The 138,302-nt window shown below is 45.8% G+C and overlaps 16 protein-coding genes and 2 pseudogenes across 19 annotated transcripts; 8 read left to right on the top strand and 10 right to left on the bottom strand.

Annotated features, from left to right (window-relative positions):
• Positions 1 to 10,782: 10,782 nt before the first annotated feature.
• On the top strand, positions 10,783 to 11,632 carry LOC133909107 (zinc finger protein ZAT12-like). Its single transcript, XM_062351393.1, has one exon. It carries the CDS (start codon positions 10,831 to 10,833, stop codon positions 11,425 to 11,427), a length of 597 nt encoding a protein of 198 aa, XP_062207377.1. The 5' UTR covers positions 10,783 to 10,830; the 3' UTR covers positions 11,428 to 11,632.
• A 1,490-nt stretch (positions 11,633 to 13,122) lies between these two features.
• On the bottom strand, positions 13,123 to 16,676 carry LOC133909106 (ras-related protein RABE1c-like). 2 transcript variants are annotated; one of them, XM_062351390.1, is made up of 9 exons: positions 16,552 to 16,676; positions 16,352 to 16,459; positions 14,478 to 14,550; positions 14,239 to 14,339; positions 14,084 to 14,149; positions 13,894 to 13,991; positions 13,697 to 13,759; positions 13,531 to 13,623; positions 13,123 to 13,448 (listed from the first exon to the last, which is right to left on the bottom strand). In XM_062351390.1, the coding sequence occupies exons 2-9, from the start codon at positions 16,422 to 16,424 to the stop codon at positions 13,371 to 13,373; spliced, it is 645 nt and encodes a 214-aa protein (XP_062207374.1). In that variant the 5' UTR covers positions 16,425 to 16,459; positions 16,552 to 16,676; the 3' UTR covers positions 13,123 to 13,370. The 2 variants fall into 2 exon arrangements, with proteins under 2 accessions (XP_062207374.1, XP_062207375.1); XM_062351391.1 differs by lacking the exon at positions 16,352 to 16,459 and having other exon boundaries at positions 16,552 to 16,661.
• Positions 16,677 to 23,234: 6,558 nt separating this feature from the next.
• Positions 23,235 to 25,615, bottom strand: LOC133909105 (small ribosomal subunit protein uS8z/uS8w). Its single transcript, XM_062351389.1, has 4 exons — positions 25,473 to 25,615; positions 23,904 to 24,047; positions 23,669 to 23,829; positions 23,235 to 23,552 (listed from the first exon to the last, which is right to left on the bottom strand). Exons 2-4 carry the CDS (start codon positions 24,034 to 24,036, stop codon positions 23,454 to 23,456), a joined length of 393 nt encoding a protein of 130 aa, XP_062207373.1. The 5' UTR covers positions 24,037 to 24,047; positions 25,473 to 25,615; the 3' UTR covers positions 23,235 to 23,453.
• Positions 25,616 to 33,363: 7,748 nt separating this feature from the next.
• On the top strand, positions 33,364 to 33,918 carry LOC133910154 (uncharacterized). The gene has a single exon (XM_062352670.1). The coding sequence runs from the start codon at positions 33,463 to 33,465 to the stop codon at positions 33,715 to 33,717; it is 255 nt and encodes an 84-aa protein (XP_062208654.1). The 5' UTR covers positions 33,364 to 33,462; the 3' UTR covers positions 33,718 to 33,918.
• A 4,899-nt stretch (positions 33,919 to 38,817) lies between these two features.
• On the top strand, positions 38,818 to 43,383 carry LOC133909104 (serine/threonine-protein kinase AFC1-like; annotated as a pseudogene).
• Positions 43,384 to 49,666: 6,283 nt separating this feature from the next.
• On the top strand, positions 49,667 to 53,724 carry LOC133909101 (metal tolerance protein 5). Of its 2 annotated transcripts, none has more exons than XM_062351386.1 (6): positions 49,667 to 50,062; positions 51,057 to 51,172; positions 51,297 to 51,542; positions 51,999 to 52,079; positions 52,819 to 53,052; positions 53,138 to 53,724. In XM_062351386.1, the coding sequence occupies exons 1-6, from the start codon at positions 49,870 to 49,872 to the stop codon at positions 53,486 to 53,488; spliced, it is 1,221 nt and encodes a 406-aa protein (XP_062207370.1). In that variant the 5' UTR covers positions 49,667 to 49,869; the 3' UTR covers positions 53,489 to 53,724. The 2 variants fall into 2 exon arrangements, with proteins under 2 accessions (XP_062207370.1, XP_062207371.1); XM_062351387.1 differs by lacking the exon at positions 49,667 to 50,062 and adding an exon at positions 50,098 to 50,804.
• Positions 53,725 to 56,074: 2,350 nt separating this feature from the next.
• Positions 56,075 to 56,929, bottom strand: LOC133909102 (uncharacterized). Its single transcript, XM_062351388.1, has 3 exons — positions 56,738 to 56,929; positions 56,520 to 56,625; positions 56,075 to 56,394 (listed from the first exon to the last, which is right to left on the bottom strand). Exons 1-3 carry the CDS (start codon positions 56,783 to 56,785, stop codon positions 56,261 to 56,263), a joined length of 288 nt encoding a protein of 95 aa, XP_062207372.1. The 5' UTR covers positions 56,786 to 56,929; the 3' UTR covers positions 56,075 to 56,260.
• A 23,025-nt stretch (positions 56,930 to 79,954) lies between these two features.
• On the top strand, positions 79,955 to 83,380 carry LOC133909100 (uncharacterized; annotated as a pseudogene).
• Positions 83,381 to 87,563: 4,183 nt separating this feature from the next.
• On the bottom strand, positions 87,564 to 91,052 carry LOC133909099 (uncharacterized). Its single transcript, XM_062351385.1, has 2 exons — positions 90,706 to 91,052; positions 87,564 to 90,449 (listed from the first exon to the last, which is right to left on the bottom strand). The coding sequence occupies exon 2, from the start codon at positions 90,332 to 90,334 to the stop codon at positions 88,097 to 88,099; it is 2,238 nt and encodes a 745-aa protein (XP_062207369.1). The 5' UTR covers positions 90,335 to 90,449; positions 90,706 to 91,052; the 3' UTR covers positions 87,564 to 88,096.
• A 4,992-nt stretch (positions 91,053 to 96,044) lies between these two features.
• Positions 96,045 to 102,032, bottom strand: LOC133909098 (ruvB-like protein 1). The gene is made up of 12 exons (XM_062351384.1): positions 101,866 to 102,032; positions 101,552 to 101,740; positions 99,547 to 99,678; positions 99,230 to 99,379; positions 98,771 to 98,926; positions 97,776 to 97,910; positions 97,601 to 97,666; positions 97,296 to 97,402; positions 97,067 to 97,166; positions 96,893 to 96,984; positions 96,529 to 96,598; positions 96,045 to 96,441 (listed from the first exon to the last, which is right to left on the bottom strand). Exons 1-12 carry the CDS (start codon positions 101,944 to 101,946, stop codon positions 96,352 to 96,354), a joined length of 1,368 nt encoding a protein of 455 aa, XP_062207368.1. The 5' UTR covers positions 101,947 to 102,032; the 3' UTR covers positions 96,045 to 96,351.
• A 464-nt stretch (positions 102,033 to 102,496) lies between these two features.
• Positions 102,497 to 103,114, top strand: LOC133907775 (dirigent protein 16-like). Its single transcript, XM_062349871.1, has one exon. The coding sequence runs from the start codon at positions 102,497 to 102,499 to the stop codon at positions 103,112 to 103,114; it is 618 nt and encodes a 205-aa protein (XP_062205855.1).
• A 1,426-nt stretch (positions 103,115 to 104,540) lies between these two features.
• Positions 104,541 to 108,686, bottom strand: LOC133909097 (UDP-glucuronic acid decarboxylase 1-like). Its single transcript, XM_062351383.1, has 7 exons — positions 108,105 to 108,686; positions 107,172 to 107,319; positions 106,962 to 107,041; positions 106,101 to 106,184; positions 105,938 to 106,012; positions 105,159 to 105,251; positions 104,541 to 105,080 (listed from the first exon to the last, which is right to left on the bottom strand). The coding sequence occupies exons 1-7, from the start codon at positions 108,651 to 108,653 to the stop codon at positions 104,892 to 104,894; spliced, it is 1,218 nt and encodes a 405-aa protein (XP_062207367.1). The 5' UTR covers positions 108,654 to 108,686; the 3' UTR covers positions 104,541 to 104,891.
• A 2,151-nt stretch (positions 108,687 to 110,837) lies between these two features.
• Positions 110,838 to 113,076, bottom strand: LOC133910153 (caffeoylshikimate esterase-like). The gene is made up of 9 exons (XM_062352669.1): positions 113,009 to 113,076; positions 112,891 to 112,923; positions 112,692 to 112,785; positions 112,560 to 112,592; positions 112,336 to 112,482; positions 112,104 to 112,234; positions 111,712 to 111,849; positions 111,406 to 111,504; positions 110,838 to 111,224 (listed from the first exon to the last, which is right to left on the bottom strand). The coding sequence occupies exons 1-9, from the start codon at positions 113,009 to 113,011 to the stop codon at positions 110,973 to 110,975; spliced, it is 930 nt and encodes a 309-aa protein (XP_062208653.1). The 5' UTR covers positions 113,012 to 113,076; the 3' UTR covers positions 110,838 to 110,972.
• Positions 113,077 to 113,663: 587 nt separating this feature from the next.
• Positions 113,664 to 115,529, bottom strand: LOC133910152 (caffeoylshikimate esterase-like). Of its 2 annotated transcripts, XM_062352668.1 has the most exons (9): positions 115,441 to 115,529; positions 115,348 to 115,380; positions 115,172 to 115,265; positions 115,049 to 115,081; positions 114,790 to 114,936; positions 114,579 to 114,709; positions 114,302 to 114,439; positions 114,072 to 114,170; positions 113,664 to 113,992 (listed from the first exon to the last, which is right to left on the bottom strand). In XM_062352668.1, exons 1-9 carry the CDS (start codon positions 115,441 to 115,443, stop codon positions 113,741 to 113,743), a joined length of 930 nt encoding a protein of 309 aa, XP_062208652.1. In that variant the 5' UTR covers positions 115,444 to 115,529; the 3' UTR covers positions 113,664 to 113,740. The 2 variants fall into 2 exon arrangements, with proteins under 2 accessions (XP_062208652.1, XP_062208651.1); XM_062352667.1 differs by having other exon boundaries at positions 115,049 to 115,265.
• Positions 115,530 to 118,616: 3,087 nt separating this feature from the next.
• Positions 118,617 to 120,084, bottom strand: LOC133907769 (putative pectate lyase 21). The gene is made up of 4 exons (XM_062349856.1): positions 119,901 to 120,084; positions 119,253 to 119,815; positions 119,097 to 119,165; positions 118,617 to 119,000 (listed from the first exon to the last, which is right to left on the bottom strand). Exons 1-4 carry the CDS (start codon positions 120,082 to 120,084, stop codon positions 118,722 to 118,724), a joined length of 1,095 nt encoding a protein of 364 aa, XP_062205840.1. The 3' UTR covers positions 118,617 to 118,721.
• An 884-nt stretch (positions 120,085 to 120,968) lies between these two features.
• On the top strand, positions 120,969 to 124,829 carry LOC133909094 (ankyrin repeat-containing protein NPR4). The gene is made up of 4 exons (XM_062351379.1): positions 120,969 to 121,138; positions 121,241 to 121,642; positions 122,669 to 123,081; positions 123,802 to 124,829. Exons 1-4 carry the CDS (start codon positions 121,117 to 121,119, stop codon positions 124,633 to 124,635), a joined length of 1,671 nt encoding a protein of 556 aa, XP_062207363.1. The 5' UTR covers positions 120,969 to 121,116; the 3' UTR covers positions 124,636 to 124,829.
• Positions 124,830 to 127,775: 2,946 nt separating this feature from the next.
• Positions 127,776 to 129,068, bottom strand: LOC133909096 (probable membrane-associated kinase regulator 4). Its single transcript, XM_062351381.1, has one exon. It carries the CDS (start codon positions 129,003 to 129,005, stop codon positions 127,869 to 127,871), a length of 1,137 nt encoding a protein of 378 aa, XP_062207365.1. The 5' UTR covers positions 129,006 to 129,068; the 3' UTR covers positions 127,776 to 127,868.
• Positions 129,069 to 134,582: 5,514 nt separating this feature from the next.
• Positions 134,583 to 136,328, top strand: LOC133909095 (protein CANDIDATE G-PROTEIN COUPLED RECEPTOR 7-like). Its single transcript, XM_062351380.1, has one exon. It carries the CDS (start codon positions 134,733 to 134,735, stop codon positions 136,083 to 136,085), a length of 1,353 nt encoding a protein of 450 aa, XP_062207364.1. The 5' UTR covers positions 134,583 to 134,732; the 3' UTR covers positions 136,086 to 136,328.
• The last annotated feature ends 1,974 nt before the right edge of the window (positions 136,329 to 138,302 follow it).

The raw sequence follows: 138,302 nt of genomic DNA, 5'->3' as shown, positions 1-138,302 counted from the left end.
GCCCAATCCGCACCAGGCGCGGCTCCAGCACAGGAAATGCCGCCGCTGCCGTCGGCGACGGCGGAGAGTCCGGCACTAGGATCAAGGCCCGGGGACGCTTTCCCCGGTCTCCCGGCGCCAACTCCTCAACGACTTCAGTGGCGCCCTCCTCTCTGGCACGGCGGCTGCCGCCATCGGCGACCCCTTCACTAGCCCGTGCCGAGCCACCAGCGACCTCCTCGCCAAGCAGTTCCTCCAGCCCGGGGAGTTCGGAGGCCTCGGGACTCCGGCTTCTTGGCCGGTCCACGGGCCCCTGGGCGTCAAACTCCGGCAGCCGCCTCATGATGGCCACCCGGTTGGGATTGGCGCAGAGCGCCATCTCCGGCCACGGGAGCTCCGCCCGGCTCATGTCCTCCGTCCCGGTGATCACTCGGGTCATCCCTCGCAGCTCCGCCTGCCCCAGATCCCAGCTCGCACCAATCTGGGTCCTGGTGATGTCCTCCGGCCCGGTGTAGAACCAGCTTGGTCGGGCCCGCTCTCGCAAGGGCGCCAACCGACGGCGCAGAAAATCCACGACCACCATGACGGAGGTCAGCCCGGACTCGCGCAGCTCCAAGATGCGCTCCAGCACCGGCTTCAGCCTCGCGTCTTCTGGCGGCGGCGCCTCCCACGTCGATCGCCGAGGTTCCGCCGCCCTCTCTGGCAATTCGAGGCGCTCGTGGGGGTCGATGTCGATGAAGAACCAGTCCCGCCGCCACTCCTCCCACTTGCTGCGCAGCACCTGGGGAATGTAATGATCCCCTAGGCCTTCCCGGAGCCGAAGGTTGCAGCACCCCGCGACGTCCGCCGTGGAGTGCCCCCTCTTCTTCCCCACCGACCGGAGAACGAAGAAATGGCGAAGCAGCGTCGCCGACGGCATCACCCCCACGAACATTTCGCAGAGATGCGCGAAGACCGCCAACGCCACGACAGAATTGGGGCTTAGGTGCACCAGTTGAATGCCGTACGTCTCCAGCACTTGCAGGAAGAAGGCGGAGAACGGCGGCACCAACCCCGCCGCCACGAAAGAAGTGAACAGGACGGTCCGCCCAGGGACGGTCGTTGCCGGCGTCAGAGTCGCCGGCCTCACCACCGCATCTCCTTCCTGACCCTCCGGTACCAGCAGCTTCCTAATCTTATCCGCCGCCTCCTCGTTCCTCAGACGAGATTCCGGCAAGATGCTGTCCGAAGTCTTGTCCCGGCGTCCTCCTCCAACCCTCGTCATCTCGGCAAGATGGGGGATGTTTTTTGGTGGTGAAAAGAGAGAGAAGGGAGAATACTCCGGTCGCCTGGGAGTTTCCTGAGGGCTTCGGAGCACAAAGAAGGCAGGAGCGCAAGTGCGAGAGAGCGTAAAAAAGGGGAACGGTCTGATCCATTCCCCCTTTTTATAGCTCAAAATTCAAAAACTGCCGCCCAAGACGGTTCGCTCGGCGAAGCGTTGCCTCGATCGACGCAACTGCCAGGCGAATCCCCCGCCGATCGCGCGATGTCAGCGGCTGCCAGGCGTATTTTCCTCGATCTGCGCGGCAACCGCGCGTGCCGCCCATATGGTCATCATACCATTCGGAGTTGTGAGGACACGCGTCTACTCATTTTTTCCGCAAGGGCCATCTCTCAAGAGTTTGCCACATGGCGTCCGCACCAGCCTCAGCCTCGGTCGCGACGAAGGGCCCATTCGCAGTCTCCATCCCGTCGGCTACCAACGGGCCCGGGGGCTACTGTCGGTGTATTCAGAACCAGGGGTCCCTAAGTCCCGAGACCCGGCCGGCCATCCGCCACATGTCACCACCCTGCAAGGTAGGAAGACGCTAAGTCCCGGGAGAAGGTGTTTGGGGCCGCCGCCTCTGGTTCCCGAGCACCCTAGTTCCCCGATGATCCGCAGATGCTCGGGAGAGAGTGCTCGGGGCTGCACGTGGCAGCCCCCGAGGACTCGGTTCCCCGAAGATCCCATCGAAGTGCTCGGGAGAGAGTGCTCGGGGCTGCACGTGGCAGCCCCCGAAGACTCGGTTCCCCGAAGGTCCCACCGAAGTGCTCGGGAGAGAGTGCTCGGGGCTGCACGTGGCAGCCCTCGAGGACTCGGTTCCCCGAAGATCCCATCGAAGTGCTCGGGAGAGAGTGCTCGGGGCTGCACGTGGCAGCCCCCGAGGACTCGGTTCCCCGAAGGTCCCACCGAAGTGCTCGGGAGAGAGTGCTCGGGGCTGCACGTGGCAGCCCCCGAGGACTCGGTTCCCCGAAGGTCCCACCGAAGTGCTCGGGAGAGAGTGCTCGGGGCTGCACGTGGCAGCCCCCGAGGACTCGGTTCCCCGAAGGTCCCACCGAAGTGCTCGGGAGAGAGTGCTCGGGGCTGCACGTGGCGGTCCCCGAGGACTCGGTGCCCCGAAGGTTCGCGCAAGATCATTCGACGACCCGAAGGGTCCCGTCGTCAGGGTGTCATCCAGTCAAGGGCCCAATGCCGCATTTAATAGGCACGCGCGGCCTGACATCCTGACATCCTGACATTCTCAGCTGCCCACGCCCCAGTGTCAGACCCTGCCATGTACTGGCAGGGGGGAGGCGTGGGTCCATTAAATGCACGGGTCCCGTCCCGTTTCATCCGGGTGCCTCGGGATAACGTTGCCATGATCAAAGCGCTCCGTCGGCCACCCTGCCCTGTCAGAAGGACAAGACGGGGAGGGCGCACCGGGCACCTCTGAGGCTGCCCGGTGGGCCCCTTTTATGGCGCCCAGAGGCTTCCGCAGCGGCTGGTGGTCGAATGCGCGCCGCATTTCTCCACCGCCCCTGTCACTTCGCCAAGATGAAATGATTACGCCTTTCTCCGTGGCACCTTGGCATTCGCGTCCCCTCTTTCCCATTCAGGATATGTTGAGGTCGGCGCGCCTATAAAAGGAAAGGATGGAGAACACTAAAAGAAGGAGAGCGACAGCCCCCGACCACAAGACGACCAAGAGACCAGACAACCAACAATCTCCGGCGAACCAGGCCAAAGATAGATCGACAAACACTCGAACCAGCTCAAGTTAAGCTAGAACATAAGAGCCTCAAGCTCTTTGTAAACAGTGCTCCCCTTAGAACCAGATACCTCCTTGAAGAATCCCCTTCAAGGATAAATATAGCGCTCATACAGGAGTAGGGTGTTACGCCTCCGTGCGGTCCGAACCTGTCTAAAAACCTGGCGTACCCACTTTTCCTTGCATTAGGGTGATCGTCTCCCACTAGCCATCGTATTTATTTCCGTTCCCGCTTATTTCCCACACAAGCTTTTCCAGGATCATCCCCCCGGCCGAATCTCTAAAAAGGGGTCTCTCGGGATCCCTGCGACAGGAGTTCACTCTCCGACAATCCCGCTTTAGAAGCTAGTAGCACCTGCACAGGCTCATAAGTCGATATCATCTTAGAAATCCATTTCATCATAGCAGCGAGCAGCAGCTAAGAAGTAGCATGCAACATCTAAGAAGCCAACATCTCCTCTCCCTTATGATAAAAATGATGAGGAAATCAAAAGGAAAGTGAACGTCGATGTCACTGCACACTTCAAAAGTACTGAGTCGGAGAAGAGTGCTATCGATCCAGCAATGGTCGTCAAGTTTCTTCAGACTTTGGCAAGACCTGTGAACCAACCGTTAAAATCTAACTACACGCGCATCATGGGTAAAAAACAGTTGGGGAAGATGTCGATCGAGAAGGTAAAAAAACAAAGAGCGCTAACAAGAAGAATTAGAAAGAAACTCTCTAATTGAGACCAGAATGATAAAATAAGCACTTTATGACAATTCCAAGATTGAAAAGGTAAAATCTAAATGGCAATTTAAGTTTAGCGAACCATTGGTCGAGTCTTTGTTGAAGCTAACCACCCAATTACAGAGATTTTATGCCTGGTACTTGGAACAGTCGAAGGCTGGGAGACAAATGTTCACGTTCCAATACAGACATTGTGATTTTCTCCACGAGAACGGTGAAGTCTGGATTCATTTTGATGAAATATATCAACTGTAACACCAAGACACCCTCGGCGTTCAACTCGTAAGTTTATAGACTCTGTGACTATCTTACATGTATAATTCACAGTACATATTCTTGTATCTCTAAACTGAATATCTTAACTTCTTGTGTATGTAGAATAGAGATATATACATATGGTCAAAAGGATATCACTGAAGTAGGATTCCTCGACCCAATGAAAATAAATCAAATGATAGTTGCCACCCAACCACATGCAACCGAGAATTATGCATTTGAATTTATTCAAACGTACCAATTAAAGAGATACATATTTTTACCTTATAACTTTGGGTATGTGTTTCCCTCTATGTTCATACCACTCTTTTTGAGCATCAGGACGTTAGGACTTAGAGCTAATTACCTATGATGACATATGTGCAGATTTCACTGGACTCTCTTTGTCATCCAAACTGACTATAGCAGTATTGTTGTTCTCGATAGGAAAAGAAATCTAGTAGACGAATACCAACCGTCATAGACTTGCTACAATGGTAAACTAATTATTTTATTAATATTTTAGTAAACTTCGAATTGACTGAATTTAAGTCTAGTTGCAGTCAATAATTACACATGTCAAGAGGAAAGGACGTCATTTTCTGTTCTAGAAGGAATGAAATATCGTAACAGATTTTCCTTGTAGGATTCAAACCTAGGGAAATAATTTACGTGGCTACTATGTGACTTCATATATGGATGGACAAAAATAATTATATTATCATTACCAAAGCTGAGGTAAGTGATATAGATATTGATGATTAATTTTTAGTTCCTATTTGTGTTCAAATTGATTGATTTCTTTATTTCTGGTAATTGCAAGACCTCGAGCTGGAAACGGGTATCCTCATGTCGTAGAGAATCAACGTAATTCAAGAACAAGTCTACGGATTCATCAATGACCAAGTCATTCCAGAGTCCAGGTGGTACCATATTATCAAATGGTGATGTTTGAACGCCATTCCTTCACCTAGCCCGTGGAGTTCGTTACCTGATTTTTCAAAAGGTAAAAGGTATAGCCCAGGGTCTTCGATCAAAAAGAACAATTGAATGACACCGTTTCTTACCCTTTTGTTGCATACTTCTGTTAATAAAGGTTTGTTGTAAACTTGTATTAGTTATGATCTCTAGTCAATGACATATGAAATATCATGGTTACATAACCATAAATAAGATGATATGTTAATGAATTGTGTATATGTGTGATATTATATGTGCTGAGATAATTATATATGCATGTGAAACTTGAATGCATATCTATCTTGCTATGTGTGTTGTATGTTAATTTGTGTTGTTATTGGCAACGATTAGATTCTGTAAGGGGAGGGGCCATCAATGTCAGCTTATGATAAAAAAAAAATTGGCACTTATACGAAGACCGTTAATATTGGCTTGTAAAAAAATCAACACTAATAGTTAAGTATCAGTGTTGGTTCTTTATTATGAACCGGCACTGATAGTCTCCGTACTAGTGTCGGTTTTTTTATGAGCCGATATTGATACTTATTATCAATGTCGGTTCAAAAATCAGCACCGATAGTCTGTGATTATTAGTGTCAAGTAATTAGTACCGGTTAAAAAATTGTTATTAATAATATTTTTGAGTTAACACTGATGATTATTTATGTAGTAGTAAATGCTCGTTGTTCAATGACGCTTCACGTGCAAACCTGGTAGTTCACAGACTCACTGGCCTTATCAGCGGAGAGTTGTTCTTAACTTCCTATAACAAACATCGGAGAGCATGCTTTCTTCCCTGAGGACGTGCGCTTCTTCAGCCTTTCCACAGGCACGTTCGTCCGCGTCCACCTCCACCTCCCGCTCTTTGATGACCACGTCGTCCTCGAATCGGTCGACGGCCTCCTCCTGCTGTACCGCCACCACGACACCGCCATACGCCTCCTCCACCCCTTCACCGGTGACATGGCCGAGCTCCCACCGTCATTATCCCTCGTACCTCATATGGACCTAATGGAAGACCGTAAGGCCTACCGCCACATGGACGAGAACTGCAAGCTCCGCGCCTTCCACAGTAACCATCAGCGCCGCCGGAGCCATTACTGTCATGCTAGGACTCGACATGATTAACCGTGTAGCCCATGCCACCGCCAGCGAAAAGCGATGGATCTCTCGAACTGGCCGCTCCCACGGTTCCACCTTTGCTAGCAAGACCGGTGGCTTTCCGAGACAAATTGTACGTAATGTCGATGAAGTGGGGAAATCGCCAAGAAACGCACAAGGTAGATATCTACCAGATTGATCCACCACAACTGGACGCCAAGGGTTCGTATTATTCATTGTCTCTGCCACCACCAACGATGATCGCCCAATGCCCAGTGGACTCCTATATGGGCATCTTCCAAATGGTAGAGTGCGGCTCAGAACTCATGCTTGTTGTCTTCAAATCCAAGTATGAATACTAGGTGAGAGTAATAGATGGACGAGATTAGGTATGTGTGTATAAGTGGATGAAGAGTTGCATTTCCCAACTCGAGACACGCACGGCTGGTAGTTTACAAACACCCTGGCCTTTCTAGCCTTATCAGCGGAAGAGTTATACCTCTAACAAGCATTGGAGAGCATGCTCTATTCCTTCAGGAACGAGGCGTGTGTGTCTCATCTAACAAAGGGCTCCCTTCCATTACGGGTAACTCGATTACCTGCCAAAAAGTTCAACATTTCCTGATCCTACGATGAAAACGCGTGGTTGGTTATTCAACTCACGTGTTGAGCAATATCATCTACTAAGGTAGTTGCACATGGTCTCTAGTCATTAATGATAGCAAACTACGCAGCCCGCCCGCAGGTCCTTACTCGCTCATCCATCGTATCATCGCCTGCTGCGATCGGAGATATTGGCAAGTTAACTGAATCTATTGTTTACTTGCTCTCATCATACTCATCGAATTACATGTGGTAGAAATGTTGTTTGAACTTCAATATGAAGCTAACTTTTTCTCCATCTATGCTTCAGGAATAAAGAATTCAAGATGTCGACGCTTTTCTCCGTCTATTGTTCTGGAAGAAAGGAATTGTCATACGGAGCAACAGTATCTAAGTGCAGATAGGTGTATTATTTCTGTGTAGTGATCATGTGACGATATCGGCAAAACCAACTAATCCGTTTGTGCTATAGCTTTTTATGTTGGAATACAAACCACTTATATAGAAGATGTAGAGTTAATTAGCTGTTTTTTTCATGTCTAGATGCTTTTTACCCAAAATTAACTCTTTTCTTTCGCTGTTGAACATATCGGCTTAACTGGTGTATTGAGTGTCGACTATTATTTCCCCCAAATATAAATTCTGAACTTATGATGTTTTTTGTACGTGTCTAATGGAAGTTCTTGTGTTTATGTGTGCATGATGTAGCCTAAGGCTTAATTGTCAGCAGTAAGACACTATAACTCTTGTTTCTTTACTCGTAAGGTTTTTCCAGCAACAAGTTGAGAATAACTGTAAACCACGTCAGAAAAATTGCGTACTTTCAGTCGAATGTTCTCTAGCCAGTGAGTTGAAAATATGTTCACAGAAGCATCTGAGAAGGATCGTCTGCCAGCTGCAAACTCAACATGTCAATGAAAATATTGCAGACTTAGCGTAACAGAAATGCTGCTGCAGTAACGGGTCTAATGCAAAACCCTGACGAAGATCAACCTATAATTTCTGCACAGTTGGCTTTGGCTTCTATTTACAAAGTAGATGACAAAATATTTTTCCTCACAAACAAAAACAATATTTTGTCACTAGATATCACCATACCTCGATTAGCAACGAGTGCTTGTTCTTCTCCGTGAACTTAGTAGCAAGGTGCAATGAGGTGAAAGCATTGCGCTCAGCACGACCTGAATATGAAAAGGAGTGAAGCTAAACTCTAACGACCTGAGGTCATCTCTGACGGCATTCCCGCAGAAAAATCTTCTTACGGTAAGTTCTGAACAGCTAGCTGCAGGGTTGTGACAGAGACATTCATTCATTTGATTTGACTCAGCGAGCAGTACTAGAAACTTGCAGGTCTTAATCATTACCTTTCCTCATTTAGGAGTCATCATCTACGAGATATACACATGCAACACTGGCTAGTAATTCGCTGTCACTACAAAAAATAGCTAGTGTAGAAGGCAAAGAGAACTGGATATACCCTTTGTACAGGACCGAGCTGAGCCTTCGATTTGACCAATATGAAACCGTTTCTCTGATCAAGTTGCACGAGTTCCATAAGTCCACATAACCATCTGGCATATGATGTTCTTACCATCTGCGTTCTTGACTTCCATGCACTACGCTCTCGTGTTCTACTGGATCACTTTGTGGTGACAAATCGCCACATGCAACTAGTGCTTCCTCAATTGCAATGTGGCTGTTTAAAGGGGGGAGAGAAAAATGTAATTTCCAACAATTATTCGCAGTGCGTCACGCTGAATTGCTGACGTGAAGCCGTATGTTTCTAGAGCATATATGTACTACTTTTGCAGTACAAGTAAAACTCCATCAACTAGCAGTACAAGCAAAACGATGAAAGCAAGCAGACAACTGAGCCACTAACAATTCCAGAAGTCGCACGATTAAATATACCGAGCTGACTTTTGCACTGATCGTGCAGGAACACTACTGGTAGCTAGCATAGCAGCGATAAGAACTGATACAGCCATGAGCTGGAGAGATTAGTCTTGCGAGTCGTATGTCATACATTAATCCGAGGAGGATGAAAGCATGACGGCTTGGTGAATCGTGCGTGCCGCGCATGTCGTCGCGATTGCGCTACTGGGCCACTGAGTCCGAGTCCAAGATTTGGTTGGCGCTCGTGATCGTTCGTGATGTCTCCGTGGGAAAATAAGTGGGAGTAGTGGTTGGCGCAACCAGGATTCCTGCACGCATGAGTCTTGCAGGCGACAAGCCGTTCTGTGCGTACAAAATTGAGCTCCGTTGAAGACATCCATGGTTGCTTGTGTTGATCGACCGATTAAAACGTGCATGAATCATGCTTTATATGACCTAGGTATTATTCGAGTTTTCCTTTGATTTTGGGCGCCTTTCATGACAAAACAGTTAAAACACATATTAAAAGGGAATGAGAACAGGTAAGAGAATCGAGAAGGGAACGAAATGAAGGAAATATGATCGAAGATGGTCTAAAGCTAAGAATGAACGACGGCTCACGTATTGAGCATATATTTAGTTCGTATCTAAATTTATCATATTTAAAATTAATTATCTTATATATTTTTAAACAGTTATTGTTAGTGAGCTTGCCTCCAGGTCATCTCTGGGATTAACCTTGCCTTGCATGGGTCTGCTCTCTTACCTTCCATGCGTGACGGCCAGCACACTTGCCATGCATGGCACTGCATGCACGCCCAGGGCTAACCTTCCATGCGTGACGGCCAGCACACTTGCCATGCATGGCACTGCATGCACGCCCAGGGCTATTGCCTTGCATGGCCAGCGCCTACCGCACCTGCCTTGCATGCCAATCGCCTGTCTTGCATGCCCAATGCAGGTCTTCACGCGTATGCGTTGATCACGCCCAGCCAAACCTCGTTTCACTCGGTTTTAGGCTATATATTGTAATGTTTACCTTTGAGTAAGACAATCCAATATTTTAGCGTGAATCATTTCTCTATCAGTTATTTAGTTGACTGTTTAGCTCTTTGATTCACACGTTATACACTTAGTTTTTTTTACTAATTTGTCATACTTGTGGTTAAGAATTTTTAACCACACTTAACTAATATTAAACATGGTAAACATGTCTGACATTTGACTCAGCTACTGCAAAGCTTGTTCGTTCGCGGAAGCTTGCTGCAGCCGCTGCAAGGCTGCTTAGTTGTTCGTAACGTATACGACCACATTCATTATTCAAACAAATCCAAGGATGAGCTAAAGTGTGATCATGGAACATTTCCTGTCAAACGAAGTTAGTTGGCAGCACAGGAGTTAACTAGTACATATGACTTGTTCAGTTGACTCTGATTCCTGTCATCAGATGCCTCCGATTAACCGGCATCCCAGGACAGGAAAGTAGCAGCAGTAACTGTGTCTATCACATCGCAGAAAATTTCTGGATCAAACACTCCATTTGGCCATGACATAAGCATGTGCAGAATTACGTACAGGATGGTTTTTTTTTTGGAAATCAGAACGACTCGTGTAACTGACGCCACTCGTGCGTTCTAGAGGATTGAACCGAGCCCTGCCGATTCCGGCCGGCCCAGTCGACGCAATTAATTAAACGAACGAACGTGCTGTAGCTTCGCGTGAGGAGTCACCCACCGCCCGAACGGTGGAGGTGTAAAAGCCATGCCCGCTCGCTCGGTCGATCGAGAACGAACGTCGCACGACGCCACCCACGTACACGCACGTCACTGGCACGTACGCTCGGGCAAATCTCCATCCGTCGAGCGGTCGTTGTGCTTGTGCTGCACCCTTGATGCTTGGCTAGCCTATCGCGCACAGCGCACATGTTGACTAAAAACCACGAGGAGGATCTAACAATCCGGTGCTCTCTGGTCAAAGTACAGAGCCTGGAAAAGTACACACGTCCACGTCTAGAAGGGTACCAATAGAGATCCAGTCGTTTCAGTCGATGATCGCCAGGTAAGGTAAGCAGCTAGGCTGAGTCGTGCTCCATTTCTCACGTAGTAAGTGCAGGGCGGGCGGTCTGAAACGAACCCAATCGAGCTGGCACCAAATTCCGGCCCTCGAGCGCTGCCTGCGCTTGTATATATACGAGCGACTGCGCCCCCATGACTCGCACAGTCGTTGCACGTTGGTGCGGGGTCGTGTGCGCGTGTTTTGGGCAAAGCTAGCTAGCTAGCCATGAGCAAGAGGGACAGGGCGGTGTGGGAGGTAGAGACGGGCGCCGCCGACACGGCCCACCTGCTCATGCTCCTCGCGCAGGCGCAGCAGCAGCAGCTGCTGGTGCAGCACGGTCCCGCGGGGCTGGTGGCGCGCGGCCCGCACGGGCACTGGCACGGGCGCGTGTTCGAGTGCAAGACGTGCAGCCGGCAGTTCCCGACGTTCCAGGCGCTCGGGGGCCACCGTGCCAGCCACAAGCGGCCGAGGCAGCTCCAGCAGCAGAATCCAGCCGACCACGCGGGGCTCTGCCTCGGGCGCCAGCCGCCGCCACAGCCAGCCAAGCCGAGGGTGCACGAGTGCCCCGTCTGCGGGCTCGAGTTCGCCATCGGACAGGCGCTCGGCGGGCACATGCGGAGGCACCGCGCCGAGGCTGAAACCGAAGGGGCGATCAATAAGCCGGCGGCGTCAGAGAAGGCCTGCGACGTCGTCGGTGGGATCTGCCTGGACCTGAACCTCACGCCGTCGGAGAACTGCGCCAAGTGCCGAAACGTGGTCGGGCTCGGCGCCGCCGGGCAGGGTGTACATAAGGCGCTCGCCATGTTAGATTGCTCGCTCTAGTTGACCCTTGATCCGCTGCAGATAATTTTCTTGCACGGTTGTTGTTTGTTATTTTTGGACTTCTGTAGATTTTAGGTTTCTATCAAGGTGTTGTTAGGTGTATTCATATACCAGTGTACATGTGAATGAAAAGAGATGAACTCCTGTATTTCCTTGGTGTAAATAGTAATAAATTACGCGATGCATTTTCTTTTGACTAAGCAAAGATAATTACTACCAAACTTATTATTATGTACATGATCCACTCTGTACTCACGATGTTCATAAAGATGTTATTGGTCAAGCTATTAGTTTTTTTCTCCCTGACCGCAATAATGCCAACTGCCAAGCATGAAAATTCAGGATTTCCCAGTATCTTGAACAGTTCAGACACCAAAACTAACGCAAGAACATAAACGATACATAGCGAAAACGAGTTCCTGGTTGATGGATTCTCAGTTTCAAGTGCATACAATCTGCATTCAGGTTAACTAGACGTTTCATTCTCTGACCGCAGTGGCTTGTTGGCATCTTGAGTGAATTGGAGTAGTTGTTGTATGAAGTTAGTTGAAATGATTTGGGTCGCAAGCCAAATTATTATTTTTGAGCTACTAATTTGACTATTTTTGTAAATTGTGAATATTTTGTAAAAATGTTTGGGTGTACATACTTACGCTAATATCCTTTGCTAGGTACATCCATGAAATCAGGAACGTGAGATTGGAAGCATTACATATCTTGGCTTCAAGTGAGGATTGAATGCTTCTGGCTTTCGGTGGTCATTATAATGTTGTTTTGTTTAAAAATTATAAACGAGATCACTGCTAGACTTTTAATGCATTATTATGTGAATTAGATAATCTATAGTGGGTTTATCTGATTTTGGCTTTTTCTGAAATATTATGTGTTTATTTGATTTAGCTAAAGCTACATGTTTGCATTGATACGATTATTTTTTTAGATGTTTCAAAATGATATATTTTTGGTGTTTGGTAGACTGATGCCAGGTTCTATAATCTAGTTTAGTTCTGATGGAAGATACATGTATAAAAGAGAGATGAGAGAGAACACTTCGATGCTTTTGTTAGCTCGGCTTGGAGCACTAAAGTCGTCCACGTCGTGGTTACGTGGCTCTACCCATGTGCAGTGTTGCACTTGGGCCAACAACCAACAAGAGTGAGAATGCCGTCCTAAGAAGTGGGCTAATAACGAGTTTGTGTTGAAATATATGTAATATGTCTCCGTTTCAAGTATATACATTTATTATATGTACTTAAACTAAGAATGTTTATGCAAAATCATTGGTTGTACATATAGTCCCTATAATGGGTCCACCCCTGCTACGAGCATTACACAATGCACAACCACCAAAATTTTAGGACGCCGAAGTGTTTTTATTCGTCAATGCACCAAAAAAATTGTAATGCTTACTCCGATAAAAAAAAAAAATACGTGTAATCCTGAACCAAAAAAAAATATGTGCAGTCTCAGAACACGTGCAGTTAAATTATTTAACTTGGACCTACTATCTTTTTGTAATGCTCAGATTGATCATATGAAAATGATCTGATTAGATTTGCATCAAAAGGAGCTTCCATAATATCAAGATATTTTAGGGTTAATAAGTGCATAGTGATAGAAGTTTGATGGTCAAATTTTTGTTTTGAAGACCGTTTTAGCGTTCAAAGAAACACTTATTTGTGACTCAACATACTATTACGCCAATAGATTGATAAACTGAAAGATGCAATGATTTGAATTCCATTACACGGCATTGCGAGAGGTAGATACAGCATGCAGTAACCCCTGGAAATTGCCATACTAAATTAAATAGCAAGAGTAGTTGCTGCAAGGAATGGCAAGAACAAAAACATCATGATTATCTTCTCGACATTGTACTATCATATCAAGCAAACAGCAAAAAATAAAGTCAATAGTTCATGATAATAAAGATCAAGCATCCCTCAGGAGCCGCAGCAGGCAGATCTTTGAGATGCTGGGGTCTCAGCACCTTGATCTGGCCTAATATTGACTACCCGGTCCTGTAAGCATTAATGCATTTTTCAAACTCTTAACGGAGTAAATTTCAAATGCTCATCAAGACAAACCTCTGTATGAACATACCTCAGGCTTGGAATCAGTCTCAGCAAGTCTCTGCTTAATGTCTCGGGCAATGGAGAAGAAAACTTGCTCCACATTAAGGTTAGTCTTGGCACTCTGAACGACACAGCAAAAAGTAAAGAACAAGTTTGTTAGTGAAATGATCAAACAACACGGCACAGGAACTTACAGTTTCAAAAAACTTGATGCCGTATTCATCAGCTAGTGCTTGTCCCTTTGCAGTAGGAACAGCCTGGAATAACAATCAAAAAGAGAAGTTAAACAGTGAGCCAATATTCAAAATTGACAGCAGGTTGTATATTATAGTTAATATTCTAGAATAAGAAAAACAGATAAAAGGAAGTGTAGGGACACTTAGATCAGTACCCTTTTACTCTCATCCATGTCAGCCTTGTTGCCTACCAAAATTTTATTCACATTATCAGAGGCATGCTGCTCAATGTTGCGAATCCAGTTCCGTATATCTGTATGTCGAATGAACAGAATGTCAACAAACAAAAGAAAATTGGCAAAATTATCCAAAATGAAGCTTTTCAGGAATATCAAAGGACAGTACTGTTGAAAGATGACTCATCGGTGACATCATAAACAAGCAAGATACCCATGGCTCCTCGGTAGTATGCTGAGATAAAAGGAAACTCACTTGATAATTGGGTCATCATATAGCTTCATAGAACTAGCCACTAGCACAGAATGAAACAAGCATAGCACCTGTGGTGATAGTCCTGAATCGCTCTTGACCAGCTGTGTCCCAAATTTGCAATTTAATGCGCTTGCCATCCAGTTCAATCGTTCTTATCTTAAAGTCGATGCTGCATGCAAGCAGGAATTAAGATAAAGCACAAACAAGGCTATATGGCATAAGAAAAACATTGACTGGTAGAATAAGAATGCAAAATGACTTTTCAGAGAAGCTTGGGAGCAGACACAATATTTATCCCAAAACATACCCAATTGTAGTAATAAAACTAGTAGTGAAGGAGCCATCTGAGAACCGCAGCAGAAGGCAACTCTTGCCAACACCTATGTACAGGGAGAAAGAAACAATGGAAATGCTTCTCATCATTTTAGGGAATTGATCAGTAGTGAAAATGAACAAATATGCTACGGACAAAATACATGGTTGAGAAAGAAATAGTGCAGAACAAGAGCCCATTAGAAGTAGCGTATTTATCATACTTTGGCTTTGTTTGACACAGCTGAAACTTATGAGCTTTTGTTGAAAAGCGGCTTTTGCTGAAAGCTGCTTGTGGCTTATGCCAAAAGTTGTTAGCTTTTACGAGAAATTTTTAAGTTCTCAGCATATCATCTTTTCAGAAAAGCCACTCTCAGCCAGCTTATCAGATTTTAGTTCATTTTATCAGAATTCAGCTTTTCAAAAGCCTGTTTGTTTCAACTTAAAGCTTCGGAGAAGCAAAAATCAGCAATAAACTGTGCCAAACAGGACCTTTGACACAATGTAGTGACCCAAAGAGTCCCAAACTCATGTAGGATCAAGCATGCCCTCGAACAATGGAACACATGACACCGAATAATTTGTTTTTTACCAGTTCAGTGCATTTTCTATGCAAGTATTATATCTCCAGTTCCTTTTCTCAAGTCAATCCCTTTGGCCTATTACAAGGTCATTATAACTCATACAAGATATTTTATCACAGATCCTCGGGTAATTTCAAACACCACACATATACCAAGTAGCAAATATCTAGACAACTTTTCCTGCTCAGAGTATCCATGATACATTGCATGGAGTGAACTAAGAAACTTGATTTCTCTCTGAACCTTTGAATTCGCATCATAATTGGCTAGTACAGCTGGCACCCTTTTTGAGGCACAAGCACTTCAGTATGCAGATGACCAGATGAACTGATGTACTGCCTACATGTTTTCACGATGCAACATAAGCTAGCCTTGTATAACACAGTGGAGCTTCCAAACACAATTTGATGCCGCATTTACGAAAACATGGAATCAACCTATTGCACTTGCAGATGGCACCACTTCTCCAGATCCAGGGTTCCTGGAGGAATGCAAAGGGGCCTCTTCAGTGGGGTGATGGACAATGAATGTCCCATTTCTCATGACATTTTACCCACTTTATATAAAAAAAATAACTGGCATCCTCTCTAATCAATACCTTAAGCCATAATATAGGTGACTGTTATCTTCTACATCAGTCCCTAATTCAACTTGAAAATAAGGAGCTAGTAGCGTTCAATTCATATAAGGCCATCTATAGCAGATACTTCAAAAATTCATCTCCTATAATAATATTACAACATTCCCTATACTATTATAGTATCATCATTTTTTTTCATCTTCTGCAGCAACCATACTTACTGCCTTACATTACTGTCCTCTTCTCTCTCGAACCCACCTGCATACTCCCTGAACAATATTAGCTCCTCTTTCCATCCGTAAATTTGCCGATCACTCCTGCCGCCCGCTTCCATGTAGCATTGGAAAAAGCTACGAAGCCGATTCCGCTGGAGACGATGCGGGCGACATCGATCGGCGAAAGGACGGCTGAACAGGGATACGGCCGGTTTTACAGTCCCCGCTGGAGACGCGCTAAAGGCAGCAGCCAATCAATCGCAGCTACCTCCAACTCACCAGCAATTAACCAAGCCACACGCTTCCGCAAATCCTCTCCAGACGTAACAAATGCAGCAAACAATGTACTCATAGCTAGCATAGCATCCCCTTACGAACCGCCGGCTCGTAGGCGCACACTCGCACTCTACCAAAACAGAGAACAAAAAATGGCAGCGGTGAATCAAAGCAGAGACAGCATCAGGAGCCACCCCGCAACACACTCACTCACCGCTGTCGCCGATCAGGAGCAGCTTGACGAGGTAGTCGTAGTCGGCGCGAGCTCTCGCCGGCGGCGCAGCCATCGCGCTCCCACCAGACCACCCCGATCGGCGACGCGCTGGCGAAAAACAGGCAGGGAGAGAGAGCACGAGATCACGAAGCCATCGCACCAATCGAAGGAAAAACGAGAGCGAAGGGCGGAATTTTTACCAGCCGGCGCGGGGGAATCGATTCGATTGGATTCGGTTCGAGGAGGCGCAGGACGGCGAGGGCGTGGATCTGAGGGAATCGTAGGAGCCGGGGGTGCTTTGGTCAAACTGTGCGCTGTTTCGGTGATCTCGTCATGATTGGGGTGATGGCTTTTTGGGGTTGCGGTGGGCCGCTTCGATGGGTCGCTTGCAAGAATTGCAATAGACGCTTCACTGCTTTCATCAGGCTTTATGGGCCGTATGTACTTGAGATAATGGGCCGGGCTGCCATCAAGTTGCGTAATTTGACAACGATTCAGGTTATTTGCTCGTGTTTGATCCATTCCTCTTCTCTTCCGGCTGCGGCGGTGTTTGCTCCAGCGAGTTGGTGTGGAGAGGTTTAGGTAGCTAAGGATTAGGTTTCCTCCACGATGTCCAGTATCGTTTGGGGTGATTTTGTTCACCCTCGGCTTCTCTGATGATAACGACGATGACGGCGTCTTCTTTTGTGTCAGACTAGAGAGGATTGTTCTGCTCTACCTTTTGGTAGAAGGTATGAGCTAGCTTTGTTTTGCCTCTTTGAGAAGGGGTCTAAGCTTCCTGTTCGGGTCGACAACATTCTCATTGAAGACGTCGGTTCTCCCTTCTACATCGTCGACATGCTCAACGGCATCGGATCTCTTTCTACCTGACGAGGTTGCCCAGAGCGTATAGCAGTCTTTACACATCCTGGTTGCGGGATATTCTCTGTGGTGGCTGTCAAAAACCTAATGGCCCCTTCTCGTCGGTGTGGTTTGTGACTTCGATTACCTCGACCATGTTCGGCGACGGTGGATCGGAGAAGAAGCTCGAGTTGTTCGCCGCAGGCTCTGTTTTTTTTTAATCCTTATTATATATATATGGTGCTTTTGTTTTAATGGATATCCCCCTTAAAAAAAAAGGTTGATTGCTCGAGAAAATGCCACGTCGTCTACCTCGCACAACAGCAGATCTCGATTCCCACCTTGCAATCTTGTTCGAGCTAGCCTTTTGCCGCAGTGACGCAGTATCCTGTCGTGCATAGAGGTGGGACTTGGGCCGGGTCGGGCTGGCCCGACCCGGCCCCTTCGGGTTTCGGGCCTTCCGGGCCGTGCTAGAATGGCCCGAGATACTGCTCGGGCCGGGTCGGGCTGGCCCAAGCAACCGTCAGTTAGGCCCAGACCCGGCACGCATGCCCGATGGGCCTCGTCGGGTCGGGCTGGCACGGGCCCGGCACTGGTACACCACAGTGCACGTGAGGGCGTGCTGGCGCGAGCTCACGCGCGACGCCGCGTGTCGGACAACATCGGTGGGAGCTGGCGCGGCCGTGCGGGACAACGCGGGTGCTGGCGCCGCGTGTCGGCACAGGAGCGGGCGCTGGCGCGGGACGGCGCAGAGACCTGGCGCAGGCGCCGTGTGTCAGCGCGTGTGAGGGCGTCGGTGGGAGCTGGCAAGGCTGCGCGGGTGCTGGCGCCGCGTGTCAGCGCAGGAGCAGGCGTTGGCGCGGGATAGCGCAGAGTCTGGGCGCGGGCGCCGTGTGTCAACGCGGGATGCACGTTTGGCGCGGGACGGAGGCATGGAACCGAGCGTTGGCGTGGGCGCGCGCCTCGTGTTGACGCGACAGAGCCGTGTGTCAGCGCGGATGCAGGTGCAATGGCGCGAGAAACGGTGCAATGGCGCGAGGAGCGATGCGAAATTTTACGGTGGAATACGGCGAAAAAATATAATACATAAAATAGATGCATCAAATATTTTTGGAGGAAAAAAGAGAAATTTTCTTATAAAATAATGTGTTACAATGTGATTGCCTCGTTAAAAACCTTACACTCCAATATGGAGTTCCTCCGGTAAGGAAAAGAGTACAATACATCGTTACACACATAATTTACTCATTATCATCTAGATTAAGGTTCTCGAGGTCCGCTAATGCCCCCGCGATCTCCAAATCCTCAAGCTGATGTTGTGTGCCAGCATTCGCCCTCTCCCAGTCTTTGAGGCAGGTGATTGCCTCTACCATTTCAGGAGTGAGCGATGATCTCCTCTCTTCAATAATTCTCCCCACCATGCTGAATGTCGCTTCCGACGAGACGGTCGACACTGGAACTAGGAGAACATCCCGTGCAAAGTGTGACAACACAGGGAAGAATCGCTCTTTATCTTTCCACCATGCAAGAAGGTTGACAGTGTTGTTGTCCGTAAGCATTGGATCATGGGTGTAAAGATCTTGCTCAAGGTAGTGGTTAAGCTCTGCTATGGGATTCCAAGATAACCTAGTTGTCTGCTGAGATGATGATGCGAATCCCTTGCCTTTGATCTTGTTCCATAAATTAGCCGCACTCGACTTGCTTGCTTTGTGTTGCTGTGTAGACTTCGGGACCGGAGGGCTACATCCAAATTTGCCCTGGTATAACTGAAAAACCCGAAATACTTCTTCTTTGACATGATTGTAGGCATCCGAGAAATCAAGGTTGAGCAAGTCACCTATTTCCTGCAAAGCAAGCTCTAAACCACCCAACTTTTTACGCGGGTCAAATATAACAGCAAAACAATATAGATGTGGGATAGCAGAGAAATATTTTAGATATTTATCTTTCATTTGTTCAACAATGGGATTTAAAATATTGTCATCCTTATTTTCATTAAATGTGTATGCAATTCTCCAGAGCCACTCTAGCACTAAGCAAGATGTAGGATAATAAACACCGGACAACTGCACTGTTGCCTTGTAAAAGGGTTTTAGAAAAAGTCGTAAACGTGTAGCAATGTACCAATCAGTTTCTGTAAGTAGTAAACCAGCATTCTGAGCATTTACGAAAACAGTAATAATTCCTTCGTAACCTTTCACTTGCTTCAACATAGTATATGTTGAATTCCAGCGCACTTTCATGTCAAGTCCGAATTTTCTTGGCTTCTTACCTTGAGCCTTGCAGTAGTCCTTGAAACTACTAAATATTGTAGGCGAAGTAGAGATAAGACGGATGGCACCACGAATATTGTTCAAATATCTACTTACCATTGTCATACCTGCCTGCACCATGATATTGATGATATGACACATACATCTTTGGTGGAGAACATACCCACCAATGTAGCTCTGTATGTGAGGTTCTAGGTCCTCCATTGCTTTTGAGTTGGCTGATGCATTGTCCAAAGTTATAGAAATAATCCTATTTTCTATTTTAAATTCCTTAACAACCTCTAGCACACGTGCGGCAATGGCTTCTCCTGTATGTGACTCATCAATGATTCTAAACCCTATTATTCTTTTATTTAGGTTATAGTTGTTGTCTACATAATGTGCGACAACGCTAAGATATGATGTTCTTTGATGTGATGAAGTCCAAATATCAGATGTTAAAGCAAATGAGTAGGTCATATTATGGAAGTTTTGTTTCAAAGCATCTAATTGAGTATGAAACAATTTTAAAATGTCATTCTTAGTAGTTTTTCTAGAGACATGTTGATATTGTGGACAAAAACCATGTTGGATCATTCTCTCAAAACTTAGGCTTTCCCCCATTCTAATTGGTAGATCCTCAGAAACTATATATTTAGCAATTTCTTGACGAGCTACTGAAGGATCAAATATCCATGTGCTTACCGAACCGTCAGGCGCAAAGGTAATTTGTGTCTGTACAGGTTGTCCAGCTATCCGCGCAGCTGCAGCAATCTTTTCCCGACACCGTTTCCAATGTCGATTCAAATGTGCGGTACCTGCTGTTGTAGACGCAGATAATTCACGACTACAATAATTGCAAATTGCGATACATACCTTCTCGCCACCCCGTATTTCCTCAACCAACTTCATGTGCTTCCACGCTTCTGATCGCCGTCCGATCGAGGTGGACGTGCTACCAACAAAGGTATGATTCACATCATCAGGCTCCATCTGATTTGCGTCGGTATGGTCGTCCTCGTACCCCTCGAGACCATCCATGTGACGGTCGTCCATGCCATAATCTTCCATGCTCGGGGACAACTGGCGAGGGTCGAGAGCTGGAGGGGGGCTAATGGAGCGTTGGACGGCTCTAGCGCGCTTGCTCCGAACAACACATGACTTTGAACGAGGCAGCATGGTTGTTCTATGTTTGGTGACTCGGTGTGATAGAAAAATTTAGATCAGACTGGAAGATTAAATAGAAGCAAAGAAGTAGCCGTTTACTCTGCTCTTGCCCGTTGCTTTGTTTTGGCACTTTGTGTCACTCTGCGAGTCACAGGCTCACAGTATAAAGTTAAAGTCGATGAGTCACTTCATTGTGTCACTCGATGAGTCACTTTATTATCTCACTTTATGTCCACTAGCTCACCTGGTTGTATGCCTCGTATTCCTAATGTCACGTTTGCTTGTAGCTTAGTAGTAATGTTTGCTTGTGAAGTTTGATTGAGAGATTCCTATGCTCGTGTTGTAAATTACTACAGTTCTTGATCCTACAGGGATATGTATAATCATAAACTATTTAGCTTTTTAACTTACAACCTCTAATTCAAATCTATGGTACTGAACCTTGCATATTCTTGTTTGCCTCAATGTTCAATATATTATGAGTGCATTACCATTTTTTCTGACATGCAGGAAAATAGCCTAAGAGATGTGATGAGCAGAGCTAATTTTCTTTGTTTTATTTGATATCACCATATCACATATTCACAACTCAGTTTACAGATTATATATGACGAACTGGGCTTTTTTCGTACCGGGCCGGCCCAGGCCCGGCCCATTTTTTGTACCGGACCGGAGCGCCCATTGGGCCTCATATCAAGGCCCGGCCCGGCCCATAATTCGGGCCGGGTCAGCCCGGCCCAATAGTGTTCGGGTCGGGTCGGGCTTCGGCTCCACGGGCCGTGCCGGGTTCGGGTCAGCCCAAAAAAAAGGGCCCAAAGTCCCAGCTCTAGTCGTGCATGTCGACTTCAAGCCAACTCGCATTGTCAAACAGCACGACACGACAGCAATATGCAAGGTTATGGTTTCCTCTAAAATCAACCTTTTTTTAAGGAAAATATGGCTCATTCTTGTTGTTCGTGCGACATTTGTTCTCCTAGTAAAAGGGGAAAAAAAAATGCAAACGAACAACTGAGCGAGTTCACCAAGTATAAGAACAGGGGCACTGGAAGACCTGCTATGCCTACACTGCTAAACGATTAGTAGGTGCAGGTAAGGTTGCTCTTACATGATCACAGCAAACCAGCTTTCCAGGCTATGCTTCGTCAAGCCACTCTAATTCAGCATCCAGAGAAAGGCACACAAAGGCGTTGGAATATACTTTGAATACTCCAAAGCAAAACAAAGCGTGGAACAGGAAAAAGGAAAAGTTTCCATGTGCTCAAGAATATGCTAAGGAAGATACCTCATTCAGGTCTGCTAAAAGGTAGTTCACCACCTAAGCTTTCCACTTGCTGAAAGAAGCATCATGCTCTCTATAAATGCATCGTCACTCAACATCTTCTATGGAGGACCCTTCCTTCACCAGGGTCCCTCTCTAGTCTCTAACCCCAACATTGGCCTCATGCTGCGGCGATGAAGCCCACATGCAGCTTGCCCCCTCGGCTTCACCGGCGTCGGCTGCGACAGCTGCGACCGTGACGGTGGTGCCGTGGAGATCGGCAGCTGGTGTTCGGCCATGTAGGGCAACTATACATCTTTGGCAGGCCTTCCTCCACCATAGAGGATGGTAATGGAGTGCGTGTTTCCTCATGATAGAAATGCAACATCATGTATCAGTTATCTTTACCACAGCAATAATCAATTTTAGTTCTCTAGTTGCAGCTGTATATGCTGTTTGTAGTGAGCTATTTACCTTTTTTTTTTTTGGCGAATGTAGTGAGCTAGTATTTACTTGCATTTAAGAGTTGTTCTTTTGCAAAGGTTCCTCTTAATTGGTATATCTGATTATGAGGTGGTTGTATTTCCTACTCGGCTCCTTATGTGTCTCATTTAAGCTAAGATATTTATGATGATTTTATTAATCTTTAAATTTTGTATCACCGGTTTTTAGTGTTAAAAAAATTGGTATATCTGCTCTGCTGCATATGCTCAGGTGCTCGATGAAACTCTAATAGTATAAATCATCATTAGCACGCATTTTCTAGGGACAGTACTCATAAAACATAAATGACGTGTAAAGGGCATGACCGGTCGATTTTCGTGCGTATAGCAAATACCAAATAGAGGTTTCGGAAAACACGTATCTAAGCGTATAACAATGTGGATGTGATACGAGAGAACTGTCCAACAAATACTTTAAGAGTAAGGTTGTAATTTGATTTACGAGTAATGTTGTAGTTTAATTTTAGATAGGATGAAAAAGAGAAAATTATTTACTAATTTCACTTTTATTTTTTTATTAGTAAAACCAGTAATAACTGTAGCTAGATGAGGATAGATGGTAAAAATAGGTAAATATTTAAATTTTAGAGATTTTATTAAATGACAGGAGAGAAAAAGAAAAGATAACGCAGGAACAGCTTATGTTTTATATATGATAGAGATAAGTCTAGGATGATCACCAAGACTGGTAAGACAACAGCCTCGACTCCGAGAACTACATTTTGGCAACATCAAGACTAACTCCATATTATCCAGGATTTTTCACGTCACTGAAACAAACTGGTTTCAGACTTCCCTGGTGCCTGGTTAACATACACACGAATTATCAAAAGTCGAAAAAGCATGCTTCATGCACGGCATCATCACATCAAAGTATCAAAGCTTAATTCCATAAAATCCAGCTGCCAACTATGTAAGTTGTGCAGTCACTTCGTCACGGTTTGGAGCTCTAACAAATGAACCGTCAACCGAGCCTCATTCACAAATCCAAAACGAAATAACAAACATGCTGATTCTTCAGAAGTTCACGTCTCCACCTATTCAGACAAAAAAAAACTGACACTCCTCACAAAATTTCCATCTTAGTAGAAGAAGCCAAGAACTTTGCCACCGACGTTCTTCCGCCTGGCTTCCTCATGGTCCATGATGCCAGCAGATGTTGTCAGCACGATGTAACCAAACTGCAAGTCATGTGGGAGAAAGTTAATCAATTCATCACACAAAGGTCAAGAGTGTACAAAACCATACAGTTCATGACAGAAGTAAATGCAATCAGTAACATCATCAAGCAACTGACCTGCCGAGATGGAAGCAGCCTTGCTGTCCATCCCTCAATTTCCTTCACTCCAACATCGAAGCGTGGACTGATGACACCACACTTGTTTAACCTGCCATTCAGTTCAACCACAATTTTTCCTGCCCTGTGATCATCCACATACTCAAACTCACCGATGTAACCTACATAACAGAACAAACAATCAGGAACACATTCTCGAGAAGCAGATAAACAGGATGCGCAATTGATAACTAACCATGCTTCTGCATGACCAGAAGAAACTTGATAATGACCTTGGACGACGGCCTGATCATGACCTGACGCTTCCCTCTCTTCTCAGCATTATACATGCTCTTCAAAGCATCATTAAGCACACTGACCCTTACCATAACGACCTTAACTGCAGAAAACAACACATCACGAAGTCTGTAAAGTCAACCTTGGATTGAAACCATTAAAAATAAGAATAACTAACCAAAGTGTCAAAATAGATAGCCCACTATTCAAGTTCCAACAAAAATTATTTTATAACTGAATGCTAAAGTAAGCTACAACAGATACTGAAGAAACATGACACGAGACAGTCAAAACCCATTTATGTTGAGCAAAATAAGTAACAGAGACGCTGCAGTACAAAATGGAAGTGCTAATAGTTGTCTACATTTTACTAATACAGAGGTGCCGAAACAACAAACATTTTGAAAACGAATGGAAACCAAGTGTCACAGGAGCCAAGGTGGGTATGGTATTCATAATTATTGAGGTATGCATAAAGGATCCTCCAGGAACAGAACATAAGCACAGTAAATGTAAAAGTACCCAAATTCGTTATTCTCTGATCACAGTACACAGACAAAAGATTAATTGGTTACAGATAGCAGCATAGCAGCAAAATGATCTTCCCTGGATGATTACACAGTAGCTACAAGTGACAAGCAAAATATATTCCATTGTTTTTTAAAACAGTAAGTTTCCTGTCATCCTGTGTAAATATCCACTTTATAATGAAGCAGATGCATTGATACAGTAAGCTCACCGGATGGCATTCATAAGCAAGCAGAAAACGACATTCAGTAAAAAAGATAGCTTTACCGCAAAAATGGTACAGTAAGAAAAAGGAATTCTATCACATCCGAGAAACAAAATACAGAGCAGGTAAACCATACATAACACTGACCACCTATATGAAATCTATAGAACATACATGAGCCTTCTGTCTAAAGACACCGTATTCTACACAGTCCTAACTGAAATGCGAACCTAAAGAGATTAGCCGAACATGCATTAAGTAGTGATCCTACAGTGCTTTTTAGCCAGACCAGCATCACATATATTCATAAAGGGACTGCCATTTACACTGTTGAATAATTTATTTCCTCAAACCAATCATTCTGGCAACTAAGGGATCACATATCAGAAGTCTGATATCCCCTTCCCCTCGACTATCTCGTCCTGCATCCCCATTCTCCCGGCTCCCACATGAAACGATCCACCGCGCCGCCTCCCGTCAACCCCCAAACCCTAGCGCCTCTCCACGCCCTCCTCGCGACGCCTCGCCCGTACGAGCGCCATCGCTGGCGAGATCCGCCGCAAAATCTGCTATCATCCTGCACCGCGCTACCTCTTCTCCGGAGGGGATACCACCACTGCCACCGCCTCCAGCAGCGGAGACAAATACAACGACACCGACACCGACAGCTAGTTGAAGCTATCGTGGAGCAAGCGGGGGGCGGGGATCTAAAATGGCAATTTAATGGATCTACACAAACGACAACCACAACAGCAACAGGAGAGGTCGCGGTGCACAGCCTTGAAGGACACATACATCTTGGGAGCGACTCGAGCTCTGGCCGTGGCGGCGGCGGCGGCGGCGGCGATGCGAGAGGCGAGGTCGCGAGGAGGAGGAACCTGCGCAGTAGGGTTCCACGAGGGGTTTGAGCTTTTATAAGGGGGTCGGTGTACTGAGGAAGCACGGTTGGATATCGATCCAACGGTGAGGATTTACCTCTGCGTGGATGGGGATTACTGATACCGCTATGTGGGCTATTAGGGGGCAGGAACCTTTAACCACGAAACTTTAAGGCCCATTTTGCCTTTTCATTTTCCTGAGCTCTCAACCTTGCCGCCTGCCTTGCTGGGCTTTCTAGACTCCTGCCGTCGCATCCACGCCGTCTTCACCCTCCGGGGCCTCCTCCATGCAAACGTTCATCGTGGACTCGCACTCGCACTCGCACTCGCCATTCGCCACGGACGCGTCGGGGCCTGTCGAGAGCGTGTTGCGCTGCTGCAAGTCGGCACTCAAATGACATGTTCTGTACGCCGTCAAAATTGGACAACCGGGAGATGCAATATTTGCTGGTGGCCAAATTTTGAAAGGTGGCTAGTGACAATAAGAGTGGAACTGAATATGGAGCATTTGGTAGTTTTTTTTTTGGAAAACCCGGTTACAATATGTAGATACATGTATGTACTCACACTACTACGCGCACTTATTCACATAGAGTCTGTTGAAGACCGAAAATACGGAATTTAAAAATTGATGAAGTCATCACATGCACATCACTATCGACGGATATATTATCTATCGCTAAAAGAAAATTCTACCCTATTAAAACACATAAAAGTAAATCTAAAATTTGATCCAATAGATAAGAGATACAACTACCTTTACTTAACCATCCAAACTAAAGCGGGAGCCCTTGTATTGGATCCACGGTGAGAATATATATGCATCCGACAGAGCTAATCATCTCACAAAGCTCATAATAATTTTATTATTCTCCTTGTTGTAAACAAGCGTTCACGAGACAAGCTTAGATCGAGACATGTCATGAAGTCACGTAAATTATTAGCGAAGGACGTTCGCCGATTTTACGGGCCTCACATCCGAAAATCAAAGACACGGGATTTATACTGGTTTGGGCCGAAAGACACACTACGTCCAATCAACGAGCCCCATAGATTTCTGTGACAGGAGAGTCCTCTTGGGATCGATTGAATGAGTTGAGTTCCCAAAAGGTTGCATGGCATATATATAAATCGTGGACATGGCCATATACAAAAGATGGTCCCGCCCTCGGTTGATGACGTTGATCGAGGATTGACCAAGGGTAAAACAAATACAATGTCATGGTTATTTGCTTACTTCTCTTTGTCAGGTTCACCTGTGTGTGTGCCCGGTGGTGTGTGGGCCTCGGTATCGCTTGGTGAACTTTCTTGTGAGGTCTTCGAGTGCCCAGAAGGTTTGAGTCCTTTGAGTCTTCGAACGCTAGTGGTTTGAGTCTTCCAGGTCTTCTAACACTACGGAGGTTTGAGTTTTCACGGGTCTTCGAATGCCCCTGAGGTTTGTATTTGAAGGACCGATAAGGTGACTAGAGCAGGTGAATATGTGTCTCACTAATTTTTCAGATAGTCTTTTCTAATTTACACTCGATATGTCTCTTTTCTAATTTTGAACAAGATCACATAGTATTAACCCTAGGATCCATGATAGGAAAGCCTTGATGCATATTGGCGGTCTAACCGTTGACACTTGGCACAGGCGACTAGAACAAACTTCTCAAATCAAATATTGGCGGTCCCACCAAACCAATTACACCTTACAATGTAGTATGGGTGGCTCCATTCTAGGGATGGTGATTTGTTGCACTGGTCCATGAACTTTTGCGGTTACACGGGCTAAAAATATTTTAGAAAATACATGGATAATGGAACTTTGTGAAATATCTATGATCACATTTCCTTATTATATTTCTCTGATGACTCAGAATCTTGCACAAAATTATCATTCTTGTTTTTTTCCTCAAGTTCACGATATTAGTAAATATGTGTCCATCTGAAAGGATAATGATGTCACATAGAGGGGTGAATAGGCGTTTTTAAAAAAAAATTATCCCTTTTTGTCGTTGGTCTAAACTTGCAACGGAAAATAAACTAACGAATTATTCACAAATGAAAATCATAAATATGCTAGGTTTAACTAGTGCATAATCACCATAAATAAGTGTAAAAGTTACAATCCTAGAGTGATAAGATTATTCAAAACTAGCAAAAGATATGCAAAAAACTCTAGTTAAAAATCTAAAAACACTATTATAATGCATATGTAACATTACAAGACAACGATACATGGGGTAAATTTTATTATAATGGTATATATAAGTAATTTAGAAGCAGATATTTAGGTTCTTTTGATTATTTTTTTTATAATAGCAGATGTGGGTAATTTAGAAGCAGGTACTGGGGTAACGTGGGTTATTTCTTTCATAATGGTATAGTTAGGGTAATTAGAAGCATGTTGTAACAACCCAAAATCCGTAAACTTATCATTAAGTATTAATGAGCATCATTCGCATCATGTTTATTATTTTGAGCAATTTTTTACATGTAATTTAAATTAAACACAAATCATTAAAGTGAATATTAATTGATGCTTTGTGGAGCAACTCACAAAATCACCATATAACATAGAGTTGAAGATAATTTTAGAAATCAGTATAGGCCATTTAAAGAGTATTAGTGATTTTTTCCAAAATTTTAGGATTTTTTTGAGGGCATAAAAATTACAACAACTTATAAAATATTGCTAATTTGAAGAATTATAATTTGAAATTGGCTCAGGCTTTTTGTCAAACAAGTTAACATTGGTTGCATATGAATTATAGATTCACATAAAAATTGTCCCATAAATTTTGGAGCACGGGAAGACATTTTTGGATTAGAGTAGAAGAGAGAATATTTTTCCTTCTTCTGGTCATTGTTCATCGTGACCCCACAGTCATCCTCTCCCTCCTCTCTCACTCGAGCAGCTTCAAGAGGGTGCCGCCGTTGTTGACATTTGAGCCAGGTCACCGCCACATCAACAGCCACCGTGGCTTCCCAAAAGATCAATCGCCACCTTACCCTCTCTCTCCCGCCCTTATCCTTCGGTCCCTCTCTCTCTCTCTACTCACTTCTCTCACTCAGTCGCGCACACAGAGCAAAGCAGAGCGCTAGCAAGCACAGCACGGCCACTGCCAATCCAAATCCTCTGCACCCAAGCACTGTTCCATCGAGCCCGAGCCACAAGGGGCATAGAGGAAGGTCGCATGAGCTTCCCCGAGTCCTCTCTCGTGTGAGCTCCACCGTTTCCCCGCCAGATTTCACGCGTCGGTGCTCCTTCTCAGCTTCGACAGCTTCCTCCACCACATCTCCTGTGAGTCACTTCACCATTGCTTCTCCGACCAAACCAGTCCCGCGGTGAGCTTCCCTGCAACCTCTTGAATCTTTTGCACGCTTAGTTTTCCCTTTGGCCTGTCGCCAGCATGCTTCTTCACGGTAGCCGAGCCACCACCACCCGTACGTGCACGCCGTTGGCTGAGCCGCAACTAGGCTCGCCGGTCAGTAGCCACGCCGTTGTGTTCGTCGGACCGTATAAATGCTATTGGAGCTTCCGTCCAAGCCAATTACGTCGCTGGCATGTGGGACATAGCTGCTGCCACCGCTGGCTACTCTTCGGACCTCGCCATTGACCACATGTGCCACCGGTGTGATCTCCGTGCCGCGCTGGTGTCGTGGGTGCCCTTGGCTTGCCGTTTCCCACTGCCATTTGCTGCCGGGGAGCCGCCCGTGCCACCGGTGCGCTGTGCAGCCAACCTCAAGGCAGCCTAGGTTAGCTGTCAGCCGCTGTGGCTAGAGCCCCCTAGGTGAAAAAGAGTTAAATCCTTTTAATATTCAAATAATCTAGAGAAAATGCAAAATTGAATTATTGTTGCACATTTAAATCGGTTGAAAACTTATAAAATGCACAGGAATTTAAATAAAGCTCCAAAATTGATGAAACTAATTTTGGTAGCTTTGCATGATCATGCTCTACATATAAAAAATACTAGGAGCCATGAAATATGTACTGAGGTTTCTTGAATTAATGAAATGTGTTTAAGCTTCATTAATTCATAATTAATTATTGGCAACTCCAAAATTGATGAAACTAATTTTGTTAATCTTCATGTTTTATGTCGTATTCATTAAAAATATTTACCCTCACACTAAGCATAATTAACTTTCTAATTAGGTTTAAGCTTTTTTAAGCTTAATTAATTCAAGAAATTTGTAAATGATTAACACTAATAGCACTTAAGAAATCATTAATGTTTTAACACTCGTGTCATGATGCATTGCATATCCACTTTGGTCATACACTGTGAAGCATATTTTATTGCAGGTCATCATACTCATTACGATGCACCGTTCTTTATTTAGTAAACAATGTTTAGGAGAGTCATGAGTTTGAACATGATGGTAAACCAGTGGAGTTCATGAGTTAACAATAGGCAACATAAGACAAGCATCTATCATATCTCTCTTATGTTTTGGTGAATAGTTGGTCAATCGGTTTTGCTACATGTCATTAATGCATGTGATAATGAGTCGATGTCGGAAATCAGATGGATCGCATTTGTTACCTCATACATACCTTGATAATGTCATTAATCCTGATCCATGTAGCCTAGGTATAACGCATCATGGTCCAACTTAAAAGTGGTGCAATAATTGCTTAGCCTTGCATAGCTCATCGGTAAAAGTCAAACGATAGATGTCACAGTCGTTCGTGAACTGCAGGAATTTTAACTATAGTTACAAAGAAATGATATGTTTGGATGATGAGTTGGTGAGATTGAAAAAGAGAGTTGAGCGGTGCCAGGGGTAATTCAGGAGAGGAACCTGGATGTCATAGCCCGTTTATGAGTTGGAAAAGTTGAGACGAGATGTGAACGATGCTAGGGGTGTTTTCTGCCCTGAAGTGAAGTTCCTCGGGGTAGGTCGAGAGAGGAGCTCGGACGCCATAGACCGCTTGCAGTGTTTGAGCACTGTTCGTTAGTGCCGTTGGCTTTAGCACTTTTTGTACTTTCACATGTTGATCTAATGATAAGATAAGCTGATTATCGCATGTTGTGCTGACACTTGCCTTGCGTTCTTATGATGCGCAGAAAAATTATGAGGAGATGCAAGGTGGCGGAGAGCCAGAGATGTATATGATACGCTCGTGGTAACCCCAGTGCCATAGAGATAAGTGCAAGTAGGTGGTTCCGAGTACGAGAAAGGTTGTCTCAGAGACCAAGATGATAAACTTAAGTTGTTTGGGTAAAGATGTACCCCCTACAGATTATAAGATTAATTTAAATTGCCGTGCTCTAGGTCATGAGCATGCTTTTGTTCATCAGCATCAGTCGTAGAGTTTCGTTCAATTTGAGAAATGAAAAGTATGCGAGCTTCTGGGAGAAGCTTGTGCTGGTACTAGTTTGAGTTAAGCAGTTTACTTTATTAAAGATTATATTTACTATCAGTTATGCTAGCAGTTCATGTCATTACATTGGTTAAATTGTTTTTCGCTGAGTCAACTTAACTTTTATGGCTATTGCTTGTTATTTAACTCAATGCATTATCTTTGGAGTCAGAATAGACATACCATATTATGTAAGTCTTGTGAATATCTTCGTACTCAGGGTGTTACCTTTAACTTGATGCAGATAACGACGAACTAGTTTACAAGTACTTTTATCCTATTAATACTGGAGATGGCTAGGAGTAGAGATCTAATATCTGAGTTAGTCCCGGTGGTACCTTATGGGCAATGATTCTATTGATCTTTTCTTTTATTAATACCTTTCCGCTGCGTTATGAAACATTTGATCTAAGTAGAAACTGAAACTTGGAACACGGTTTGTAATAAAAAGTAAATTTTTTGTATTTTATTCATATCTTGTGATGAAACTATGTTGTAAACGGTATATGCTACGATCTTGAACTTTGTTAGGCATATATCGAGAGTATCGAAATTACTTCTATTTTAAATGACTTAATTGTCTATTAAATCAGGTATAATTTAGTCGGGTCTGACACATGTATTATAATACTTTAGGTTGATTTTTTTATAATGACAAATGTGGGTAATTTAGAATATGTTAGATCTAATGATTATGATATAATTTCCTATGCGCCGAATGTTAATGAAAATTTTGATTTGTCACTGAAAAAACTATAGTCCCTTCCATACAACAAATTTAGTTTTTTTATCCCATCAGTGTCATTGCTGTCATAACAGAGGTGACGGTAATGATACACAGGGGATGCAAAATTAAGTTTTTCCATCCTATGTGTGCCATTACTGTCACTTCTGTTACGATGATGATGTCACATATAGAAATAAAAAAAAGTGATGACATAGAAGGGATAATGATTTTTTCAATGGCAAATTAAGAATTTCGTTAACATTCAGTGTCACACAATGAATTATTTTAATAATTATTGTTGTCAGTGATGATAGAGTTCACTAAATTGATAGTCGGATGTTTTGCTTTTTTTGATAATTTATATAATTTTTTTTTCTAGCGTGTCTCTGTCTTAGGATTGATTAATGTAGAGGACTAAAAAGAGGCTTCAATCAGTAATGATAAGATTGGGAACTTTGAGATTCGGCTTCACGAAAAACAACAAGACGAAGGCGCTGTTCTATCCTGGTTGTCATTTCAAAATATATTTCTTTCTCTGGAGCAGATATTGAGCTATCCTATTATCTGGAACTTGACCTTCGAGATGAACATTGCATCTGTCTCTATCAAAGACAAAGAAGCTAGTATGACCCACAGTGTTTGCCATTGCAAATGCGATTTCCGTTCGTTTTCCGACTTGGCGGCAACATCCTGGAGATGCACACGAGCGGGCGGACACCAATAATTAGTACAAGCGCGGGCTTATCATGGCCCGGTCGATCGAGCCATGTGAGCAGCCCATGTAAGGCTGGCTGGACACATGGACAGCATTTTGGAATCTACTAACATGCACGCATGCCCTCTTTAACAGTTAAACACTGCCCTTTTCATTTATTTTGGCTGCATGAGCATCCAGCTCGATCAGGTTGTAGCACCTAGAAAACAATATGAAAAAGATTCCATTGTGATAAGAGACTAATATGGGTTGAAAAATCTGGAAATGATTTTTTTGGATTATGCGCATATTAAACCAACCAACTGCTGGTTTGCTTGTGCTGAAACAAACGATATGTGTAAGTGTTATCACAAAACATCCAATAACAAACCGTTAGCCAGAAACTCGATCCGTACCCACTCCTTTGTGATTGATTTCGTTGGTGGATTCCTTCTTCGGTTTGCACGTGGGTATGGGTCATGAGTGAAGCACTAACCCAACAAAATTGGCGAACTCGGTCCTAAGATTCCGGTACATACGCTTCATGAACACCACTTGTTTATCTGGCAGGAAGGTTCCGGGAGACATCGTGAACGCACAGAAAATGCGTAAGAACTCGAGAACATCACACGCGCCAGGGAAGTTAGCAGACAGTACGTGCCAAGTTGATCGTAGTTTGCGAAGCCAAGTCGATCTCAGTAGGCAGAATCACGCGCTTAGGTCGATCCTGATGAGGCGCCAGATGAGCTCCAGATAAGCAAAAGTCCATTCCATTCAGTAATCGGGACGTAGCCTCTGACGAAATGCAGCAGAGCCATGCAGGCGCACGTCTGCAGATGCATTTCACAAGTCAGCGCCCTGGGGATCCAGAAGCTGTCAGGATGTCAGATCCGTGTGCATAGGCCCGTGCGAACGATCTGCACTGGTGGTGGTGTTGGGCACTCGAGCTGCTCATGGAAAAAACATTTTCCATTTGATGCCTTCGCCGAGGAAAACAACTGTTGGGCAGGCTATATATACTAGCGACTTCTTCCTCTGCTCACAAGGTAGCTCAAGCACTTCTCTGCCTAGGGAAAACAACTGCACGTGCCCAAGTCCTTCAGGTCTTGTTGCTCCTGCTAAGCTGCAAGATGTCGCAGAGGCAGGGCAGGCACCAGAGGAGGGCGTCGCAGAGCGTGTTCGTGCTGCCGGAGAACTTCGCACTGGAGGACGTGCCGGCGGCGGTGGCCGAGGGCGGCGCCGAGCAGAGGAAGCCCGCGGCGGCGGACGCCTCCGAGCTGCAGGCGGCGAGGCAGGCGGGGCGCCACCGGCGGGCGATGTCCATGGCCGTGATCTCTAGGGATCTGGAGATGATAACGGAGGACATTGGAAGCTACAAGTACTAGATCGCTGTGGCGCGTGCTAGCTGGTACGTGTTCCTCCGGCCGGTGGTTCTCGGGTTAGGTGCAGAAGGAAGTGGTCGTCTTTCGAGTCTGGTGTCCTGTCCTGTGGTTGTGTTTTCTGCTGTATTCACGCTTCTTCGTATGTGTACTTTCATTCCTGTTCTAGAAGTAAATAAAACATCAGCTTCAGCTTATAGTGCGTTCAAGGTTACAATGGATGGAGTAACCCGATTGAAATGTGCATTCTGATGACGATATCTGAAGCTGTAACATCAGGAAGGGACGGCCCCTGAAGGCTGCAGGTGCTCGAAGTCTCGGACGGAGTTCGTACGGTAGTGCCCGCCAGCGGCAGCGGGGCCGGGCAGTATCTCCACTCCCCAGTCCCGCGAGCTCCCGCAGGTAGTTTCCGTAGGCCGGAGCGTGCGCACGCGTCCACCACCAGCATGCGCCGGGACGTTAGAACTCCGCCCCCTGCGGTCCTGCAGTCATTCACCCAGGCGCCGCCCACGAATGACGAACTCCGGTTGCGCCGGCCTAACGCGCGCGCGTCCTCAATCGCAGTTGCCAGTTGGGCTGTCGCATTCTGCCGCGATCGTTTGTACGGCCACGTCCCGCCGCTGCCCGCTCGTGGTGGCGGAGGTGTCTGTCCGGACTCCAGCGACTCAGCGACCGATTGCTCGGCCTCGCGGTACGTGGCTACGCGCCCTTCCCCCAACCTTCTGCTTTGTAGCTGTACACGCTGGGGCCTCGCACGGGCCGAAGCAGATACAGCAGAACCGATGGTCGCAACTCGCTGGGGCGCGCGCGCATCCTTTGCAAATGTACACGAGCCAGTGCCCGTTGGTGCCCGGCATGGATTTGGCAGCTCTGCACTTGCAGTGCCATAAGCAATGTTCACAAATTGATACCCCGTTGCCAAACTTCACACACATGACAAAAAAAACTCTTTTTTTTTTTTTTGCGAAGCGCTACTTGCATGTACCACGCTTCTTAACAGGGTGGGACAGTAGGGAGTAGGAAGCGTATTCATCTATTCGAGCATAATTTGTCAATACCGCCACGAGGACTAAAATTGTTTTCGATTGGAATGATCGATCACTTCATTGGGCAGAAGGTAGGTGACGATCATGGTGTACTCTTTCTCTATGACCAGCACTAGCCAGTGGACCAAGATCGAGTGCCGTAGGCCAAGTCGCCGCCTATCGCCACTTAGCCACCACTGCGAACTCTGACGCTCGCATACCTGCAGTAACGAAGGTGTCTTCTGTCTTCAAACTCCAAAGTAGGGAACACATCTTTACGCTGATATCTGCGCCCAAAACTGTAAAGATGTACGAGCATCTTATCTTATTATTACTAATTGAAGGTTTCTTTTGTAGTCGCCACAGTAATTCTTAGATGAGACACTCTAAAAATAAACAAATCATATAAATTCTCAAAAAAAAAAAAAAAACATCCAACTATCAATTTTATAGACTCTACTCATCACTGAAACTATAGTTGTTGGATTAGAATGTTTCTAAATTACACGCTTTTACCAATATAAAAAAATTAACCCAAAGTAACTTAATATCTACTTCTGTGAGTCCTCAAAATGGGATGACGCTCCCCACGGTAAGGAGAAAGAAAGCCAGGCATAAACAAATTACTCACCTCTACTAGAAAAAACAAACTAAAGAACCCAAATACTTGCTTCTAAATTACCCACGTATGCCATCGTAACAAAATTAACCGAAGTGCCTCTACCTTCTAATGTTGCATATGTTTTTCAACTAAACATTAATTTATATCTCTCTCTAAAATATATCGTGAATTCGGAGACAAACTTAAAAGAAAGAAAATATTAGACCATAGATGACCATACATAAATTAATGGAATATTATGAACACGAGGATAAAAATATGAAAAATAACTTTACGCAAGCCTCTGATTCAGTAGAGAAATATAGTAATGAAACATGATCAATATACACATATCACTCACCTCTAAATCCTAAATTATAAGCATTTCACAAAAGTTTCATTATATATGTATTTTCTAAATATATTTCTAACTAGGTGCACGAATGGATGTAATAGTATACACAAGTCAAAATACAGTCAGTTTTTAAGCAAGACGATACTTACAAATACTAGCTTGCTGAAGTCGTGCTTAAAATATCCAGTAGTGAGCCATGAGGCCATTTTGATGTCAGTGAGTACTCCAGCGCATTGCCCGATGATATCTATCTTTGAGGAATGCAGGAGCTGGAAGAAGACGCAAATGGAAACATGCCCAACGAAGCAGATGAAGAGGTACGGCTGGAAGTTCAAAGATTTTTTTTAAATAATAATGTGTTTTTAGAAAATTGTGAAAATATTATTCAAAATAGGAAAGTTGTTGAAATAGATGATAGTTGGAATGTTGATTAGTCCCTTATCAGCAACTGGATAGCTGATATGTAATTCTCTAGGGACCTATCGTTGTCGACATATGATCTTGCATGGAGATGTTCATATGTACATCTGATGATATTTAAAAAAAATCATAAATTTTCATATGATATTGTACGGAGATTATGTTTATATAAAATTATAGCTATCGACGATATCTATAACTTTATATTTGAATATTTTTCCATTTGAATATGTTTAGATGTTCAAAAAGTAGTAGTTATAAATTCAAGATCTGAAAAACTAGATCAAGAATTTATAACCATTTTTTTGGTATATAAACGAATTCAATAGAAAAATATTTAACTACAAACTTGTAGATATAGTCTATATGTACAACATTCATATAAAGATCATCTGTATATGAGATTATATAAAAAATTATAAATTTTCCTTCGAATATCATGTATGTGACACAGTCTCCGTTGGCAATTAGTGTGACTGCACGTGTGTGTTAGATGTAATATTGTCATTTTGATTGTGGATAGGTGATTAATCAGCAATTGAAATACCAACTTTCATCTATTTTTACAAAATTCTCATTTTCAATAATACTAGTTAGGTGCTCGTGCGTTGCAACAAAAACACATAATTTAATGAGAGTTTATCAGCCCATGGTGATAAACTGAACACAATGTTACATGAAGAACAAATGGTTTTGCATTACCCATGAGTAACAAAGCATTGGGAAGCACTTTTCATCTTTCAAGTGCCAGTCACCATCCACCGTGGTAAATCAAAGAATAGCTATATAACTTGACCTCTTTAATGTAATGCAAGCATTGTCCCTGACTCTCACCTAAGCTTACTAATCCCTCACATCACTAAATCTGATCTACAAAATTACCCAATACTCAAGCAAAGCTTTCAGCTTCAGCTCCATACAACAATAATTCATCTATCTTCATGAAAAATAAAGAAAATATAAACAACTACCCTGATCAGTTCAAATTTCTGATAGAAGAATAAACAAATCTAATGCGTAAGTGGCAATCATGTTACTGATCCCTCACATCACTAAATCTGATCCACAAAATTACCCAATACTCAAGCAAAGCTTCCAGCTTCAGCTCCATACAACAATAATTCATCTATCTTCATGAAAAGTAAAGAAAATATAAACAACTACCCTGATTAGTTCAAATTTCTGATAGAAGAATAAACAAATCTAATACGTAAGTGGCAATTATGTTAAGATACATCCTAAACCCAGGAGTAGATACATAAAAGAAAATGCATAATTAATGTAATCAGGCCCTAGAAATAAAATCTGAAAACACATTTATCTTTTAGACCCGTGCAGCAAGATGAGAGTAGGGTAGTCATCCTCCTACGCAGCATTATCTGGAGTTAGGTAGCCATGGACCAGCATCGCTTATGAGTGGTAAATCATCTAGTGGCATTCAAGGTTTTGGACACCTACAATCACACAACGACTCAAACTTATCGGAAAATTGTAGCGTAAGTACTCCTTCCTCCCCCACAGTAGCAGGTAGTCCCCAGGCTATAGCCGTAGCAACAGAAGCATAGAAGAATGTTAGGCTTCAGAGTAGAGCATGAGTTCAACAAGAATTGCAACGTAGGCTAGGCTTAGAGTTGAGCACGAATTTGTCAAATCCATAAAAGCAGCATAGACAAATTGCAGAGAGAAAAAAAGATGAATCAAAGATGGGAAGTTGAATATCTCACCGATGCTGACGGGGAGAATATCGATGCCATGGCCAGGCTAGGGAGACAGGAGATGCGCGGGCATCGTTTTGCAGATATGGAGTTGAGAGTTGCATCAAGCGAAGATGGCGGAGGCCTGCTCATTGCCTTCCATGCAGGCGATGGTATACCATCCTCTCCTCCATATTGGTGCATGCACCAACAGTCATGGCCCCGAAGTCTTTTCTCACCTTGCCTTGCAGCGAACATGTAGAACGGGGTGGCCACACACCGGTAAGCTATGGTTGAGTTTCCCCCATCAATCAGGGCCGCTAGATCCAATGCTGGCAACATTGTGGATGGTCGCATCTACCACCGGTAGGGTCAAGGTGAACCGATCAGCAGTGCTTCGATCTGCCGTTGCTTGGCCACGAACTCCAGCAGAGGGGTGCAGCCACCGCGGTGCTCGACATCTGCGGTCAGGTCCTGTAGAAGGGGAAGAGGCGGTGGGGAGGCGCTCGGCCATGGTGCATCAGTTGGACATGGCGTTGGGGAGGAGCGATGTCAGCGGGAGGGGATGGGGCACAACTGCGGGGAGGGGAGGAGTTGGGTAGACGGGTGGTGCGAGATTGTGCTGTTGGAGACGATAGATGAGCCGGGCATGGGGAGGGGAGTCGGTGCACAGAAGCGGAGTGAAGTGTGGAACATGAGCGAAACACGAATCGATGGGGATGACGCATAACGAAACTGTTGCTTTATATTAGTAGAGATTTTTACAAGTTTCCAACAAAACATTATTATTTAAAAAAATCAAGTTCAAACCGCCTTCCCACCAACTACGGAGGACACAGGCCGGGCTAATTTTTGACGGGAATTCGCAAGCGATCTTTTGCAAAAGGGTCCCACAAAATACGCGGCAAATTTACACACCCTCACGGAAAACGCGTCGCATCAGCTAGCTAGCCGAATATCTCGTAAACTGAGGGTTTGATGTGTAAAAAATGAACTAACCATGGTTAGCCACACAGACAGAACCAGGTGTTCGTCGGACCTCGGACGGAACGCGAGCACAACCAGATCACCACCAGTCCACCACCTCCTCGAGCTTCCCCTCCCTACCCCTTCTGCTGCAACCGCTTCGTTTCCTCCTCCAATTCGCCCAAATTGAGCTCTGATACGGCTGTTCCTCCCGAATCACGCACCAGCTCCACCTCAAAATCCTCCCGCCGGATTGGCCCCGTCGATGGCGTAACTAGTTAGGGTTCCGAAGCCGGCAATGGAGGCGCAGTGGCTCTCCGAGTAGCCGCACCAGGGCGCCGATAAGCGGCCGCACAAGCGGCCCCGGCTCGCCTGGGATATGGCGCCCGCGCTCTTCCAGCCCCACAAGGTGTCGTGCTCGCGCTGTTTGCCGCCTCGATCGGTTACTTGGCGTGGGGTCGAGGTGGCCATCCGTCTAGATCGAGGCGCGGTTTTCGCTAGATTTGGAGCCCGTGGGCTCGATCAAGTCCTGGAGCTCGGAGAATTGCCGATCTGTGGTGCGGTTCCTGTGGATCATCGGGGAGATTTGGCGAATTAGTAGTATATATAAGGTGGGAGCATGTCTCTTGTGGTAAGAGCATTTTTTGAGACGAAGGGGACATTTTGTGACATATTCATGATTTTGTTTTGGCCAATTTATGGAGCTTTCTAACAAAACTTTGGAGTTGAGTTACCATTTTATCAATTGATAACCGCCTTTTTTGGCTGGAATATGTAAGCGCTACACTATGTTTTTCTCAATTAATGGCTATTGAACAAAATTGATTGTAAATTTGGAGATTTTAATTATTCTTGCATCAATCAATAACGATCTTTTTTTGGTGGGAATATGTAAGAGTTATGTACTTACGTGTGGAATTTCTCTATTAATGGTTATTGAACAAAATCGATAGCGAATTTAGATAATGTCTGGTCGTGTGACTGGTATCAAATCATTACAGTACAAAACACAAGAGACCAGCATTCAGTTATTTTTTCTGTTGAATTGGGACTTTGTATTCATGTTATCAATTTCAATTGTTCGTGGTCAATAAGAATTTTAATTCGCTTGGTATTTGTGTAGGCAGTTCCGATGCTATATTGCGGGCAGGAACTAATCAATGGTAATTCTGCGACTGCTTTTCTGCCGCAGCCACCTATTTTTTACACCGGACCTCCGCAGAATCTTTCGCCTCCTTTGAGACCAGATGACAAGGATGGGCACTATGTTTTCGCGGTTGGAGATAATCTTACACCAAGATGTATATTTCCGCAGCTCAAATGATATTTTGTTTACTCTACCTGTGTTGGGTTGCTTGTTTTCGGTTTACATCTCTGGCCATCATATAGCTTGTTTAGGTGATTTTTCTTTTGGAGGAGGTTTATATGTTATTGAAAGTTGCAGTGTTTGGTCTTGGTGTTTTCATCTCTGTATTCCGTCTTTACATAAGTAGCTTCGTGCTTCATGACTTAATCACTGGTTGAATGCAAATTCATGTTTCATCCACCAATCACTGGTTCACTGCCGTGTCAAGTTTCACATTAATCATTCATCAAATACTGTCAAATAAACCTGGGAAAATGCTTGTGTTATTGGCTCCAAACAAGTTTGATAATGTGTATTGGTCTTGGCCTCTAGATTTTGTTGATGGATGTGTTGACAACTGCTGGATCCTTGCAAGTGTCCTAACTGGCTTTGTTTTTTTTGTTTCCGTCGGCTATGCCTATTCGATTTTAATAATTTCTAACACTGTTTTCATCTATGGTATTGCAGATAGGATACTCAGCAAGATGGGTGAAGGTTAGTGTTCTTTGTCGCATCTACTATAATTTATTCTGTTCTGTAGTGATCTTGTTCTTAGTTGGCATGTTTAGTTTTCACTTGAATTGTACAGTATGAGGTGGCATGGTCTTGCATGCTCTCAGTCCCAGTGCTTTCGTTGTTTACGTGTTATATTTATTGTTTTGATTTGTGTCACAGTGACATTTGGACAAGTTTTAGAATGTTGGGACTTGGAAAACCAAGAAGCAGTGGCTATCAAGATTGTGCACTCCCTCCAGAAATATTGAGAGGCTACTATGATAGAAATTGATGTGCTTCAGAAACTTGGGAAGTATAATTTTACTGCCAGACGGTATGAAATCTACCTCCCTTGTTTCACTTCTTGACACTTTTTGAGAGTTGATGGATTTGCATCAATGGTTCTATGCCTGCAGTTGTGTGCAAATACAGAATTGGTTTGACTATTGTAATCATATATGTATAGTAAGTACATATGCATAAAAAAGGCTATACTTTTCTTGTTTTTGATGATCATATTGTGATATTGGATTGATGACCTCTTCAGGTATTTGTGAAGCTTGGTCCAAGCTTATATGACTTTCTGCGAAAGAATAGCTATCGTTCATTTCCTATCGACCTTGTTCCTGAATTTGCCAGACAAATATTAGAGTCTGTTGCATGTGAGTACTCTATTTACTTTTGCAATTTGACGCAAGTCATCATTTATTTTCAATTTCCCCCCAATTCATTCTTGTTAAGCTGCCTTTGCTAGTTCTATTGTACTTATCCATTTAAAATGAATCTAATGTTTGTTTTACCTCTGCAGTTATGCATGACTTGTGATTTATTCACATGGATCTGAAGCCAGAGAACATTCTCCTTGTTTCATCAGAGTCTATCAGGGTGCTTGATTATAATGTTGTTACTGAACTCCTAAATTGTTAATTCTGCTTTTGTATGAGATTTGTCGAGTTAGGTTCTTGTTTATGCTATGATTCTTATTTGTAAATTGCTTATTACCTAATTTTCATTAGTGCGTCAATAAATTTCTTTTGTCTAAACCTGATTTTGATTTGCAATGAAGGTTTCTATACGGCCACGCAAGGATGGTTCTTTCTTCAAGAACCTTCCAAAATCTAGTGCTATCAAGCTGATTGATTTTGGGAGTACGACATTTGAGCACGAAGACCATAATTATGTGGTGTCGACAAGACATTACCGTGCACCAGAAGTTATCCTTGGTAAAACAGCATTTCAGTTCTGGTTATTTCCCCCATAAAACGGACAACACACTTTTCACTTTGATTCACTATACTTAATGACACCATTCACTTTGTTTTGTATTTTGATCTTTGCTATTTTCCTTTTTAGGTCTTGGGTGGAACTATCCATGCGATTGGTGGAGTGTCGGTTGCATTTTAGTTGAGCTCTGTTTGGTTAGTTTACAATGCCTCTTTGTATCTGATACTTTAATTAATCTTATCCAGAGCTGTTGCTGCTATTGTAACTTTGTGATGCGTGTCTTGATAAGTTGCTCTTGTATTTTTGGTTCTGTGTGGTAATACTAGGGGGAAGCTCTCTTTCAAACACATGAAAATTTGGAGCATTTGGCTATGATGGAGAGGGTCCTGGCCCCCCTTCCAAAGCATTTTTGGTTTGAACTAACTAGAAATGGTCGCTTAGTATGCACTTAATTTGTAAAAAACTATATTTGCAAATTTTTATTTACTTTTGTGCTTTCTTTCTGTTGTTTTATTTTGATGAAAATTGTTTTACTGATACTCTCATGTTTTCAACATGTAGATATCCTGCACCAGGATGACTGCCCGCAAGGCAACCTTTGGTTACGTTCCTCCTAGAGTTCTTGTCACCTTCGGACCTACCGTTGTTGTTAGACCTAGTTGCGCTGTCATTGTTCCCTGGCGTGATGAGAAGCTACACCACTCCGAGAGTTTTGACGCAGGGAAGGCACCGTTGATGTTGTGAGAGATGCTACAACGTATAGGGTACACCAGGCCACTAGTCTACCATGATTTTCGTCAGCTTCGTCCCGAATATGAGGAGTAGAACGTCCAAGTGTGCGTCTATGACTCTCAGGAGGGCAATGACTGCTGTGAGATTATGGGGATACACAAGACAATAGCAGTCAGAACAAGCTTCAAGGCAGGGATAAAGGACGCATCGAGGTAGGCGTTGGCTCGTGTCTGCGAGCGCCACAAGGGCACCTTGAGGAGGAATTCATACTCCTACTTTTCCCGACGGGAGCATGGAAGTGGGGACATCAAGGTGATATCAACAACACATGAGGAGAATGGTGTGGTATTCGAGCAGGTGCTTCTGGCTACTACTCTGCACGAGGATCTTGATGACGCATTGGATGAGCTTAAGGACAGCTGCGAGCGCCTTCTGGAAGCGGAGACACTGATCAAGGAGTCGCAGAAGAGCATTAATGGGATGTCTAGATCTTTTGAGTATGAGGACCTATCTATTCACTCACCTTCCCGCAAGAGGCTGTGACACAACGACCCTTCAAACTTTGACTCCTCGAAGAACACCGACCAGTCTGTCGATGGATCTGCTACCGGATCCTGTGTTTAGGAGTCCACCATGAGACATTCTAGAATAAACCGTTTATAATTTGCTGTAATCGTGTGATGAACTGTTAGATTGTTAAGTTTGTTTGTGTGTGGTCGATGCGAGTTGTAGGTCGTCTTTGGCACTTTGTCCGCAGTCGTATCCTCTTTATCGTACTGTGAGTTTAATGCAGTTGAGTCGTTTTTTCCTTCCAATCGTATCTTATTTCTGTTATTCACTTATGATGTCACTATATCTATGTAACTTGATCTTAGCATACATATAGTTACATTCGGTTTAGTCTTAAAACCGAGTGTGGCAATACTGAGATCAAAATTCTCAATGTTGTATTTCTTTGTTTTGATGTGTAAGAATTACAAAAAGGTGGAGATGTTCTACGAAAAATGAAATATGCTAACTTGCATTCTGTTCAATGATGTGAAAGGTAACTGTTGTATATAAGCAGAGTTCTCCGACAGTTGATCCATTTTAACTGGATGTTATTTTCCATTTGTTACAAATTCGAGTCTTCCGCATTCATACTAATTTTCCCAGACTCCTCAGTACTAGCAGGTATCATGCAGAAATCTTAACTAGGTGGACTCAATCGAGGATAAATGTGATTCCACTGGCTTGCATGGAAGAGTGACACAGTATTTGGTGGTGACATAAGGTGAGCATTCTGGTCAACAGGTAATTATTTGCATGCATTTAGAATTTGATATTTCTTGTGCATGTTGGCAATGATATTTTCACCATGCCTCTTTTTGTGTGTTTTTTTTTTCATCTTGGAATGTGTGATTATGTTCACTAACAAAACAAGAGCTCGTAAGTCGTTTTGCACTGGCGAGTTCCGCTTGAGACTGGCCTTGTATTTTTAAACTAGTCTGTTTTTCTCATGCTTGGTTTGAACTAAGCTTGAGTCTGGCACTTGGATGGAAAAAGTTTGTGACAAATTGTCAACATAAGGCTATATCTCAGTGCTGTGATAACTTCTAGGCTACAACCTAGTTCAAAAATACTTATTACCAGCTGATATTTTCTACTTTCCCATAATGGAACAAAAATAAAAATATTCGTTTCCTAGGATATGCCATATCATGTATGGTATCGGTAGAGCTGTTTACATGCTACTGTGGATCTACTGGCAGCTTGAACATGAAATCAGATTTTGCTTACAAAATTTGCAATATATAATCATAACCTTTTCATCTTTTACTTTTGAAAGGAGGCACCAAGTGACATGCCGTATTAATCTTTTGCTTGTTTATGTTTGTTAAGAAGTATTATCTGTACAACTGCTCCCAGCAAATAATGCATTTCCTTGTATGGATAGCTGTCTTGCACGCACCAAGGTTTTCTACGAGTTTAGGTGACTGAAATTTGTCTCGAAATGCTATTATGGTAATATCTGGGTATTTGTTTTGAGCTTTATATTTATTTTTTACTGGAGCAATGGTAGGGTAACTCGCCATGTTCTCTTGCGACTACTCACCTGATGAATGGAAATGCTTCCATGCTCCATTATATGTTCAGCAAAAGTATGTTTTGCATTGGCTAGATGTCACGAATAACCGGTATGTTATCTGTAACCGCAGGCACACGGATCGTGCAGTTTCTTCGGTGCTTTAGCCTTTTCGCCACAGCTTTTCATGTTTTTTCTCTCCCAGGGGTGTGACCTGATTGTTTTTTTGTTTTTGTTTTTTTGGAGAAGGTGACTTGATGAGTAGGTAGTGAGTTAGTGTCACCTCTTTCTTCTCAGAGTACTCCTATATGATGCGATGGTGACTCAGGCTGACCGCGGGATTAGAGTTTAGACCGTCAAACCACGTGAATCTCATTTGTCTGGCTACCTGACGTTGCCCGAGTTTGGCTTAGAAAGCAACAATAACAGTAAGTATGCAACAGGACAGCAGAGTGTGAATGCGTCATATGCTGGCATGAAGGTCAGTCGCTGCTTCGCAGAGAATTTGACTTAGAAGCTCCTGACCTAGTGGACAGAGAGGAGATATCTCTGGCTCTCTGCAGGACAGGAGCCGGACTACTCAGGTTCAGCTATGTATATTCTCTAGGCATGACGTGTGGTTGACTGAGCTTCCATGTATGCTTCGATCACGTTATGATTGCATACGATTGCGTGTGCAATTCGTTTGGTCAAAGAATTATACTTCGATCTTACAAATAAATTATTCTTAGGATTAACGACTCTGCAATTTACTGTAATATCTGCTTCGATCACGTTACGATTGCATACGGCTTGGAGGCCTTCTGGTGCAGCGATGTCTTGGGGGCATTGTATGTAATTGAAATGAGACAGTAGATCGTAGAGAGAATTGTTGTTTCTTTCATTGCACGTATGTTTGATTTATACTTAACCAAGGGATAAGTTATGCCATTTTAGAGAGACATCTCTCCCAAATGGATGCAGGTAATCTAATTGATCACTAGGACTTGCTTCATAACAGTGGGCACAGTCTGCAGTGGGTATAGATGAACCGTTGGCATGGGGAGGTGAAAAAAAAACTACAGTTACGAGTTCAGGCGTGTTGGTGAGTTGCTGTGGTGCGCTGCTGGAGTAAAGAAAGGAGAGACGGCGGTAGGATAGGCGGAGGTGGAGCGAATAAGGCTAGTGGATCGATAGTTGTAGAATAGGCGGCAGTAGCAATGGATAGTGCGATGCCAACACGGCGGCTGCACAGCACAGTGTCTACTCTACTTAGCGGTGGTGGTGGACGGAGCTTGGATGTGGGCCGACGGTGTTTGGGGGTGCATTTTTTGTATACCAGCGGGGCTCGCGTCCTGGAATTACTGGACCTCACCGCAACAGTAAAAAATGAACTAAACTTTACGAAATTTTGTTCACGCACTCCGTCACCCTTTTTTCTCTTGTTCCATTGACCCGAAGCTTCCACTCCCACCAACCTAACATCATCCTCCAGGACCGCCGCCAAAGACCAACCTCCCAAGCCAAACTGCTTTCGTCCTTTCACTCCTTCACTAACCGCACCCTTGATTTCTTATGGTGTGCCGACTTGGTCATCTCCCTTTTCCACCAACGAGGAATATCCACGCAATCCACGTTATTCGCATCTCCATATGGTCCTGCACTCATCCCACCAATGATCCTTCCGAAATCAAATCGCCGTCGCTGTATGTCTGCCCACCTCCTGCCGCCGAGCGGGCAGGAACGCGAGGCAGGATCATTCCGCTGGCAACGTCACGGCGCCTGCCTTATCCGTGCCCGACGGCTACGGCTTCACCGTGCGGTCACGCCGCCCGGGGCCCAACACGGACCGACGGCCGCATGCGCCGGCGATAGGGGCCTCGCACCTCGCAGCCGTGTGCACTCGTGGCGCGCGGAGCACTGCAAGTTGCGGCTGGATCGGCGTGCACGATCAGGGGCTCTTCGACTTCGAGGCGTTCTCTTCCGGACGCCTTATTCCAGTGCTGTCAACGTTGCGGAGAGCGAGCGCCACACGGTTCTTTCCGAGACAGACGTGTGGAGAAACACAAGACGGCGCAATGGACTGCCCCGCGAAAGCTACCGCGATCTCGACGCAGGGGTTCTTGCAGCCACACCGTTCGGTTCCCACCAGGAAGTTCGTACAATCGGAACCTATGCTTAGAGCATCCGTAACAGTTAGAGTTACGGATGCTAAGTTCTAACGTGTTATCTCACTGTCATTTTATTTAAAAATAGAATAAAAATTTACTCATCTAACAATCTAACTTTTAATATTTTTTATTCTATATGTAAAATATTTTTTACTTATCCGCATCTAATCATCTCTCGTATGCCTCAAAAGAGGGGCGTGGTGGGTTCAGTGGTTGGTTTGATTACACGTGCGAGAACACATGCTAGTATCGGTCTTTTTCGTCATCTCTTCTTCAACGTGAAATGGAAAATGAATGTAGTACCATAAAGCTATTTATAGATATTGTTGGAGCTGCTTTTAGTAGCTGTTTGATTTGTAATATACCGATGCTTGTTTGATTCCTATCAGATTTGACCTCAAAATTTGGTAAAATTCTCCTTCCTTGTTAGTTTCCTGGAAAATACACCATACTTGGTTATTCCCTGGATTATTTGCTACCCAAATTAAATAATGAAGCTCGTTTGTGTAAACCACAGCTCACCAAACAAACATACTTTCAAATTCGTAATGGGGCGGAAGCATGCTGTTTAACGATAGCCCGTTTTCTATTAATCTGGTGGTCCCGCTGTATGTTTCGTGTCCTCTAGCGCGCACGCAACCGCGAGATCCAAATCCTCTAAAATCATGTCCCTCCACATGGCTACCGGTACCGGTAGATTGCTGTCCCGCTAGTCCCAGCCCTGCACCGAGTGCACCGGATCTCGGAACCAAGAAAATAATCTTACAAGATCTAATGTATTTATGAGCTAGACTTAATTTATAATTTAACTAAGGTAAAATTACCATAAAATTCATGATAGAGATAAAAAAAAATTGTGTGAGAAAAATAAAATAAAATACCATATATCACACTATAAATTAAATATAAGTCATAAATACATTAAACCAATTCTTATATTCCCTAACATAATTCTCTCCTTGTGAGCCCGTGGAAAACGGGCTCCCACTACGATCGCCTCTCCTGGCTATAGGTTCGTTGTACCCAACACGATGAACACGAATCCTGGACTTCGATTCTGTTTGGTACAACTAAAATTTATGAGTTTTTTTTTAAAATCTACTTATTTACAAAATTGTTTATGACTGCTCGAAAACGGTTAGTTTATGAGCTCAATATTTAGACTTTCAGTATACCAATTTTTTTAAAAATCTGATATTAGCCGTGTCGGTGAATCAGGAACCAGGGGTCCCCGAATCTCGAGGCCAGGCCAGCAATCCTCCACGTGGCGCCATCCCGCGGAGTCTCCTTCGCGAGGTAAAAAAAATTAAGTCCCGGGAGAGGACGCTTGGGGCCACAGTCAGTGATCCTCGAGTACTCAAGTTCCCCGATGATCTGCGAAGTCTAAGTACCGGGAAGAAAGTGCTCGGGGAGGTATACGGTGACCCCCGAGCACCCGAGTCTCCCGACGATCAGGAAATCTAAGTACCGGGAGAAGTGTGCCCGGGGCCGCGAGTGGTGACCCCCTGGGCACCCAAGTATCCTGAGGACCCACTGAAGGAAGTTCCGGGAGAGAGTGCGCGGGGCTGCGTGCAGCGGCCCCCGAGCACTCTGTCCCCCGAGGATCCGTATAAGTGTGCCCGGGAGAGAGTGCTCGGGGAGGTGAACAGTACCCCCGAGCACTCGGTTCCCCGAGGATCAAGAAAGGGCATTCTTGGGAGAGAGTGCTCGGGAAGGTGAACAGTGACCCCGAGCACTCGGTTCCCCGACGACTCAGAGAGCCCCCTGACAGTGGCCCCCGAGGGGCTCACTGATGAGGTGTCAGCCAGTCAAAGGCTAAAGGCCGCATTTAAAGAGCGCGCGTGGCCTGTCACCCCCAACTGCTCCTGCCACGCTCGGTGTTAGTTCCTGCCACATTCTGACAGAAGGGCGTGTGGTCATTAAATGCACGGGTCCCATCCCGTGCCATCCGACCCGTCTCAGGATAACGTCGTAAGGGCCGAGGCGTTCCGTCTGCCGCGCTGCTGTGGCAGGAGAATAAGACAGGACGGACACGCCGGGCCGCTCTGCGGCTGCCCGGTGAGCCATCTCCACGGCGCCCGTTGCCAGTGCATTTATAGTGACGGATGACCGGGCGTGAGGCGCATTTTCCACCCCCGGTCACTTCGCACAGAGGCTATGATGACGCCCTTTCCATTTATGGTATCTTGGAACTCGTGCCCTCCCTCCCGTTCGGGGCACGCTACTACTGACGGGTATTTAAAGTAGCCGGCGGCACGGACAAAGATAAGTTTTAGAAGTTTTTTCAAGGCTTGAAAATCTCTGAGCAAGTTGAAGAAATTGAGAATAGACTTTAGAGCAGCGAAGAGAAGAGAAGATCGAGAGCACCCAGAGCCAACAGACACACGTAGACCGAAGAACAAGGAGCCTTCAGGCTCTAGGATAGATAAACATTCTTGTAACCAGTAGCATCCTTGAGGGATATTCTTAGGGCATTTATAGCATCCATACAGGAGTAGGGTGTTACGTCTCTGTGCGACCCGAACCTGTCTAAACACCAGTGCATTTACTCCGCACTAGATCGTTCCACCCCACCGGCCATCACGTTCATACCCATTTTTTTCTCCGGCGAACATATTCAAGATCATCCCCCCGGCCGAATCTCTAAAAAGGGATCTCTCAGGATCACTGCGACAGGAATTAACCCTCCGACAAGTCGACTTATCAATTTTTAGTTTATTTTATCAGAAATCAACTTATAAAAAACTCATAAACTAGTAATAAATTAAACATTTATTTTAATTTATTAGCTTATTAACTTTTTAAAAAATAAACAGAAATAAGCAGAACTTCGCCCGCCGCCTCCCTGCCTATCTCTTTATAATCACAGGAGGACGCACGCGGGGCGGTGGTACTTTTGCTTGCTCGTCCTGCTTGGCAACTTCCAACCAACCCGTTAGGCTCAGGCAGTCTCCCGTTGCGGCTGCTCCCCCTCCCACCCTCTTGCGGCGCGCCTCGTCGCGTGGTGACTCGTGCGCAAGGGAGAGTGCTGCGGTTTAAAACAGGCGGCGCGCCGTGCTCGGCCCCTCGGGCTCATAGGGGTGGGAATGGCTGCGGCGGCGAGCGGCGGCGAGGGGGAGGAGCTCCTCCTTCTCTCCGCCGTGGAGGCTGGCAACGGCGGCGGCCCGCCCGCCGCGGCGGAGGAGTCGTGGCGGCTCAACTTCGACGGCTTCCGCCCGCCAGAGGCGCACCAGGAGAGGCCGCCGGCCCGCGCGCTCCACCACTGTCTCGGCGTCCTAGGTCCCCCTCTCAATCTCTATCGGTTGTAAAGCTTGCTTCCATTATGCTTTTGTATGGGTCGTTTCCTTTCTGACTTCTGAGTTTATTTATGTTTGATCGATCTGAATTTAGTGCCTCGTGTTTCGGCAACTTGGTTCGTCTGATGTAGTAGTTGGCTAGTGCTTTATGCAACTTTGTGCATACCAAAATTGCCATTTTTCCCCGTTTCTAGCTGGAGCTAAGTAGACAGTAGTGCGGACTAGCTACTCCTTTCCAGTCTAGAATCTAGAGACGGGGATTGAATTAGGATATCGTCGGTAGTGTTGGGCTAGATGCGGCCTAGTTCTTAACGATTTGCTATTACACCACTTTGGGAACAGAACACAAATGTGTACGTTTCCGTATTTTTTTCTTAGCTTTCTTCAAATATGGCTATTGGAGTATTGGGTTTATATTTTACAGTGCTCATATGCGGGGGAAGGGCGGTCTGCGCTGCGCACGTGAGGCGCTCATTTCTCTGAATGTACATGCCAGAAGTCCTTGAAAAAAAATAGTTTTTCTTTGACTGCTCATTTCTTTGACGCAACGAAGTGATGAAGGGGGCTGATCTTCCTCCTCCTCCACCTCATCTCCCTCTTCTTCTCCTTCCCTTGCAAAAAATAGTGTGAGGGGAGGGAGTGGCAGCTGGTATGGTAGGGAGCCTGAAGATCCACCGCTGGTTAGCAGAATTAACACAGTGGCACGTGAGATGCCGGGTTGTAAGGTCATGTCCGTGTATTTTTTTCTTTTCCAGATTTTTGTGTTTTTTCCTGCTTTTTTTCAGGTATGTTTTCAAGTAGTGGAGTTGAATGCATTGTTTTTTCTGCTTTAAGGCAACTATATCTTAGTTTTGCTAGCCATATTGTTTTCCAATTCTTTAGACCTCTTGTATGCATGGAGCTGTTCATGCATCTTCCTCTGTAGGTTTTGAACAAAAAGCAAGTTTCTGATATAACATTGATGCTTCTATCGACAGCTCAAGATCCTGAGGATGTTGTTGCTGAGTACTACCAACAGCAAGTGGAGATGCTAGAGGGTTTTAATGAGATGGATACACTTACAGATCGTGGTTTCCTTCCTGGAATGTCCAAGGTCCGTTCTATAAAATTTCTGCTGGAACATTAGAGAAGACGGCTTTAAGTTAAATGGATAGATATCGTTTGACTGCATTTATGTCTACTGATCACTAATTTATTTTGGTCATATTTTCCTTCAGGAAGAACGCGATAAAGTTGCTAGGAGTGAGACATTAGCCATCCGGCTGTCTAACATTGCAAACATGGTTCTTTTTGCTGCAAAAGTGTATGCTTCAGTAAGGAGTGGCTCGCTTGCTATTATTGCTTCAACTTTGGATTCTCTTCTAGACTTATTGTCAGGGTTCATCTTGTGGTTTACTGCCTTTTCTATGCAAACACCAAACCCCTACAGATACCCAATTGGTAAAAAGCGTATGCAGCCGCTGGTAAGTTTTGTTGCTTCCGCAGTTTGTTTGTCTCATGTGTTATTTGAATTGTTGAAAACACAGTTCCATTGAACCATCTCAATAATCAGTATATGCTATGCATATTTTAATTACTCCCCATGTTGTTCTAGGTATGGCAATATGAAACAAAGCACAGGTCGATAATAGTTCAGAAAGAAAACAAAATAATGCCAATTTCATAAATATACAGAAGACACAAAAAATGGCAGAGCCTTGTGATTCATGAACTAGAATAGTCACCGAAATCAGGCTCCTAACTTCCAGGGCATCTCAGGGTGCTAATCCAATGCTACAGCAAATAAATTCTTTTGAGTCTCCATTCTAATTTCACAAAATTTTCAAGCATCTGTGATGTTTCTTGTGATGTAAGCAATCTTGTGCCCTTATTGTTCCTTTTTCACTATATTAAAAGCTTTATTACCATATCTTCAACAGGGAATACTTGTTTTTGCTTCAGTCATGGCAACTCTTGGCCTTCAGATCATCCTAGAATCAGTACGCTCATTGGTGTCTGATGTAAGTCTCTCTCTGGTGCATGTTTAACTCATGTTACTTTTTGTTGGCTTTAATAATGTATTGTCATTTTCCTTTTTAGCAGAAACTTCATTTTGATTTTCGTTTCCTTTTGAGATTCAATAGTTGTACCTTACTAAAGCCACTAGAATTCTGTTGGATGTTCAGTATTAGTTGCCTCAAACCCTTGTTATTTCATTCCTTTCAGTCTATCAGATAGCGGAAATTATGGCTCTATCTATTGTTCCTTGTGATTGACGATCTAGTCACAGCGTTGCTCTGCCTCCATTAGCATCTGATCTTTTAGATGTTTTGGTACACTTACTGCGAATTTTAGATATGCTAGATCAGTGTAACATTTTAACAAATGATTTTTTTTACCGATGTATTGCTAACATATAATCTTACGTGTGGTCAACCAGAAGATCTACTGGCATTAAGCTTTCATACTAAATGATTCTTGTGTTGGATAGATGTGCTTGAACTTATCTTCTTATCACGTCCTCACTATGTTACCTGTCTGAAAAATAACTAGCTGGATACGGGCTATGGCTCTTGCAGCTTGCTGAAATACTTATTTCATTTCGTCCATGTTTTGCAACCGATGCCACTCTGTAGTTCACTTTAGAGAAGTGCATTTCATACTCACTCTTTGACTACTAGTTTCAAGTTGTAGTTCTTGTTGTTCCATAGACCATACTATTGTTTGCCCGTGCTGATCATCACACATCTCATTCTCCAGGGTGATGAATTCAACTTAACAAATGAGCAGGAAAAGTGGGTTGTGGACATAATGCTCTCCGTGACATTGGTCAAACTTGCCCTGGCTATATATTGCCGCTCATTCACCAACGAAATCGTCAAAGCTTACGCACAGGATCACTTTTTCGATGTCATCACTAATGTAATTGGCCTGGTTGCTGCACTACTTGCTAATTATATTGAAGGCTGGATCGACCCTGTTGGTGCAATCATTGTAAGTAATACAAAAGAAGTTCCATCCCAGAAAAGCCATTTCACCATGATGTATTTTCAGACATTAACAGTGTCCTCCTTTGCAGCTGGCGATCTACACAATCAGAACATGGTCAATGACGGTGCTGGAGAACGTCCACTCCCTGGTCGGGCAGTCGGCTTCGCCGGAGTACCTCCAGAAGCTGACCTACCTGTGCTGGAACCACCACAAGGCCGTGCGGCACATCGACACGGTGCGGGCCTACACGTTCGGCTCCCACTACTTCGTGGAGGTCGATATCGTGCTGCCGTCGGACATGCCGCTGCGGGAGGCACACGACATCGGCGAGGCCCTGCAGGAGAAGCTGGAGCGCCTGCCCGAGATCGAGCGCGCGTTCGTTCACCTCGACTACGAATTCACCCACCGGCCCGAACACGCCTTGTCCCACGAGAAGTAGACAAGTTTCCGGCCGGTGCAGCCGGTGGAACGACACGGGTTCGTAGCTGAAACTATTTATGTGTAGCCGACGTGGGTTCAGGAAACCGGTGCTCGTCTCGTGAGCCGTCGCAGGAAACCACTGGGGTACATGCGATGGAGTTGTGCGTGCTGGAGTGCCTGCTGCGGCGATGCGCTGGTAGACTTCGGTACCATGTACTGAAGAATCTGATGCTCCAGTGATGAGTATCTCTTTTATACTGGCCTTCAGCTCTTTGGCTTGTGTTATCTGTTTGCCTGCAGACGGATAATTGCGCTACGTATTTCGGGAAGATCATATACAGCTTATATCAGGCCATGCCTTGGGTCATCCGATTAATTTGCATGTAGGGTTTCACGTTTCGTGATAGCGGTACCAAGAGTGCAGACTATCTGAGCTACCACGCAACGCTGCAACTTTTCAGAAGGGCTCAGAATACAGCATGTCAGCTTTGCGGCCAGGCAGCCATTCCCAGGAGAGGCGTTTAATCCGAATTCTGCCACTTCTTCTCTAAATTGTTTGGCTAGGCCTGTAACGTGGCCCAATAGCCTGCCAACCTTGGCAGGCTGGGCCGATATCTAGCAGGGCCACTTGATCTCGAAAGTCCTTTTTAAATATTTTTTATTTTTTCATCTAAAATTTGCAAATACATCCATTTTAAAATATTGCAATTTCATACTCTTATCACTAGTTGAAAAGGCAATATGGTACATATCCACTGTTGCACCTGTCACCAAGTAGAGTTGTTGCGTATTGGAATGGCCACATGCTACATGTCTACTATAGCATCTATCACCGTGTAGACTTATCACCTATTAGAAGAGTGACATGTTCCTGTCGTATGTTGAAAGGGTGATAGGTGTATAAAATTATAAATTTTCAAAACTGATATATACTTGTAATTTTTGGATTTAAAAAAACCGAAAAGGATGGAGGAATGATGTCAGCCCGGGCCGAGCTGCCCGGCCCCAGTTTCGCTGCTAGGGCACAAAACGGCCCCTGTTGCTTAAGTCTTATTGTGTCGGCACGATGAATTGACTATTGAGCAGTTCTTTTTTAGAAGGACAGCGGTGAACTGTGGACGAGTCTACGGCTGTGGATACACCGCAAGAAGAGATGCAAATCAGCCAACCACTAATAGGCAAGCAAAATCTCCTCTTTTACACTAATAGAACTGTTTCTTATGTTTCAAATAGGCTCGAATTAAATTGGTCAGTTCACTTACACGCATGATTGGCAGGGGAAAAGAACAAGGATGAGACTAGCATCCCTGACTATTGGAAATACAGGGGAGTTGCCCTGTCATATTTCGTGACAGAACCGATCATTTTATTCTTCCGTTTGAGGGACGAATTAACAGGCATTGCTGTAGGCCAGCTAGCACCCAAAACGAAAAATAACCCCGTGATTGCAGCATGTGAAGCATGGCAAAATCGTGAGTGAAGCCAGGTTGCTAGTGTGACAGCAGGGAAGGCCCGGCCGGCAGCCGATCGACAACGACGTACACGTACAGTAGTAGTAGTCGTATATACCGGGGAGGGCTGGGGCACGAGCGAAGGAGGACCACGGCACGGCCGGTGGTCTGTAGCAGCCAACGATCCGATCGAGCACGATAGCACCAGCTGTCCAGCTCCCGTATGGCGTCTCTGTACGAAAGCTCTTTTTTTTTTTCACGTTGCCTAAGTACCGACGTATACTCGTAGAGTTCCATCCTACTGTTACTGTCGCCGGGAGAGATCATACCGATCGATCACCCAAGTCGAAGGCGACCTTGGGCCGGCAGGCAGGCAGACTCAATTCGTGTGGTCGAAGCATCACGTCGTAAGTGCATCGCATCTGATGAGCTACTGAGCAGTTACCAGCGCGGCGGGCAAACCGAAACTGACCGGGCGCACGTACGTGTCACCTCCACTGAGAGTGAATCCTTGTACGAGTTGTGTGGACTCGCTTGTACTCTAGCAGCTATAGCTGATCGAGCCAGCGCTACCGACCAAATAGAACGGCGCGCCTGAATCCGCCCGTCTCCGCGAAGCGCGGGCGCCGCAGACGCCCAACTCGACAGCTAGCGGCTCGCGCGCCAAAAGGAGCGGAGAAATATCGTCTTGGTTTTGGTCGCTAGAGCACACGTACGGCGAGCACTGGGACGACGACGAGACGAGACAAAGGAGAACGTCTTTCCTCCGACAGTACACGTCGTCGGTGCATGCACAGTAGCCCGCCACGTGTGCAGGGCCCACATGCATGCAACACCTAGGAATCGAGGCTCTCGGATTATATTCGTGATCTGAATTCTCCAGCACACCGCACATCAATTCTCGACGCATGTCAAAAAATAGAATCGATAACGATGGAAATTTACGTCCGATATGGTTGGATGTTTAGTAATAGACTTTCTGCTTAACTTGGTTCGGGCTTTATTAGTTCACTCTTGTCTTTGCTTAATCTATCTGGAATTCTGGATATTTTGTTAAACCTTGTAACAATGAACGGCTGTGTGCATAACTCTGTGCAGAGGCCGGAATAAGTATTATTCCTTTATCTAAAAAACATCAATTCTCGACTGTAATCTGCCCAATAAATAACTCTAACCATGCATTCAGGCTCTACGTATTGTACGTAATTACACCGGTGATACAGCTCATCGCGATCGATGTATACACTACCACATGCTGGCTACATACTCCATGCATGCACATATATTTGCAGCTATATATATATATGTACCATGCAACGATCATAATAGGAGCACTACTCCTAGTCGTCGCCGTCGTCTGAGCTCTTGGACGGAGCTGCCTGTTCAGATGGACTCTTCTGCGACGACTCTTCTCCCCGATCCTTCTTGTACATCTCGAAGAACTCCCTGTTCTCCTTCTCCAGCTCCTTCCACACTGGCAATGCGCGGAAGAAATCAAACAGATTTCTGGTTAGTTATTCGATCCCTTGCAAGAATGCAAAGCAAATACGCACAGGAAATCAAGATATCGGCAAAGCATGCGTCGATCTTAATACGTACCAGTGGAGGTGATGACGGGCATGATGTTGGCATGCTTCTCCAGCGTCTCCATACATTCCTCCTTGTTCATGCTGTAGCAGATGCACTTCTCGATCAGATGCTGCACCTGCGTGCGTACATGCCCGACCGTGAATTACCACCCGTGCCAATGCATCCGCGCGCGCGCGCGCGTGTGTATCCTGCTCAGGAAAGCAGATCGCGCTCACGCGTGCACTCACCAGTCTGATGTACGAAGCCGGCGTCGACGAGGAGCCGTCGTCGTCCATGGCCGCCGGAGATCGATCGAAGCCCGGCCCGCTTCTGAACTGAAACTGCAGCGTGCGCGCGGGAGACCTGCACTTTTGCTCGTGCCCTGCGCTAACGTCCGATCGCGAGGATGAGTAGGCGGTGGAGAGCGCGACGAGGAGCGCCGGCTGGGAGGTAGAAATAGGGGAGCGGGAAGAGAGGGACGCATGCAGACCATGTCAGGGTGTGGGGGCGAGCGGCGAGCGGCTCACGTGGCTGCCGCCTCCTCATTCGCCGAGAGGTGGTGGAGGAGATTTTTCCGGGCCCATGCCACCTCGTCTTGGGACTGTGATTTCGTGACGTCGAAGTCACGATGATTTTGTCAGTAACGTGTGAGCTTAATCGCTCGTCTTACCCTGTTCTTTTGTGGTTTAAACTTTGATGGCGTCCTCCGCCGTCCGCATCAGGGATGCTGGGACGCCATCCTCATCAAGACCGTCCGATCGGCAGAGCCGGGCGGGTTGGTCGCATTAGGATGTTAGGTTGTGCTACCTGCTGTGTTAGTTTGTGCTCTAGCTTTCTAATTCCCCTAAAATGCCTCCTTTTAGTAGGCATGGAAGGCCATGCAGCTCAGCCTAGCTTAGTTTATTGCTGTCTTAGTGGTGTCTCCCCTTTTAATTCCCTTAAGTGCCGCCCTGCGATAGGCACGGCTGGCCAAGTTGTCACAGCTAGGCGAGGGAACGCCAAAACTTCCCACTGTAACCCCTGCTGTCGTATGAGTTTAATCCCCAATGAATGATTAGCCCATTTCAATCTTTTGCTGGAACGTGCGGGGGTTAAATGAAGGGGCTCGACGGGACATTCTAAAGGAGATGTTATATTCCGCGCGATGTGCAATTGCACGCATTCAGGAAACAAAGATGCACCTTATATCTCCTAGCCACCTACATCAGATTGCTGGAACCAATTTAGCTAGCAATTTATACATCCCGGCTGATGGTGTTAAAGGGGGATCCTGGTGCTCTGGGACGACATGCTGGTGAACCTAGCGAATCCAATCTATGGGGACCACATCCTATCGTCTTCGGTGCATCTCCGGCAAAGCAACTTGATGTTTAAGCTCTCTGTCATCTATGGTCCTAGTGAAGAAAGAGAGAAACCGGCATTCTTGCAGGAGATTTTGGGAGCTAACCCAGGTGACCGACACTCCCTGGCTCATTTTAGGGGATTTCAATTTGATCTACGAAGTGAGGGATAAAAACAATAGTAACATGAATCGCCGCTTGATGGAGCAATTTAAATCGGTCCTCAACTGTTGTGAGCTCAAACAACTTTGCTTGCAAAATAGAAAGTTCCCATGGAGCAGTGAAAGAGCAGACCCCATCCTAGTCTGGCTAGATTGTTTCTTCTGCAATCAAAGTTGGGATGCATTTTTCTCCTCCCACCACCTCCAGGCCCTCTCTTCCTCCATGTCGGACCATTGTCTGCTCCTGGTAGCTAGCGAAAATGGGCCGCATTAACCACCAACCTTTTGCTTCAAAAATTTCTGGCCAAAAATTCTAGGGTTTACAGACATGGTCCAGTTGGCTTGGGGGGACTCAACAACATCACACAAACCCAATGTGTCGCCTCGCTACTTGCCTTCGTGCAACAGCAGAGGCCCTTCATGCTTGGAGTAAAGAGCTCATTATTGAGGTCTGTCTTCAGCTAATTATAGCAAACTATGCGATCCTCCAGTTAGATATAGTGCAAGAGAGCCGGACTCTCACGGTGGAGGAGGTATCCCTACGCAAGAACCTGAAGCTTAGAGTATTAGGCCTAGCGGCTGTAGAAAAGGCGTGGAAGGGCAAGCATCTAGGATTACCTACCTCCAGGGCAGGGATGCTAGCACTCACTTCTTCCATCTTAAAATGGATGGTAGAAGACGACATAACTTCATTCACTCACTGCACACTACGGATGGAATTGCTTCATCCGAAGATGAAAAAGCAGCAACTCTCTACCACCACTAAGAAGAGATGTTAGGCACTAAGAGGAGCAAAACTTGCTCCTTTAATTGGGACATCCTTTAGCTACCACGAGTTGACAACCAAGACCTAGAGACACCGTGCACTGAAGAAGAAGTTTGGCATGCCATATGTGAAATGCCAGCTGAAAAGGCTCCTAGGCCAGATGGCTTCATCAGGATCTTCTACAAGACATGTTGGCCTATCATAAAGGCGGATGTGATGGCAGTCTTCCAATGCATACACAACTGCTCGACGCGGGCTTTTGGAACACTCAACACCACCAGAATCACTTTGATCCCAAAAAAGGAGGCACCTACCTATGCAAATGACTTTAGGCCGATTAGCTTGATATACTCTTTTTCAAAAATGCTTGCAAAGGTACTGGCCATCAGACTCTCCAAGAGCATTAACACTCTCATCTCCCGCTCTCGGAGCGGTTTCATTAAGGGCCGATGTATACAAGATAACTTCATGCTCGTGCAGAATCGAGCCACGGCATATCATCGAAGCAAGACCCAGTCACTAATGTTAAATCTAGACATCGCAAAAGCCTTCGACTCGGTCTCCTGAGAGTGCCTCTTAGAGCTCCTGTAGGCTAGGGGCTTTGGCCCGTGGTGCGCGATTGGATATCCATCACGCTAGCCTCCTTGTCGTCCTCCATACTCCTAAATGGCGTTCCGGGACAACAGTTGCTTCGTCAACAAGGTTTGAGACAAGGCGATCCGCTGTCACCGTATCTATTCATCCCGACAATTGACCCACTACAGCGCATCTTGGACTTAGCGACTGAGGTGGGGAGACTGTCCTGCTTTCGAGGATGCTCGATTTGCCTACGTCTTTCATTTATTGTTGGTGTAGTAGGTAAGGGGGTGCCCCATGTGGTGGGTCACGCGCCATGAAGTGTCAACGTGTGGTAGGTATTATCAAGACCACGGTCACACCGTGCAACCATGGTGAAGCTCACGTGACTAACCACTAGTCATGCAGTGAGGTCCTGTGACTAGCCCTCGCTAGTCGCAGAGCAGGTACCTACCTACCCGGTCAAGTCTCATTAATGATGTCTACTCGAGTGTTTTTTCCTTCCTCGGACACTTGCTTTCGGTGTGGCATGGTCGTGGGGCAGTGTGGAATTACAGTGACCTGTTTCATAGCATTTAATACCGTGGTATTGTCTGACGGATGAGCGTGACGGTGTTTGGTGATGGTACGGGATACGCAGGACGACCAGAGCAAGACAGACGTGCATATCCAACGTCATGATGTGTTTTAGGGTTGTTGGCTCCGTCATGGACAGATTTGCCGAAGTGTTTGGCACAGTCCGGTTGTTTGTGCATATTCCCCCTGGTATATAAAGGGGTCGATGTCGTCTTTGTAGTGAGGGATAGACATTCTGTAACAAGTTCACCCATTTTATTAGACAATACACAGGATATATGGCTATTATCCTACGGGAGGTCTGAATCTGGATAAACCTCGATGTTCCTAAGTCCAGGTTGACACACGTGTATAGGAAATACGAATCAATGTGCACGTTATCTGGTATACTCTGGATTATTGTCAGTGATCACCCCCTGCCAGTTATATGTTGACTACATCGTCCTTTTCCTCCACCTCATGAGACATGAGCTTGCGACCTTGCTGACAATCTTAAAGGATTTCGGAGACTCCACCGAGCTGCAAGTAAATTTCCAGAAGAGCTCCATCGCAGCTATTAGGTGCCAACATATACCCCCTAGATGAGGTCCTAGAAATCTTTCCTAAGATAGTAGCAAATTTCCTAATGCAATACCTCGGTCTTCCATTGACATAAGATTGTCCGCCGCTTATCAAGTTGGAAGCTGAGGATTCTAACAGTGGCAGGAAGACAGGTCTTGGTGAAATCGATCCTTTCTGCCCTACCAATTTACGTCTTCATCTCCGTCAAACCACCCACAAAATTCTACAAATCGCTTGACCATTTTCGTTGTGGCTTCCTATGAACATGAAATGATGGCTGCAGTGGGTGAGCATGAAAAGTAGCATGGAGTAAAGTATGTAGGCCGATAGAAAACGAAGCCTTGGAATTCTAACCTCCAAAAATCCAGTCGGGCACTTCAACTTCGGTGGAAGTGGCTTGAGTGGGCAAAACTAGAAATCCCTTGGATAGGATATCCCCTGCCATGTGACAATGAAGACATGGCTCTTTTCCACTCATACACCATGGTCACGATTGGTAACTGCAAGAAAGCACTGTTTTAGTGATCATGATGGTTGGATGGATAGGCACCGAAAGACATTGCACCGGCTTTGTACTCACACTCCATACAAAAGAGCAGGACAATCGTGAATGCCTTACAAGATAGTAATTGGATATGGGACCTTAGACACAAGCTGATCGTGCTGTTAATTGCCGAATTTGCACACCTGTGGGAGAGGATCAGCTTTGTCCATCTAGGTCAAAAAATGGAGGACATGATAAAATGGACCCTAATGATCCATGGAACATACACGTCTAAGTCAGCGTACAAGGCTCAGTTCACTAATTTGCCAAATAGGGCATACAAGAAAATAATCTCGAAGGTCTGGGCGTCAATAAAATGCAATTTTTTTCGTATGGTTGTCTATCCAAGATCAAGTGTGGACCGCACAAAGTCTGCAACTCTAGCAATACAAGAATCAATATTTCTGCTTGATGTGCATTTGCAACCTTAAGACCTCAGTACACCTTTTCATTGAGTGTGCGGTCACTAAAAGCATTTGAACATGCATAGCAAGGTGGTTACATCTACCTTCCTTGCACCTAACTTCGTGGACAAACGTGGATTCCTATTGAAACTTAAGGTTTCAAGACTCTAATCATATTTTAAGAAGAAGAACTCACGGAAGACACACTTTTGCACATGATACATGAAGAAGCGATGACTTGTGGTCTGGCAGGTGCCCATGCACAAAACTCATAATTATGTACATCTCTGTTATGCATTGCTTTTCTCTGCTTTGGCCTTGAGCCCGGCTAATGTCCTGTAACCTTAACTACTGGCATTCTTGATGCCTCCCTCTTTCTTCTTTCTAATATAATCGCCCATGTGTTGCCTTTCAAATTTTTTTTTGAGTGTTTGCAATGAGTGATAAGGCTTTGTGGCCTATATGGGACGCAAGATAATTTTTTCCTCGTTCATGTGGTAATTGAATCATTTTCTACAAATTTTTCGCAAACTTTCTGTGCATGCAGGCATCGCTTTAATTTTCTACAAAGGGTCTGTATTACCCCTTGAGCATTGTTCTCACATAAATAGCTCGAAATGCACATAAATAGCCCATCCTCTTTCGCACTAGGTATATGCAATCATACGATCCGCGACACAGAAGCTGTAAATGGCCAAAGCGCCATGGCGTTTTCATACACGCCACATAAAATGGGAGCGGAGCAAGAAAAAAAAGAAGCTAAAGAGCAAAGGGACCTGTCACCTACTGTGAGATATTTCGAGCTCCCTATCCGCATTGCATGATCCTGCATCACAGACCCATCCGGTCTTGATCACAGTTTTCCGTACATCAATCGAGTCGAATCAAATTCTGCAACATCCAAACAAGCCCTCTCGGGACATTTTCGAGTGCGATCGGAGAGCTGCAAGGTGCAGTGCACCCAGTACGCACTGCTTGAAATTTGGAGCCCGGTGTCCAACGACCAATTTGACCTGCCGGTGAGCTATAGCTACGCACACGCGATCCGAGTCATGGAATAGTTGACGTTATCTGGCAGCCGGTTTTTCGCCATATGTGTGTGCGGCTGTGACGCCGGTCGGGCCGCCGGGCCGTGTCGCCTTGCAGGCGAATTGGTGTCAGCGCGTGCGTCATTTCCCGCGCCATCACGTTGTTGTCGCGGCGATCGATCTGATCGACGCCCGCTACACGGAGCGGAGCGCGCGTGCGCATACGTGAGGCGAACGGCGGTGCCGTGTGAGGCCTCCCTCGATCGAGTGCTACTTTCCGCACAGGTTGGTGGGGTTCTGGGATCGCGCGCCGCGCACGGCTACTTCCCGATCCTCCCTCGCGCCTGCAATGAACGGTCGTTCGAAGCTGCAAGGCAAATGTGTGTAGCGTTTCGCCGACGCTTGCCAGCTTCCTTGGTGAAGATGGCAAAACCTTTTCGCTTCGTGGACGTTCGCCTCCCCTCGTAGTTCGGCTAGGCAATGGGTGATCACGGAAACCTGGCAATTCGATCGCTCTCTGAAAGATCAAGAAATCGACGTTGCTGGAATGCCATCGTATGTGAGACGGAATCGGTAGTATACGACACTGGAGGGAGCGTGTGTAGGAAAGGACCGTCGCGGGCTTGCTGCACTTGATAGGTGATTCAGACAAAGTGGCGGATTTTCTTGAAAAGAGCCCTCGCGTTCGTTCGGAGTCCGGCCTAGGTCCGCTCCCACCGGGAGGTACAGTGAACTGTCAACTGTGTATGTATTTCTTTAGCAAAACCACCCTCATGTCCTCGTCGTTTTCACACCCGCCCGCCCCCGTGGGGTGCCTCGCGACTTTGTCCGGCGCCGACCACCTCCCGTTTGCCGTGGCCGCCGACCTCCTTTCGCATGCCTCACCGGATCCTCATCGACGAGCCGCGTGGTGCCAAAGAGATCGAAGAGATGAAAGGAGGTGGTGTTGGGACGGCCACGCCTTCGCCCATGCGGCTTCCTTGCGCGAACGCGAGCAGGACCCCTCCACGGTGTGAACTGCGGCGAGGAGCAAAGGGGTGGAGAAGGAGAGGGTTGTTGTGATGCGTGCACCGATTTAAATTTTTTACTACAATTTCGGTGAAATTTTGTGAATTCCAGTTTCCCCTTGGTGAATGAAAAATGTAAATATCGATCGAGTTTGATTTTTCATTGTAGCATTTTATCTTATATAATCTAAATACCCCAGGAGGACTTAAAAGAAGTTTCTAGCGTGAGGGAGGATTTCTTTTTCTGTGTGCAGTAGGTCCTGGTAACGTTAGTTTATTCTTTATTTTTCTCTCATTTATTTCAATGACAGGTGGGGCGCGCATTTGCCAAGGTGGGAAAAACTGAAACTGTTGTGGCTGGTATTGAACGATAACCATTCCAAAAAATTAATTTTTAAATTTGTTTAAAAAAATTGACCGAAGTTCTGAAAGTTCGCACATTTGGGTTATTCCAATAATGAACGAAAAATTGTAAGGCCCCCTTTCGAATGGAGAAAAAAAAATGAAGATTTTGAGGGTTCAACTCTTATTTTAAAATTTTCTATAAGGGCATTTAAAACAATGGATTGCCTCCCATAAATTTCTTTGAAACTCCTATGGCTAAGAATTTTGGAGTAAAATAAGCATGAGGTCCAACCTCATATTTCCTTTCCTTGTGTCTTGGATTCCTGTGCTCCCAAACGCTTTTTTTGTAAACTTTCTTGCAATCTCTCTCTCTCCTAGCACCGTGACTATCAATAATGATGAAGCTATTGCAAAATCCAGAGTTCCCAGCCAAAAAGATAGACAAGCTGGTTAGCCTTTCTATGGGGTAGCAGCGGCGTCATGGTACGGCTTCATCCATCAAAGTTAAAAATTCTGATGCCCATGACATGCGCAAGTGCTTTCGCCGGTGTTATTTGGTGGTTTGTGTGCCTGCATCGTACTTATAGTCGAAAAAAAGATAAGACAAGCTGGCTTACTCCACGAAGTTAATTGAATCAAGGATCAAATGAAAGCACTTATGGCCTATTTATTTTAGCTTTAGATTCTGAAAATCTGCTTTTAAAAGCTGAAGCTAAAACAAACAATTAGATTGTACAATCCGCTTTTTAAAATCTGGTCATCTTTTCTGTCACAATCTGTAATCTGTGTCTAACCAGCCTTTTGCGGATTGTGATTTTAGAAAAAATAAAAAGACCCACACAAGCAGCATAAAATTACCCACCATTGCCATTATGTTCCCGAAACGTTTTCTTTCCACCTTCTATTCTAATCTCCCGTCGGCTCCCCTCCCTCTCCCGATCTCCTGCAGTGACCGAATCCACATCGCACGTCCTCAAGCTGGCGCCCGCGAGCAGACCTCCAGCCGACGCCCGCCCTCCTGCATCGACGCGCTCTGCCGGATCCCCCATCCAGTCGGCGCTCGCCCTCCTGCATCAACGTGCGTCTCCTGCCAGCGCCCGTCCAGGCCAGCGCCCGTCTCCTGCCAGCGCCGGCCTCCTGCATCGACGCGCTCGTCTCCTGCGTCGACGTGCCCGCCTCCTGCGTCGACGCGCCCGCCTGCTGCATCGACGCGCCGACGCGCCCGTCTCCTGCCAGCGCCCGCCTCCTGCCAGCGCCCGTCCAGGCCGCCTCCAGCCAGCGCCTGTCCGTCCAGGCCGCCTCCAGCCAGTGCCTGTCCAGGTCGTGAGTGGTCCAGCCGACCGCCCCTCACAGGTATTGGATCTTCTGCCTGCTCAATTATGCCTGCTCAAACATTCATCCAAGTTCAGTGCTCCTTGGGTATGGCTTGTGGTCACCACTGTCGGTGTATTCAGAATCAGGGGTCCCTAAGTCCCGAGGCCAGGCCGGCTATCCACCACATATCACCACCCTGCAAGGTAAGAAAAAGCTAAGTCCCGGGAGAAGGTGCTCGGGGCCGCCGCCTCTGGTTCCCGAGCACCCTAGTTCCCCGATGATCTGCAGGGTCCAAATACTAAGACCGAAGTGCTCGGGAGAGAGTGCTCGGGGCTGCACGTGGCAGCCCCCGAGGACTCGGTGCCCCGAAGGCCCCACCGAAGTGCTCGGGAGAGAGTGCTCGGGGCTGCACGTGGCAGCCCCCGAGGACTCGGTGCCCCGAAGGCCCCACCGAAGTGCTCGGGAGAGAGTGCTCGGGGCTGCACGTGGCAGCCCCCGAGGACTCGGTGCCCCGAAGGTCCCACCGAAGTGCTCGGGAGAGAGTGCTCGGGGCTGCACGTGGCAGCCCCCGAGGACTTGGTGCCCCGAAGGTCCCACCGAAGTGCTCGGGAGAGAGTGCTCGGGGCTGCACGTGGCAGCCCCCGAGAACTCGGTGCCCCGAAGGTCCCACCGAAGTGCTCGGGAGAGAGTGCTCGGGGCTGCACGTGGCAGCCCCCGAGAACTCGGTGCCCCGAAGGTCCCACCGAAGTGCTCGGGAGAGAGTGCTCGGGGCTGCACGTGGCAGCCCCCGAGGACTCGGTGCCCCGGGGGTCCCACCGCAGTACTCGGGAGAGAGTGTTCGGGGCTGCACGTGGCAGCCCCCGAGGACTCGATGCCCCGAAGGTTCGCGCAAGATCATTCAACGACCCGAAGGGTCCCGTCGTCAGGGTGTCATCCAGTCAAAGGCCCAATGCCGCATTTAATAGGCACGCGCGGTCTGACATCCTGACATCCTGACATTCTCAGCTGCCCACGCCCCAGTGTCAGACCCTGCCATGCACTAGCAGGGGGCCGTGGGTCCATTAAATGCACGGGTCCCGTCCCGTTTCATCCAGGTGCCTCGGGATAACGTTGCCAGAATCGAAGCACTCCGCCTGCCACCCTGCCCTGGCAGAAGAACAAGACAGGGTGGGCGTACTGGGCACCTCTGAGGCTGACCGGTGGGCCCCTTTTAGGGCGCCCCGAGACTTCCGCAGCGGCTGGTGGTCGAATGCGCGCCGCATTTCTCCACCGCCCCTGTCACTTCGCCAAAATGAAATGATTACGCCTTTCTCCGTGGCACCTTGGCATTCGTGTCCCCTCTTTCCCATTCAGGATATGTTGAGGTCGGCGCGCCTATAAAAGGAAAGGATGGAGAACACTAAAAGCAAAAGAAAAAAAGGCCTTCGACCACCAGACGACCAACAATCTCCGACGAACCAGGCCAAAGATAGATCGACACACACTCGAGCCAGCTCAAGTTAAGCTAGAACATAAGAGCCTCAAGCTCTTTGTAAACAGCTCTCCCCTTAGAACCAGATACCTCCTTGAAGAATTCCCTTCAAGGATAAATATAGTGCTCATACAGGAGTAGGGTGTTACGCCTCCGTGCGGCCCGAACCTGTCTAAAACCCGGCGTACCCACTTTTTCTTGCATTAGGGTGATCGTCTCCCGCCAGCCATCGCATTTATTTCCGTTCCCGCTTATTTCCCAAACAAGTTTTTCCAGGATCATCCCCCCGGCCGAATCTCTAAAAAGGGGTCTCTCGGGATCCCTGCGACAGGAGTTCACTCTCCGACAGCTGGCGCGCCAGGTAGGGGGGAATATCCCTGGACTACGCCAAGCCGCGCTACCGGGGAAACTCCTTTCTTCCTCGTCTACGGCGCCGAAGCAGTCCTCCCCTCCGAGCTCACTCTGGGCTCCCCTCGAGTGCATGCATACTCTGAGGGTGAGCAGGAGCATCAAAGGCGCGACGACGTAGACTACCTGGAGGAGCGCCGGCGGCGTGCTGCTGTCCGGGCGGCTCGGTACCAGCAGAGTCTGCGGCGTTATCATCTGCGCCATGTCCGGGCCCGGTCTCTCGAGGTGGGGGACCTAGTTCTCCGACGCATCCAGTCGCGCGAAGGAATGAATAAGTTGTCCCCTGTGTGGGAAGGTCCCTTCACCGTGATCGCGGTCCCCCGGGCAGGTTCTTTCAGGTTGGCGACGGAGGAAGGACAGCCACTCCCGAATCCGTGGAACATCGAGCATCTTCGACGCTTCTACCCGTAGATGGTCGTGCTCGCGGTTCAGGTTAGTAAGGCCGGGGGCTTCTCCCCGCCCGAGCAGTCTGAAGGCTTCGCCCCATGGGGTAAGTCGATGTCACCCAACCTTGTAAATATTGCACATTAAGTTTTTCAATAAGCAATCGCTATATCAAAATACTTTTTCTGGATTCTGTATGTTTAATATGTCTGGTGAGGAGCTCAGTTGTGCGAGAAAAAGTTCGCTCTCTCTTTTTTCCCGCTGACAAAAGAATCCCGATCGGTATGCATGCGAGCAGTCGCCGCTGACCTACGTCCGGCATGGTAGGCTGTGGTGTTCGGTGTCGTGGCAGGCTCCCGGGCACTACCAAGTTTCGGGGTGCTCTGGGTAATCCAATCGCTCGAGCTGCTCGAGTAGTCCGGAGCTCGGGCCCTCGGAGCGGGCTGTCGGTGCTCGGTCTGGTCTGTCATACCCGGACGCCACCGAACCATAGGACCTCTAGGTTATGCCTCTGTCCGCTCTTGTTCGCCGGTTTGGGTATTCGAGAGGTCTCAGGTCAAAAACGAGAACAGTCTATAGCAAGTACCGCACTAACAGAGCGCACCAGACAAAGAAATTCTATATTCTCTCTCAAGTCACAGGCTGGCAATCACAAGCAGTTCGGCCGCGAGGGCTTCAATGCCCCGGTCTCTGGTCGGCCCCAAGGGTCTTCGGGTGGTCCTACCACTTAGGCTTGGGTGGTCGAGGCCACCCGACCCTAGGAGCCTCGTATGCCTCTGGGCCCTCGGGCGCTCCGTTGAAAGAATCAAGTCCCCGGGCCCCCGAGCTCGGAAGCACACCCCTCCTGGATCGGTTGGCCGGAAGGCCGACAGCTGTCCGGTGAGTGGTTATATTCAGACAAGTCTGCTTTCAGTAAATTTATGTTCCCGAGTCATTCTCGGGGGCTCTCGCGCTTTAATCTGTTCGGCGAGGTGGTCTCCTTGCACGCAAAAACCCTGCCGCGTGTCTACTTTTTCCCAGAACGACATAGCGGTTTGTAGAAAGGAGTACCGTGCTTGCGATAATGTCTGACCGAAGCCCTTCGTGGTCGTCGTGGTGTTCGGTCTGCTTTTATGGACCCCGAGCACTACCGAGTCCTCGGGTACCCTGGGTAATCCTATCGCTCGAGCTACTCGGGTAGTCCGGAGCTCAGGTCTCGGGGGCAGGCTGTCAGTGCTCGGTCCGGCCCGTTTCAAGCCCGGGCACCACCGGACCGCGAGGACTCTTGGTCACATTCTCGCCCGCACACGTCTCCCTTCTACTAACTGAGTGGTCGCAAAGTGAAAAAGTGTTCATTAGGCACGGCGTGTTCCGAGCAGGATCGATCTATCTCCCGGGCAAGGGAGTCTGTGTCTTCGTTTCTTAACCTAGGCAGTGCGGACTCGCGAGAGCTTGAGGGCTGGCTGCGCCAACGCCAGCGACCGGAACAACTTCATTTCTCGGGGATGGGAAGGTCGGGAACGGCCCGACTGAGTACTCCCCGGGACTTCCAGGCAGAGCACCAGAAGAAACATCAAACACACAGAGAAATTGGAGTTGCGAGCCCAAGGAAAAGCTGCCATTATATTCACAAGACATATACAAGGCGTTTTCTAAGGGTTCACTCCTAATATTCACTCCTACATCTACAACAAAAGAAGAGAGGGCACAGAAGGCCTAGTCGGCGGCAGAGGCGTCGGCTGAATCCTCCGAGTCGTCCCCGGGGGCTGGCGGCGGCGGCACCTCTCGCCTGAAGCCGGCCGCCACCACGGAGGCGGTACTCCTAACCGCTGCCCGGGCGGCCTCCTCCTCAGCCTCGACTACTCCCTCCCGCGCTGGCTCCAACGGGAAGTTCGGGTCCCTGCTTCGGTAGCAGGCCAGGACGTGCTCGGCCACGGCACGTGCCAAGCCATGTCCCTCCCGGGCGGCAAGTTACTGAACTGCCCAGGGCAGGGTCTCGAGGCGCTCGCAGACCTGCTGCAGCCCCAACACTTGTCGTGCGGGGCCGTCGCCCTTCTTGTCGTCGACAAGCCGTCCGAGACCACCCTTCTCCACGGCCCGTCGCATCCGCCGGAGGATGTCCTCCAGCATATGCTCAAGGTTGACCCGCGAGACAAAGGCGGTCTCGAGCTTCTCCTTGGCGGCCCGCAGCTGTGCCTCGAGTCCCTGGTCCCTGGCCGGACCAGAAGAACCGCCAGCTGCGGCGGGGACGGCAGCCTGCTTCGCCTTGGCCACCATCTCGGACAAGGCGCGCTCACGGGCGGCCAGTTCCGCCTCGTGCTTCGCATTCTCTTCCGCCCTGGTAGCCGCGGCGGTCACCGCAGCAGCAGCTTCGCCCTCTCGGCGACTCAGTTCGCCTTCTCGGCGACTCAGCTCATTCTCCCGCCGGGCCAGCACATCCTCCTGCTGGACCACCGAATCCTCCCGGGCACCGAGTTCAGACGCCGATAGCTCGTTGTCTACTTCCCGGATGGAGACTTCCTCTTCCCAGCGCTTGATTTCTTCTCTGATCTTCCGGAGGTCGTCTTCCCAGCGCTGGAGGTCGGCGCGCGTCTTCTCGGCCGCGCCCTCCCGGCGGGTCAGCTCGGCTTGCCGCTCCTCCGCAGCATGCTCCCGGGCTGCGACTGCCACCTCCCTCTCCTGCGCCTGCCCCATCCTGGCAAGGGCCTCGGCAGCTTGCTGCCTCGACGCCTCGGCCAAGCGGGCGGCGTCTTCTCGTTCCCGCGCGGCTTCTGCCCGCGCGGTCTTCAGAGTTTCTCGTTCCCGCGCGGCTTCCGCGTGGATGTCTTCTAGGAGCTTCTGCTCCCGCGCGGCTGCCGCACGGGCCTCCTCCTGGGCGCCCGCCAGCTGCGCCTTCTCCAGTGCCAGGCGGGCGCGCTCGGCCTCGAGCTCCCCCTCCTTGGCGTTCACCACTGCGCCCAGCCGCCCAACCGCTACTTGAACGCCTTGAATGGCGGCCAGGAAAAGATCGGCGGGCTGACCGGGCACCGGTGGGGCCCAGGCTTCTCCGCAGAGTGCCTCCAGGGGGGCCGAGCTCTCCGCAGGGCCTTGCACCGCCATCCGCCCCGGGCTCTGCCTGCCCGGGGTAGGCTCCGCCGGAGCCAAGGTCTCGGACGGCGGCCGCGTTCCCGCATCGGCCGCCCTGTCCACCGGCCCCGGCAGAACATCCGCCTCCACCGTTATCCGCCCCGGGCTCTCCGCGCCCGGGGTAGGTTCCGCCGGCACCCTTCTTTCGGCTGCCACCTCCGCCTCTCTCCCAGGGGCCGCCACGTCGATTGGCACCTCCGCCGATCCTATGCCGGCCTCCGCCGTCGCAGCGGGCAGGCTCGGCTCTGGCTCCGGCGCCTGCTCTCTCTCCGTCACAGCAGCGCCTGCAGCTGGCCTGCGGGAGACAAGTGAAAGTTGTCAAAACTTAGTTCGGGCCGAAAATACCCATGGAAAAGCAAGAAAGAAGACTCACCGATACCGCCATTTGGCCGCTGGGAGTCTGATGTCCGGGTCCGGTGCCGTCGGTCCGGACTCCTCCCGCCGCCTCTTCCGCTGGGGGCTCGGCTGAGCCACTACGCAGGCCACGGGCGCCGTCGTGCGAACCTCGGGTGCCGCCGGACGGGTCTCGGTCTCCGCCGTACAGGTCGCAGGCGTCGATGCAGGCCCCATCCGCACCAGGCGCGGCTCTAGCACCGGAAATGCCGCCGCTGCCGTCGGCGACGGCGGAGAATCCGGCACTAGGATCAAGGCCCGGGGTCGCTTTCCCCGGTCTCCCGGCGCCAACTCTTCAACAACTTCAGTAGCGCCCTCCTCTCCGGCACGGCGGCTGCTGCTTGCGGCGGCCCCGTCGCCAGCCCGCGCCGAACTACCAGCGACCTCCTCGCCAAGAAGTTCCTCCAGGCCGGGGAGGTCGGAGGCCTCGGGACTCCGGCTTCGTGGCCGGTCCACGGGCCCCTGGGCATCGAACTCCGGCAGCCCCGCCATGATGGCCACCCGGTTGAGATTGGCGCAGAGCGCCATCTCCGGCCACGGGAGCTCCGCCCGGCTCATGTCCTCCGTCCCGGTGATCACTCGGGTCATCCCTCGCAGCTCCGCCTGCCCCAGATCCCAGCTCGCGCCAATCTGGGTCCTGGTGATGTCCTCCGGCCCGGTGTAGAACCAGCTTGGTCGGGCCCGCTCTCGCAAGGGTGCCAACCGACGACGCAGAAAGTCCACAACCACCATGACTGAGGTCAGCCCGGACTCGCGCAGCTCCAAGATGCGCTCCAGCACCGGCTTCAGCCTCGCGTCTTCTGGCGGCGGTGCCTCCCACGTCGATCGCCGAGGTTCCGCCGCCCTCTCTGGCAATTCGAGGCGCTCGTGGGGGTCGATGTCGACGAAGAACCAGTCCCGCCGCCACTCCTCCCACTTGCTGCGCAGCACCTGGGGAATGTAATGATCCCCCAGGCCTTCCCGGAGCCGAAGGTTGCAGCACCCCGCGACGTCCGCCGTGGAGTGCCCCCTCTTCTTCCCCACCGGCCGGAGAATGAAGAAATGGCGAAGCAGCGTCGCCGACGGCATCACCCCCACGAACATTTCGCAGAGATGCGCGAAGACCGCCAACGCCACGACGGAATTGGGGCTTAGGTGCGCCATTTGTATGCCGTACGTCTCCAAAACTTGCAGAAAGAAGGCGGAGAACGGCGGCACTAGCCCCGCCGCCACGAAAGAGGTGAAGAGAACGGTCCGCCCAGGGACGGTCGTCGCCGGCGTCAGAGTCGCCGGCCTCACCACCACGGCACCTTCCTGACCCTCCGGTACCAACAGCTTCCTAATCTTATCCGCCGCCTCCTCGTTCCTCAGACGAGACTCCGGCAAGATGCTGTCCGAAGTCCTATCCCGGCGTCCTCCTCCAACCCTCTTCATCTCAACAGGGTGGAAGGTGTTTTTTGGTGGAGAAGAGGGAGAAGGGAGAATGCTCCGGTCGCCTGGGATTTTCCTGAGGGCTTCGGAGCACCAAGAAGGCAGGAGCGCAAGTGCAAGAGAGCGTAAAAAGGGGAAACGGACCGATCCGTTCCCCCTTTTATAACTCAAAATTCGAAAACTGCCGCCCCAGACGGTTAGCTCGGCGAAGCGTCGCCTCGATCGACGCAACTGTCAGACGAATCTCCCGCCGATCGCGCGATGTCAGCGGTTGCCAGGCGTATTTTCCTCGATCTGCGCGGCGACCGCGCGTGCCGCCCGTATGGTTATCATACCCTTCGGAAGTTGTGTGGACACGCGTCCACTCATTTTCCCGTTGGAACGTACTTGAGGTCTAGGTCCGCAAGGGCCACCTCTCGAAAGCTTGCCACATGGCGTCCGCGCTAGCCTTGGCCTCGGTCGCGACGAAGGGCCCATTCGCAGTCTCCGTCCCATCGGCTACCAACGGGCCCGGGGGCTACTGTCGGTGTATTCAGAACCAGGGGTCCCTAAGTCCCGAGGCCAGGCCGGCTATCCACCACATGTCACCACCCTGCGAGGTAAGAAAAAGCTAAGTCCCGGGAGAAGGTGCTCGGGGCCGCCGCCTCTGGTTCCCGAGCACCCTAGTTCCCCGATGATCTGCAGGGTCCAAATACTAAGACCGAAGTGCTCGGGAGAGAGTGCTCGGGGCTGCACGTGGCAGCCCCCGAGGACTCGGTGCCCCGAAGGCCCCACCAAAGTGCTCGGGAGAGAGTGCTCGGGGCTGCACGTGGTAGCCCCCGAGGACTCGGTGCCCCGAAGGTCCCACCGAAGTGCTCGGGAGAGAGTGCTCGGGGCTGCACGTGGCAGCCCCCGAGGACTCGGTGCCTCGAAGGTCCCACCGAAGTGCTCGGGAGAGAGTGCTCGGGGCTGCACGTGGCAGCCCCCGAGGACTTGGTGCCCCGAAGGTCCCACCGAAGTGCTCGGGAGAGAGTGCTCGGGGCTGCACGTGGCAGCCCCCGAGAACTCGGTGCCCCGAAGGTCCCACCGAAGTGCTCGGGAGAGAGTGCTCGGGGCTGCACGTGGCAGCCCCCGAGAACTCGGTGCCCCGAAGGTCCCACCGAAGTGCTCGGGAGAGAGTGCTCGGGGCTGCACGTGGCAGCCCCTGAGGACTCGGTGCCCCGGGGGTCCCACCGCAGTACTCGGGAGAGAGTGTTCGGGGCTGCACGTGGCAGCCCCCGAGGACTCGGTGCCCCGAAGGTTCGCGCAAGATCATTCAACGACCCGAAGGGTCCCGTCGTCAGGGTGTCATCCAGTCAAAGGCCCAATGCCGCATTTAATAGGCACGCGCGGTCTGACATCCTGACATCCTGACATTCTCAGCTGCCCACGCCCCAGTGTCAGACCCTGCCATGCACTAGCAGGGGGCCGTGGGTCCATTAAATGCACGGGTCCCGTCCCGTTTCATCCAGGTGCCTCGGGATAACGTTGCCAGAATCGAAGCACTCCGCCTGCCACCCTGCCCTGGCAGAAGAACAAGACAGGGTGGGCGTACTGGGCACCTCTGAGGCTGACCGGTGGGCCCCTTTTAGGGCGCCCCGAGACTTCCGCAGCGGCTGGTGGTCGAATGCGCGCCGCATTTCTCCACCGCCCCTGTCACTTCGCCAAAATGAAATGATTACGCCTTTCTCCGTGGCACCTTGGCATTCGTGTCCCCTCTTTCCCATTCAGGATATGTTGAGGTCGGCGCGCCTATAAAAGGAAAGGATGGAGAACACTAAAAGAAGGAGAAAAAGGCCTTCGACCACCAGACGACCAACAATCTCCGACGAACCAGGCCAAAGATAGATCGACAGACACTCGAGCCAGCTCAAGTTAAGCTAGAACATAAGAGCCTCAAGCTCTTTGTAAACAGCTCTCCCCTTAGAACCAGATACCTCCTTGAAGAATTCCCTTCAAGGATAAATATAGTGCTCATACAGGAGTAGGGTGTTACGCCTCCGTGCGGCCCGAACCTGTCTAAAACCCGGCGTACCCACTTTTTCTTGCATTAGGGTGATCGTCTCCCGCGAGCCATCGCATTTATTTCCGTTCCCGCTTATTTCCCAAACAAGTTTTTCCAGGATCATCCCCCCAGCCGAATCTCTAAAAAGGGGTCTCTCGGGATCCCTGCGACAGGAGTTCACTCTCCGACAACCACGCTCTGCAATCAATAGTCATAACTGTGTTCTTTAGATCATATCAATGTGTGAAAGTGTTGCGACATAATCTCTTTTTTATGTTGACCGGAAAAACTCGTTGTTTTGATTTTTAATTGAACTATTTTGGCTATTGAATTTTCATAGAGCTTTATTTGATGTTCAATTATAGCTTACTTACTATTATGACAAATAGATGGAGGACTTTGTGCCGGATAAAGCCAATTGGGACGCTTTTCATAATAGGGTGTTTTGTGAAATTTGTGTGGAGGAAATAGATGCTGGGAATAGGCCGCTCGAAAGTATAACTTCCAAGGGCTATAAGAATCTTTATGAGAAATTCTTCGCTAGGACAGGAAGAAAACACACTAAACTGCAGCTGAAAAACCGATGGGATGCACTGAAGGGTTTGTATAATTTTTGGTTAACCATTAATAAAGCTACTGGACTTGGATGAGACAGTGCTAAAGGAACGGTTGTGGCAAGCAAAGGGTGCCAATATGTTGAAGTGAAGTGCTTCTGTTAACAATGATAGCCCAAAGAAGTATAGAAAGAACCCTATGGTTAAGATAATGAAAGGCATAATGGAAAATATGCAGTCTTTTAGTGCTGTAACCAACAAGGTGTTGCAAGGTGAAATGAGGTCCGAGTCAATTAAGGAAGTGATGCGTTTGACTGTCGAGTCTGGAGCAATTGAAGGAAGTGACGAACATTTTATGGCTACCAAGCTTTTTGTCAAGGCCGAAAACCGTGATATGTTTCTCACTTTAACCACCAAAGAAGGAAGGCTCAATTGGCTGAAAAGATGGTGTGACGAAAAGAAAAAGGAGTAGTTGTTTTGTTATTTTGCATGGGACAATGTTGGTAGTATGGTTTTGTTATTTTGCATGGGACAATGTTGGTAGTATGGTTTTGTTATTTTGCATGGAACAATGGTGCTATTCTCGTTTTGTTATTTTGCATGGGACAATGTTGGTACTATGGTTTTGTTATTTTGCATGGGACAATGTTGGTAGTATGGTTTTGTTATTTTGCATGGAACAATAGTGCTATTATCATTTTGTAACCTATCTTTATATCTATTTGTAGATGAGCTCCAGTGGTAATTCTGATGATGTTACAAGTGATGATGATGATGCAATATTTGAGATTGCTCGTAGTCAACAAGAGTGCCTTGCACAATATGGAGCGTTAGCATGCATTTTTGGTACGTACTATGGTGATACTTTCTTGAACAAATCTAAAAGGAGGGAATCTGGTGTTTCAGGTCATGTTTGGGTTATGGATAATTTGAATGATCCAAGAGAATGCTACAATATGTTTAGGATGAGTAGGCCACTTTTTGATAGGCTGCATGACTTGTTGGTGACAAATTATGATTTGAAGTCAACTAGAGTCATGAGTTCTATTGAATGTTTAGGTATGTTTTTATGGATTATTGGGGCTCCACAATCATTCATCCAAGTTAAAAATATCTTCAAGAGGTCAACTGAAATAATTAGTAGGAAGTTTGTGGAAGTGTTAGATAGTATCAATCTCCTTGCAGCAGAGATTATCAAACCAAGAGATTCAGAGTTCAGAACGGTGCATTCTAGACTTGAAGATTCGCGTTTTTCGCCTCATTTCAATAACTGCATAGGCACAATAGATGGCACACATGTACCTGTTGTTGTGCCTTCATCTGAACTAGTTGCACATGTTGGACGTCATGGATATTCCACTCAAAATGTGTTGGCGGTATGTGATTTTGACATGAGGTTCACCTTTGTTGTTGCTGGGTGGCCAGGCTCAGTTCATGATATGAGGGTGTTCAATGATGCACTACGCAAATATGGTAATAAGTTTCCATATCCTCCACAAGGTATAGTTGCACATTAGCTTGTTGTCATCTCATTTACCACATTGTCACAATTGTCGCTAATATTACATATTGTTTCAGGAAAATACTATCTTGTTGACTCGGGCTATCCCAATCGAGTGTGTTTTCTTGCTCCATACAAAGGGGAGAAGTATCATTTATCAGAATTTCGATAGGGCCCACGTCCTAGTGGTAAAAAGGAAATATTTAACCATCTACATTCATCTCTGCGTAATGTGATAGAACGATCATTTGGTGTTTTGAAGATGAAATAGAGAATATTATTGGACTTGCCGAGTTATCCTATGGTTAAGCAAACAAAAATAATTATTGCATGCATGGCGCTTCACAACTTCATTCGAGATAGTGCTTTGAGAGATGAAGACTTTGACATGTGTGATCAAGATGAAAACTATATTCCAAATGTCGTCCAACAATCTTCTTCTCAAGGAGGTGGAAGCAATGCATTAGGAGATGAAGATGGAGACATGAATGCATTTCGTGATAATATTGCTAATGCTTTGTTTTCTATGAGAGGGTAGATTGATGATCCGTGTTGTAATAATTACTACTTTAGATGGTTTTTATTACTTTTGTTTTAATTTAGAAGCTCAAAGGGACTCCGCCAACGATAAGATCTCAACGTGCATGCATACTATGCTCAACGAAAATATACTATGCTCAAAATATATAGTGAAAAAAAAAATCTTAAATAGACATAACTGTACACTTATAAAAACTAAGGGTATTATGGACATTACGCAACTAAACCAAACATTTAATCTATCCTAGAATCCAGATGCCAAACAACCCTCAGATTCTGGACCCTCAGTTTTTTACAATCCAGCTTTTTAAAATCCACAATCTAAAATCTGCTTTCCAGAATCCAAAGCTAAAACAAACAGGCCCTTATACTCTTCCGTGCGGGCCGGGCCGGGCTGTGGCTTCACTGGGCCGGGCCGGGCTGTGGCTTTCACTGGAGCCGTATGGGGCAGCCAGCAGAGGACCGATGTAGAAGGGGATGGAGCAGAACTGAAGACTTCTCCCGTGAGCCGCTCCCTACTGCTGCTCCTTGTGTCTCTCTCCTCTTCTCCAATCCTCCCCAAACTCTCCTCCACAGCACGTCCGGTAACCGCGCTCCCGTTGTGCGGCCCCGCCGCCGTCATCACCACGTACGAACGCGTAAGTAAGTTTCATGCAGGGAATTAAGCAGCGCAGACAGCCACACTATGCATGGACGTGAACACTCAGATTGACCCCTGCATGGGTTCAGCACCGTGCCAAACTTACATTTTGAAGGCAATGTCTTTGTCTAAAACATCACGTATTTTTTACCATTGGGAGTAACTTGGAGAAAGAAGAAGTGCGCATGAGTTGATTCACTGCTTGTTACTGCAATCCATGATGGTGTAACTAGCTTCTTGAGATAAATAAAGGAAACCATGTTGGTCTCTAGCTAGTTGAAAGTACACCGTGCAGTACTGAAACGTCATGCAAGTTGCAACTATCTATATGCAAGACTCTGCCAAGTGCTTTATTCCTCTAGCCCACCATAACCAAAAGGAACAAAGTGATGCAGCCACTTCCGAAGAGCTATAACCAAAAGCAACCAAAAGTCGGCACGCAAATGAGGTCGCAAATACACGGTACCTAGCATTCCGTGAAGCTTCGCTTCGAAACCTGTGCCGAGTTGCTAGCTGCAGCTTGGCAATTGCAAATATGATGCCAGCAACTGGAAGTTAATAAATTGCCGCAGCCATGGGCTCCAGCTGTAGGCAACATATCCAACTTGGCAATGGACGGCCTTATAGTATGGAGTCCAAACCAATTTGAGCAACGACGCATCATACAAATCAATGCTGATTTATTATGTAGACGTACGTCTGACAGCGACAACCAAAGGTATTAAGAAGGGCCGCCCCTTGCCCCAGGCCATAGGACAACTGAGGTTACAATCTTCTTGAACAGTCTACATGACAGGTGTTAACTGGAGAGGTCACAGCTCGTACAATAGTTGTGTGTGTGTAATTGCATGAAAAATAATTTATAATCAGAAAGCCCATAAATTGTGAAAGTTAGTTAACATATAATGACAAAAAATGGCAAGAAATTCTTGTCAACTAACTACTGGATGCACAACATACGAAATGATCTGCGAATTAGCTAGGCAGTTGAGAGTAAACAAGCAAAATTCAAGAAACAGCGCCAGCGGTGTACCTTTATTTAAACTGTTGTTTTCCGTCATCATCACGCGATTGCAGGTATTGGCGACCTAATCAATCCATGCTTTCACAGCTGAGTCAGTTAACACGAGAACTTCTATCCACTCTTTTGTCCAAAACTGTCATCCCAAGTTGACAGCTCGTCTGTCCACATTAGTATCTTGAACACAATTGAGGCGAACAACATGAAACAGTTGGCAACGTTCAAGTCTGAGCTTCGGTGGCAGCTCCTCAGCTGAAACCCACAGATGTCAGTAACCTCCCTTCTGCTTTCTTGTTGCTCTTCCTGATTTACAATTTGATTAAGCTTCTGTAACATTTCGTATTAGTTTTTGGCACCCAACTCCGACCCAAAAAAGATAACAAAGGAAAGCCATTTATGATTCTTCTTTGTTACCTTTTTAATTAGTTTTAACAATTGGTTCCTTGTTGCCATTTTGTTGTAGTTCAGTGTATATAAGGTGGTCTTTTTACCATGCAAGATTGAAGGTACTAGACCTACAGATCAAAGGTTCTAAAAAGTTTGCCGTCAATCACCCCTCACGCAAGTCCTAGGTCCCCAGGTTTCAGTCAGACTGGCGAGGGATTTTTCACTTGAAAGTAAATATAACGACTACTTCAGTTCCGACCATCTCGAAAGCATAGGAACACCCAGTCACATGGACTGGTCGGAGCAAGTTTACATTTGTGAGCAGAAACCACCAAAGCGGCTGCCAACATATTCGCTGTTCAGTGACACTAGCAGCCAAGGATCATGCAAGCGGTTCCCTCCAAGCTCCAATGAAGTTGAACCGAGAGAAGATAAAGTTTATTTGCAACTTTGGCGGTATATTCTTACCAAGGCCAAGTGACGGAGAGCTCCGGTATGTCGGTGGTGAGAGGCATCTGGTTCAGATTAACCGGGACATGTCATGGTATGAGCTGACCTGAAAGACAACAAAGTTAATAAGGCGGGATCACACGATCAAGTACCATCTCCCTGGGGGGCAACTGAACATGCTCATCTCTATCACCTCTGATGAAGATCTTAGCCATATGATCGATGAGTGCATTGTGCTAGAAGGAAACAAAGAAAGGCTGACCATGTACCTCTTCTCTGGTAATGATGATGAGCACCATGTGCACTTCCTCGTAGCACGCTCATCCGATGCAGAAAAGGAAGCACAGTTCATTGCTCTTGTCAATGGACTCACCAGACCAAGCGAGGCATTAAGAGTGCAAAACCTTTGTAGCACTTCAACCAATGAGCTCAATCAGATGATGTTCGGTATTAAAAAAGGACTGCTGGCAGACAAGGCAGAGAAAGCGTCACTGTACATCAAAGGTAAACCTTCACAAAGTATCATTGTAGAACCGCTAAAACCATCAAGTGGACAGCTGGAGAAGACACTTCCAACTCCAAGTTTCCGAACACGGATGGCCAAAAAGGATTACAAGGGGCAAAACAGCGAAAGGCAACTCTGGTAGAAAAACGACTGAGTGTTCACTTTGGTTCATCTGTGCCATCTGAATCCATGTATAAAGCTAAGAGGGAGCCAGGTAGCGTCCAGGCTGTCTCAAGGCATCAGCCAGAACTGCAGCGAACTGCTACGATCATGATCGAAAAGGACCACCAAGCGACAGGAGGTCAGGAAAAAGGATCAACAAGAAAAGAGCTGCTGTTACCACTAGGCAACAGCAATGTGAATATATCATCATCGAATTCAAACAACAATAGCCTAATACCACATACAAGTCGTTGCGTGTATGAAATGCCTGCATCTTTATCAAGGTATGTATCATTCAGAAGTAGACCCGCTAAGGAAGAACAAGAACTTCCAATTGCAAAATAAGATGGAGATGCCCGAACTTAGTCATGAGTCTGGTACTCCTTTGCAATGCCATGATGATATGTACATCAGTGCAAGCCTCCATACCATGGAGAAGTCAGTAGCAACCAACAGCACGAAGCAGCAGCAGCCTGAAGTTCCTATTACGTACAGTAACACTTCAAAGAAAGATCATTCCTCTAAGCCTACCAGCAATAGTGGTGAAGCAGCAGTTTCTTGTTCTCTTACATCTTCAGACAAGACAACTGATCTTAAGCCAAATATTCTAGTGCGTGCTTCAAGCGAGAGACAACAAGAGCGACCAAGCAGTTCAAGACCAGATGAACAATCATCAAAAGTGATACGATCTTGGTCAGTTGGTGCTGATAGCAATCGTCCCCAGATCAGAAGTCCATCACAAGAAGCTAAAGATAACACCGCACCATTGATCTCAGAGCTTGAAGTACATCTGCACATCTCATTTCATATGCTGATATTTTTTTTAAAAAAAAAAAAACTTCACTGCACAACTTCTGAATAATCTTTTTCTGGTAGGAACATGAAACCAACAGTGAACAAGCTCTTCCGAAAAATACAGTGTTGGGCAGAGGTCTTATAAATAACGTCCAGGTTTGTAGTCAACTTGTGTAAGCTGTAAGCCTGTAACATAGGCGCATGAAGCTTAAACTGCACTGACAGAAAAATATCTGAAAGAATCGAAAGAAACAAGAAAAAACAGATAATTGATATGTAGTACAAGATTTGAATGAGTGTGTCCAAAAGAAAGGATTTATCGACACATATCCAGAGAGATTTCCCACTTTTTCCTCATTACATAGGAAATATACAGTACTTGATCCTACAATTAATGACATGCACATGGCAGATAATAAGCAACGAGGACCTGGAAGATCTCCGTGAGATGGGCTCCGGTGCATTTGGAACAGTTTTCCATGGAAGATGGAAGGGAACAGATGTTGCCATTAAACAGATAAAGAACAGTTGCTTTATGTTCCCAGCACCTCAGGCAGATAAACTGGTAAGCCTATGTGAATTCACCAGCATTGTTTGAAGTCACAGTCAACTGGTGTCCCTAATCCATGGTCAATAGGAAACCTTGGTGTGACCATTTTTAATAATTGGTCAGTTTAGGAGGTAGATACTATGGCTTTGCACTCCAAGTAATGAGACACTCTCAAGATACTTTGTGTGTATAATGTTAACATTAAAATGTAGCCATGTACCGATATTTCAGATATTACCTGAACACAACAATAAATAAGATTATAGATCGCCGGTTCCACCAAGCTCTCCTCTAAACAAGCTGAATCACCTATTATTTGACCCAAACCAGACAATTCCAAGCAAGCATGGTTCAGAAACCTCTGTCTGACATTTGACTGAACTTTGCCACTAGCTTAACCAAAGCTGCAATAAGTACATTGCTCAACTGGTGATTTGAACCTAAAAACTCCACGAGGTCCTTCAGTTGTGACAGCAAGGGTAGTAATATTTTTAGGTTGGTTAATCCCTTGATGCATACACGTTGTAAACAATCATAATCAACTAATACGGTGATGAGAGTAATTCAATCAAACACCATTCACATGTAATGTAAGAGTACAATCAACCGTGCAAGATTTTCTAGATATGAGCTTCAAATTGAGTGCTTAACAAAAACACCTAAGCCACTACAATGACTCAGCGAGCAGCTAAATACAATCGAGAGGTATGACTATAGAGCTAGTGTCAGATTTTAAGTTAGCACAAATTCATGAATTATGTTTTCATATGCATTGCAACTTTTCACAAAGATGATAATCAGGTTTATCAAGGGCTTTTGGAAATAAAAGAACATATGTAAATAATATAGTTAGCTGTATAAACATTTAAGGTCTACAGATAAAATTACAGCAGAATATAGTGCAAAGGGTGATTAGGGTGCAACTAGGTGAAAAGTCAACTTACATCCTTTGCTCCTCTCAATCGTGTTCTTACCCAATCAAAGGCAACAGCCAACAGCAGCAGCCATGGCTGCGATCATGCCATCATCCCAACAGCATCTCTACTTGATGATGGTGTTCTCCCGATCCTCACTCCTTGGCCATCTTTTTGTGTTAATTTCACTATTCCGCCAAAGTGAGATATCCAAATTGCAAGGGCTTGAGATCTACTGACATCCTTATTCTGCAAGTTCATCTTGGATTCTTGGTTATTGAGGACGGTAACTGTGATAACTAGATCGCCCTGCCTAGCGGGCTCTGATCTTTACTTTGGTTATTTTCTTTGCTTGATCCTAATACACAACTATTGCAAACTATATATATAGCCGGTCAACTAAAGAGCCCCAATCCTAATGCAACTAACTATTAAACCGAATCCAACTCTATCTCCTAGTTGATTCTATCTCTAGACAAATCAAATCCTAAATTACCAAACTTATCGCCTAATTGAAAAGGTAACATATCTCCTAACTTGATCTCATGCTCTATTGCGCCTATATTCCATAACATTTCCTTCCTCGCCATGAAACAGCTCGTTCTCAAGATGCGGTGGTGACCATGGCTGCAACCCATGGAAGCTCCAAGCTGATGAAAATCTAATGTTCTTGGAAGGTTCCTTGTAGTTCTTGAACACGCCCACATTGTGAAGGATGGAGGTGATACCATCCTTGTTTCTCAGCATAGGCATCGTTGTAGCAGCTAAGGACAACCGGATTGAGAGTGAGACATTTGTCACCGGCAATGCAATTGATAGCAAAGCAAAAGTAGCATGTGGTTGTTTGATGACCAGTGACGCCATAGATGGAAGTAGTGTTTCCTCCTGCTTTACCTCTACCTCCATGCATGTGACGGCAGGAATTAGTAGCATTGTGGCAGGCTCTGGATGTGTAGCCACGAGAGCAAATGGTAGTGCTTCACCCAGAACTGGTAGCGGCGAAGTGACTTGTGCTGATGTGACCGTTGGGGCAGGTGGTGGCAACATGTCCACTGCATTGGTGCTGAAATTTTTCGCCCATTTAAGTTGACAAGCCTCGATTGCTTCAACTTTCGTCAAAACTTTCTTCATCATCTTGCCGAGAAGCTCTATGGTGTAGGCTTCGTCACCCATGATGAGGGGTGCTAGCCGGCTATGTGAGCAACGACAACGCAAAGTGGTGGTGGTGGAGCGATGGTTGCGAATGGTGTGGAGTAGAGCAGCGGCTGCTGCAGGGAAAAACGGAACAGTGGCGATGTGGGGAGCAGTGATGATGGCGGCGTGGTGTAGCAGGAGGGCAGCGGCGGTGTGGTGCAGTAGTAAGGCGGCAGCGGCGTTGTGCAGCAGTAGGGTGGCGGTGGCGTGAAGGGCGTGCTAGGGCTGGTGGAGCAGCGATTGCATGGAGGTGGCATGGGATCATGACTCGTGACACCAAATATTGTGGAATGTTAACTACGATAACTAGATCGCCCCGCCTAGTGGGCCGTGATCTTTACTTTGATTGTTTTCTTGATCCTAATGCACAACTATTACGAACTATATATAGCCGGCCAACTAAATAGTCCCAATCCTAATCCAACTAACTATTAAACCGAATCCAACTCTATTTCCTAGCTGATTCTATCTCTAAACAAATCAAATTCTAAATTATCAAACTTATCTCCTAATTGAAAAGGTAACATATCTCCTAACTTGATCTCATGCTCTATTGCGCCTATATTCCATAGCATGGTTCTGCCAAGTTAAAATTCGGAAGCTCAAATAGCTGCATTATCTCCAAACAAAAGAAGATCTGTCCAGCAGCTAATAAAGGATTCTGGAATTCATCCCCGAAAGACAGGCTCATGAAGAAGATGATGGGGCCAAACAGAGGAAAACCAGGTTAACCACAATCTAGATGAGATAACTGAAGAGAACAAAATCTGGATCATTCTTCTTTCATAGGAGGCCTCCAGTTCACTTTCCACCATGCAGCAAAATAACCACCCTTTCACTGGACACCAGGTCATAGTTGCACTAGATACAATTAGAAATTGGGAAAACGTAGTTGCATTTCTGGTGATCAAACCAATATAAATACAATTATCCTGAGACGTCTAATAGTAGTCCTTAGTGGGACTCTACATAATATAACAGTATATGCACAAATACCCAAAAAGGCTACTACTTCAAGCCAAAGAAATCAAAGGAAGAAAGTAAATGAAAGAACCCTGTGCATGCATAAAGACGAGGTTATCTTGGTACCTTGATTATCCCTGGGGCCACTTATATATAGTTTCTGAGCAAACATTTGGCAGTGAAGGCTAGAAACCGATTTCACTCGACCCAGCCATGCTTGGTCCCTTAGTGTATACAGAGGCACATCAGGAATGACTCATGCTTTGATGCTAAGTCTCCACAACGGCGCATCGGGATTGAACCATGCTTGATTTGCTCGGTCTCCATAGCAGCACGTAAGGATTGAGCCACACTTGACTGCTCACTCCACAAGTGTGCATCAAGCTCACAGAATAACTGGTTTTTCTTTCAGTTGCTACCCAGCCTCGTTCTGCTGGGAGCCACATTCCACACCACCCTTAGGAGGACAAGAAAAGCAATATATATACATAATAAGCAGTGCAATCTTATGCAAATAAGCATCAACACCAATTTCCTCATGATGAACCACTTATTAGCAATCCTGGCACAGACCACCTATACAAATACTGGTCTTTTTTCGTCTAGATGAAATTGGAAATGCAGTTCCGATTCTTATATTTTTTTAGTGCTCAGAAACTGAGTATAACAATGTTGCATAACTTACATTGTTATTTCCAAATCCCATTCTGATTTTTAACATTAAATTTGACTGGCATATAATGTTTCCTGTCAATAATAGCTGGCAATAAAGCTGCGATATATCAAGGGGCCTACAGACCTCAGTGTGTGTCAAAACTGGTTCAAGGCCATCAGTAGAAACCAGTTTGATTCTAAAAACCAGAGCAATTTAGTGTGCTCTCAGATAACAAGTACACAGCTATGCAAGAAACTTCTTCAGCCTTATATGGACATGATGAGAGATCAACTTTATTGTTGAGCACAAGGTAACAAATACTGCCAGATTTTTATGTTTAATGCAAATATCAAATTAGGGTGCCTTGAATATAACCATCAAAAGAAAATTGAAAACAAATAGCTGCTAAGAGTTCGTATGCCCAGACACAAGTGCCCTCAGAATTCAGTTCACATTGAGATCAAGCAAATCTTCCCAAAAGAAGAGCTTCCCTAACAAGGACAAATAATAGACGTATTTTGGTGACAGATATTAGTACTAATAATGAAGTCTACAACTTGCCAATTGTAAACAGAAATCATATGGTGGTAGACTACAAACAGTCCCCCATAATGGTGACAGCTGGCTGAAACTGAGCAATTAAATGGACAAAATAGCAAGACCTTTCATTCCCACACAGCTAAAGAGAACTAAACGATAGTTCTAACAGGGAAGAGATATAGACAGAGGAAGGTTCTTTCTTGCTTAAGGAATTAAAGATACAATTCCCATCATTATATTCTTGGATAGATTAACCTCTACCAAACGTATCCAACAAAACAAAATTGTGATCCATCATGACTAAAATTCCTAATCCAATTCTCCTGCTGATCACCTGTCTGGCTGTCTCTTGTGTGCTGGTTCGCTTGGGCCCACACCGGTGATATCGCTGGCCTACAAAGACATCCAAAATAGCCTCCTAAAGCAAACAAGCCACGCAGGCTACTCATGGAATGGGTTATTCTAGTTATGTTGAGTTGGCAACATTTACTTATTGGCGTTGCCCATAATTGTAACCATGCATCCTAGTCCTAGATGTTAGATATATCAAGGAAATAAGAATTTTGTGGTAAACCCCTGTAAGAATATATATATACTGTATGTATATTCTGCAAGCATGTTTACTATAGTTCATGTCTACACACACCCCACAAGTTGTAACTCACAATGTTTCGGGTCGTAACTGAGGGATGTGCGCAGTGCGAATAATAAGTTATAACTCACAGTATTAGCTTCTCGTGTTGCAATTATGCATTTATAGACGTAGAGTTGTAACTGGTCTACCTAACAAGTTGTAACTCACAGTGTTTCGAGTTGTAACTGGGGGATGTGCGTAGTGCGAATAACAAGTTGTAACTCACAATGTTAGCTTCTCGTGTTGCAATTATGCATTTCTGGACCTGAAGTTGTAACTGATCTACCTAACAAATTGTAACTCATAGTGTTTCGAGTTGTAACTGGGGGATGTACGCAGTGCGAATAACAAGTTGTAACTCACAGTGTTAGCTTCTCGTGTTGCAATTATGCATTTCTGAACGTGAAGTTATAACCGGTCTACCTAACAAATTGTAACTCACAGTGTTTCGGGTTGTAACTGGAGGATGTACGTAGTGCGAATAGCAACTGCACATAGACACAGAATAGCCTCACTGTATGTATATATATATATATATATATATATATATATATATATATATATATATATATATATATATATATATATATATATATATATATATATATATATATATATATATATATAGGACACCTATTCTATACTCCTAGGAGTATGTACTCCCATATGCAATATACCACCTAAACAAACACTTTATACTCTTTTATCATTTTTAGTATACTCTAATACTAATTCTAAGATACTCCAATATGAGTTGTATGAAAAAAAATTCAATGTTAGCCTTTTATTTTTGCTATATACTCTTTTTTATACATAAAAGAAGTATATACGCAAATTAAGATAAAAATCATGGAATTTCATAAAAAAATTCGTGGGATTTGTATTGTAGTATCTTATAATTACTAATGAAGTATATTTAAAGTGATAAAGAAGTATAACACACGTGTAAAAGTGGTATATGAGAGGTGGGAGTACATACACCCAGGAGTACATACTAGTTTTCCTATATATATATATATATATATATATATATATATATATATATATATATATATAATTGCAAAAGTTTGAACAAGCGCATACCACCCTTATTATGCTTATGAACATTTGTTATGGGAAAACAAGATCTCAACATAATAGCTTGTACAATACAGCAATGAATCAGCTTGGAAATGAAAATAGTTCTATCATCAACTAAATCAATTCAGACATAAATAATTCTTAATATCAATAAAGCCATGCAAAGATACCCGAAATGAATGTCACTTCTTCTAGAGTTTTATTTCCTCGTATGAAAGAAACGCAGGTCCAACTGTAACATATGACACTGATGGAATGAAGTCGTGCTAGTTGTTTTATCACATACAATCTATGAACGCTTACGAAATAGTAGAACCAACAAATGGACATGAGACACTATTTTGATTAGCATTTCCATTCCTCAGAAAAACATTAGCTCCACCTTAAGAAAAAAATGTCAACACTGACCTTAGGTAGTCTGAAGGTTTACTGAGAAACAGCCACATGAGTTTCACATTATACTCCATCCACATCTAAAGTTACTAAGTATAGTTATCACAACAAAATTCATGCCAAAGCACCCCAATTACACCAGAGGCAGCTGACTCCTGAATGACTGGCCCCATACGAACCCTTGTATGCAAAGGTAATGGTCAAAAGCTGTAGAAGTGAAGACTATAAAAACTAGCAAATGCCAACAACTATTTGCTTGATTGCTTCAAAATGGCAGGTCAACCAAGCCATCTAAGGATATCAGCTGTCTTAATCAGCATTCAGAAGTTCCATTTGCCTCCTTTGCTGTTTCTGTGATATCCTGAAGAAGTTCTTTAGAAATAGCAGCTGGGTCTAGCTCATAACTATCTTTGGGGACATTTGGAGCCTCTTCCCCTGACATCCTGTAAAAAGGAACTTGATGTGAAAAACGAAACATCTCTTCTTTCAGAATCTTCTTGGTGGTGTTTGGGTCCTGATGGCGCTGAAATACTGTTCGAAACTCGGCAACCTTAACCAAGGGAATAACAGAAATGCCATGATCTTCATCATAATCATCCAATACTTCAACAACAGCGTATGCACGGAGCACATTATCTGGAGTATCTTCATCCCAGTCAGGGGACCAATTCCGATAAACAGCCCAGATGTCGCCTTTCTGTGGGTAAATTTTGATGACCCCACGTTGACCTTTCTCCCATTTAATCTGGTGAGAGAACATGTTGAGTATATCACAGGTCTCATACCTACAAATCCTGAAATCACCACATGTCTTTGTGAAGCCAGAAGAAACCCAATTTAAAGGCCCAAATTCACTATTCGTCCTTGTTGTGAGGAAGCTTATTCTGAGCTTGAATGGCTTCAAGGAAATAACTTTCTGAATAAATGCATAATAACGAGGCATGCCATCTTCGTCATCATATGTAGCCCAAATTTGGTCACTCTGAAAAGATTCCTCAGTACGATCCTTGTCGAAATCATGGAAATCAGGATCAGGAACATTATAAGACAAGGGATCGTCATCTTCATTTTCAGCACCTGTGCTATCACCAGAACCATTCTCTTCTGGGTCAACATGAGCATCTTTATTTGTCGTAGGATCATCTGATGCAAGAGTTTCATCATCACAACCATTTTCCTTAACCACATGTTTCTTGCTTGCTTTTCCACAAGTAGCAACTTGAGATGTTTTACTTTTCATCTCCTTTAGCTTGTTCTTTAACTCACTCTTTGCTTTTTCCAGCAAAATACTCCTAATGTCCAATGGAAGGAAGTTCTTGGACAAATTAATGCGAGTAGGAGGCCTGGGTTTCCAATTGGGTCCACCATTAAAGCCTTGAAATTCATAGGCTCCACCTGGCACTCTAAAACAATTTGCTCCTGGACCTGATACGACCGATGAAGAACCAACTCCAGCATCTTTAACCATAGACCTCATCTTCTTACTAGATGCAACATCGCCTGTCCCAATATTAACATTCTCTGACATGTTTGCGTTCCTTTTTAGAGGATTATACTTCCTACGAAGAGCCTCTTCCCTTCTAGATGCTGCTTGTGCCTCCTCCCTCTCTCTCCTAACTTTCTCGTACGTCTGATGAACCACATTAGCAGCTTGAGCAGCAGCAGCAGATGGTGCAGTAGCACTAGCTGCACCAGCAGCCCTTGAGAATGGGCCCCATTGGAAATTTCTATTCGAGCTTGTATTTTGATTTGCACCATTGATGTTGGAATCCTGTACCACATTCTCAGTTGGTGGCATTGGTACCTCTTTTGCTAGGAACGGCTCACGGCAGCTAGGGCAGCGAAGATGGTGGTTCAGATACACCTTGAGGTACTCATAATTCATCTTGCATTTGCTGCATGAGGTCCAAAATGTAGGAGGCTTCGCCAGAGATGGAGTCGGAGATGGAGCAGGAGGAGGGGCGGATGTGGGCGGAGGTTGAGGTGGGCGCGGGCGTGGGCGTGGGTGCACTGCACGTGTTGCTGGTCGTGCCGTTTGCTTGTTTACTGTTGCCTTGGAAGCAGCAGGATTAGTTGCAAAATTGTAGAAGCCATTGGCTGCACCAGGAGCAGCACTTGCTTGACATGATTGAGGTGTCCTCTGTTGGAGTACCCTTATATTCCTCTTTTGGTCATATACTGCTCTCTTGGTTTTATCAGATAGCACCACATACGCCTCTTGGACCATCTGAAAAGCACCCTCGGCACCCACTGACTTGTTCTTGTCGGGGTGGAGCTGAAGAACCAACTTCCTGTACTGTTTCTTCAGAGTTTCATCATCTACTGTTGTGGCAACAGAAAGGATCGAGTACCAGTCCTTCTCCCCAGCAACCTTCACCTCCGAAGCAAGATAGATATCTAAGGTGGTGATCATCTGAACAATGCCTTCAAGCCCAGGAAAGAGAGTCTGAGCCTTGATGGCGAGCTTCTTGGCACCCGGTAGGTCCCTCGCTGCGAACTTCTTCTCTGCAATCTCCTTTGCCCTTTGGGCCTCATCCTTGTTGCATTCCATTTCGTCACGCCTCAGAAAGTACAAACAGCCACACCTTGGCAACTGATTCACAGAATTCCGGTCGTCGGAATCAACACCGAAGTATGGTGAGCATACAAGAGGCAGCTTCCAACCCCTGCCCAAAAGGAAACAAACGTTACCTAAAATTAGAAAGTTTACAACCGATTGCAGACAGAGAAACTCGGTTTGAACACAGCCATCAATCACGGGCGAGCTTAGAAATTGGGCATGGGTGTTAATTTCTGTTGAACACCCCCACCCCCCCTTAGGAAAAGTCGGATTTGATTGCTCACAGCACACAGCAGGTAGAGATCTCCCAGAACAAACAAGTCTTAGAAAAATACATCCAAGCAAGCTAGGGTTCCCCTTACCAACGAAAGAAAAGTTCGGATGGATCACCGCTCCATGTCGCGTCGGCGGGAGGAGTGCGACTGGCTGTCTGCCGTTCTTCGGGGGAAGGAGGTTGGCGGCTGCCGTTCTGCGGTGGCAGGAGGGAGTGGCCCCGGCGGCGTGTTCGGCGGCGGCGACGGAGTGGGCGTGGCGAACAAAGTGGGGGAAGCCGAGGGGATCCGTATCCTCTGCCTCTGTGATTCCCTTTGCTCGCATCCCATCCAGGCCCTCTATCACTCGATCAACGCTTCGTATGATACAATGATTATTCATTTACTCACCGGTGATCCGGTGTTCCGATTCCGTCTGCAGCCAGGTTTGTGTCCAAGTGAACAACCAAACCGGAATCTTATTCACTTTTTTTATACAAACCCACACGCTATGGTAGACACGCACGCGCACCCGCGTTCACTAGAACTCAAAGCGGGCGGGTGGGGCGACGTCGGATCCGGATCCTGACGTTGACTTTACGGTGATTTTTTTTTAAGGGGCTGGAAGCCCATTAAAACATATTAAAGGAAGCACCATGCTTACATCCCCGTTTTTCACGTAGCACCCTGGGGAAACAAGGAATTACAACAAAGCCCAACAGATAAGGTTCCCCAGTTACAACATATTCAGAGAAGACTCTAGACATCATCAAATTCATGCTTGAGCTACACTGGGTCTTCACGACAACTCCGGTGACCTTCGCCGTTAGGAAACACAGAAGCCGAAGCCGAGTCCCAACCATCCAGTCGACGAGAAGCCACAAATGTTGGATCTGCCGCAAGAGCCATCGCCTTAGCAAACCGAGGCGAATTTGGAACCGAAGAACGCGTATCGGCGTCTTCTCGTCAGCGAAGATGGGGGAAGAAAACTCCACCGTCGTCAGCGCCGCCAGCGACGAGAAAAACAAACCCACTAAAAGGGATAAGCAAGGCTTCCCTCCTTTCGCAAAAAGAGGAAGCAAACTAACCTCCAAGTTATCAACCCAGTGACGAAGAAGACGCCGGCGTGGCCGTCGACTCCTGCACCAAGTCCGCCTTGGAGGGCCAAAACCTTCCGGTGAACAACACACCGTCATCATCGGGGACCTATCCCTATAACCTAGCAAACTAAACTAGCAGAACTAGCTAAAACAACCTAGTAAACTACGATCCCGCCACCGACGGCCGGGCCACCCTCCACATCCAACGCCGGCGAGGCCGTCGGAGGCGAGGGGGCCGGCAAATCGGCGGAGGGAAGCAAATCGCCTTGGAGTCGCCGCTCTTTCCTGTAGCAGAGGCGAAACAAGTTTATCCTCGCGTGCTGACTTTACGGTGATTTTATGTGAGCTCGATCTCACATATCAATAACGTCACGATGTTAGGGATTCTCGTTCAGTAACGCCATCCACACCCACTAACCGAGCGTCGGTTCGCGAATTTTATTCATTTCGACAGCAATCTAAATCATACGAGAACAACGCAACATCCGATGACTCATCACTCACGTGGATACCAACATTGAAAGTTAACTTCATTGTATATAAATAGGAGATTATGTTCTAGAAAAAGAAAATATATATAATGCATAGCTAGCATGTGAACTGTTAAAAAAAAGATTATTAGAAATGTTCACGTATTAAGCGCTCTTGAGACATAATATATCAAATATACGATACAAGGAAAGATATATCTTAATGTAATAAAAATTAAGTAATACTCAGTCATATATGTGTACATAAGTAGCTATAGCGTACTCACGTTATTGTATGACTCTGTGTATTTGACTAGTTAGTATCGAAGACATTGCTAAAGCTAGAGTTCTGACCGCTGAGAGATGCTCTGTCCCTAAGGCATATAAATAGAAAGGGAGATCAGCCGCGACGGTAAGCTATCAGGGTTTGATATAAAGGTGATGCGGAGGCGAGAAGGAGTGTAAGCAATCTACAAGGAGGGAGAATGCGAGATGGTGGGAGGAGGAAAGAAGCAAGCGATGGATCGACAAACAACGTCTTAGTCGCCTCGCTAGTTATTTATTGTTTTGTTTCCTTACGCCAGCCTATTTCGGTAGATTTCGTCTTAGTTGCCTCCTTAATTTTTTTAACATTCCGTTTCCTTTTGCTCCGGACTTTGCACGAGTCTTTTGGCCGCATTTTTTGGCAAAATCTTTTGATTTTATTTTCAGCTACGCTCGCTCAGCTATCATGCCTCTTGGAATAAGATGTGTTCTTATAAAAAAAACGATTTGTTTCCTTCTGTCAGCCTATTTTATGTTTTTAAAAGTTTTCATGCCAAAACAGGGATATAGAATACCGGTTCTAACATTGCTTCTTGAGCCGGTAAGTAGAACAGATTGGATCGCTCGTATTCCCAAACCCCTTCACCGCTGCTCAGCTCGCTGCGGCGCTCAACGAAAGATCGGCCCGGTCCTGCCCGCTCACCGTGTCACCGTTGGAGATCCGCGCTCCCTGGGAGCACCGGGCCACTATGGGAGCCTGGGCCATCGATCTTCTTCCTCCCCTAATAGTAGTGGCGTAATTACTCATACCAAACACCTCACATGCAGTCGTTTTCTATAAAAACGGGGGTTAATTCCTTCTCTCTGAAAAGAACACCTCACATGCAGCACGTAGCCCTGATTGAGAACTTGGTGGTCTCTTGTTGTCATGCTAGTATGTGTGAAGGAACGTCTGAAATGTCGTGCTAGAGCAACGGTTTACATGTTATGGTAACAACACAATGGAGGACCTTGCCGCCATGGCTTCAGCTTCACAGCTTGGAGGGGATGGAAACACAAAGGGGTTGGCACGACAACAGATAGGGAGCCATGTCAATACTTGGATAAACCTCCCTGGAATGGTGGGGTATCTGAACAACCGCCTCGCCAGAGGAGCAGAAGAGACAGGTAAATGTAGTCATCCTGAATGCGCGGTGGAACGCAGAGAAAGAAAGAAATAGATGAGTTTTCCCAAAATAGAGTATAGATCAACAACTGGTTGCTATGCCAGCAAAAGAGGACATCTATGTGTCGGTTTTGGCATTCCATGGGCGAGCGAGGCTCAACAGGAGGAAGCAAGTTATTTTGTTTTGCGTTTATGCGGTTTCTTTTAAGCTTTAATGGTTGCTTTATTTTTTTGCTTTGTTTCTTATCAAATGATAGCAATCCTGCCACTTTTGTAAAAAAAAACAAAAAACTTATGTGCGTAGTTGTCATGGCGTCAGACATCACGATCATAATATCGATATATCAGTGTGATGGAGAACTACGTCTCACCATAGGGACGCTACGGCTTCATGCATTGTGGCAGGTACAACAGAGAGAGAGGGAGATGGGTACCTGTATAATCCATGCCGGCAAATGACCAACGAGATCTATACCTGATGGCGACAATGGATGCGCGACAAGTTGAAGCTGAGCCGTGCCGCTGCAGGTCCCCCTCCACGACGTCGAAATCACCACGCGCCCCCTCTGCCTCCGCCCTTTCTAGTAACGTTATCCTTCACTCCTTCCCTCTTGTTGCCCTCGCCTCCTCTAGAGCTACCTTTTTTACCAACTCCCTTATTTGTTCTGTACTTGTGATCCTCAATGCCTATGCCGTCGAGAGGGAGCAAAGCGGCACGGGGAGGGCGAAGGGAGTAGGCCGATGCGGAGTGAAGGTTAGGGTTATTAGAAGGCTGGCTGACTCGATTTACATAGACTAAATTAGTGGGATAGGATGGCTAACAACCTATTTTATTTGTATATTCAACTTTTTTTCTTTCTCCTTTTCTTTTCTTTTTATATATACTTTGAGAGATAATACGTGTTAGAAAAAAAAATCAGAATGTGTGGATTCACCATGCTGATATGTATAGACACTGTAAAGTCGTGAAGGTAATAAATCACCGTATCTCACCACGCCCCACCGTAACAACTATGATAGATGAGTTTTCCCAAAATAGAGTATAGATCAACAACTGGTTGCTATGCCAGCAAAAGAGGACATCTATGTGTCGGTTTTGGCATTCCATGGGCGAGCGAGGCTCAACAGGAGGAAGCAAGTTATTTTGTTTTGCGTTTATGCGGTTTCTTTTAAGCTTTAATGGTTGCTTTATTTTTTTGCTTTGTTTCTTATCAAATGATAGCAATCCTGCCACTTTTGTAAAAAAAAACAAAAAACTTATGTGCGTAGTTGTCATGGCGTCAGACATCACGATCATAATATCGATATATCAGTGTGATGGAGAACTACGTCTCACCATAGGGACGCTACGGCTTCATGCATTGTGGCAGGTACAACAGAGAGAGAGGGAGATGGGTACCTGTATAATCCATGCCGGCAAATGACCAACGAGATCTATACCTGATGGCGACAATGGATGCGCGACAAGTTGAAGCTGAGCCGTGCCGCTGCAGGTCCCCCTCCACGACGTCGAAATCACCACGCGCCCCCTCTGCCTCCGCCCTTTCTAGTAACGTTATCCTTCACTCCTTCCCTCTTGTTGCCCTCGCCTCCTCTAGAGCTACCTTTTTTACCAACTCCCTTATTTGTTCTGTACTTGTGATCCTCAATGCCTATGCCGTCGAGAGGGAGCAAAGCGGCACGGGGAGGGCGAAGGGAGTAGGCCGATGCGGAGTGAAGGTTAGGGTTATTAGAAGGCTGGCTGACTCGATTTACATAGACTAAATTAGTGGGATAGGATGGCTAACAACCTATTTTATTTGTATATTCAACTTTTTTTCTTTCTCCTTTTCTTTTCTTTTTATATATACTTTGAGAGATAATACGTGTTAGAAAAAAAAAATCAGAATGTGTGGATTCACCATGCTGATATGTATAGACACTGTAAAGTCGTGAAGGTAATAAATCACCGTATCTCACCACGCCCCACCGTAACAACTATGCCTGTGTGAAGACTTTGGACGTCGTTTTCCCTAATGCAGCCAATATCAACTCATCAGTTCAGCGAGCATATCCTAAATCTATGGCTCCTTCTATTTAACTCCAACGTTTTCAACAGGTCTCCAATCAAAATTTTAAGAAGTTTTGACTATCAATATTTCTCAAAAATATATATTAGAAACATAAACAACAAATGGCCTGATTTATCTTCAAAAGGTAGATTTTATAATATCACATTTCTATTGCATTTTATAAATATTTCAAATAGAAGCTGCACTTCTAAGACTAACATTGACACATTGTCCAGCCGTGAAGTATTTGTGATAGGAAAGAGTATCTATGTTATTGTTACCCGGAAATATGTTATGAGCTTGGGTCACTTGACATTGTGAAGCATAGTGGCTACTCATAGATCTGGAGAATCTGGTGGCTACTCAATGGAATGCCTGCCTATAGAGCCGTATGCCCGTGTCCATGTCCGAAAGATTCTGTAATGACCCAGGAGGGTAAATTGTTCGTCCAAGGGCACACTGAATTTGGACATTAATAAGCAAGGGTAAGAATACACGATAATTCTTGCACAACCTAATCAGCGGGCAGTAAAAAATAATACGCCGGGATCGAGGTTCTCTGGAGACTAATAGAAGCCCAAAGCGGCCACTACAGAAATCATCTCCCCAAATGTGCCCTCGAAGAATGCTCTGGACCTGTGAACCATACCGAGAATGACTCGAGCCGATAACTTGGTTTTCTTGGAGACTTGTACAGCAGTAGCAATCTAGGTGATGTATCTTTCTTGTTGCTCCTGGAGCAGTCGAGCTGAGGATTTAGCGTCCAAATAGAGTCCACTGACTTCCTCAAGATCAGCCTGATAGAGGTCATAGGTTCAGGGATGCAAGCTTTGCAAGAACAAGCTAAGAAGAGACAGTATCCTGACGAAATTCAGTACATATACCTTGCAGATCTTTTCTCTCCCATTAGTCTTTGCAACCACACTAGCGGGTGATAGCAGCTGAATAGCATGTCTGCAAACAGATTGTAAGATCTATTACCATCACCTTTTACTAGCTACTTAAGAAACGAAAAGGAAAATAGCTTGGTGATCATGAACACTACAGTAAGACAATTCTTATTGAGCAATGGAAAGCATACACATAATAGACCAGATAAGTGAGAAAAACTGGCCAAATTTCTGAAGACTCAAGTAATTCTTTGAGCTCATATTTAAAACCAACTACTAGTCCACTCTTTGATTGTGCATTTGGAGCATTCAAAACATGAAGCGTGGATAATACCAAAGAACAATACAAGAATCATACCTCAAAGATGTCTGTTGTCCCATCTCTCCTAGAAAAGCAAGACTTTCTTCATCAATGTCAATCTCTTCCACTTGTGCTCGGATAGCTAGTATCTGCAAAGCTCAATGAACAAACATCAAATGCAAATTCTAGGCAGAGAAATATAATAGATATTCAACTAAAAATAAGAAGAACCTGGATCATCTTGGTAGGACCATATGTTTCTGTCCGTATAATCACCAACCTATCTAGAAGATCAACTGGTATACCATGTGGACTTGTCATATCAGTTCCTCTGGATACAAACATTACAATATTAATTAAAAGTCTAAGGTCCGAAGTAACAGACAAGCGCAGGAGTAAGGTGTATGCTGGTAGTGCAGTTATATGCAGAGTACTTAAACTGGCAAAGCACATTGCTTACCTTACATTACATATTCCCCTGTTCGTAGCGAGTATCACAATCGGTGATAATGGGCTCTCTAGTGCACGGTTAAGATAAGAAAAGCACTCTATGTCCAACATGTGGACCTGAAAATAATTTTATTTTATTGGTTAATTTCGAATAACCATAAGGTATGATCAAGTTAAAAAAATGTGGCACTGCTCCACAAGGAGGGGAAAAATCTTCAGTGGTTAACAAAATCAAAGCTCTGCTCTTCCTCTTTTAAGTTTTTCAACATGTGAGACAAGCGGATTTTCAATCATGAGGAGAAAATGAAGTGATACCTCATCAATAAACAAAACACCAGGTACAAGCTCCGCAACTCCTTCTTCAATATACCTGTTAACCACCTGTCACCATACAATTAAAAAAAATCAGGTGCACATTCCAATATGATTATCTAGATTTGATACATTTTTAGAAAATAGTTAAATGCTGTCAGGCAAGAAAATTGAGAACTTTATTAATTTCTTGGCGTAGCTTCTCGGTGATTTCAGTCTTCCGTGGCTTCATCATCTGCCCCATAAGGGATAAAATATCTTGGCCTCCTTGTGGCTGAGCATTTGCTGCATCAAGGTCATGAAGTGTGACATCCTGCATCAAATGATGAGAAGGTTATTTCCTCCTCAGAACAAGAGCATAAGAATACAAGAATCCTGCATGTGAGATGCAAATAGGAACTCCATTCTTATGGTCTATGACATTAAGGAAGATGTCATCCTCTGTGAGATAATAAACATCCTGGCAATCTTCCAGTTAAATTCAATTGTTTTTTAATCAGCAGCAGCAACAGCAACAATTATAGAACTAACTTAGTCAACAAAAGGAGATTCTTGTTGAAAAAACTTGGGTTTGATGGTCATGAACTCGTATAGTTATAATTTTCTGTTGTTGGCCTTTATTTATGTCTATATAATACAACATCAAGGAAGTAACAAATAACAATCTTTATAAGTGGTTTATAATACTTCCATATTTGTTGGTCTGGCAATCTGGCGTGCCCATCTCATATGGTGGCCAAAACTCAAAACCAATCTCCCTCCCAACTGGCTGATTTATTGACCAGTAATGCAGTTTCACACAAATAAGTATGAATAAGGAGGACATGAATTTTCAGGAAAAAGTTGAGATCTCTTTATAGCTAAAAATTGCCTGTACCATAGCCATCCCAAAAATAACGTTAGTAGATTCTTCATAGGAACTTATCTATGTAATACTATATTCTTATAACTTTTGATCAACATAATGTGATAGAAACTAGTGGTCAAAGTTTGCATCTTGAAGAGCGCAAACCATACCAATGCCTGAAATATTTTGTTTTAACGTAGGAAGCAATTTTGTTTCAATTATATGACCATCAATTTAAGATATTAATTTATGAAGAGTAGAATGTGAAAAGTCTGCTGCCCTGAAGTAAATAAAAATGTAAGTTTAAAATAGCATCAGACTGGCACCTGTACTATTTCCTTTTTCTTATGGACTTCCCCTTTCGGAATTGGAACATACTCTTCAGCTTCAAGATCATATTCTGTAGCAAAAGCATCACACCTACCGACTCTTTTCACTGCACCACTATTTGATTCAATGTATATAACATCACCCACTGCCACCTGCATCCCATACACAGATGATGAGTAACCAAAAACAACAAATGCAGATAACAAAATAGACACAAGTAGCCCAGAAAGTAAACATGGGCCATGGTATCTCAATGCCAGGACATCTGACAGTGAGTTAGCATAAAGCATCCCCAATGAGTATATAATCAATAAGATTTCATACCAGGTTAAAAATGTGCATAAGACATTATTCTAATCAAGAAACAATGACACCCACCCACTGTTATTGAAGAGTAAAAATGTAATTTAAAAGTCTAGCACCAGATGGAGAGAGCTAGGGAAGCAGGCAGTTACCTTTTCCTTGATTAAAGCATCATAAATTGAAGGATCTAACTTCAGTAGCTTAGTCCCTTTTACAGTCTTTAGGCCTATGATTACATGGCTAATGCTTTTCGCGTATCCACCTGTCGTACTCTCTGACTCTTCTGGGGAAAGCTCAGTAACCTAATAAGAGAGAAACAATGGTCAATATATGCCAGCAATAAGAAGTGGGAATATTAGTTGTCAAACTGATAATAAAAAACCACCATTAAAATAAAGGAAAGCACTAATTGAAGTATAGCCTAGTATATTCATTCAAACTTGAACATGGACATACATGCATTGCTTACCTCTCCTTCGTAAACCTCTTTATTTTCCTTTATACGCAAACCTATAGCTCTACGAAAATTTTCCATCAGCACCTCAGTTTTCTTGACTTCTGAGGAGTAAACTTCTGATCCTACCATAGGACAGAAAGGGACCTGCGAGATAGAATAGCAAGACAAGGGAGGGAATCATTAGTTATATCTGCATAACATTTGTTGTTGAATGGAATGGTGAATAACATTCGTCCTCCAACACTCGATTTCCTGAGATCAAGTTCACCTAGCCTTTTTCACCACTAGCGAGCCATGGAGGGGATTTTTGGTGGGTTGTTGTAAACTTTACTTTAGAGCAACAGTTCAGTTAGTAGAATATGAAATCTAACAGCGTGACTACAATGAAATGACAAGTATGTATGCTAAATACCTGAAGCTCCCAGTGAACTAACTAGACAAATCTATTACATATATTAAAGGGCCAAGAACTAGAGCAATTTCTAGGGGGTTAAGTACCGTAGCTACTATTCATGTGGGTCCCACGTGTGTACGTACGTATGTATGGGTATGTATATGTATCCGTACACACACATATATATACGCATACGTATGCGTACCTATATATATATATATATATATATATATATATATATATATATATAATTTCCCCCGAAATTCCAGAAAAATAGCGAAAGGAATAATAGTTATATTGATAAATCAGCTGAAATAATATAGGAAAATAACTAAAACTCAAAAAAATATGAAACGAATTTAATTAGGTTCCTATTACTATCGTCACCAAGAATGGGAGCAATTCCAAGGGCCAAGCTATTGTAGCTAATGTTCATGTGGATCCCACGTATGTGCGCATATATATATGGATATGTTTATATATGTATATGTACGTAAACATGCACATATGTGTACCTATATATACATATACAAATATATCCATATATATATGTACACATATTTTTTTCCAAAAGTCCAGAAAAATAGCGAAAGGAATAATAGTTATATTGATAAATCGGCTGAAATAATATAGGAAAATAACTAAAACTCAAAAAAATATGAAACGAATTTAGTTAGGTTCATATTACTATCGTCACCAAGAATGGGAGCAATTCCAAGGGCCAAGCTATTGTAGCTAATGTTCATGTGGATCCCACGTATGTGCGCGTATATATATGGATATGTATATATATGTATATGTACGTAAACATGCACATATGTGTACCTATATATACATATACAAATATATCCGTATATATATGTACACATATTTTTTTCCAAAATTCCAAAAAAATAGCGGAAGGAATAATAGTTATATTGATAAATCGGTTGAAATAATCTAAAATGCTCAGGAAAATATCTGAAACTCAAAAAAATATGAAACAAATTTAGTTAGGTTCGTATTACTATCGTCTACATGTTAAAATTATGTGCATGCATGAAAGTGCCACTGTTTTCCCCATATTAAATGAATGTGTTAAATATTGATAAATTCATAAATAAATATTGAGATGTCCAAAAATGGTGAATCCAATTTTTTTTAGTCTTATTTTGTCATGCTCTGTGCAACAAAAAACAGGTGTGGCATAGGTGCACCAATCCGCCTAGTTTATTTGTGGAGCCCGATGAGCCCTTGCACATCCAGAGCTTCTTGTTCACCAAACAAGCCAATTTACAAACAGAAAACTTATCAAAGAAGGCCTACAATTAGTGGGAACTGTCCTCCACTAACCCCTTCAGTCAGGCTTAAGATGGTGCATTCAAACTGAGCAGCTAAAGACTGGAAATACATTCATCAATACAGAAAATTAGTAAGTCAATTTGGACCTCTTTCTCACAAATGCGCAAAATCCCCACAATTCAAACTTCACTACAATGCTAGGCCAGGGTACGAGACATTAGCGCCCTAAACAAAAAGCAAAAAAATGGACCACGCAGCAAAACCCTAGCATCACCACCAGAATAAGAACAAAAAAGAGGAGTATTATTTTGTACAGGAAAAAGAGCAATTGGATGCACCGACCTTGCTGCCGAGCTCCTGGGAGATACCGAGCGCGAGCGCCGTCTTGCCAGTGGCGGGTGGGCCCGCGAGGAGCAGCGCCCGGCCGGCCATCTTCTTCTGGCGGATCATGTCGACCACCAGCCCGGCCGCCTCCCGCGCGGCCGCCTGCCCTACGAACCCCGACGCCATCCCTATCGCCGCCCCATTGGCCTGCTCGAGAAAAAGAAAACCCAAACCAAGCAGAGAGGATCTACGTGAAAACCCCGAGGCTAAAACCCTAGAAAAACCTCCCCCTCGCGGGGGAACGGGGAAGCGGGAGAGATGAGGGCTGCTACGTCGAGGCCGAGGCCCTTGATGTGGGTGTGGGTGGCGATGCGCTGCTTCTTCGACGTCGACTGCACCTCCTCGATCCTCATGGCCGCCGCCTTCTGCGCGCGTTGTCTCTCTCTCGGCTCTCTCCCGCCGCAACAAATTTGGGAATGGAGGGGAGCGGGGAGAAGTGAAGCCAAGTTGGGGCACGCTGGGCCCAAAATGCACGGTCGCCGACTCCAGAACTTTCGTTACGTTTCTGCCCAGAATACGTAACACCTTCCGAAAGGCGTATCCAGTTGTTTACGTAATCGAGACTTCAGTCGTTCAGTGTACACGTGCGACTCAGACGCAGGTACACATCACAGATCATATGTTTTAACAGTTTTGTACCCCTACAGCGGCAGGCCTAGCACTAATTTATTACGTTGTTGACTGATGTTATGGGGGGTCGAGGAGTTGCTGCAGAATCAAATGGAGCAGTTTACTAGTTTGGCCTATAAACCAACTCCATTAGGACATACGTGTTCAATCATTTGGCCTCTTGATCACCTAAACCTTATTTTTGTACTACTTAATCAACAAGCACACCTCACCAGTCACACTTCCAAAGCGCTGTAACCATCAACCACAAAACATTCTCACAGTTGAGCCAAGATGCAAGCAAGATCTTGCACCCGCATCGTCAGCCAAGCCTGCATCGCTCTCGCCGTTCTACTGGGCACCATGGCTGCCGGCGCCCGTCCGGCAAGCCACAGTGCCCCGTCCGCCCCCCACAGCTCCGACCAGACGATCACACTGTACACTACCGGAGCCGCACCGCCGAGAGCCACAGCTGCTTTCTCGCAACACCCCGTCTTCACCAGCCAGGGCCCGATAGCCCATTCTAACAGCTGGTTGCGCGCCTTGACGCGGCCAGGCGCGCTCCGGCCAGGCACGGTGACCGTCGTCGACGAGCAGCTCCGCGGCAAGAAGGAGTTCGGGCTGCCTTTGGAAGGGAGGCTGCAGGGCATCCTCGTCACTAGCTTGGCAGATAACAGCAGCCACATGGTGGCGGTGAAGGCCTCGTTTGCCGGCGATGGCACGGGTGACAGCCTCAGGTTCTTCGGGGTCCGTCGTGACGACGAGGAGGAGTCTCATATCGCGCTGGTTGGAGGGACGGGGCGGTACGACGGCGCCACAGGTTTCGCCGTTCTCAGAGCAGCTGATGCACCTGAAACGGGTGGAAATGTCAGCTTGAGCAGGGCTCTGAGTTTCAGAGTGCATCTAAAGTAGAAGGTTACAGAATTTGCAGAAACGCTTACCATGCTGTAAGACGGGAACTTAGCTTCGACTTATTTGATAATCAACTTTTGATGAGAAATGTATCCGGAACTGCTCAGATAAACTGGATTTAGTTCATTCGGTTTTGTCTGTCAACCATTTTGAGCGGTATTTCAAGGGGAATTTTGTAGACTGACAGCTGAATACTCCCTCCAATCACAAATAAATATCATTTTAATTATTTGTAGTTAATATTTTAAACTTTAGCTATAAATTATATAACGAGTTTGCATATTGAAAATGGTAAGAAGAGTAGTTTAATAATAATATAACTTTGTTATATTATATAAATATATTACACCAAAAATTAGTAATCAAATATGTATTTTAGGGGTCGTATCCGTGTGCAAAAGACCACTTATTTGTAATATGATGGAGAATATAAGACTGTGCAGACGGTTTGCAGTTGTATACCACTACACCTGCACTGCTAGGTAAGAGCAACAAGACTAAGCTGACAAATTCATTCTATTACATTTTTCGCATGAAGTATCCATGATGTCATGCAGGGCAGAGAGGGGCAGCCACCTAGGCCCCCAAAACCCAAGGGCTCCTTCCATATTATGCATAAGTGGTGTATAGGTTTTGACTTTTGAATATGATTAGTTACTTTTAGAGCCTGAGAAAGTTTTTGAAGTTAATTAATTTTTTGTTATGCTTGATATGACAAATACTTCATTGAAAAATAGATTTTAAGAACTCCAAATATTCAAAAGTATATTTGTGTTTTTACTGAGCTCGATAACTTTGAAGTTATTGGATGATATTGAACTGAAATATTGTTGTGCTAAATTTGTAAATATTTTCTTTCCAGATGTTTTATATGATAACGAGTTAAATGATCTAATGTCCGAGTTAAGGATTATACAATTGACTTTTCCAGATAGATCAATATCTTCTATACAGATTTTGAAGTATGTTAGAGAAACATGTTGTCATAATATTCTATTACTTATTGAATATTATTTACTATGTTTATGATTGTGATATCAGTTGAAAGAAGCTTTTTAAAGTTAAAATTATTGAAGAACTATTTAAGGTCTACAGTGTCTCAAGAAAGATTAAATGGTTTAACAACTTTATACATTGAGAAAAAATTGCTATATAAGATTGATATTGATACCATCATCAATGACTTGACATTTAGGAATGTTAGAAGAAATTGTTTAAGATAATTTTAAAAAGTATTTAAGGTGAGGGTTACTTTTTATATACTTTCAATGTTTATAGGAAACAAATTTTTAATACACCAAATATTATCTTTACAATTTATATATTAATTAATTATGTTATGTTTCAATTCAATAGGACTATGTTTTTGGTTTCACCCTAGGCCACCTAAATCTCGGGACCTGGCCTGATCTCATGTTACAAAAGCTCCTGAAATACATCATTATATTATCTCTCTCACCGACCACAATTCTAGACTTCCACACATGCACAAAAAAACAATTGACTCTCACCAAGATACAAATAGAATTTAATATGAATTTCACATGAACTTTGCAGCTATTTCACAGGAAACAATATTATTCCCGTAGAAATCCTACGGAATCTCCACGTTTCAAATGGGGCCTGATCTCATGTTTCAAGTGATTCTACAGCATCTATCATGTACACAGTACATTGTACTGCATGGATTCAATTGGCGAAGTGCTTCTGAGTTCTGACTATATTTGCAGCATCATTCAGAATTAAATGGATAGCCAATACCACAGCATGACTTCGTTTACTCATCCGATATCCTTTGACGGAAGTCCGTCACCATTAAGGGAAGGCCTTCCCTGAGAGGGACCTTTGGCTCCCAATGTAGCAATTCTTTGGCCTTGGTGATATCTGGCTTTCTCATATGGGGATCATCAGCTGTATTGGGCTTGAACTCAATTGTTGCCATCGGGTCAATCGTTTCCTTCACAACCTGGAAAAGGTGTGGTGGTCATTTGTGCACCGTTTCATGATTAAAAAAAAGATTATGTGAAACGAATTGTGTACAAACCTGTGCAAGCTCCAACATGGTGAACTCTCCTGGGTTTCCCAAGTTGAAAGGACCGATATGATCACTCTCCATGAGAGTCATCAATCCAGCAACCTAAAAGAATATGTAGAAAGAATATGAAAACATAATAAGAGGTGCGCACAAGTATGTGCAGCAATTAGTCACCCCCTTCATCTACCCCGTCAGGTCATAAATACATCGTTTTGAAAAAGGTTCGGTCAAACTTTTAACACTATGACTAAAATAGCTTTCAAAATATTTAGTTTGAAAACCTTAAAATCATATGCGTATATTTGTTTTGAAAAATGTTTTCATAGTATGTGTCGATTTTATAAATATATTCTAATAGAAAATAGTGGTCAAAGTTATGCATTGGAGACCGTGTCTTATCCAAAATGATATATATTTATGACCGGAGGGATTATTAAACAAAAGCAAAGCACAATATATGATTGAAGTCATAGAAATTTTTCTCCCCATAGGAGAAAGACATAGTAACAATATGAACGGCTAATTCCCTGGAGCCTCTAGAAAATCTGCTAGTTATCTATTCCCCCGATGAAGCTAGGACTGAATATTGAACAGCCTTATGTTAAAAAGAAGCAAAACAAAGTTCTGTAGATAACACTTCATTTCGTGTTGATTCTTAGGGTATAAATAAAGTGCAAAAGAGTGTTAGCCAGAGAAGTTGTGGTAAGGAACAACAGCGCAGAAGATTTATAACTAATGATCACAGTCCACACACATAAATGCACAACAAGACAGTGTTTAGTGCTTACTAGATCAGAAACATATTGGAAACTTCGAGTTTGTTTTCCATCACCATAAACTGTCATCGGTTGCCTACGTAGTGCCTGGAAGTATAATCATATGACTGCTTAAATGTGCAATTACAAGTTTACAACTATGAATAATAGAGCCCGTACTATGTGGCAAACAGACCTGTGCAACAAAATTGCTGACCACACGGCCATCATCCAGGCACATACGAGGACCATATGTATTGAAAATGCGAGCAATGCGCACCTGTATATATGCCAATTAGTGAAAGATATTAGAGAAGAGATTACAATTAAGACATTGTGGTCACACAAAGCTACATTAAGAACTAATCAAAGCTGCAACATTTTACTGTATTTCCATCTTAAGATTCACAAGACTGCATATACAACATATTGATGTAAATACTAATTATATATTAGTTGTTTCTTCATGAAGAAGTATAATTTGAATAACTGTTAATGAAATAAATCCACAATGTAAATTAAGAAATAATAAAATTTACAATCTCCTGGGCTCCTAGACTCCTGCAATAATTTGTCCATAATAGAACTGTATATTCTAGATCTTTTCAGTATTCCCTCCATCCATCAATGTAAGGCGTACTTTGATTTGAAAAAGTCAAACTTGGCAGGTTTTAACCAACAATTAGTCAAAATATATGCATATTTACTGTACAAAAGTTGCATCAATAGATTCGTATTCAAAGTGCTTTTAAGATGATGTTGATTTTGTAGCAATTAACTATATATTGTAACAGAAATTAAAGGTCAAAATCTACTTTGAAGACTTTCTCATATATAAATATGCCTTACATTGATGGACGGAGGGAGTACTTAAGAACCAAATTAGAACTGGTCAGCTATGATACCTTAAGCAGTTTAGATTCAGTTTCATTGAATTTCCTTATTTTGCCAGTAAATAAACGTAAAGCAGAAATCTGAAAGGCTTTAAAAGCCTACACAGCAATTTTCTTGTCAAATATTAAGATATCATATTTGGCCACAAAGACTAGAGGATTACCTCAACGCCACCACCACGGTGATAGTCCATGGTTAAAGTCTCTGCTGTTCTTTTCCCCTCATCATAGCAGCTCCTAACACCTGAAAAGGACCAGGGATTAATTCTCGGGAGGTAAAATGTGACATGTTGAACAGAATCAAGAGAGTTATAAAAAGGTAATAGTAACACAACGTATAAAAAAGATAACTAGGAGAGTACATCATTAAGTACCTATAGGATTAACATGCCCCCAGTAAGACTCCTTCTGTGGATGCTCAAGTGGATCACCATAAACTTCACTTGTGCTAGTCAACAAGAACCTTGCACCAATTCGCTTTGCCAGGCCCAACATATTCAAGGTTCCCATGACATTTGTCTTGTACTAATAGTTAAGAAGCCCAAAACTGAAACTAGAAACACAAACTCTCGTACCAATAGTTTTTAAAAAAAAACAGTGCGACCCCATCTGCACGGCCTTCATTGGAGGCCCGAGGCTGGGTGCGGAGCCCCCGCCGGGCTCGACTCCACCGTGGAGTCAAGCCCCCATGCTCCGTTCGTGCCCGTGGAATGGTGCGAGAGCCGGGGTTCCATCCCCCGACCCGCGGTTGCTCCCCACCGAGCTTTACCACCAAGGCATTCGCCCGTTCGTACTTGTACCAATAGTGAACGGACACAAGGTGCAAAAGTGATACACTGAGAAAATAATAGTAAAATATTTAAAGAATTTACAGCAAGACTTACTTTAGATTTAGTTTCCACTTGCTAAACTACAATGGTCCAATCTACAGTTTAAAATTAGAACGAATTGATCTCTAACTATATTCAATTTTATGCTGTGATGTATATAACAGTCTGGTCAAATTTGGTTCGCTGTGTTTAAGTAGTCCTATTGTCAGACAGATGTGTGATCTGCTACTGGCAGCATGACTTTGACATAGAATTGCGATCACACAGAATGAAAGCCACTATATTCTGGATCTGGGTTTGCTGCACTGGATATAGTTGAAGATCAATTTAGATAAATAGCATTTGCCTAATTTGCTTCAGGTATACCCGCCACCCACCCACCCACCGCTAAAAGACAAAGAAAATGGTGACCAGATCAAGTTGCTTTCAATGTAAGTTAATCGAAAAAGAAAGTGCAGATCCAGGCGGGAAGGATATGATCGTCTTGATCGGATTGTACTTGTAGTGCACAGGCGACGCAGGGCACGCGAGGTGGTAGATCCGGTCGACCTCGAGGAGGATGGGCTCGACGACGTCGTGGCGGAGCAGCTCGAACCTGGGGTTCCGGAGGTGGTGCGCGACGTTCTCCTTCCTCCCGGTGAAGAAGTTGTCGACAACGATCACGCTGTCCCCCTGCTCCAGCAGCCGGTCCACGAGGTGGCTGCCCACGAACCCGGCCCCGCCCGTCACGACGACGCGGCGCGGCGGCGGGCGGAAGCCGGCGGGGACGCGTCCGTGCGCGGTGAAGGAGAAGAGCGGGCGGGCGGCGGGTAGGTGTGAGGAGGGGGAGAGCGAGAGGTAGGGGCGGAGGAGGAAGAAGGTGGACGCGATGAGCGCGCCGAGGAGGACGAAGAGGAGGCGCTGCTCGCGGAGGAGGTACCCGAGCCAGGAGCGCGGGCCGGGGCGGGCAGGCTTGGCGGCCTTGGGCGCCGGCGCGTGCGCCGGCGACGGCGCGTGTGTGGGGGACGACTTGTGGAGCTGCTTCATGGCGGGAGAGCGGCCGGGTGGAGGCGGGGGTGGGGGTGGGGGTGGGGGTGGGTGACAAGGTCGAATGCGAACGGGAGTCGTTGGACGCTTGACTTTGAAGGGTTCAGAATCCTCAGATCTGACCCACGCACGGCTCGGGCAGTTGCATTATTCAATTCGGCCTCCAACCTACGTCCTCCTCTTACATATGAGCCCTTCGAGATTTAGATCCGAGTACCAGCGGCTGCTGGATTACAAGCTTCACCGAGGCTGAGACAGTGTATGAAAAAAAAGCACCGAGATAAGCACGTTTTTAAAATTTTATTAAGAGGATGTTACGTTTCGAATCTGAATCGTTAGTACGTGAGAGGTTTGACAGGCTGAGACAGTGTATGATCCGTGACGACATGTCACTCTCTCGCCGGCCTCGCAGACGTCATTTCGTCAGACTGAAGCGATCACGCAAACTGCCGCTCCTTTACCCAACCCCTTTCTTGACATAACAACAACTCTGGAGCCGCATCATGCTCAACGCCCCTGGTTCAATCAGCACTAGGATACAGGAGGATCAACACTAATCTCAAAGAAATAGCAACCGTCTTATATTTTTATTTACAGTATCATCGTGATCATGTCTTCGAAGTGCTTATTTCAAAGTAGTGAGAAATTGCTTTTCAGTGCAGCCATGTGTCAATCAGTGTTTGCAATGTTGTCCTGACCATCTCGAGTCCGTGTTAGTCGTGTGCCCTTTCTTACCGCGTTGCCGGAGACAGTAGCTGCATGGCCCGCCTTCTCCTCTAGAGCCGCGAGATCATAGGCGAGGACAGGGTATAGCTTTAGGTCTGGGGGAGAAAACAGGATTGTCTGACGTTGTAACTTAAGGTAAACAGTAAAATAAGTCTATTTCTATAGTGTCTCTGACGTTATTGTTTATGGAAATATTGTACGTAATTACTATTCACAAAAATACTATACAAATTTACTATTCATTCATCTACTGTAGATCCAAAATCAGTGACACTGTAGCTCTCTGATTTTACTCCATGGACATCAGAGGATCCCATTCCCCGGAGGAGGGGCGCACTGGCTGGGATCAAATTTGGCTGATGGTTTAAACTACCATGACATATGTTTGTACAAATATCAGTTTGGATTATGATGAGTTTGAGGATGTTGTAAAGTTATGTTCTTGTGAAGTTTCATGAAAATGCCTATTTTATGCGCAGTTTGATGACCTAATATGCACTCCTAACTAATGTTGCATTCAACTTACGACCCCAAACTGGTCTTCTTACGAGCAAAGGAATGTGCATGCGCTCATCCAAACTTGGCCGCAACGTTGTTGGTTCGAGCTAATGATTTCTAATTTCTTTGTCCAAGTGAAGTTTCAGGAATGCAAGTATTCGCGTGTCCCTCTGATGTTGCATCAAACCCAGAGGATATAAGGATGTGGGATATGATGAAATGGTTCACTAAAAGTTTTCACTGACTTATCATGACACGATTTTGGTAGTGTTTGGTGAGCAAATTTCGTCGTGACTCACCTCTCCATTCTTGAAAGATTTATAACAATGTAATGATTAGGGAGTTAAATAGAATTCTTACATCAAACGCAAGTCAACACCACCAACAATGGCCGCTAGAGCTCCTCACTATGTTCATCGACCTCCCACTCCCCATCGCCTCCATGTCACCTCACGTAAGTTCGCCTTCTACACGGCAGGGTTCACTTTTGACCTTTGGCCCTCGTCTTTGGCTTCTGGCGACGTTCGTATGTCCGCGATCCGCCTCCTTCATCGAGTCTTTTCGCGACGAACAGGATAGCTCCACGGCACGACAGGCGGATTACACTACCACCGCTAGTAAAGTCTTGTTCACTGTGACAGTGTCTATTCCTGTTGAAATGATGAATTTTTAATAATCTCATGATACCCATACCTTCCTTGACCCGGTACAGGTGGACCGCAAAGGCAAATGCCCCGATTCAGCCAGAGAGGGGCCCATGTCCCCCAGTCTTATGTGTTAGTAATTACTAGCTTCAAACTCGTGCTCAGAAGATAGCAAATGAAATAATTACGTCGCCCTCTCAAAAATACATCATCACCTACAAGCATCCACGAGTTATTTTTTACCGACATCATTTATTTAGCAAAGGTATAACAGAAACAAATAAAATGATTCAAGTCGTAGAAGTTGTATCCGAAGAAGAGTTGAAAATGTAAAGTAACTTATATCTGAATAAGGAGATAATATTTAACAAAACTTCCTTATAGTGCAGTCATGATCTTGTCGTCAAAATGCTTGAAAGGATTTTCAATACATGCATTTACAATCTCTCTTCTAGTTCATGGAGCTTCGTCGTTCCGCCGGGATGGTAGCTGTACTGCCCGCCCTGTCCTCGAGCCACGAGATCACGACGGCGAAGACGCGCTCCACGTCCTCTGGCTGTTCGCCCATGAGCACGTGCCACATCCCGGGGTACAGCTTCAGGGTCTTGTCCTTGCTCGACGCCCTCTCGTGCAGCAGCTTGCTCCCCGAAGGGTCGGCGACGATGTCGTCCTCCCCGTGCAGGACCAGGAACGGCAACGAGACCTGCCAACCAATGGCGAAGTGGAATGTTACATTGGATAGTTAAAATGTGCTTAACGAGTAGGCAGCACTCCTGTCTTGTCTTAAAAAAAGATAGTTAAAAAGTGCGTGCAAATCTTATGATCAATGGTGAGACTCGTTTCTAACGCTGCTTGTTGTGGTCTAACTATGGCGAAAGAGTCACCTCGTGTAGGTTCTTCTCGACGTCTAGGCTCACCGTGAGGAGTTCACGGCCTGTCTGCAGCGCGAGTTTTCCTCTGTACATGTATGGATTAGAACGGATCTGCACGAGAATTCAGACAAAGAACAGTGCTTAGTATGTTTAAAAAAACTCTCATGGAAAAAAAGAAAGAGATATAACAGGATTTTTTTTCCCAGAAAGAACAGCACAAAGTATAAACATCATATTATTCTTTTCTGTTTTTACTCTGACTCTTGGTACGTTTTCTTTGTTGTTCCTAGTGTGTTAAGAGAGACATATCTTCATTACCTCTTTTTTAAACTGGGGATTTTTGCAGACTTTGTCAATCATGTCTGGGGCAGGGATGACTCTCCAGCTAGGCACAACGGCGCAGATCATCTCCAGAGCGCTAACAACTATCGGATGAGGCCGCATGTCATCAGATATCTGATATCAAGTAAAAAAGAACAATCATTTTGCTAAGAATATTCAGAAACATACATGGGAATCGAATTTTCCTCGTACTAAGCAACACCCAAACAGAGCGGTACAAAAAAAAAAGGTTCTAAAATCAGTTAAAAAAGACTAAGACATGAGGCAAGCGACCATTTGACTGATTCTTGAAAATAACAAATGAAATAGTAGCATGAACCATACAGACAGGGACATGTTCTATTTTATTCTTGTATTGAGTTGAGGACCTTGCACATAGGAGCAAGCAAGACGGCACCGTCCCAGTAGAGAGGATCCCTCCTGTGGAGCTGAAGCACCATGGTCCCTCCCATGGAGAAGCCATAGAGGAACCTCTTCCTAGACCTGTTCTCCGGCTTCTCTGAAAATGCAAAGGGCCTTATGCAAGTTAAAAAAATGGAGATCTGATGCTGCACTGTAATTTGCATGCATAACAACCGGGATTTATAGCTTCATCCTCACCGCAGACACTCTTGAAATAGTTAGAACAGTCTTTGACGACGTCGCCGAAGTTCGATATGTATCCTTTCGAGCCTGAAGATTTACCATGGCCCTCATGGTCGATACCGTAAACCGCAAATCCCGAGTGTACTAATCGAGCAGCGGTGTCTGTATATGGAATAACACGCTTGATGTTTTGCATTCATGAAAAGAACTGAAAAAAGTTATGAAACTAAGGATAGTACCTCCCATTGATACGCTGCACTCCCCTCCGTATCCTAGCAAATTGAACCATGAAAAGAACTTTATGTTCTTGAGTTTTTCATCACGCATAACGAAGGGAACGAACGTTAAGGAGAACGTGCTGGTACAGGTACCGTGACAGATAAAGATCAGAGCTTTGGGCTCCACCTTCTTCGGCGTCCATCTGCAGGTGAACAGTCTGTTGCCTCGTGAATTCACAACGAAGTCCTGTCCATAGCGCACGTCCATGTGTTAGCGAAGACAGTGATGGAATCAAAAGAAAATATCCCGGTTGCAAAATGATCTGGCCAACAGAATCGCAGCAGAACTAACCTCTTCATACTTGATATTATCTCTGTACTGAGCCTGCAGAAATCACAAAACTCAGTGCTAAGGGTAACAAGAGACGAAGTAACGTAGAGAAACAGGAGAATGTTGATTCTGAATTTACCATGGGAAGGGAAGGTGCTTGAAATGACGTATGCTTTGTCCAAGCAACCAGCAAGCATAACAGCACAAGAGGTGTTGCGCGCGCGCACACACGCATATATACTGTTCCTGTCTGAAGACAATTCGTTAGAAGCAGATTGCGACGACGACTGGTCTTCGGATTTCAGAGAAAACCAATATTCAGCACTAAGGAAACGCATCATTTTCTCCTCATGCCGCCTTCGCGGAAAATATCAGGCAAGGAATGCCCTGGTCTTGTGAACGTCTTCTCGGAATCAATCAAACTCAAATGGGTGAAAGCGTGTCGATAAAAGAAAAAAGGTGAACGCGATGGAGGGAGCTTCCCAGTTCCCATACATGAGAAAATAAAATTGACATGTGCATGTGCAGTGGGAGATGTTAGACAGGGACAAGTGTTTCATGTTTCTGATCTTCGACATCAGAGGCATATTCCTACTTGTACCTGGAAATTTACTATACCCATTTTGAATACAAAGACTCTCACTAGTCAAAGAAAAACAAAGAGTCGTTATGAGTTATGACTACAGAGTCCTTTCGAAAAAAAGTTATGACTACAGAGTACAGACAAATGAGCTTCATGGAACACCAACAATTCCATCCCAGAATCATCACAAAAAAAGAAGAGAAAAAACAACTGCGTTCCAGAAAATAAGAAAAGTAGTTTCAGATATAGACCCCCCAAAAAGTAATTCTGCGCACTAATTAACAGCTTTTAGACACTTGGCGTGCCACTCGTTTCTGAAACATTAGCTGTACAATTCGCCCTCTCCTCTAGCCAAGAGATAATGTCAGAGTACACGCGCTCAACATCGTCAGGGAGTTCAGCCGTCAGCGCATGCCACATCCCAGGGTAGAGCTTGAAGGTTTTGTCCCTGCTTGATGCTTTCTCGAACAACAGCTTGCTGACTGAAGGATCGGTAACGATGTCGTCTCCACCGTGGAGGACCAAGAACGGCATTGTCACCTGACAGCTGAAAACGTTAGCCATGATTTGGAAGAAGCGGTGTAGTTTCCCAGCCAGGAAGAGAACAAAAAGAAATTACCTGACTCAAGTTCTTCTCAATATCCAGGCTGACCATGAGGAGTTCATGACAAGTCTTCAAGGGAAGCTTTCCTCTGTATATATACGGATTGGAACGAACCTGCACATAGATATCCACAAGGAAAACTAAGCGCAGGTCAACTCAAATTCTAATTATACTAGTAATCGTCAACTCATGAAATATATTCTTCCTACGTTGCAACCAAAAACAAGTTGTGTATCACTCACTACCTGCTTTCTCATCTCTGGATCTTTGCAGACTTTGTCGATGATGTCAGGTATGGGTATGATCCTCCAACTAGGCGCGACAGCGCAAATCATGGTCAGAGCGCTCACCACGATCGGGTGAGGCCGCATGTCATCAGAGACCTGATATCATATAATTGCGAAACAGGAACAGTCAAACCACAGAAATGAAAGCACTCCAACTGTACCGAACAAGTCAAATACCACAGGCTTGATAGGGAAGTTGAATTAAAGCAAGCATGTCAGCTCGCCATGCCCGGACCTTGCACATAGGAGCAAGCAAGACAGCGCCATCCCAGTAGTCCGGCGCCTTCCTGTGGAGGAGAAGAGCCACGCTTCCGCCCATGGAGATGCCGTACAGGAACCTCTTCTTCCCCCTGTTCTCCGGCTTCTCTGAAACCAGGCGCCATCATAGTTCAGAGTTTGTATCTTCAGTTTGGGTGTCCAGTGAAGCAATGGTATTCAATTCATACCACAGATGCTCATGAAATAATTGGAGCAGTCTGCCACGACGTCGCCGAACTTTGGTATGTAGCACCTCCGGCCAGATGATCTGCCGTGACCCTCGTGATCTATCCCGTAGACGGCGTATCCGACCCGCACCAACCGAGCGGCGGTATCTGAATGATTTTGTGCAGGTTGTTAGTCTCGACCCACTATATTTCATCCATCTCTGTTGTTCAAATACTGCAGCCAAATATAATCAACAGGAACAAAGGATGCTAGTGATACCTCTCATCGATATGCTGCACTCCGCAGCAATTCCTGCAGAAGAGAAATCAAGAACGATAGTAGTATGTTTGATTTTGGCCCGGGAACTGCTTGAACAGAGATAGGGGTAGAGTGCAGTAGTACCATGGCAGATAAAGATCAAAGCTTTTGGCTGAAAATTCCGCGATGTCCATCCGCAAGTGAACAGCTTGTTGCCCCGGGAGTTCACGATAAACTCCTGTGGTAAGTATTGGAAAAAGTGAGTGATCAAATGATAACGCAACCATTGTCAGAGCGCACTGATGAAAAAAAGAACCAACCTCTTCATACTTAATATCCTCACTGTGCAGATCCTGCAAAAATCACATGTCAGGATAAAAAATTCAGCCAGGATAATATGCTCCTGAACATACCATGGCTAATTGGCTGTGTCTTCAAAATGCCTTTACTACTAGTGAACTTAACACATTATGGTTGCCTGTACGTAGCATATATACTGCCTAGTGCCTCTTGAACGCAGAAGTCGATTACAAGCATAAATACACGATCCTTCAGGACTAAGGAACCCTGAGAATTCTCAACTCTAAGTACTTTTGCTTAACACGTTATCTAATCTGAAGCAGGCCAACGGAGTTTGACAGTTTTTTATACCTGTGTGCCGATGGAAGCTGTCGGTGACATGGGAATTAGGGGTCCTCGAGTCCCAAGGTCAGAACAGTAGAGTGCCACGTGACGTTCTCCCTCAGAAATTATCTCTCTCGAGATCCGAGAAGACCAAGTTCCGGGAGAGGGTGCTCGGGGCTATGAACAGTGGTCCCCGAGCACCCGAGTTCTCCGATAACAAGAGAAGTCAGTTTCGGGAGAGGGTGCTCGGGACCATAAACAGTGGTCCCCGAGCATCCAAATTCCCCGAGGATCCGAGCAGTCAAGTTCAGGGAGAGAGTGTTCGGCGTCATGAATAGTGGCTCTCGAGCACCCAAATTCCCCGAGAACCAAGAAAAGGGTATATCCGGGAGAGAGAGCTCGGGGCTGTGAATAGTAGTCCCCGAGCACTCACAGTTCCCCGAGGGTCTGAGAAGTCCTTCGTCGGTGGTCCCCACAAAGGCTCAGCGGTGAGATGTCAATTGGTGAGAGATCCGATGCTGCATTTAAGAGGATGCATGGCTTGTCACTTCCAACCACTCCCCTCACGTTTGCTGTCAGTCTCTGCCAAGCCATGATCTGGCAGGGAGGCGTGATGACATTTAATGCGCGGGTCCCATCGCACGTCATCTGGCGCGCCTCAGGATAACGTCGCAGGGCTCGAGGCGTAACTCCTGCCGCCCTGCTGTGTCAGGCTCGCTCTGACCGGGTGGGCACGCGGGGCTGCTCGGTGGCTGCCCGGCGGGCCCTCCCCGCTTCACCCAATGAAAAGCGGAATGATGATGACGAAGATCGGGCGGGGGGCGTTTTCAACCCTCCCCGTCACCTCAAGCTGCAGCCCATAATGGTTGCTTTTCATTTATGATGCCTTGGAACTTGCGCCATCTTTTCTGTGCACGCTACCCGCCCCGACGAGTATAAAAGAGAGGCGGGCTCCCCGGAGAAGGAGGACCGAAGACTCGAAACGAACTCTGGATGACGACGACGACGGAAGAAGCACGAAGCTCCAGAATTAGACAAATATCCTTGTAACACGAGAGATCCACAGAAAGATATTCCCTGAGCATTTATAGCATACACACAAGAGTAGAGTATTACGCTCCGAACCTATCCAAAATCTACTGAGTATTTATTTCCTCCTGCATGCGATCATCCAATACACATGTGTCGGTGTATCAGGAAACGGAGGTCCCTGAATCCCGAGGCCAGGCCAGCCATCCGTCACATGGCGTCATCCCGCGAGGTCCCTCCTATAGGATGAGAAAAGTTCAAGTCCCGGAGAAGGTGCTCGGGGCCACAATCCGTGGTCCCCGAGCACCTCAGTTCCTCGATGATCCACGGAGTCTGAGTACCAGGAAGAAAGTGCTCGGGGAGGTGTCCGGTCACCCCCGAGCACCCTAGTCCCCCAACGATCAGAAGAGCTAAGTTCCGGGAGAGAGTGCTCGGGGCTGCGTGCGGTAGCTCCCGAGCGCTCGGTTCCCCGAAGATCCGTACAAAAGTGCTCGGGAGAGAGTGCTCGGGGCTGCACATGGCAGCCCTCGAGCACTCGGTTCCCCGAGGGTTCGAGCAGGAGTGCTCGGGAGAAAGTGCTCGGGGAGGTGAACAGTACCCCCGAGCACCCGGTGCCCCGACGACCCAGAAAGGCCCCCGAGGGGCTCGCCGATGAGGTGTCAATCAGTTAGAGGTCCGAGGCCGCATTTAATGAGTATGCGTGGCCTGACACCTCCAACTGCTCCCACCGCAGCGTCAGTTCCTGCCATGTTTTGGCAGAGAGGCGTGGGGTTATTAATTGCACGGGTCCCGTCCCGTGTCATCCGGTTTGTCTTGGGATAACATCACGAGGATCAAGGCGTTCCGTCTGCCGCACTGCTGTGGCAGAGGAACAAGACAGGGCGGGCACGCCGGGTTGCTCTGAGGCTGCCCGGTGGGCCCTCTCCACGGCGCCCGTTGCCAGGGCATTTATGGTGACAGCTGACCGGGCGTGCGACGCATTTTCCACCCCCGGTCACTTCACCCAGAAGAAATGATGACGCCTTTTCCAGTCATGGCGTCTTGAAACTTGTGCCCCCTCCTTCCCGTTCGGGGTATGTCTCGGTCGGCGGGTACTTAAAATAGCCGGCAACTCAGAAGCAAGGGGGAGGCTCTCGAAAAGAACTTTCTCGGTGAGGACTCTCTCGGAGAAGACCAACAACGGCGTAAGAACACCAACCACACAACGAACCAGACCAACGAAGAGAGACACTGTGAGCAAGGCTGAGCACAGTTCCAGCCGAAGAACAAGGAGCCTCAAGCTCTTAGTTAGGCCAACATTTTTGTAACCAGCAACATCCTTGAGGGACTTCCTTAGGATAGTTATAGCATCCATACAGGAGTAGGGTATTACGCCCCCGTGCAGCTCGAACCTGTCAAAATTCCGGTGCATTTACTTCTCCTTGCACTAGGTTGACACCCCCCCCCACCGGCCGTTGCATTCATTCCCATTTATTTCTCCGACGAACTCATTCAGGATCATCCCCCCGGCCGAATCTCTAAAAAGGGGTCTCTCGGGATCCCTGCGACAGGAGTGAATCCTCCGACAACCTGCATCTCATTTACTCCTATTTATTTCACATACAAGGCAGATTTAGAATCATCTCCCGACCGAATCTCAAAAAGTTCCCTCCAAATCTCCACTTATGAAGTTCATCCTCTGACAGAAACACTGGTTCCTTAAAAAAAATGGTGTTTTAAACTGTAACTGGCCAAACAAAACATCGGCAGCTTTAAAAACAACGTCCATGCAGAATCTCTGCGGACGCAATTGGTCGGAATCAGGTAGCACCGTTAATCAATTGATTATCGCTTTTCTCACGTGTTAATCTTATTCCATTGGAATTTTTTTGTGATCCACAAGTTCGGTGAAAATAAATTGAAATGCACACAGGATTCAGATATCTCAAAACCCATTTCACATTATTGATGACATTTTTATCAGACATACTATTACCGTGATTGCTATAGTTACTGTGGAATGCTATTAGTGGAGTCACTTCAAATATTGGGGTATGCTATTTCAGGCGGTAGGATCAGCAAGATTCACAGTTTCTTCCGTGCAAGAGACGTCTGGTAGCATCGGAACCGGCTCCCAGCCGGTGCGGCACTGCAGGAGCTCCTTGAGCGCCATTGACGCGGGCTGAACCGAACAAGATTGGTAGCAGTCTTGGACCTTGAAGTCCCACAGCTCATCTCCTGCACCTTCTGAAGCATAAGCAGCGCACTCCTGCGCATCATTCAGGAACAGGTCGCCTTCGGACCGGATGCGTCCGCTTGAGCTCTGATCTTTGTCTGCTGCCTGCATCGATCACCAATTCAAGCTTGTTTCAGTAAAAGAAAAGAAAAAGTCATTCGCGGGGTAATGAACAAAACTAGTATGGGCTTGTAGAATGACCTGTTCTTCCTTGTGCATGAAGGTTTTCTTCTTCTCCCCTGCCTCGTAAATGTTGCACTGGGAGATGATCTGAGGCAGCTCGAGAAGGTACACTGGTTGTGAGTTGATGAGAAGCGAGTGGCTTATGAACAACTAAACAAAAATTCTCTTGTTTACTTGCGATTGAACACTGGCACAGACAGCGTAGATGCCCCAGTTCCTGGTGTAGTTGTTGTAGAGGTGCACCCTGCCGAACCTGACGCGCGGGTGCCTCTGCCGCGTGCCGTCGAAGAAGCAGTGGTGGATGGTGACCCGGATGCACCTGTCCTCGACGTGGCTGCTGCTGCCCCCGATCAGCACGGCCTTGTCGTGCGATGCGAGGTGGCACCGCGAGATGGTCACGTCCGTGCTGCCGTTCGTGACGTCGACGAGGCCGTCGGCGAAGTCGCGCAGGCTGCAGCGGTCCACCCAGACGTGCCTGGACCGGGGCTTGATCTGGACCGCGTCGGCGTCGTGCCCGCGGCCGCCCTCGATCTCCAGGGCGCACACGATGACGTGCTCGCACTCCCGCAGCTGCAGGCCCTTGCCGAACAGCTTGACGCGCCGCCCGCGGCCGTCGATGGTCTTGTAGGACGACACGCACACGCCCACGGAGAGGTGGATGGTCCCGGACACGTCGAAGACGATCCACAGCGGCTCGCGCCGTCGGCATCCCTCGCGGAGGGAGCCCGGCCCGTCGTCTGCAGAATTCATTCATCAATGCGGCACATCTAGACGTTGGATGAACGGGGGTGGATGGATAGGAGAAGGGAAAGGCGTACGTACCCTCCAGGTTCGTGACGTGGTAGACGTCGCCGTGGCGGCCGCCGATGGCGTGGCGGCCGAAACCCTCGGCCTGCCCGGCCAGGGCGCGCAGCGAGGAATCCACAGTGCCGTACGGGAGAAGGGATTTCGTGTCTTCCATGGTCAGCTTGTCTCCGAGCTGCCCGTCGGAGGGAGGAGGCGCCATGGAGATTTCAATGGAGGAGGGACGAACGGCGACGCCGGTGCGGTTTTTGTTGAGGCGCGCAGGGCGAAACGGTTGAAAAACGGTCGCTGTTTACTGTTGGACTTAATCGTTTGGGCCGTTTCCATCTGTGTGGCGTAGGGGTTTCAGGCCGGCCCAAGAAGCCATTATTTCTCCTGAAGTTAAAGAATCCGTTATTTTTTAGCTCGAGAAACGAATCCGTTCAAAAAAAAAAAGAAGCTTATTCAATCTCGTAACATCCATCCGGACGGCTGACGATGCTACAAGAATAAAAGGTTTTAGGCTTGTCGCTTGCTCCTGACATCTGATGTGCTCTGTTCAATATTTTCACTACCTGATGTGAGAGCAAGGCCATATCTTCGCTACCTGCCAGTCGGCGTCTCCGCGGGACAAGCTGGTCACCTGCTATAACCATCCATCGGTCAGTGTCTCAGAGACTCTGTCGCGCACTGGCCATCGCCAATTAACTATCGCTAAAAGGGGAGGACGGCACGCTAATCACCATCCGATAATACAAAACGGAACGTGCCATGAGCCCATTAACTCCCGGTGCGAGTGTGACGGAGGTCGTGACCAACAAGTCTCTTCGCTCTTCCACGTCCGCAGTCTCCGTCTTGGACTCATCCTCCTCATCCTGGACTGGTAACGTCGACGTTCCAAGCGAAAGCACACCCCCGAAGCCACCGGGCAGCTTCTCACTCCCCCCTCGTGCCACTCCCCGTGTCCGTCCCTTTCACATCTGCTCCTGCCCGGCGGGTCCCCCTTCAGTCCATTTCCGATCTGCTCCTGCCCGGCCGGGCCCCAACAAAAGCTCCCCAGAGGCCAAGCCGCCAAAAGGAGTCGTTACCGTCTCGCTCTTCGCCTCCCACGCCTCCTTCCTCTCGCCTTCCTACGCGACGCAGCCGCTGACGCCTTGCGGGTCGCCGTGGCTCACTCTTCTTAAAGCGCGCGCCCCGCCCAAACCCTACCTTGGAAACCCTTCCACGGCACCCGGCCCGGACTGCGCCTCTCACGATGTCGCTCGAGATCCACGAGGGTAAGCAAGAGGGCGATGGAGAGGGTGGTCGATTAAGCATTAGATGCTTCGCTTCCGGTGGTTCATCGTACTGATTGATTTTTTTTTTTTGATTGGGCGCAGAGGGCAGTGTAGCCGGCGCCAGAGCCGGCACGGTGAAGGTGATGTCTGTGTCGGGCAGCGGGAAGCGGGGGCGGTACGTGCGGCAGGTGACGGGGCGGCACAACGACACCAACCTCCACGTGGCGGCGCGGGTAGGAGACGCCGTGGCGCTACGACGCGCGCTGGGCGAAGCCGCCGCGGCCGTGGCCACGGGGGAAGGAGTGGAGGAGCTCGAGGCGGCGCGGCGCGCGGTGGCCGCGGAGCCGAACGAGGCCGGGGAGACGCCGCTCGTCGCGGCCGCGGAGAGGGGCCACCTCGAGGTGGTTGTGGAGTTGCTCCGGCACCTCGACGCCGAGGAGTTGGTCGCAAAGAATAGGTCGGGGTACGACGCGCTGCACGTCGCGGCGAGAGAAGGGCATCATGGTGAGATCCTAACCTTTAGACCTCTCTGTTACGATTCGTGTATCTGTTTGGTGCAATTTGGAGCGTTGAGCTTGGAACTGCGCCTTTATTGCTGTTGCTGGTCTATTGGTTTCCTGGTTAGTTGTACTGTAGCACACTGTTTAGTCTCAGAATTTTGTGGATAATTAAATTTCGGAACTCCGAGTTTTCTTAACAGTAAGAAGTTTTGTATAGCTTCTGCTGCAATTGACAAATCTGTTTAGAAGAAATAACCTCTTCTAAGTCTGAACAAAATTGTTGCACAGTGTATGCTTGTATTTTGATTACTTTGTTACTAGGATTATGTATACATAAAAAACTACTGATGAGCTCTCTCTCTCTCTCTCTCTCTCTCTCTCTCTCAATGAAAAATGGCACGTTCTCGAAAAAGAATATGATATTTTGTGTTCTTTTCAAGCTAGGATAGATACTGAATAGAGAGCATGGCCATTATGCAGTCACATATTTCTTCTTATTTGGACAGTTTTTTATTATTGTTTATTCATTTATCTATAACGATTAGCTGTTATAAACTAGGCCCCTCGTTAACCTATGAGCTCAGTGTCTCAACATATGTGCACTTGCAAAAGATGTAAAAACTTTTACTCTTCAAAGACCCTTGTACTTCAGCATTCAAATAGCAACTGGTGGGCAAAATAGGAAGCACCTTTGAGTACATGATTACTTTAAAATAGTTTGGTGTGTGAGGGATCTGGGATTTGGGAATTTTGGGATGATAGGAAATGCTTTTAGTTGCATGGGGACATAGCCACATCAAAGTTGTGGCCCTTCGATGCGTTCTGTAGATTCTGGATAGGTTGTGATTAACCCAAACATTCTAATTTATATACAGTAATTGTGACACTAATATAATCAATTCGCTTATATTCAGGGAAATTTAGGATTATGTAATTGATATATTTTGACTTACTGTTCAGAGTATCTTTATGTCACCGTTAGTTATATAGGGAGCAAATTGTGCTAACGAGCATGATTACTTTTTGTCAGCTGTTGTGCAGGAAATGTTATTTCACGATAGGATGCTTGCCAAAACATTTGGCCCTGCAAATACTACTCCGCTTATATCAGCAGCTATGAGGGGCCATACTGAAGTTGTCAGATTGTTACTGGAACAAGATGACTTTGGATTGGTGGAAATGGCCAAAGATAATGGAAAAAATGCCTTACATTTTGCTGCTCGACAGGGACATATTGGAATTGTTAAAGAATTACTCGAGAAAGATCCTCAGTTAGCAAGAAGAAATGACAAGAAAGGTCAAACTGCCCTTCATATGGCCGTAAAGGGAACAAGCTGTGATGTGCTTAGAGCACTTGTGGATGCTGATCCGGCAATTGTAATGCTGCCAGATAAAAATGGGAACACGGCGTTGCATGTTGCAACAAGAAAAAAACGAGCAGAGGTATTCACAAAAAATATTGAGAAACTTTTTAAATTGCTGTTCCATATGCAAAAAATTAATGTGCATGTATTTGTTGATAGCTGCTCATAATCTCTCTCAGTGATAATTGCTCCTTTGTTCTCCTTAGACAGTTCAATGCTTCGTTCCACATGCATTGACATGCTTTTTCTAGGTTTAAAGGAACACCGTGAAGAAATAGCGACTCTGACTAGGCCAGCTCATAAGTTTAGTGCATACTGCATACCTAGAAAACGAAATCATTCTACCTTCTCATTACTTCACTGTTAACCTATCAACTTTCAATTAGGATTTACTTCTCTTTTGGGAAAACTGATATTGAAGTTTGAATTATTCAATTCTCTGGTGGCCACCTTCCATCCCATCTTCTAAAAGTGTCCTGAAAAGTTAATGCTATACTTTCAGGTGGATGTATCACCCTAGGAAATACATCAGTTTATTCTTCAGACATCAAATTGTCTAGCAAGAAATGCAAATGCTTTCTTAGGCTGCACTATGTAAAATATGTGCATGTTAGTGCTCTAGAGTATAGGGTCACTAGTTTTTAATCATAGTGTTGAAACATTTCAAAACAAGCATATTGTACTTTTTCAATATACACAATACTGCTTGATATCATAAAACAGTTACTTGCGCCTAACTTAACTATTATCTTTCAACTCAAGTGGACTTACTGCCCTTTTTATTTCTTATCTTCTGCAGATAGTTACTGTTCTTTTGCGGCTACCAGATACCCATGTCAATGCACTGACCAGAGACCACAAGACTGCCTATGATATAGCTGAAGGGTTGCCAGTATGTGAGGAGTCTTGTGAAATTAAGGATATTTTATCTCAACATGGTGCGCTCAGATCTAGGGAGCTGAATCAGCCTCGAGATGAGCTACGGAAGACAGTGACAGAGATAAAGAAAGATGTTCACACACAGCTGGAACAAACGAGAAAAACAAACAAAAATGTTCATGGCATTGCTAAGGAACTCAGGAAGTTGCACCGAGAAGGCATCAATAATGCAACAAACTCTGTAACAGTTGTTGCCGTGCTTTTTGCTACAGTTGCTTTTGCAGCAATATTTACCGTACCTGGTGGAAATGACAACTATGGGGTTGCAGTTGTTGTTCAGGCTGCCTCCTTTAAGATATTCTTCATCTTCAATGCTGTAGCTTTATTTACTTCACTGGCGGTGGTCGTAGTTCAAATAACAGTTGTCAGGGGAGAAACCAAGTCTGAGCGGAGGGTTGTTGAGGTGATCAACAAGCTTATGTGGCTGGCTTCAGTTTGCACTACAATTTCTTTCATTGCTTCCTGCTATATTGTGCTAGGCCGCCACTTCCAGTGGGCAGCAATACTTGTTAGTTTGATAGGTGGTGTCACAATGGCTGGAGTTCTTGGTACTATGACATACTATGTGGTGAAGTCAAAACGCATAAGGAAGATTAGAAAAAAAGAGAAGATGTCAAGAAGAAGTGGCTCGAGCTCCTGGTATGACAATACTGAGCTCTCAGAGACTGAGTTTAATCCAGTATATGCCTTGTAAAGAGAAAGGGTGTCTAAACTCAGTCTGTCACTGGGATCGAGTATGTACTCACTAACAGATACAATAGCTCACATTATTTGTTGATTGTACAATTCCATCTGTAACAACAAAACCACATGGAACTAGGATGCCCGTTGTGCAAGGCTCCTGCAGTTGAAGAATTTTATGGCACCAAATGTGCTCAATCTATTTTACCTGTGAGTTACAAATTCTATTTTCTTTCTGAGAGGTGCTTCTATGCTTTACCCTTTTGAGGATTGCACATATTTTAAAGCACAAGCCAATGGTTGACTCAAGCTACTTAACCCTTGATGTGCTTTAAAATTTACGCAACTTCCAGTTTTCCAGATTTCATGAGAAGTATTGTGTTTGTAATTCAATGTGTACGCACCTACGCGTAATTTGTGATGCTGCTGCTGCAAAGTCTCACTTCTTATCTTACGTGTGCTCATGTACCTCATTCCTAATTATGAGCTTGTTCCTTTAATTTTTGAGGGGAAACAGTAGGGGAATCCCCTATTGTGGTAAAAATATTATTATATAAGAAAAAGAAGATACAACTGTACAAAGAAACATAAAAAAAAGGAAAAGGAGAAAACTACACTAGCGAAGAGAGCCAGGAAGAGACCAGGATTCTCAAATGTACAGACATCCTGAGCTTGTTCCTTTAATTTGGTAATGCAGCTTCAAGTCTTGACTGGGTTTTAGTTCCTTTTAAGCAGTTAGGCATCATGTTCTTGATATGCTATTTTGTTGTTGCTCATATAATCTTGTTTTCATACTACAACTGTAAAATGTATTAATAAACTTATCGAGCTAATTAGACGTTTTGTCAGCCAAATGATCTTAAGATTCACTAGTTCACTCTGGATGTAAATTTGATTATTGTTACTTTGATTTATGTATTCCTGAACTTTTTCAGTCTTGTGTTGAAAATATAAAATTTCTACCACAGCTAGTTAATGTAAACTGAAGTGTACTCAGTACTCGCCTTGCCAGGAAGGCTATATACGGTAATGTTTATTGAATCCAGAAGGATATTATTTAGAGCTCTATTATTTATTTGACATGCAAGACTCAGCAAATGACATCTTCTATAATCATTCAGAAACAGTTAGTCTATGCAACCTTTACCTCCCTTGATATGGCTTCCAATTAACATTTGAAAAGAATGATCCAAATATATGAATCAAAGGCATCATTATTGTGGATTTGAAATGATCACTCGGATGCACATGTCCTGGTTAGACTTTAGTACAGGTGTCAGTCACTGGATCAAAGACCAGTTTAATTTGTCACATATTACTTTGGTTACTAATCAGAGAGTCAGTACTACAAGTTGGCACAGCAATCCAAGCACACTAAAAATTCCTGCAGGACCTGAAAAGCAAAAAGATGCAGCTAATCTCATGCAAAACTACATAAGATTTGGCTAATAACAACACAAACATTGGCTAACTATGGGTGCTTAAGAAGCAGGGAAGTGTGAAGTAGGCCCTGTTACATTTATAAGTCCTAACACTGCTCAACATCATCAATGTAGTGGATAACTCTTTTAAACTTGCCCTGCCTTTTGTTGATATGCTCTCTTAGTTTAAGGTTTCCTGTCTTCACTTGGTCATTTCTTCACTATATGTTCTGCTTTGAAGCTAAGGAATGCATTGTTCCCTTGAGTGGGTTTCATTTGTTTTGATTTAGGATAGATTCTGATAAGCTGTGTTCTTTATTGACAATCATTAAATCCATATGCTGATATATTATATCGGATCTGCTGTTGCAGTTTAACCATTTTTTATATGCTTATATTAGGAATACTACCCAATTGGAAACTTGATGTTATGGGAATAAAGTTGATCTTATCCATTGCTTTGCAGCTTTCCTGAACCCAAATGTGAGTAACCAATTTGAATAGTTCTCGTTGTTATCTGCTTTGGTTCTCTTGAACTATCTTTGCCAAGTTAACTTACAAAATTGCTAGACAACCAGAGTTATCCCGGGAATTGATCTTTTGTTATAGTGTCCTTGACCTACCTTGTGATCGAACCTTTTACACTGCTTAGTTATCACGATGAATCATCAATTGATGCTTCAGGATAAATAAAACCAGTTGAGAAAAACAGAAGCTGATAACTGTTTGGCCTCATAGAAAGTTAAGCTCAAATAAGTTGAAACATAGCTATCATTTTTTTGCTTATTTATTTGTGACACTTCAACGTTTCTTGAAATGTGTATCATGACCTCCATTGAGCTAAGGCAGGGATTGGTGGGAACAGAAATTTGTGCCTCCATTACCCCCCGATTTTTTTGTTGGTTAACCAATTCATTCTTGTTGTCAGATGATCCGTAGCTTTAAAGATGAGCAACCTGTACCTGTAATTTATTGATATTGCTGATATGTATTATATTGTGGATACTCCTTTTTTTTGTCACAGAAAGAAAGGGATTTTGCCTTTCTGCTTTCATGTTTTAAGTGTTGGCCACGATTGCCTTGTTTCTCCTAAGAAAAGGTCACTGCTATACCATTTGCATGTTCCTTGGTTGACAAGAAAGCATGACATTGGCATTCTGAATAGCATAGCTTAAAGATGGAGGCCAGTTGATGATATCCACTTTCCAGAAATTCTCTTCGTCCAAGTTGTGCATTTTGAGTTACTGTTGGTATTTGCATTAGCTGGGCTCTTCTCATAATGTAATATTCAGGCTGCATAATAAAGCTTTCATTGTCTTGCTTTCTCTGATAATCTCTTTCATTAGTCTGTAAAGAACAAGATCTTAATTACTCCATTTACCCATGGGCATATATTTTAAACAGTCTTTCGAGAGCATGTTTCTTGTGTTGTGTTCAAGAAAGAGGAAACAGATAGGCTTTAATCAGAAGACTTGTTTACTAGAGATAGCTCTGCAGCCAGTACAAAATGCCAGATCCAAACAAAAATAATTGGCTGTGTTAGGTTAGTTATGTCCCTGACATGTGATTTTGTTTGTATTACCTCTCATTTTGGTCATGGCACATGCATCCGTGGCTAAAGACACTGATCAGAGAAAATATCACTTCAGTTTAATTTGTTGGTGAGATTTTCTCTGGTACATCACAGACATATCAAATGCTAGACTACTATTTCAATATTTGCTATTGCATATTGAAGCTCATTGTCCTCAAACAGAAATTGCTTGCAGTTATACTTTGAAGACCATAACATTTAACATATATCATATCTGCAGAAAGCTCAAGATCAAAAGAGCACAGAATTATTGGGGGGCATTGAATTTACATTTATATTTTGGCTAATCTCAATTATATCCTCTGCTTCTTCAGATTCTGCTGCTATTTTTGATGCTGATGATGACATGAACCGGAAACCTGCATCGCTTGCACTCTTCCTCACTGAGGCCAGTTGCTGCGACTTCTTGCAGTATGCTATTGCACCCTGAATTGGATTGTCCATCTCTGAGCTTGCACTGCTGCTCCTCCTCAGCACCGGTCCAACACCAGAGTCATTTGAACTTGGGATGGAGAAGGAGGATGAATTTGACGAAGAACATGATGATGATGAGACAGAGGATGTCTTGTTTGATGACGAGTATCGGATAATGACGCTGGAGAAGGATCTTCTATGCCCGCACTCGTCCTCTTTAAGCTTGCCTCCTAGTGTCGTACTATTGCTGACGGGTGAGGCTATGTACCTGTTGCTTCTGATATAGCCAAATGGGTTCTTCCTACAGGTCTTGAACTGTGCATTGGAGAGCTCGTTTGCTCTAGGTGTGCCATTCTTGTCATCTGGATTCCCTCCTTTAGTGGTAAATATTGTCTTGAGGTAAGCTTTTGATGCCTTGAGCTTGAGACCAAGGTTGAGGTGCCTGATGAACTTGAGCTTCTTGGACCATGGCTTCTTCTCACAGGCTGCCACCTCCTTTTCAGCATCAATGCCAACGGATATGCACTCATGGAAGTAATGCTCTGCATTGAGCTCACCACTGACATAACATGAGTTCGCCGCTGATACATTGCACGACTGGTATGGTGTTGCTGGGGCAGTCCTCGCTAAGAGTAAGCCCTTCTCAGCCGCACTCTCGAGGAGCTTCCGAACCATCTGGATGCGTGGAGGAAGGTGGAGCGGCAGCAGCTTGCCCTTGTAGAAGAGCTCGTCTGCTGGGGATGCCGTGGGCTCCCACTGGTCAAGTGGAGCCGACATGTGGAATTCAAACTCTCGCGAGTTTTGTGGGGAGGCTGCCATGGCAGTGTTGTAGCAGAACAAGCTTGCTGTGGTGGTGGCAGCTTCTGCTGCTGGTGGTGGTGAACTCAAATCCATATCTATATAGTCCTCTTCTTGGAGTGGTTGGTCATGGCTTTGGGGGCTATGTTTCGCCATTGCTCTTACCTTGCGTTGTGTGTTTGGTGAGTTGTGTTTTTAGTTTGGTTTGGTCGTGGCAGAGGTGGTGGTTGTGTTTAGGAAGGAAGTGGAAGAAGCTTTGGCATGCTTTAAAGCAGAATTCCTGTAGCTAAGAGGTTTATAAATTGGTTTATACTCCTTGAGGGACCTACCTTTACCCCTATGATCTGCCTTTTGTTTTAATCTAATCCTCTTTCTGTTGCGCCTATATGTAATGTAGTAACGCAGTGCATAACTGTTTTTCTCTATTATTGCTCTATATGTGGTTGCAATACTTTACGTGATTAGGTTATTTTACCTGTTCCTTCCTTGGCATGCCTCTCCTCTTTCCATGACTGAAGCTATTTGTTTTGTTTGGATGTGTAGGGTTACAAGGCAACCATTAAGAGCTAGGCCAACAAGGTGATCACTTTTACCAACAAATTATTTACAAACTGCCTTCTGATATGAAGGGCCTGCAAACCACTTTGTCCACATGCTAATTGGGCGGTTGCACTTGGAAGCTTCATATTCTTTCAAGCAAGTGTAGGATGTTTTTTTCCCCAATGGGTGGGTTCCCTGATGGTAGCTTAGTGTGAAATTTGTAAGGCCTTCTTGAATTCTTGTTCCCATAAAAAATAAGGCCTCAAGGGTGGGAATACACATGCGACAAACTGACGTTGCCGTATGATAAACTTCGCAGGAAGTATTCCACACGGTAAATTTTCATCTGAAGGTAAAATATCCTCTTGATGACTGACCTGGTCATGTTTAAGCTGGGATTTAAATTTTAAAAGGGAGGGCGCATGCCCTCAAAACATGGAGCGGTGTGCTATTTGTTTATTTTATCTTCATGTCAACCTTTGGAAGTGTGAGGGTGACATCAGTGGCAAGAATTTAGGCCCCTTGTTTAAGCTGTCTGTGCAAACAGGGCGTGCGTGGTGTGCACCTAGATGTTGTTTCCATGGCCTTCTCTTCATCTTGCTGATGCTTCTGCAGCCGTTCCATTCCTGGGATCCATTTGTCAACTTTGTCTCTTTGGAATTTGGTGTAATTATTGACTACCGCGCGTGCATTAGCTCTCATCGAGGCCTCGAGTGCAATATAAAATGTCTTAATTAGTACTTGTTCTAAGGTGGACATGTTTGGGGTGTCTAGCTTGATTTATTTGTTGCTTGGTGCTTCTATACTTTACCCCTCAAGAATTGCAGCATTTTTTAAAGCTGATGATTTATTTTAATTGCTCATTTTGTTTCACGTGCAGATCTTTTGTAAACATCAAGGATGAAATTTGCCATAGAAGAACCCTGAGGTAACAGAACTTGGGCATTCCGCAGATTTCGACAAACAAGGTGTATTATTTTTCATGGTAAGAATAATACATCTCTATATACAAATTCGTGAAGTTGTCATTTGCCACTGGTTAAAGTCCTTGACTTTATGATATGCTTCTGAACCTGCTTTGTATCTCCTAGCACCAGCTAGAGCACTAAGCAACGTTCCACAAATTGCTTAAAGATATCATAAGAATACCATCAGCCCCTAGCTCTAACCCATTATTATTATATCTAACCTAACACACACTGACAAACTATCGACCTGATTCTTTTGCAGGTGAGAGAGCGCTAATTAGAAAGTGATGTCAACTAGGTTAGGCGTTGATCAAGTGCCTAACACCCTACTTAATAACGAAATATAGCCATACAGAGTTTACAATTCCCTTTTCTTTTTTTCAAAAGAGGCGGCAGAGTTTACAATTCTGAATAGCTAATTCCCTGAATTGCAGGTCTAAAGGTATATGATCTTTTGCAGCCACTATTACGTGGTTGGAACTTGAAAAAGATTATGCTTTCTCACTAAAATTTCGTAGACACTCGTACGTATTGTAGAAACGGTGCACTACCCCTGGGATTCTTCATAACCACCTCTCTTACCGTAATAGCGACATGCATTGACATGATTGCACCTGAAGATTCATTGCGCGTGAGAGGCGACAGTATAAACCTAAAGCGATTAACTTGTGGTAGAGTAGTTGTTATATTATCTTGCACAGTAGCTTAACAGGCTGCAGGGTGCTTTACCTGTACGTGCTGATTTTTCTTCTCCCATTGCAGGCCACAGCTGCCGGACATTTCGTGGTGGGAGTCCAATTCTTTTTGCACCATACAAAGATTGGAAAGGAGGCCCCTCCAAAAGCTCTCAGAGCTCGAGGTGTTCTTTGCCGCTTCTGCAAACTTGGAACCAAAGCACAAAGCTTATGTTATTGCAGCAATTCTGGGGGCCCTCTAGTAACCTAAGGACGGAAAGTTCGTGCTGAATTTTGACTGTTTCTCTCTCCAGGTTCTGGTGATGATGATTACTCCGTGTTGCTTATGGCGTTGAGCAGTAATCTTGGATGCTTTGTTGCGCGTAACCAGAATACGCTGACCGCTGCAGTATAAATGTTTGAAAAATACTTTATCCATGATCACTTCACACTACACCTAATGGTTTATGCGGAAAATGTCAAAAAACCGCCAGATTTCCTTGCACAGTGGGCATATTCTGTGATGTGGTTGAACTAGTTGTTTGGAAGATAACTTTAGATGAATGGAACAAACATCTTTTTTTCAGGGGAAAAACACTTATTTTATGGGACGTTGGAGTTGTGGGGACTATCCAAGTTTATGCAGTATGGCACATGCACCATGCTACCTGTTTCGCACTTAAGGCGCCATTCCAGTTTCTGCGAAAGCATTACGAAGTGCACATGCACCATGCTACCTGTTTCGCACTTAAGGCGCCATTCACTAGGTATTTATGCTCCTCACTCGTACCTTGGTTCAGTTAGTACCAAATTCTGTTCAGCTAGAGCATATTTGTGAAAATCAACCATGAGAAATCGATCCGTGGACCAGAATATCTGGGTCCTTGTACGATTCCATGTCGAGTGGCTGACAAGCTGGACAAACTTGTAGAGCGACCAGTTCGGCCATGAGTTGATTAACATAGTAGCACTGCTGACGGTGATCAGATTACAAGGCACCAAGATCAGATCTTGACAAATCCAAGGTTCCAGAGGAACTCACCATTCCAAGCCTTATGTATGAATGTTTCTTTCCGGCACTTGAGAACATGACTCCGAACCATGGTATCTTAGGCAACCAACCATGTCTTGTCATTTGACCAGAGAGTTGATGGGTACTTCCAGGCAGTCTGAAATATAGGATCAGAGCCACCTAATATTGATGAACAAAACGTGGAAGTGCTAGAAAATATACATTTGGGTTGGCAACGAGACAATGCATGTCGATATCAGCTTTGACAACGGATTCTCGGTTTTACATTTGACGCTTTACACGAATTGAGAACCGGAATCTTACTGAAGAAACAACGTGTTGCCTCCTGGCACACGCCCTCGGCAGGTTGAATGGTTGAGCAGTCATGCATGGCACATGGATTAGTGTTACACAAGCAAGTTTTACGGCCACTGGGCTGTCGTTCTGCTTGCATGGCTTGCAAAACAACTCGGCGGCCTCATTCAGCTCACGGCCCACTGTACTGTTCTAGGCTCGATACATCCCCAAGCCCACCCAAGATGAGCTTCGGGCCGGCCACTCAGCTCCGCGCTCCATGGCGGCCATAGCGTGCTTCCTTTCTGCGCGCTGCTCCGCCTTGGCAGCACAGCGATTCGTCGGCGCTGCGGTACTCGGGCCGTCCGGCGCGCGGGCAGCGGGCACCGCCGTCTCCCTTGCCGGTGGTAAGGCGGCCTCATCTCCCCTGATCTCCTCTGTGCGCGCTCTGTGCACCGAGCGCCGTCGTTTTGACCGGACCGCTAGGCCTGTCACGCACGAAACTGAGTACGTATCGGAGCGGGCCGCTGGCTGGCGACGCACGTAGTGGCGAGTATGGCGGGGTGCTGTTGTAGTGGTGTACACCGGGCCGCCGTGCTGCACGGCGCGCGCGCGCCGCCGGCGTTACCGATTCCATGTCCGGGAGCGCGCGTCGGCTTCACCCACGACGAACGTGTGAGGCCAAAGCCGTGAGCGCCACGAGGCTCATCCGGGACAGACACGCACGCACGACGGGGAAACCGAGGCACTAATGGTTTTCTCAGTAGAAAGTAGATTTTATAAGATTCGATTTTACATAATTTTTTTTTCTAATATTTTTTCTTTCTTTCTCTTAATTACCCGTACTAGTTATTACTCTTAAAAATAAAATTTATAAAATTCAATCTTACAGAAAATTTTTATAGAATTTACTATTATGTATAAAAGCGGAGTCAACCGAGGAACCGACACATGTTGTTTCAGCGTTGCCGTTTCTGTTATGCCCTGCGTGCTCTTCGTCTCTTTTCGTTTCGCCTCGAGATCTCAGTAGCCAGCCAGTGCATTACCGTAGCGAAACGAACATGGAGATCACACTAAACTAAAGTGCCATGTCACTGTCAGTACGCACTCACTCCGGCTACAAGTGCACCCAGCCCTAAGACCATGCCCAAGGGAATTCCTTCACGGGCAGATTCCCGTCGTGAAGGGATTCCTGTTCCCTTCAGCGCTCCCAACGGATTCCCTTCACGATTCCCTTCACGACGGGATTCCCAGGGTCATTCCCTTCAGGACGGGATTCTCTCTCCGTTCCCTTCGCGATTCCCCTCGAAGGGAAGCTGTTGGAGATGAGAGAAAATAAAGGGAATGTGAACGGGGAAGGGAATCGGGAAGGGAACGAAATGAAGGGAATATGGTTGGGGATAGTCTAACCTCCATCAGTTTCATCGGGTCAATTAAGTGCGTCCATCTTACGGTCTCTACGTGAAGTCGCTGACGGAGACGATGTCCGGTCCGGCACGTCGGACAACTTGCTTGACCCGACAGGGAAGGCCGCCTAGGACTTTTCTTTTTCATTTTAGTTTTTTTAAAATTAATATTTTAATAATAGTATGTCAGAATCTAAATTTTTAGTAACTAGCTCCTTTTGTTACGCCAAATTATCTGGCGTGACTTTTCAACGTAGTCACGTTATATTTATTGGTGTGACTAAAGTGGTCACGCTGGCGGGAACCCAAATTTAGCGTGACTCAGGCTGCCACGTCGAATCCACGTGTAAAGGCGTCGGGGTTTTCGCCAGCATGACCACTTTGGTGACGCCAATGAATATGACGTGACTATGTTGGGAGTCACGTCAGACACTTTGGCATGATAAAAAAGACTAGTTTCTGAAAATTTAGATGCCGATGAGTTATTATTAAAATATTAGTTTTAAAAAAACTAAAATAAAAAAAGTCGCCGGCCGGCCACTATCTCCTCGTCGGCGATTCTTCCTCGCCATGTTTCCTTCTAGATTGCTGCTAAGCTTCGTAGCAGCTGCTGCACTTGCATGGACGTGTTCGCCGGAATTTGATTGGGCCGTAGCGTCGCAAAAAACAAAAAATAAATAAAAAATAAAAACAGGCTCAAATGGACCAATGAACAGTGGTCCACATGCTACGCGTGCTCTTCAGGTCTACCCTGTGCCGTCCGCTCGCAATCCAACGCTTCGACCCACCCCGCGTTGCTTCCGTGCTAAGCGTCCCCGGTCAAAGTCTCCGCATCACGGCGTCACCAATCTCTAGGCGGATCCAACAACTCGTGCATCCCTTACCCATCTCGTTAAGCCCCCAGAAAAGTATACCGCCCCGACCCGTCCGGCCAATTCGCGCACCTCCGCCCGCCTCCCCTTCGCTCGCTCCACCCAGATCTCGCCGCGATGGCCCTCGCCAGCGCCACCGCCCGCGCCCTCCTCCTCCTCCTCCTCGCTGTCGCCGGGATCCTCCTCCGTCCGGCGGCGGCGGAGATCAAGCAGGAGTCCTTCAAGGACGACTCCCGCTCCTCCATCCTCTTCGAGAAGTTCGGCTTCTCCCACCGCGGCTCGGTGTCCATCTCCGTCACCGGCGCCAAGGCCGCCTCCTCGCTCGCCAAGCCGGACCCGTCGCAGCTCGGATTCTTCCTCCTCTCCGATGAGGCGCTCTTCGAGGCCATCTACGAGCAGCCGCCGCCCACGGATCTGAACCCCAACCCTGAATCCTCCCCGGGATGCGTCCTCTCCAGCCCCTACGTCACGCCGCTCTTCACCTTCGCCGATCTCGACCGCGGAGGTCACTACAACAAGACCTTCCCCATCACCCACCCCGACGAGTACAGCCTCTTCTTCGCCAACTGCGCGCCCGAGACCGCCGTCACCATGGAGGTCCGCACCGACATGTACAACACCAACCCGGACGGCACCAAGGACTACCTCTCTGTCGGTCAGGCCCCTGTCCCGGCGATCTACGCCTTCTTCGCCGTCTGCTACGTCGTGTTCCTGGCCGGCTGGCTCTACATCACCCTCTACCGCAACCGCCTCTCCGCGCACCGCATCCACCACCTCATGTCCGGCCTGCTTGTCGCGCGTATGCTCTACTGCATCTCGGCAGCCGAGGACCAGCACTACATCCGCACCGCTGGGACACCGCACGGGTGGGACGTGATGTTCTACCTGTTCCAGCTTGTGAAGGGTGTGATCTTGTTCGCCGTGATTGCGTTGATTGGGACCGGGTGGTCATTCCTGAAGCCGTTCCTGCAGGACAAGGAGAAGAAGGTGCTCATGGTGGTGATCCCGTTGCAGGTTGCAGCTAACATTGCTGCTGCTGTGGTCGGCGAGACCGGACCATTCTTTCAGGGATGGATAACATGGAACCAGATCTTGTTGTTTGTTGACGTCGCTTGCTGCTGTGCCGTGCTCTTCCCAGTTGTTTGGTCGATGCGTTCTCTGCGGGAGTCATCCAAGACAGATGGCAAGGCAGCCCGAACCCTTGCCAAGCTCACTCTTTTCCGCCAGTTCTATGTCGTCGTGATTGGATACCTGTACTTCACTAGGATCATTGTGTATGCGCTCAAGACAATCACCAACTACAAGTACAGATGGGTGAGTGTTGCGTCTGAGGAGGTTGCCACCATGGCATTCTACATGTTCATGTTCTACATGTTCAGGCCAGCTGAGAGAAACCAGTACTTTGCGCTCGACGACGATGAAGAGGAAGCTGCAGAGCTGGCGCTCCGTGAAGAGGAGTTTGAGCTCTAGAGAATTATGAAGGATACCAAATATCATGGGAATGCGGCTATCTTCCGTTCAATTTCTCCTCGATGTGTTGTTGATCATACTATACAGATTCAGGGTTTAGCTTATATTTGTGTATGTGTTGTGGGGAATCTTCTTTTCTACTCCTTTTAGCTTCAGAAGCTGCCAGTGAGACTTGTGATAACTGGATTGCTTATGTTGCCAATTAGGGAAATTTAATGGCCTTGTCATTTTGCCTAGTCTCAACTTTGCTGCTTCTTTCTCTTTCATTGTTCTGTTTCATTATGAGCAGAGGATTTTCTTGCCATGGGACAGCATTGATAAACTTTCTTGGTGCCTTAACGCAAATGACCTGAAAAGCCATTTCTTTGCTGGAGGCAGGTTCGGATGGTTATTATGAATTAGTGACGAGAGGGGGATACAACTCTGCTTAGGTGGCGTGCTTGTTCGTGCATCACTGTCGGGCTGCTAGATTCTTATGCATGACTGGGTACCAAATGAGCACCTAGTGACAGCCACAGATTGGAATCACCGGTAAGTGACAATAGGCCCGGAGAAGCATCTTGTCAGCAACTCAGCATTACTGTAACTCATTTTTTCATCTGTGCCCTCGCCCTGGAACCAGCAGGAATATGTGAGCTATCCTGTTTCTTTGTTCGGGTTCGTTCTCTGAATTATGTTTCTAGTTCTGAAGAAAGTTATGAGGCGATCATCGTATTCAGTTATAGTGTAAACTGTTGGCTTTCAGGTAATGTGTACCTTGATTGTTGACAACTGATATCCCCGATAGTGCAATAATTTGGGTGTTGCGGGGTTCCATTCCTAGCTGGGCTTTCTGAAAGTGAATTTCTGGTGCTAGTGATACTTCAGTCTGAACATACGAGAGGAGGAGCCGACTGACAACGGATAATTTTTTTTATATATTTTATTTCTTTAATATTATCAAGAATTTTTCAAAAAATCGCAGATCTAATCTACCATCGTCCGTACAACGGGCGAGAACAAGTTCTCACCAGTTGAACGGGTAAGATTTTGTGGGCCTCGGCGGTCAGCGGATTAAATAACTGGAGAGAGGAAGATCTGGCATGTTCAGCGTGCGAGAAATTGATCTCGTATGTTGAACGCACAATATATGCATATCATTTTTATTTTTAAATTTAATTTTTTATGATAATTTGAAAAATAGTGCACATTCATTCGGCGAGAAATGTTAGTTATGCAAATAGTTGTCGACAGTGTTTATTGTTTTGAAAATTTTGGTTTGATGTAAATTTATCGATATTTGTTTAGTTCTTTGATGTAAAATTGTATAAGTAAATTTTTAGTGAAGTTATGTTGCAATGATACAAAATCTATTTTTTTTAATAATTGTAGTTGTGAAGCACTATTAACATAGAACCTGACATGGAGGTTACATACACTGACAGACATTATATAGAACGTGGAGTTTATCGTCGCTGCACGAAAGGATCCTAACCATAAAGAGATGGATATAACAAATGTTAGTATGTATGGTACGTCTAAAAACTAACCTAATAGCGTGCCCCTGCTAATCCTAGCATACCTTAGGGAATGAAAAAAATATCGGGTTACAATAGATACTCTGTATTGAGTGCACCTAGGGAATTTGCTCTTTCGCAGGGCTTCGGGGCCCTGCGCCTTAGCGCGACGGGCTCTCTCCCGCTTACTTTCCCTATCTGATTCGCGTGCTTCAGCCGTGACACGCTCCTTTGCTGTCTTCCTCATGAGCTGCTTCTTATGACGTTTTAGTCGTAGTTCCTTATGTTGTTGCTCGTACTCTCAGCGTTCGTACGCTTCCCTCTTTCACCATATACTTATATCGATCCACCGCTTCTAGTCAAGCCATTCCATGAAGTCACAGATAGGTAAAAGAGACTAGATAAATGAAAGAAAATGAGAGATTAGTAATACAGTGCATGAAATCATATGGAAAGTGTCACATGAGTGATATATGTCGTTATACCGGTGGGTACTCGTACGGTCCATGTTGAGGCACACATGAAGAAGTGTAGACCACATGTGTAGAAGATATCCTGGGACTCGCGAAGCCTACACGGATCGCCATAGAAGCACATCGGCGGTTCGACCCCCTAGGGGGTGAAAATCCCCCAATATTTCTTAGGTGGGTTTGGTAGAGCTGAGGAAGACATTGTAGTTGAGAGAGCTGAGGAAGAAGTGGTGTATCAATGGATGGGGGTG

This window comes from Phragmites australis, chromosome 2 (assembly GCF_958298935.1).
Source record: "Phragmites australis chromosome 2, lpPhrAust1.1, whole genome shotgun sequence".
In the NCBI taxonomy this organism is placed as follows: Eukaryota; Viridiplantae; Streptophyta; class Magnoliopsida; order Poales; family Poaceae; genus Phragmites; species Phragmites australis.
The sequence above is the reverse complement of the archived record's forward strand: the minus strand, read 5'-3'. Positions and strand labels throughout refer to the sequence as shown.

What these genes read in the sequence shown, in the direction of transcription:
- LOC133909107 (XM_062351393.1), top strand. Translation starts at nt 10,831, where the DNA reads ATGAGCAAGAGGGACAGGGCGGTGTGGGAGGTAGAGACGGGCGCCGCC.
- LOC133909106 (XM_062351390.1), bottom strand. Translation starts at nt 16,424, where the DNA reads ATGGCTGCGCCGCCGGCGAGAGCTCGCGCCGACTACGACTACCTCGTC. An exon ending in CGATGAGTCATCTTTCAACA is followed by an intron (nt 13,992 to 14,083) that starts GTACTGTCCTTT and finishes TTCGACATACAG; the next exon opens with ATATACGGAACTGGATTCGC. An exon ending in GCATCAAGTTTTTTGAAACT is followed by an intron (nt 13,624 to 13,696) that starts GTAAGTTCCTGT and finishes TGTGTCGTTCAG; the next exon opens with AGTGCCAAGACTAACCTTAA.
- LOC133909105 (XM_062351389.1), bottom strand. Translation starts at nt 24,036, where the DNA reads ATGGTAAGGGTCAGTGTGCTTAATGATGCTTTGAAGAGCATGTATAAT. An exon ending in TCTGGTCATGCAGAAGCATG is followed by an intron (nt 23,830 to 23,903) that starts GTTAGTTATCAA and finishes TCTGTTATGTAG; the next exon opens with GTTACATCGGTGAGTTTGAG. An exon ending in GGCTGCTTCCATCTCGGCAG is followed by an intron (nt 23,553 to 23,668) that starts GTCAGTTGCTTG and finishes CATGACTTGCAG; the next exon opens with TTTGGTTACATCGTGCTGAC.
- LOC133910154 (XM_062352670.1), top strand. Translation starts at nt 33,463, where the DNA reads ATGTCGCAGAGGCAGGGCAGGCACCAGAGGAGGGCGTCGCAGAGCGTG.
- LOC133909101 (XM_062351386.1), top strand. Translation starts at nt 49,870, where the DNA reads ATGGCTGCGGCGGCGAGCGGCGGCGAGGGGGAGGAGCTCCTCCTTCTC. An exon ending in AAAAGCGTATGCAGCCGCTG is followed by an intron (nt 51,543 to 51,998) that starts GTAAGTTTTGTT and finishes TATCTTCAACAG; the next exon opens with GGAATACTTGTTTTTGCTTC. An exon ending in ACCCTGTTGGTGCAATCATT is followed by an intron (nt 53,053 to 53,137) that starts GTAAGTAATACA and finishes CCTCCTTTGCAG; the next exon opens with CTGGCGATCTACACAATCAG.
- LOC133909102 (XM_062351388.1), bottom strand. Translation starts at nt 56,785, where the DNA reads ATGGACGACGACGGCTCCTCGTCGACGCCGGCTTCGTACATCAGACTG. An exon ending in CGGCTTCGTACATCAGACTG is followed by an intron (nt 56,626 to 56,737) that starts GTGAGTGCACGC and finishes GTACGCACGCAG; the next exon opens with GTGCAGCATCTGATCGAGAA. An exon ending in GCCCGTCATCACCTCCACTG is followed by an intron (nt 56,395 to 56,519) that starts GTACGTATTAAG and finishes GCGCATTGCCAG; the next exon opens with TGTGGAAGGAGCTGGAGAAG.
- LOC133909099 (XM_062351385.1), bottom strand. Translation starts at nt 90,334, where the DNA reads ATGGAATGCAACAAGGATGAGGCCCAAAGGGCAAAGGAGATTGCAGAG.
- LOC133909098 (XM_062351384.1), bottom strand. Translation starts at nt 101,946, where the DNA reads ATGAGGATCGAGGAGGTGCAGTCGACGTCGAAGAAGCAGCGCATCGCC. An exon ending in AGGGGAATATGTAATGTAAG is followed by an intron (nt 97,167 to 97,295) that starts GTAAGCAATGTG and finishes GTTTGTATCCAG; the next exon opens with AGGAACTGATATGACAAGTC. An exon ending in GGACAACAGACATCTTTGAG is followed by an intron (nt 96,599 to 96,892) that starts GTATGATTCTTG and finishes ATCTGTTTGCAG; the next exon opens with ACATGCTATTCAGCTGCTAT.
- LOC133907775 (XM_062349871.1), top strand. Translation starts at nt 102,497, where the DNA reads ATGCAAGCAAGATCTTGCACCCGCATCGTCAGCCAAGCCTGCATCGCT.
- LOC133909097 (XM_062351383.1), bottom strand. Translation starts at nt 108,653, where the DNA reads ATGAAGCAGCTCCACAAGTCGTCCCCCACACACGCGCCGTCGCCGGCG. An exon ending in ACAATCCGATCAAGACGATC is followed by an intron (nt 107,320 to 108,104) that starts ATATCCTTCCCG and finishes AACTATTAGTAC; the next exon opens with AAGACAAATGTCATGGGAAC. An exon ending in CCATGTTGGAGCTTGCACAG is followed by an intron (nt 105,081 to 105,158) that starts GTTTGTACACAA and finishes CACCTTTTCCAG; the next exon opens with GTTGTGAAGGAAACGATTGA.
- LOC133910153 (XM_062352669.1), bottom strand. An exon ending in TCTGATCTTTATCTGTCACG is followed by an intron (nt 112,593 to 112,691) that starts GTACCTGTACCA and finishes TCAATTTGCTAG; the next exon opens with GATACGGAGGGGAGTGCAGC. An exon ending in CTATTTCAAGAGTGTCTGCG is followed by an intron (nt 112,235 to 112,335) that starts GTGAGGATGAAG and finishes TTGCATTTTCAG; the next exon opens with AGAAGCCGGAGAACAGGTCT.
- LOC133910152 (XM_062352667.1), bottom strand. An exon ending in AGGATATTAAGTATGAAGAG is followed by an intron (nt 115,266 to 115,347) that starts GTTGGTTCTTTT and finishes TACTTACCACAG; the next exon opens with GAGTTTATCGTGAACTCCCG. An exon ending in TTGAGAAGAACTTGAGTCAG is followed by an intron (nt 113,993 to 114,071) that starts GTAATTTCTTTT and finishes TTCAGCTGTCAG; the next exon opens with GTGACAATGCCGTTCTTGGT.
- LOC133907769 (XM_062349856.1), bottom strand. Translation starts at nt 120,084, where the DNA reads ATGGCGCCTCCTCCCTCCGACGGGCAGCTCGGAGACAAGCTGACCATG. An exon ending in CCACGTCACGAACCTGGAGG is followed by an intron (nt 119,816 to 119,900) that starts GTACGTACGCCT and finishes TGAATTCTGCAG; the next exon opens with ACGACGGGCCGGGCTCCCTC. An exon ending in GTGCCAGTGTTCAATCGCAA is followed by an intron (nt 119,166 to 119,252) that starts GTAAACAAGAGA and finishes GAGCTGCCTCAG; the next exon opens with ATCATCTCCCAGTGCAACAT.
- LOC133909094 (XM_062351379.1), top strand. Translation starts at nt 121,117, where the DNA reads ATGTCGCTCGAGATCCACGAGG. An exon ending in GGCGAGAGAAGGGCATCATG is followed by an intron (nt 121,643 to 122,668) that starts GTGAGATCCTAA and finishes ACTTTTTGTCAG; the next exon opens with CTGTTGTGCAGGAAATGTTA. An exon ending in CAAGAAAAAAACGAGCAGAG is followed by an intron (nt 123,082 to 123,801) that starts GTATTCACAAAA and finishes TATCTTCTGCAG; the next exon opens with ATAGTTACTGTTCTTTTGCG.
- LOC133909096 (XM_062351381.1), bottom strand. Translation starts at nt 129,005, where the DNA reads ATGGCGAAACATAGCCCCCAAAGCCATGACCAACCACTCCAAGAAGAG.
- LOC133909095 (XM_062351380.1), top strand. Translation starts at nt 134,733, where the DNA reads ATGGCCCTCGCCAGCGCCACCGCCCGCGCCCTCCTCCTCCTCCTCCTC.